This window comes from Diabrotica undecimpunctata, chromosome 9, assembly GCF_040954645.1.
Source record: "Diabrotica undecimpunctata isolate CICGRU chromosome 9, icDiaUnde3, whole genome shotgun sequence".
NCBI lineage: Eukaryota > Metazoa > Arthropoda > Insecta > Coleoptera > Chrysomelidae > Diabrotica > Diabrotica undecimpunctata.
In genome coordinates, this window is record NC_092811.1 from 89,972,543 (window position 1) to 90,085,370 (window position 112,828).

The following is a 112,828-nucleotide window of genomic DNA, read 5'->3' on the forward strand; positions in this document are numbered from 1 at the left end:
TTTATTCCATGGTTGAATCCTCACTGACAAATTTTTACGTGCGTATTGAACTAATGGATCGTCGACAGAATTTGCGTCGCAAATTTAACTGCTCGACCATCGAAAATTTGTTTATCGTTTGTTGTGCTCGTCTGCTCAGATTGTGTAGAGTAATAACGGAATTGTTTTGGGCATTTATAGTATCATGAATTTATCCAGGGTCAAATGTACATAAAATTTTTCTTTGTGCGCAAAATCTGCCAGGTAAAAATCTTGTATACCTACTTTACAACAATATTATTTAACGAAAGAAATAAATATTTTTTCGTTCTTGTTTTATATAAATTAAAAATTGCAGAAATCATAAAATAATATAGGTAATCAAAATGTACTTTTTAAAAGCTTTTTTTTCTTTATATTTGAAGCATACAACATATATATTTTAAAAACATGCCAACACTGACAAACCGTAATATTTTGTTCCATGATTGACATTTTGCGTCTATATTCAGCTAATCAGCTTGTACTTTCGGTAAATGTTATCAAATGTTATGTTAATTTATATTAACCATTATTTATTTATTATGTATTTTTACACAAGAAAAAATCAGTGATACTTATGTATTATTTTTAATTATGTTTGTTATGATTTAGATAATTACGTCGTCCTATTTTTGTTTGCTGTTCACGTAAATTTTTGTGGTATTTCTTGATTTTTGGACAGTTTTACTAGTTTACACCAAAGAAAACATTAACATTTGCCCTGCTTTCCTTTTTCGACACAGTTCACAAAAACATTGCAGTTTTGAGGCATACCCTCTTGGTAAATAATTACCCCTGTTAGCTATGGAAGTAAAAGCTGAAATTAAGAATGAGTTTGTTGAAGATGACTCAAGATATATAAAAAGTCAGCTCTCCACATCTCTTAATCTGGAAGACTTAAAAAATGAACCAGAAGGTAAGACAATAGAATCCTAATATACAATGTGATGTAATCCCTATTTGTTTATTAGTTATGGCAGTAAAAGCTGAAATTAAGGAAGAATTTGTTGAAGGTGATTTAAAATGTATAAAGAGTCAGTTTTCTACATCTCTTAATCTGGGAGACTTGAAGAATGAACCAGATGAGTATAATTCAGGTGAGATAAATAATAAAAGGGTGAACCTTTTATTCCTTATTATGGTTTTAAATACATTCAATAGATTCCGTCTTAGTACTTAAATTTAATTTTTTCTTTATTGTTTTTGTTATAAGTGTCACTACAGTTTTACATATTGGGGCATTTCTGTCTTAGGATAATAATGTTTTTAGTTTATGACAGGTTAGATTATTGAGTACTAGTATAGAGTATAGTATAAAGAATAAGGATAATATTCTCATATTATGAGCTTTATTAATCTGAAATATTGAAATTTGAAACAAATGTATTCTTCATAGACATATAATACAAGATAGACTAACTGCTGTAATTTAGTCACATTCCCCAGTGCAACAGAGAAAACTGACACGAAGCAGTCCCTGCATCTCTGTGTAATAGGCCAGAGTTATCAACCACGTGACCTTCTCATTTGTTATTTAGGTCCCATGGTCAATAAACTTGGCACATTAGAAAGAGATGCAGGGACTGCTTTGCATCAGTTTTCTCTGTCGCACTGGGGGAATGGTATTGCAACAATCAGTCTATCTTGTATTATATGTCTATGGTATTCTTAAAGAATATAGCTGCATATAGAAGGACATTTCAAATGGGGGAATTTGGCCATGGTTATTATACTTCAAAACACTCCTGAAGAGAGTGACTGCATAAATTCAAACTGTTTTCATTGGCTTAAAATCATATCATGAAAGATATAGTTAGGGGAATTGGGAAAGAAGTATGAACGAACTATTTAACTTATGCATCCACTAATCAAATTTCAATGCTATTGATTTACAAATTATGTTTTTTTCCTCAATAAAATCTGTATTTTTAATACAGTAGACTCCCTCTATAACGAGAACTGAAATGACAGACTAATTACCTCGTTATAAGACGATCTCATTATATCAGACAATAATAATACTGTGCATACATATGAATCTGTAGTTTTCTAAACTATTAACTTCCTATAGTGAAGCCATTCGGAGCAATATAAGATGCTAATAAATATTGTTTGAATGGCGTTTTTGAAAAAAAGTTATTTACTTTTATTGTCAATGAAATATATTAAAACATAAAAGAGTTGTTTACTTTTATTATCAATGATATACGTTAAAACAAAAAATCTACTTATATTTGTTTCCAACTACATAATGTATAAATCGTATTTTCAAGGATATCATAAACTATTGCTTCTGCAATTTTAAGAACTCTGTCATTTTTAACTGCTTTAAATGGTCCAGTATCATTCTATCATATTTTCTAAAGATGTGAAACAGTTGTATTTATTCATTGTAAAGAAGTTTATTGCGGGCTGCAGTTAAGTTTATTGAGGGGCTGTTTGAAAAGGTATTTATTTATAGCCACGACCCGACCAAAAACGTAAAAAACACGTTTTTGAATCTTATTGTCTCTCGTTATAACCAAATTTGCCTCGCTATAGACGGTTATAGTTCAATAGAAATTTCACGGGACATCTAATGTATCTCGTTATAAGCGAAACCTCGTAATAACCGTGTTCGTTATAGAGGGAGTATACTGTATATTAAATTGTTAAATTTTTAGTTTTCAAACTTACAAAGGTATGAAATTTTCAATATTAAAAGTACATATATATAATAATAATAGTCTCCCGTTTTTTACCGCTCGCGGCTTTGGGAGTATAGCAGGGTAGTCTGCTATATCTAGGGCCTACGGTATACAAGGAAGGTAACATGGCCAGTGCTATGCTTCAACCGCCTATTATTACCCCTGGTTTTACCCAAGGTACTCATTTTATTCAGGCTGAGTCGACCTGGGGCCTATAGACATTTTAAAAATGTCTAGTTGTTCTTGCCGGCGGTAGGATTCGAACTCCGGACCACCGGCATGCGAGGCAAGCATCCTACCGCTTGCGCTACGCAGGCCCACAAAAGTACATATATATTTTTCTTATTACGTATATATAAAATTTTATAACTTTGAATTAAATTTAGGTTTATTCCAACACAAGGAAAAACTGTCACGTAACTTTTTATTATACTGTTTTCCTGTCCAAAAATCTACGAAACTTTTTAAACAATTTTCAAAATATATTCAACCAAAAATTTCAATTTTCCCAAGAGTTTTGATTAACCTTTTTAGACTATTTTTTTTATTAAACAATTGTCCTGTTCAAAAAAGTATTCAATGAAACTTTTTTACCAAATTTTGAAATTTTCTATTTTGCCGAAACTTTTCATCCATCAACTTTTAATAAGAACTAAAAGCATTCCTGAATTCTTTTTGAAATATTTAACAGTAATTTTCATGAATACTCTGTGTGAAGTTGTCACACTGCATGGGTACTATTTAATTTTGGTTTAAAATAACAATTACTCGTACACCATGAATAAATATTGGGGAAATGATTGCAATATAGTGTTTAATTTATCTATACTTAATTAAACTTATGACATTAATTAAAATTAAAATAAATTTTATGTATAAATTAAACTCATATATGAATGAATCAATAAATGATTGATTTCAAGAATGAAGCCAAATGTTAACTTAGTGTTTAATTAATAAATAGTATATTCAACTAAATAATATTCTTCTCATTAAAATATATTGAACCTTGATATTACCTTCTTCTTCTTCTTAACATGCCATACACCAAAGTGCGTAGGCGACTATCTCATTACTAGAATTCTGTTCTTGGCGGCGTGACACAGCTCGCCTGTATTGTGAATTCCTGTCCATTCTTTAATATTCCTTAACCAGGATAATTGTTTGCGGCCGGCTCCTCTCCTACCTTCGATCTTCCCTTATAGGATTAACTGTGGTATTTCATATTTTGCTCCTCTCAATATGTGCCCAAGGTAACCAATCTTGCGTTTTTTAATTAATTTAAAGAGTTCTCTTTCCACGCCGGCTCTCTTAAGGACGTCATCGTTTCGAACTCTATCCACCCAAGGTATGCGCATCATTCTTCTTAATGACCACTAATTTGACTTGATACTACCGGCATTTGTTAAAATAAATGTTACAGATATATTGAACAACAAAAAAGTAAAATAAAAATATATGAGAAATTATAAACATTTTAAAGGTAAGAATAGTAGATAAACTCTGCCTGTATTGGTATGGGGTGAATTAAGTAGCTCTATAACTGATGCAGCTGCAAGCCCAGATAAAAGAGGAGGGATAGAGGAGTAACACCTCTAAGAAAAAGCAGGGTTCAGCTGATCCAGCTAATAGCACCCTGTGAGGGTCCCTGCCTGGGGTACAGGTGAAAACCGGTTAACAGTCTCAAGAGCAGAGCAGCTGGGTTAGGAATTAGCAACCTAACACACAGAAAAACGTAAAGGTAAGAAAAACAAAACTCGCAACATGAAAAATCCAAATACGGAAACACATCCCCGGGTGGAAATCCACAGAGGGAGCCATACTAATCAAAAATAAGTGGAAGAACAGGGTGACAACATGGGAACCAATCAACGAGAGGATAATTAAAATGCATATAGACATATACAGTAAAGAAACAGTGATACTCGGAGTACGAGTATCGATTCTTTCAGTTCAACAGACGATTCCCTGAGAGTAGAAAAAGAAAATTTCACGGAACAACTTAGAACAAAATAGAGCTAATCAAGAAGAACGTGGAGATAATTATAACAGGAGACCTTAACGGCAGAACCCGAAGGAAAGAAAACGATAAAGTAGTAGGGAAATTTGAAGAGGATGAACAAAACGATAACGGAGAACGTCTGATTGAATTATGCGAACTAACCAACCTAAAAATCACCAACGGATTCTTCAGACATTAAAATATTCATAAATATACATGGACGCAAGAAACACGAAAGCTGAAATCGATAATAGACTACATAATAGTCAAACAAGATACCACAATAAAGATAAAAGATGTGATAGTCAGAAGAGGAGCAGAATGTGGAACTGACCATAAACTACTGACAGCAAAAATGGGCATTAATTGGAAACATAACAAGACCCCCTCTACAGATGAACCGTTGAACACTATAAGAGAAAAACAATACAATATAGAACTACTCCAAGAACAATCATTAAGAGAACTACAAACAACGTCTAGACCAAAAAAGAATAGAATTCAGATACGGCAACACTGAAGAAATATACGAGAGAAATATTGGAGCGAAAGAACATATAACAAATAAACAGCACTTATGAAATAAATGAACCAACAAAAATAATAATTGAAGAAAAAAAGCAACTATACAGAAAATGGCTGACTACAAACAACGATGAAGTTTATAAAGAATATAGAGAAAAAGATAGAGAAGCGAAAAAACAAATAACACAACAAAAGAATGAAGAATGGGAAAAAACCTGCTTAAATATTGAGGTATGAGGCATACATATGAGGTACAAGAAATTCGGAGTCATGGAAAGTACTGAGAGGATTGAAACAAAACTCAAAAGAAAAAATTTAATTTGGGAAATATACAGGACAAAAAATGAAAGGACTATTACAAGGAACTGTTAACAGAACAAAGACCACAATTCATTGGAAGAGAAAACAGGCGAAGACGAAGCAGATGCCCACAACAAGAAATAGAAATAACAGATAGGGAAATGAGAACAGCCATAAAAGCAATCAAAAATAAGAAAGCACAGGAACCTGGAGGCATCTCACCTAGCTTATAAAGTATGGCTCAAAAAAATTATACCGGATGATAAAATGGATATTTCAGGAAGCCATAAATTGAGAACAGTTCCCAAAGGAATGGACGGAGGCATATATGATATCTATATTTAAGAAAGGAGATAGAAAACGATGCGAAAACTAGAGAGGAATAAGCGTAATATCATCAATAGTAACATTATATGGGGAGATACTGCGAGAAAAGATAAAGCAAGCGATAAAAGGCAAAATCGGGGACGATCAGGCAGGCTTCATGGCAGGAAGATCCTGCATAGACCACATATACACACTGGAGCAACTGTTGGAAAAGAAAAAAGCAAAAAATAGAGATATACATTTGGCAGTTGTGGACCTGAGAATGGCGTATGACTCTGTACCAAAGTCAGAACTATGGGAGGCAATGTACAAATTGAAATACAGACGGAATTCATAGAAGCTACAAAACGCTCTGTATAAAGAAAATAAAGTGTCCCTTAAAATGGGAACAAGAATTATAGGAGACTTCACCACAACAAAAGGGCTCCTGCAGGGTTGTTCCACATCTCCAACTCTATTCAAAATATACTTAGAGAAAACCTTAACTACATGGAAAAGAAAATGCGAAGGCATAGGAGTGCTGGTACGAAACGAATACCTATATACGCTAAGCTTCGCAGACGATCAAGTAGTGATTGCACAAGACCAAGAGGACCTCAGTTATATGATGAAGAAATTACGAGAAGAATATAACAAGGCTGGCCTAGATATTAGCCTCGTGAAAACAGAGTACCTATCTACAAGTGAAGAAGACATAGAAGATCTACAGATTGACGACAACGTAACAATCAAAGGAAAGGATAAATTCAAATACTTGGGTTTATAATCATGAAAAAGGCAACAACAGAGGAAGAAATTAAGCAAAGATTAGGCCAAACAAGAATAGCAATCCGACAACTTAACTCAGTATGGTGGGATAGACACTTAAATATGAAGACAAAAACACAGATTTATAAAACATTAGTGCGAAGTATTATGACATATGGGGATGAAAATTGGATTATAAACAAGAAAAACAGCAGTAAGATAGTAGCAACAGAGATGGAATGCCTGCGAAGATGCTGCTGAGTAACAAGAATGGATAGGAGAAGTAATGACGAATTAAACCAAAGAACATCAATAGAAGCAGACATACTAACATATATAGAACAAAAAAGACTAAAGTGGTATGGACATGTATGAAGAACTAGCGACAGCAGATGGATAAGGAGAATAACAGAATGGAGCTCTATAGGAAGGAGGAAAATAGGACGACCCCGAAGATCCTGGAGGAACGAAGTTGACGACGCCATAAGACTTAGGCCTAAACGATGGAGATTGGGACAACAGAGAGAGGGGGAAACGGTTGAGCGAGGGAAGGCAGTGAATACTGTAGAATCCCAAATATATATATATAAAGGAAAAGAAGTCTTTGCTGACAACGTTAGAAAACGTAGCTTTGAGGTTTATTGGGATTTGCAGCGGTGCAATAAGTGTACTCCTTTAACTAAGTTTCAAGCTTTCGAAAATGTTTATTTTCATCATCAGGAAAAACTGAAATTAGGTGCTACTGTTAGTAAAGCATCCTCGAAATCTATTAAGAGTGTAAAGGTTGTAAAAAGAAACTTACGTTATTGAGATTTGTCTTTCGTGGATGTTCTACTCATAGGTGACAAATTCACGCACCACTCATTGATTGAGTCAATTATTAAAATATATAAAAATTGCATGGTGTAAAAGACCAAACTTACTCTAACACATAAGAAAAAGACAATTACAACGATTTAAAAAGGCCACGTGTGCCGGCCAACAGTGGAGTGTTAGGTTAAGTGTAGTTGTCATTCCTGCACATGGCAAATGACAGTACTTCTTCTTATTTTCTTTGTCTTATGTAATGAAAATAAAAAGAAGTACTGTCATTTGCCATGTCCAGGAATGACAGCTACTCTTAACCTAACCATAGTATAAAAAGAATGTGGTTAAAAAGATTTGTGGTTAAACTGTGACCTAACACTCCACTGTTGGCCGGCACACGTGGCCTTTTTAAATCGTTGTAATTGTCTTTTTCTTATGTGTTAAAGTAAAATAATTTATCAATTTTGGTCTTTTACACCATGCAATTTTTATATATTTTAATAATTGACTCAATCAATGAGTGGTGCGTGAATTTGTCACCTGTGAGTAGAACATCCACGAAAGACAAATCTCAATAACGTCAGTTTCTTTTTACAATCTTTACACTCTTAATAGATTTCGAGGATGCTTTACTAACAGTAGCACTTAATTTCAGTTTTTCCTGATGATGAAAATAAACATTTTCGAAAGCTTGAAACTTAGTTAAAAGAGTACACTTATTTCACCGCTGCAAATCCCAATAACCCTCAATATATATATATATATATATATATATATATATATATATATATATATATATATATATATATATATATATATATATATATATATATATATATATATATATATATATATATATATATATATATATATAATATATATATATAATATATATATATATATATATTATATATATATATATATATATATATATGTATATATTATATATATATATATAATATATATATATATATGTATATATTATATATATATATATATATATATATATATATATAATAGTAGATAGTTTAGACACACAACTGTAGTGTTTTTACAACACCTATTATGTGTAAATATTGCTACCCTTAGCTATTATTAATTTGCTTATAACAATGGCCAGTTATATGCTACTACCTATTATGTACTAGTTGATATGTGAGCATAGTATATTAAATATATAGTGGGATTACAAAAATATTGCATTAAATCTTTCCTTAAAATTAAATCATTTTAATTTTTATTTTTATTTCAGGGTTTCTCGACGAAAAGCACACATCAGAAACTATGAAAACAATGTCAATACATTCATGTAATGAGGAACAACATATGAGTCGACTTGTTGAAGAAAAAACATTTAAATGTGAAATTTTTTTCAAGCAACTTTCTCAGAAAAATAGTTTGAAAAAACATTTTAGATTGCACACTGGAGAAACTCCTTACAAGTGTAGAATTTGTTCCAAGCAGTTTTCTCAGAAAAGTAGATTGAAAACACATTTGAGAGTGCACACTGGAGAAACTCCTTACAAGTGTGGAATTTGTTCCAAGCAGTTTTCTCAGAAAAGTAGTTTGAAAACACATTTGAGAGTGCACACTGGAGAAACTCCTTACAAGTGTGGAATTTGTTCCAAGCAGTTTTCTCAGAAAAGTAGTTTAAAAACACATTTGAGATTGCACACTGGAGAAACTCCTTACAAGTGTGGAATTTGTTCCAAGCAGTTTACTCAGAAAAGTAGTTTGGAAAAACATTTGAGATTGCACACAAGAGGAACTCCTTACAAGTGTGAAATTTGTTCCAAGTAGTTTTCTCAGAAAAGAGTAGTTTAAAAATACATATGAGATTGCACACTGGAGAAAAAACTTACAAGTGTGGAATTTGTTTCCAGCAGTTTTCTCAGAAAAGTGGTTTAAAAACACATTTGAGATTGCACACTGGAGAAACTCCTTACAAGTGTGTTCCAAGCAGTTTTCTCAGAAAAGTAGTTTAAAAACACATATGAGATTGCACACTGGAAAAAAAACTTACAAGTGTGAAATTTGTTTTAAGTAGTTTAGTGAAGCAGTTTATTTGAAAAGACATTTGAGTGTACACACTGCAGAAAATCCTTACAAGTGCGAAATTTGTTTTAAGCAGTTTTCTCAGAAAAGTAGTTTGAAAAAACATTTTAGATTGCACACTGGAGAAAAAACTTACAAATGCGAAATTTGTTTTAAGCGGTTTTCTCAGAAAGGTAGTTTAAAAACGCATTTCAGATCGCATACTGGAGAAAATCTTTACAAGTGCGAAATTTGTTTAAAGCAGTTTATTGTTGCTTGTAATTTAAAAACACATTTGAGATTGCACACTGGAGAAAAACCTTACAAGTGCAAATTTTGTTTTAAGCAGTTTTCTCGGACAAGCACTTTTAAAAAAGCATATGATATTGCACACTGTAGAAAATCCGTACAAGTATGGAATTTGCTTCAAGCAATTTTCTCAGAAAACTAATTTGAAACAGCATATGATATTGCACACTGGACAAAAACGTTACAAGTGCGAAATTTGTTTACAGTTGTTTACAACAAAACGTTATTTAAATACACATTCGAGATCGCACACTGGAGAAGAACCTTACAAGTGCGAAATTTGTTTTAAGCAATGTTCTAAGTTTTAGTTCTAAGTTCTAGGTTTAAGTGCTACCTTAAACCTTGCAATGCAATTTTTAGTGATAATACTACATATTAGTGGGTATAGTAATCAGTATTAAAAAATTTGGATATGTGGTATTATGAAGAAATTTCTTTAAGTTTTTCATAATCACATTCGTCGCTTATGTCCATGTCACTTTCATACGTGTCGCAATCGGATTGTGCATTTAAAGATGACTTAAAGACCAGAGCTTTCACCCCTGTTAGTACATCTTTTTGTACAGTTGTTTCCATGTGCTGGAAGCTAGATATCAGTGGATGTTGGAAAAAGCACCTAGCAGTATTACTGCCATTTGTAGAGACGATACCTGGTTACGCTAGTTTTTGAGCCTCTTTAAAAGCCCCTTAGCAATTAGCTGCTCGCTCTAGAGACTTTGCTGTGATCGCTTCAGATGGAACTGAAGGGCACACCATTCGCATGAAGCCTCATTTGTGTGGCACAAATTAACTCGGATGTTCTGTTAGTAACTTCGACAAATGAAGAGTGTTCTTGGATAGATTTCTGCTTTTCCGCCATCTGTCTATGTTGCTGAGGTATTTCGATGCCGTTCCATAACAAAAATAGTTAATAGCACAGATTGCAGTTTTCACTTCAACCGCTGCGTTTCCAGCGCGTTTCGATTTACTAGAGTGGGCATTTGATAGTACACATGATCAATCCAACGCGCGATTTTTCCCAGTTCTGACGTGAAACCATTAGTGTGTTTTTAAACATCGGTATATAATGGAAGTTGAATTTGTTGACACAGAATTGTTTATTAATGAAGTTGAAAAAAGACGATGCATCTGGGACATGAAGTGTCCAGATTACAAAAATAAAGTATTCAAAAAGTCTGCTTGGCAGAAGATTATGGATATTTTTGCAGGAACTGAAAACAGCTTTAGGTAAATAAACATAGTGTTAAAAATTTATTGAAATCACATTTAAAAATTAAATTAAGACAATGTATTCGTACTAGTATCACATATCTATATTAATAAAAATGAATCGCCGAAATGTTTGTACGGGTATCACTTCAGAACGACTGTACCAAATTAGATCATTCTTTTTTTTGTTGTGTTTGTTATTATCAGGAGAGGGTTTGTGTAAAAGATAATTTTTAAAAAATTGTACGGAAAGACCTTAAAAACAATGTTTGTCATTTTAAATCGCAATATAACTAATAGGTGGCGCCACACTATGACTAACAAAAGAAGCTGTGATTAACAAAATAATTGTCTTCTTCTTTTTATGTAGACATGGTTCTGTCTCTTTTTCAATGTGCCTCCAGTTACATAGTTGTCGTTCCATCGTTTTCGTGGTCTTCCTATTGGGGAACCGTCTCTTGCCGTCTTTACTACTCTATTTGTTGTCATTCGGCTTACATAATCGTTCTATTATACTCTTCTATTTCTTACCCAGTCCTTGATGTTCTCCACCTTGTTTTGCCATCAATTTTTCCAAGTGTTTTTATCTCTGCTGTTTCTAACATTCTTTTTGTCCTGTCTGTGTCAGGTCGTATTTCTGCCGCGTATGTCATTGTTGGTGTGATGACTGTTTTGTAAATTCTGCCTTTCATTTCTCTCCCGATATTTTTATTTCTCCATATTATTTCATTTAAACTACCTGCGGCTCTGTCTGCTCTATTTACTTGATCTTCCACTTCTGTTTCGAGCTTTCCATAGCTAGATAATGTAATGCCTAGATATTTAAACTCCATCACTTGTTCTATTATCTGACATTCCAGCTCCAATTTACATCTTAGTAAATTTGTTGTTATAACCATGCATTTTGTCTTTTTTGGGGAAATTAACATGTTATATTTTCTGGCGGTTATATTAAATTGGTGCAGCATATGTTGTAAATCATCTTCACTTTGAGAGAGTAGTATGCATGGCAGATTATTTTAAGTAGTTTTTCTCCCATTTATTATTTCATTCATAATCAGGTTGAACAATAGAAGACTCAGGAAATCTCCCTGTTTTATCCCATTGCCAGCTTGAATAGGGTCAGTTAGTTCATCTATTTTTATTTTTATTGTTTTGGTTTGGAAGATATTTTCGATCGTTTTAATTACTCCTAAAGGTATCTCTCTTACATATAATAAGTGCATAACGTTCTTTATTTGACCCGGTCAAATGCCTTATTAAGGTTTACAGAACGTAGATATGCCGGTTTGTTATATTTTAATGATTTCTCTTGCACTTGCCTCATTATTTCACTTTGTTGACATAACCTTAAAAGGTGGCAGGAACATGTGGCAAATGTTCCAAGATCCGTGTTTTTAAAGAACCTAATAAAGGTACAGGGGATGTTTTTGGTTACCTTTGTGACATTTGCAAAAATGTTTTATGCAAAAACTGCACTGGAATTAGCTCGACAGAGATAAGGTGTCTACTTCTGGCCACCCGAATTATGCCATATTTGTGTTGACGTTTTGTGACTGCGTGCCAGGAATCAAAAGGGCAGTTACACTAACCAACCGTGTAAAAGCAGTAGAAGATACACTAAGTGAAATCAAAAGTGCAAACTGTCAAAAAATGGAGGAGTTTGAAAACCAGATTCGTGAGGTAAACGATGAAGTCAAGAGTTTGAAAACCAGTTTTACTACCATCATTTGAAGACATTAAGAAGGATCTTACCTTTATAAAAAATACCACCTCTACATCAAATACAGAAAACGACAATAATTACAGTTCCACATTGGTGCACGGCAGTGTTTTGTATGAAGTGTCCGAGAGACAAAAGAGATCTTACAATCTTACGATCTTTAATATGCCTCAAGATGGTGAGGAAGATGACACCTCTAAAGCTAAGGAAATGCTGTCTGGCTTAGCTGGTTCTGATATAAAAATAGTCAGTACGACTAGAATTGGTAAACGAAATAAAAATGGGTATCAATCACTACGACTAACTCTAGAGTCACCTGAAACGGTTCGGTTGATATTGAGAAACAAGAGGGAGTTGGGTAGAGATTTAAAAGTATTCCTGGAAGTTGATTTAACTACTGAACAAGGTGAGGTCAATGCACTGAAAAATGAGTTAAAAGAAAGACAGTGAAAGGGTGAATTCGATCTCATTTTGAAATATGTTAATGGTGTGCCAAAGTTAATGCGAAAAAACTAAACATATCTACCAGGTTCAAAGCCCCAGTCGAGACTTCAAAAGCGCTGGTGTATTTTCAGAATGTCAGAGGATTACGTACAAAACTTCAGCTACTGTTTGAAAATACTTCTTACTCACAATATGATATTTTAGTTTTTAATGAAACATGATACAAAGGATACAACAATGATTAAAGGAATCTAAATTTTAAAGGTCCTTTTAAAGAAATCCTTTAAAAGGACCTGCAACGGATATTGCAAACTATAGGCTGATTTGTGTGTCAAGTCAGTTCTCTAAAATATTTGAAGCAGCCTATGCAAATAGATTAACAGATTATTTAGAATATTTTAAAATTCTTCCTGTTATTCAAAACGGGTTTAGAAAAAAGACATCTACAAATACTGCTATTTCTGACTGTCTTCAATTTATTTATAAAGCATTAAATGATAAATTAAATGTGTTGGGTCTTTTTTTATGACCTTAGTCGTGCATTTGATACGGTTGATCATAAACTCTTATTACAAAAATTTTTTTATGTCTATATTAAATTGAGTTTTAAAATTACGATTTATATATTTTAAAGTAGAAAATAGTCATACCCGAGTATACAACGATACAACTTTAATAAAAGTGGAAAATTTTTGACAAGGATGTATAAAAAAATGGACGGTTCTGTCGTAGCTTCTGACAAATTTCTCAGAGTCTGTGTTTTCCGTTTAAAATATGGTGATCGCGTGCTGACACACTTCAAAGGCGGCATCAGAGAGTGGGCATTCTAATAATTGTTATTTATTCCATGATACTATGACTAACTAACTCTTAATCATAATATCATGATTTATTCCGTGGTTGAATCCTCACTGACAAATTTTTACGTGCGTATTGAACTAATGGTCCGTCGAAAGAATTTGCGTCGCAAATTTAACTGCTCGACCATCGAAAATTTGTTTATCGTTTGTTGTGCTCGTCTGCTCAGATTGTGTAGAGTAATAACGGAATTGTTTTGGACATTTATAGTATCATGGATTTATCCAGGGTCAAATGTACATAAAATTTTTCTTTGTGCGCAAAGTCTGCCATATTGTTTTGAAAGTTAAAAATCTTGTATACTTTACAACAATATTATTATGGGCTAACATTAACGAAAGAAATAAATATTTTCTCGTTCTTGTTTTATATAAATTTAAAATTGCAGAAATCATAAAATAATATAATCAAAATGTACTATTTAAAAGCTCTTTTCTTTATATTTGAAACATGCCAATACCAACAAACCTTTTGTTCCATGGTTGACATTTGCGTCTATATTCAGCTTGTACTTTCGGTAATGTTATCAAATGTTATGCTAATTTATATTAACCATTATTTATTTATTGTGTATTTTTACACAAGTAAAAATCAGTGATACTTATGTATTATTTTGAATTATGTTTGTTATGATTTAGATCATTACGTCGTCCTATTTTTGTTTGCTGTTCACGTAAATTTGGCATTTCTTGATTTTTGGGCAGTTTTACTAGTTTACACCAAAGAAAACAATTGCGCTTCTTTCCTTTTTCGGTACAGTTCACAAAAACATTGCAATTTTGAGGCATACCCTCTTGGTAAATAATTACCTTTGTTAGCTATGGAAGTAAAAGCTGAAATTAAGAATGAGTTTGTTGAAGATGATTCAAGATATATAAAAAGTCAGCTCTCCACATCTCTTGATCTAGAAGACTTAAAAAATGAACCAGAAGGTAAGACAATAGAATCCTAATACACAATGTGATGTAATCCCTATTTGTTTATTAGTTATGGCAGTAAAAGCTGAAATTAAGGAAGAATTTGTTGAAGGTGATTTAAAATGTATAAAGAGTCAGTTTTCTACATCTCTTAATCTGGGAGACTTAAAGAATGAACCAGATGAGTATAATTCAGGTGAGATAAATAATAAAAGGGTGAACTTTTTATTCCTTATTATGGTTTTAAATACATTCAATAGATTTTGTATTTATACTTAAATTTAATTTTTTCTTTATTGTTTTTGTTATACATGTCACTACAGTTTTACATATTGGGGCATTTCTGTCTTAGGATAATAACGTTTTTATTTCATGACAGGTTAGATTATTGGGTACTAGTATAGAGTATAGTATAAAGAATAAGGATAATATCCTCATATTATGAGCTTTAGGAATCTGAAATATTGAAATTTGAAACAAATGTATTCTTCATAGACATATAATACAAGATAGACTAACTGCTGTAATTTAGTCATATTCCCCAGTGTAACAGAGAAAACTGAAGCGAAGCAGTCCCTGCATCTCTGTCTAATAGGTTATCAATCTATAGTTATAGGTCTATAGTTATCAACCACTTGACCTTCTCATTGGCCATTTAGGTCACATGGTCAATAAACCTGGCACATTAGAAAGAGATGCAGGGATTGCTTTGCATCAGTTTTCTCTATTGCACTGGGGGAATGTTATTGCAACGATCAGTCTATCTTGTGTTATATGTCTATGGTATTCTCAAAGAATATAGCTGCATATAGAAGGACATTTCAAATGGGGAAATTTGGTCATGGTTATTATACTTCAAAACACTCCTGAAGAGGGTGACTGCATATCATCGAGCAAAAAGACAAAAGAGGGAATGTAAAGGTAGTGGGGGCAAAAATATTATTAGACAGGAAGTGCCATCTTGAGAGGCCACATTAAACAAGGAAAGACAGACTCTTTCCTTGTTTAAGAAATCAAATTTAGTTAGGTTATGTCATTTCTGATGTTATTGTTTGTCCCAACTGTCACATGAAAGATTATTTGTATTTTCTATTGAAGTTTTTTAACAATTGCTTCACATTTTAGACTATTATTGTTATTATTTAATTAAAACTTTATTGTGTCCTAGTTTAAAAAAAAGTATTTTAAGTGTATTATGTATTAATATTATGTAATATTAATATTATCTAATATAACAAATAAATAGATAAATTAGAACCCCTACACCACTGTATGATTATTGTGAAGTGTCATGAAATTTAAATTTGGCGCATTCGCATTTCCGGATATGTCCGCCATCAGAGGCCACTTTTTTGGTCTCCTTTTCATAACGATTAGATTCCCTCGTTTGTCTTTTTGCTCGATACTGCATATACTCAAACCGTTGCCATTGGCTTAAAATCATATCATGAAAGATATAGTTGAGAAGTGGGAAAGAAGTATGAACGGAAGTATTTAACTTATGCATCCACTCTTAATCAAATTTCAATGCTATTGATTTACAAATTATGTTTTTCCTCAATAAAATCTGTAATTTTAATATATTAAATTGTTAAATTTTTAGTTTTAAAACTTAAGGTATGAATTTGTCAATATTAAATGTATATATTTTTCTTATTACGTGTATATAAAATTTTATAACTTTGAATTAAATTTAGGTTTATTCCAACACAACGAAAAACTGTCACATAACTTTTTATTATACTGCTTTTTTGTCCAAAAATCTATGAAACTTTTTAAAAATTTTTCAAAATATATTCAACCAAACTTTCAATTTTCCCAAGAGTTTTCATTAAACTTTTTAGACTATTTTCGAAATTATTTCATTAAACAATTGTCCTGTTCAAAAAAAGTATTCGATGAAACTTTTTACCAAATTTTGAAATTTTCTATTTTGCCGAAACTTTTCATCCATAAACTTTTAATAAGAACTTAAATCATTCCTGTGTGAAGTTGTCACGCTGCATTGGTACTATTTAATTTTGTTTTAAAATAACAATTACTCGTAAACCATAAATAAATATTGGGGAAATGATTACAATATAGTCTTTAATTTATCTATACTTAATTAAACATAAACTTATGACATTAATTAAAATTAAAATAAATTTTATGTATAAATTAAACTGATACATGAATGAATCAATAAATGATTGATTTCAAAAATGAAGCCAAATGTTAACTTAGTGTTTAATTAATACATAGTATATTTAACTAAATAATATTCTTCTCATTAAAATATATTGAACCTTGATACTATCACCATTTGTTAACCCTTTAGCGGCCACTGGTTGATTTTTTAACCACTTATTTTTCCTTCATGTAGGATTAGGTTTGTAGACTACAAATAAACCAGATATCGTCCAGGCGCTTGCCGGCAACGTGTTCAGGTAAAATATTAACCGGTGGTTAAGTCTGGCGCGCTTTATAGTGTATACTCCTACCTCACCTGCTTCCAGTAGTCGAAAATCTGCCTCTGAATGTCTGCAGTTATCTATTATTTGTTGTTTTGGTTGATCGAGATTATTGCTCCCAGTTATTATCAAAAAAAAAAAAAAAATTGTTTATAAGTGAAAAAAAGACAAGTATACCTAAATAAATATATAATTATAATGTTCCGAAAATTTTATTACTTTTTTTATACAATTTGTTTTAGAATTTGATGAAATAATAAAAATAACCTTACTTTATTTCATAACAGTGTCTTATACATTTGATTTTTTTTCTAAATTTCAAATGATTTTTGTATAAGTATTAATGCCACACAGTTCCTAAAGGTTATCTGACGTCATTTTCCTTTATGTAGTACTCTTGGCGCTGAGAAAATTTAGGTAAATTTGTTTAGATGAATTGATGAATTTTGATACCGTTTTGAAACATTGATGCAAATATATTTTTTTTTTTCTAATAATATAAAAATAAACAAAAGTTTTAAAAGGTTATTTATGCCTTACCACATATAGCTGTTGATGAAAGCATGGTTGTTTTCTAGGGCAGAACAAAACAAAAACAATATATGGCGAAAAAACCAATCAAACGGGGAATAAAAGTGTGCTTGCTTGTTCCAAGACTGGATATATGCTTTCATTTCAGATTTATCAAGTAAAACAAGATACAATGCCAGAGCCTCACTTGGGAGAGAAGGTTGTTTTACAACTAAGTGAGCCTTACTGGTATAAGGGATACTGTGTTTATTTTGACAACTATTTTTCCTTATTAGATTTATTGAAAGGTTTATTAGAGAGGAACACTTTTGGTTGCGGAACTTTCAGGGTTGATAGAAAATATTATCCAAAAACAATACTGAAAACAGACAAGATGATGAAGGTAGGGGATTTAGATTTTGCGCAATTAGGGGAACTATCGGTAGTAAAGTGGAGAGATGAAGGAAAAAAATCAGTAAATAATAATAAATTCTACTCATAATCCAGAAACCATAACAAAAGTGAAAGGAACAAACAATTTATATATGGGAGGAGTCAATAAATTTGACCAATATTACTCTACATATTCAATTTTTTGGAAATCACAAAAATGTGGGTAAGACTATTCTATTATTTAGTTGATTGTTTCATTGTGAATTCTTATATTTTATATAAAGGGTGAGTTCCTGCAAAAGAAAAACCTATCTCACACTAAAAATTTCGAACAATTTTCGCTGATGAGCTAATTGCAGACTAAACAGTCGGAAAAGAAGGAGCCCAGCTGAGACAGCAATTCAAAAAATTGGAGAAAGAGGTGTCTCCATAGAAACTAATATTAGAAAAACAAATTTGGGAGATTACTTGCCAGTAAAAGAACATGTCGACGTTGTGCATATTGTAACATCGCAAAGAAAGCGAAAAGAAGTCAAATTGTTTGCCGTAGATGTAAAGTGGTTCTCTGTTTAGAATGCTTTGCACCGTTTCATGAAACATAAGAAAATGTTTGATATACTGATTTTTAAAGAAATAAATACTTTTGTTTATTACTTTTTGTTCTTATTTTGAAAAACAGAAGTGGTCGATATTTGACTAGGATTCAAGCATAGAGTCCTTGACGTGCGCTGGTTGAAAAATCGACCACCCCCTCCATCTCAAAGTTCAAACTTAAAATTTTTTTTTAACATGGCAACATGCTAATTTTTGTATATATAACTCGTACATGCCGTTATTTTTTGAAAACACCGAAAAAAAAAAAGAGTTTTGCGCGCTAAAGGGTTAAAATAAATGTTCAGATATATTGAACAACAAAAAAGTAAAATAAAAATATATGAGAAATTATAAACATTTTAAAGGTAAGAATCCTCTGGGGTGAATTGAGTAGCTCTATAACCCATGCAGCCGCAAGCCCGCATAAAAGAGGAGGGATAGAGGAGTAACACCTCTAAAAAAAAACAGGGTTCAGCTGACCCGGCTGATAGCACCCTGTGAGGGTCCCTGTCTGAGGTACAGGTGAAAACCAGTCAATGGTCTTAAGAGCAGAGGATGGCTGGAAAAGTCACAATGGTCGAGAGGGCGGAAGAACCAAAAGCGTCTTATCCAGAATGGGCGGCTAAAGAAAAGGTGCTCCAAACGGGGGTCGTGGCGTTAGGAATTAGCAACCTAACACACAGAAAAACGTAAGGGTAAGAAGAACGAAAATCGCAACATAAAAAAGCCAAATACGGAAACACATTCCCAGGTGGAAATCCACAGATGGAGCCATACCGGATCCGGAGGGAGGGGGGGGGGGCAATGTTAATGTTGCGAAGTTTAGAGAAAGCAACATCGACATACTAGTAACAACAGAAACCAAAAAGAAAGGAAATGGAACGGAAACAATAGAAGACGGGCTGCTGGAGCGGAGTTAATAAGGAATGCAAAGGCAGGAGAGGGAATACTAATCAAAAATAAGTGTAAAAACAGGGTTACAACATGGGAACCAATCAACGAGAGGATAATTAAGATGCATATAGACATATACAGTAAAGAAACAGTGATACTCGGAGTATATGTACCAACAGACGATTCCTTGAGAGTAGAAAAAGAAAAATTCACGGAACAACTTAGAACAAAATAGAGAACGTGGAGATAATTATAAGAGGAGACCTTAACGACAGAACCGGAAGGAAAGAAAACGATAAAGTAGTAGGGAAATTTGAAGAGGATGAACAAAACGATAACGAAGAACGTCTGATTGAATTGTGCGAACTAAACAACCTAAAAATCACCAACGGATTCTTCAGACATTAAAATATTCATAAATATACATGGACGCAAGAAACACGAAAGTTGAAATCGATAATAGACTACATAATAGTCAAACAAGATACCACAATAAAGATAAAAGATGTGATAGTCAGAAGAGGAGCAGAATGTGGAACTGACCATAAACTACTGACAGCAAAAATGGGCATTAATTGGAAACATAACAAGACCCCCTCTACAGAAGAACCGTTGAACACTATAAGAGAAAAACAATACAATATAGAACTACTCCAAGAACAATCATTAAGAGAACTACAAACAACGTCTAGACCAAAAAAGAATAGAATTCAGATACGGTAACACTGAAGAAATATACGAGCATATAAAGGTGAGTATAAAACAAGCAGCATTCGAAGTCCTTGGAGAGAAAGAACATATAACAAATAAACAGCACTATTATGAAATAAATGAACCAACAAAAAGAATAATAGAAGAAAAAAAGCAACTATACAGAAAATGGCTGACTACAAACAACGATAAAGTTTATAAAGAATATCGAGAAAAAGATAGAGAAGCGAAAAAACAAATAACACAACAAAACTAAACGGGTGTGGCAGTCCAGTGGGACTGCCGGTAGAAGTTACACTTCTATACACCCATTCGCCGTTACAAATTTATTTGGGAGTCAATCTGCACAATCATTTCATATGTAATGCTATAGGTAAGACGTAGCAGAAAGAGAAACAGAATTAATAACAACTTACTAACAATTAATAAACAACATTTGACCTGTAATAGGAGTATAGTACCTAAATGAAGGATTGAATCAATATTTTGATGAAATGTATATTTTTATTTTCATATATGTATGAAAGGAGTTGAATGCAAAATTTTTTTTACACATACTCTGCACTAAAATTCATTGTTTATTTTGTTATTAATATAAAAATACAATACAATACACTGCAACATAATTCAATATAATAATACAATACAACTTAAAATGCAATATTCATAAGTATTTAAAAATGACAATAATATACATAAAAATACACTAGAATACAGTGCAACATAATTCAGTATAAGAATACAATACAAATTAAAATGCAATATTCATAAGTATTTAAAAATGACAATAATATACATAACTTTTCTACTTACGCATGTGTTTAATTTACCATGTAATAATATTAATAAAAAAGTCCTTCCGACTGGGAATCGAACCCCGATCTCCCGCGTGACAGGCTGGGATACTGACTACTATACTACCGAGGACATCACACAAACGTATTTCAAAATTGACAGTTCTTGGTCATACAACAGTAGTGTTTTCACAACACCTATTATGTGTAAATATTGCTACCCTTAGCTATTATTAATTTGCTTATAACAATGGCCAGTTACATGCTACTACCTATTATGTACTAGTTGATATGTGAGCATAGTATATTAAATATATAGTGGGATTACAAAAATATTGCATTAAATCTTTCCTTAAAATTAAATCATTTTAGTTTTTATTTTTATTTCAGGGTTTCTCGACGAAAAGCACACATCAGAAACTATGAAAACAATGTCAATACATTCATGTAATGAGGAACAACATATGAGTCGACTTGTTGAAGAAAAAACATTTAAATGTGAAATTTGTTTCAAGCAATTTTCTCAGAAAAATAGTTTGAAAAAACATTTTAGATTGCACACTGGAGAAGAAACTTACAAGTGTGAAATTTGTTTTAAGCTGTTTACTCATAAAAGTTATTTGGATGGACACAAAATAGTTCACACTGGAGAAAAACGTCACAAGTGCGAAATTTGTTTTAAGCAGTTTTCTCAGAAAAGTAGTTTGAAAACACATTTCAGATTACACTCTGGAGAAACTCATTACAAGTGTGGAATTTGTTTCCAGCAGTTTTCTCAGAAAAGTGGTTTAAAAACACATTTGAGATTGCACACTGGAGAAACTCCTTACAAGTGTAGAATTTGTTCCAAACAGTTTTCTCAGAAAAGTAGTTTGAAAACACATTTGAGAGTGCACACAGGAGAAACTCCTTACAAGTGTGGAATTTGTTCTAAGCAGTTTTCTCAGAAAAGTAGTTTAAAAACACATTTGAGATTGCACACTGGAGAAACTCCTTACAAGTGTGGAATTTGTTCCAAGCAGTTTTCTCAGAAAAGTAGTTTGGAAAAACATTTGAGATTGCACACTAGAGAAACTCCTTACAAGTGTGGAATTTGTTCCAAGCAGTTTTCGCAGAAAAGTATTTTGGAAAAACATTTGAGATTGCACACTGGAGAAACTCCTTACAAGTGTGAAATTTGTTCCAAGCAGTTTTCTCAGAAAAGTAGTTTAAAAATACATATGAGGTTGCACACTGGAGAAAAAACTTACAAGTGTGGAATTTGTTTCCAGCAGTTTTCTCAGAAAAGTGGTTTAAAAACACATTGGAGATTGCACACTGGAGAAACTCCTTACAAGTGTGGAATTTGTTCCAAGCAGTTTTCTCAGAAAAGTAGTTTGAAAAGACATTTGAGAGTGCACACTGGAGAAACTCCTTACAAGTGTGGAATTTGTTCCAAGCAGTTTTCTCACAAAAGTAGTTTAACAACACATTTGAGATTGCACACTGGAGAAACTCCTTACAAGTGTGGAATTTGTTCCAAGCAGTTTTCTCAAAAAAGTAGTTTGGAAAAACATTTGAGATTGCACACTGGCGAAACTCCTTACAAGTGTGTTCCAAGCAGTTTTCTCAGAAAAGTAGTTTAAAAACACATATGAGATTGCACACTGGAAAAAAAACTTAAGCTATTTACTAATAAAAGTTCTTTAGATTATCACAAAACAGTTTACACTGGAGAAAAATCTCACAAATGCGAAATTTGTTTTAAGCGGTTTTCTCAGAAAGGTAGTTTAAAAACGCATTTCAGATCGCATACTGGAGAAAATCTTTACAAGTGCGAAATTTGTTTAAAGCAGTTTATTGTTGCTTGTAATTTAAAAACACATTTGAGATTGCACACTGGAGAAAAACCTTACAAGTGCAAATTTTGTTTTAAGCCGTTTTCTCGGACAAGCACTTTAAAAAAGCATATGATATTGCACACTGTAGAAAATCCGTACAAGTATGGAATTTGTTTCAAGCAATTTTCTCAGAAAACTAATTTGAAACAGCATATGTTATTGCACACTGGAGAAAAACGTTACAAGTGCGAAATTTGTTTAAAGCTGTTTACAACAAAACGTTATTTAAATATACATTCGAGATCGCACACTGGAGAAGAACCTTACCAGTGCGAAATTTGTTTAAAGCAGTTTACTAGAAAAGATCATTTAAAAACACATTTGAGATTGCACACTGGAGAAAAACCTTACCAGTGCGAAATTTGTTTTAAGCAATGTTCTCAGAAAAGTAATTTAAAATCACATTTTAGATTGCACACTCGAGAAAAACCTCAAGTGCTACCTTAAACCTTGCAATGCAATTTTTAGTGATAATACTACATATTAGTGGGTATAGTAATCAGTATTAAAAAATTTGGATATGTGGTATTATGAAGAAACTTCTTTAAGTTTTTCATAATCACATTCGTCGCTTATGTCCATGTCACTTTCATACGTGTCGCAATCGGATTGTGCATTTAAAGATGACTTAAAGAGCAGAGCTTTCACCCCTGTTAGTACATCTTTTTCTACAGTTGTTTCCATGTGCTGGAAGCTAGATATCAGTGGATGTTGGAAAAAGCACCTAGCAGTATTACTGCCATTTGTAGAGACGATACCTGGTTGACGCTAGTTTCTGAGCCTCTTTAAAAGCCCCTTGGCAATTAGCTGCTCGCTCTAGAGACTTTGCTGTGATCGCTTCAGATGGAACTGAAGGGGCATACCATTCGCATGAAGCCTCATTTATGTGGCACAAATTAACTCGGATGTTCTGTTAGTAACTTCGACAAATGAAGAGTGTTCTTGGGTAGATTTCTGCTTTTCCGCCATCTGTCTATGTTGCTGAGGTATTTCGATGCCGTTCCATAACAAAAATAGTTAATAGCACAGATTGCAGTTTTCACTTCAACCGCTACGTTTCCAGCGCATTTCGATTTACTAGAGTGGGCATTTGATCGTACACATGATCAATCCAACGCGCGATTTTTCCCAGTTCTGACGTGAAACCATCAGTATGTTTTTAAACATCGGTATATAATGGAAGTTGAATTTGTTGACACAGAATTGTTTATTAATGAAGTTGAAAAAAGACGATGCATCTGGGACATGAAGTGTCCAGATTACAAAAATAAAGTATTCAAAAAGTCTGCTTGGCAGAAGATTATGGATATTTTTGCAGGAACTGAAAACAGCTTTAGGTAAATAAACATAGTGTTAAAAATTTATTGAAATCACATTTAAAAATTAAATTAAGACAATGTATTCGTACTAGTATCACATATCTATATTAATAAAAATGAATCGCCGAAATGTTTGTACGGGTATCACTTCAGAACGACTGTACCAAATTAGATCATTCTTTTTTTTGTTGTGTTTGTTATTATCAGGAGAGGGTTTGTGTAAAAGATAATTTTTAAAAAATTGTACGGAAAGACCTTAAAAACAATGTTTGTCATTTTAAATCGTAATATAACTAATAGGTGGCGCCACACTATGACTAACAAAAGAAGCTACGATTAACAAAATAAATGTCTTCTTCTTTTTATGTAGACATGGTTCTGTCTCTTTTTCAATGTGCCTCCAGTTACATAGTTGTCGTTCCATCGTTTTCGTGGTCTTCCTATTGGGGAACCGTCTCTTGCCGTCTTTACTACTCTATTTGTTGTCATTCGGCTTACATAATCGTTCTATTATACTCTTCTATTTCTTACCCAGTCCTTGATGTTCTCCACCTTGTTTTGCCATCAATTTTTCCAAGTGTTTTTATCTCTGCTGTTTCTAACATTCTTTTTGTTCTGTCTGTGTCAGGTCGTATTTCTGCCGCGTATGTCATTGTTGGTGTGATGACTGTTTTGTAAATTCTGCCTTTCATTTCTCTCCCGATATTTTTATTTCTCCATATTATTTCATTTAAACTACCTGCGGCTCTGTCTGCTCTATTTACTTGATCTTCCACTTCTGTTTCGAGCTTTCCATAGCTAGATAATGTAATGCCTAGATATTTAAACTCCATCACTTGTTCTATTATCTGACATTAGAGGTCCAATTTACATCTTAGTAAATTTGTTGTTATAACCATGCATTTTGTCTTTTTTGGGGAAATTAACATGTTATATTTTCTGGCGGTTATATTAAATTGGTGCAGCATATGTTGTAAATCATCTTCACTTTGAGAGAGTAGTATGCATGGCAGATTATTTTAAGTAGTTTTTCTCCCATTTATTATTTCATTCATAATCAGGTTGAACAATAGAAGACTCAGGAAATCTCCCTGTTTTATCCCATTGCCAGCTTGAATAGGGTCAGTTAGTTCATCTATTTTTATTTTTATTGTGTTGGTTTGGGAGATATTTTCGATCGTTTTAATTACTCCTAAAGGTATCTCTCTTACATATAATAAGTGGATAACGTTCTTTATTTGACCCGGTCAAATGCCTTCTTAAGGTTTACAGAACATAGATATGCCGGTTTGTTATATTTTAATGATTTCTCTTGCACTTGCCTCATTATTTCACTTTGTTGACATAACCTTAAAAGGTGGCAGGAACATGTGCCAAATGTTCCAAGAACCGTGTTTTTAAAGAACCTAATAAAGGTACAGGGGATGTTTTTGGTTACCCTTGTGACATTTGCAAAAATGTTTTATGCAAAAACTGCACTGGAATTAGCTCGACAGAGATAAGGTGTCTACTTCTGGCCACCCGAATTATGCCATATTTGTGTTGACGTTTTTTGACTGCGTGCCAGGAATCAAAAGGGCAGTTACACTAACCAACCGTGTAAAAGCAGTAGAAGATACACTAAGTGAAATCAAAATTGCAAACTGTCAAAGAATGGATGAGTTTGAAAACCAGATTCGTGAGGTAAACGATGAAGTCAAGAGTTTGAAAACCAGTTTTACTACCATCATTTGAAGACATTAAGAAGGATCTTACCTTTATAAAAAATACCACCTCTACATCAAATACAAAAAACGACAATAATTACAGTTCCACATTGGTGCACGGCAGTGTTTTGTATGAAGTGTCCGAGAGACAAAAGAGATCTTACAATCTTACGATCTTTAATATGCCTCAAGATGGTGAGGAAGATGACACCTCTAAAGCTAAGGAAATGCTGTCTGGCTTAGCTGGTTCTGATATAAAAATAGTCAGTACGACTAGAATTGGTAAACGAAATAAAAATGGGTATCAATCACTACCACTAACTCTAGACTCACCTGAAACGGTTCGGTTGATATTGAGAAACAAGAGGGAGTTGGGTAGAGGTTTAAAAGTATTCCTGGAAGTTGATTTAACTACTGAACAACGAGGTGAGGTCAATGCACTGAAAAATGAGTTAAAAGAAAGACAGTGAAAGGGTGAATTCGATCTCATTTTGAAATATGTAAATGGTGTGCCAAAGTTAATGCGAAAAAACTAAACATTATAGTCGGTTCGCTATTTCCAGTCCGAACTGTCTAGTGAATTTAGTAATTATTTTTTTGCGAAGTTAATTACTTTTTGACAGACTAGAAGTGGCTGGAAATTACTATACAAACAAGCACACGTGCTCTTGTCTAATATTAATGTAAACAAACGTAAATAAAATAGAACTTTACGAATTACCAGGAATAAATATTTATTTAGTTATATCATATAATGTATAATAACAAAATAATAAAATTATAAGCGTGGTTAATACAAATATTTACTGGAATGTGTTGAATTATAACAACTGAAATATGTTTTTTAAATATATACTACCCAAAATTTTATGGCTTTAGTATACACTTCCACTATTTAATATAATTCTTCTTTTTTCAATAAAAGAAATCTATAATAAAAGTTTATTTAAGCTGTTAATACTGTGAGATAGGAACTTTTGTATTGTAGGTTTCCAGCTATGAATCTGTCAAAATATGCCCGAGCTGAGCGAATGGACCTTGTCTACCAGGTTCAAAGCCCCCTCAGTCGAGACTTCAAAAGCGCTGGTGTATTTTCAGAATGTCAGAGGATTACGTACAAAACTTCAGCTACTGTTTGAAAATACTTCTTACTCACAATATGATATTTTAGTTTTTAATGAAACATGGTTAACAGATGACATAAAGAGCACTGAACTGCAAATGTTTGACTACATATATAGAAGAGAAGAGATAGATTCTCAGAAACAAGTACCTTCAAAAGAGGTGGAGGAGTGCTTATAGCCGTCCGGAAAACCATAACCAGTGTTCGTTTGTCAGCGGCTCAAAATATCGAACATCTGTTTGTCAAGATTGAGATTGGCCACATCGACAAGTTTATCTTTGCAACTGCCTACTTTCCACCACATTGTATAATCAAATTTGCAGAAAATATAGATTATCCTGCTGAAAAGTATCCAGAATATAAGTTATGTATCCTGGGAGATTTTAATCTTCCCAATTGTCAGTGGTAAATTGATGGATTGTCTTCTGTGGCTACTCCATTACCAGGAACCTCACCAAATCAAGTCGATTCCATTCAATTCCTATCATTTTTATGTTCCTTTCATAATCTGTATCAAGTAAACACTGTTAAAAATGAAAACAACTCATTAGATCTAGTCATGTTCCAAGATGAAGAGGTTGAGGTATCTAGAGCTGAGAGTGCCCTACACCCAGAGGATAGGCATCATCCTCCACTCTCATTTTGGGTTTAAATGTGAATCTCAATATTTCAATGAGCCAGGATTGATTGGAGGTGGCTTTTATAGAGACTTTCGCTCAATGAGTGTACGGGAAGTAACAAATTTCCTTTCCCAATTTAACTGGGATGATTTGTTTAAAGATAAAAGTCCTGATCATATGATCAACGTGTTTTATGATGTTATTTACCTTGCAATTGATATTTTTGTTCCCCTGAATAAGTATTCAGTAAAAAAGTTTCCTGTCTTGTTTTCTCTAGAGCTTAAAAAACAATAATCAAAAAAAAAAAGAAAATGCATAAAAAATATCTAAAATCTTAATTACTTGCTGACTACAATGAGTTTTCTTTATTATGAGCTAACTGAACAACTGAAAGAACAATGCTATCTTGATTATGTTCTTCTGGCATGGAGATTGTCAATTTATTTGCTGAATACTTTTCCAAAACTTATAGTACTAAAGATTTTGATTTGCAGGATGAAACCTTTTTAACAGGGGACATCAACCTATCACAATTTAGCATTTCTATTTCGTCTATATATGAAAAACTTTCCATTTTGGATAGCAACAAGGGGCCAGGTCCAGATGGTCTTCCACCTTCCTTTCTTAAACACTTTAGCTTTTTACTTTCTAGACCTCTTTTTCACATTTTTAACCTGCCATTAAAGACAGGGATGTTCCCGGTCTACTGGAAAACTAGCTTTATTACCTCAATACTAAAATCTTCAGATAATTATTAAGTGAACAATTATCGGCCTATTAGCATTCTAAGTTGTATTCCCAAAGTTTTTGAGATGCTGTGACTATTTGTCAGCAACTTTAAAAGGCTATTTTATCGATCAGCAATTTGGATTTCTCTCTAGTGGCTCCACTGAACTTAATTTATTGACTTTTACTGATTTCCTTATATGTAGAATCTCTTGAAGATGGCTTCCAGGTTCATGCTGTATACACAGACTTTACAAAGGATTTTGGCCGGGTAAATCACAAGATTTTAATCAATTAGGAGTCTGGGTATCCAGGGTGAACTTTTAGAATAGATGTTATCCTACCTAACTGAAAGAATACAAATAGTACATGTTCAGGGTTTTCAATCGTTTGAGATTAAGGTACTTTCAGGAGTACCACAAGGATCATACCTAGGACCTCTTCTATTCAATAACTATGTTAATAACATTGCCTCCTGTTTCCTCTTTGCTTCTTTCCTAATGTTTGCTGACGATTAAAAAATTATATTTGAAAATTAAGAATGATGGTAACTATCAAAAACTACAGTCTGATTTGGATCGGTTGAGCTATTGGTGTGATAGCAACGAAATGGAACTTAATGTTAAAAAGTGTCATTGAATGGTTTTTGGTAGGAATAAAACTCCTAAAAATCATATCTATACTATTAATGGTTACCATTTAGACTATGTATCTCAAATAAAAGACCTAGGTGTTGTGTTTGATTCCAGCTTATCCTACATCCCCCATATCTCATCTGTTGTCTCAAAATCACTTCAACTTTTAGGGTTTATCAAACGGTGTGCTAAAGACTTTCTAAATATCCCATCAATAAAATTTTTGTATTGTTCACTTGTGGGACCCCACCTAACGTATGGTCCTAAAGTTTTGGGAAAAATTTCACCTGGTCTGATTGAGAGGCAAAATGCATTTAACAAAGAAGGCCGTGGAATTGAAATGTCATCAATTATTGACATTTAATAAACAAAGCAGAATATTTTGGTTTGTGCTCTGCAAAATGTCTTATAAAATTGATATTCGTCGAGGTGTTTATAATATGGTTGGGCGAATGTCGAAACGAGATATTTTTAATATTTTTCGAGATCAAAAGCAAATCGACAATTTATCGCACAATCAGAGAATGTGAAGAAAGGATACCATGTGTTAACTTGCGTAAAAGTGGCAATTGAAGCAGCTAAGAACAAAATTGGGGTCTCACAGCGAAAACTGGCCAGAAGATTTCATGTTGGAAAGACTACAGTATACAGGACCCTATCGAGTAACAATATTATCTACCGGAAAAGAAGGAAAGCTCCAAAATACACAGAGGATCAATTAGAGAGAATTCCGAGATGTTGCCGATGAAAAATATTTTACTTTGTCCAACTCTGAGATGAAGGATAACGATGGGTTTTACACGAAAGATTACGGAAATGTACCTGATGAAATAAAATTCAAAAGTAAGAAAAAATTTGAGAACAAAATTTTGGTATGGTGTGCAATTTCTGAGGCTGGCTTTATCACACAGCCCTACATTGGTGTTGTTCGAGGCGAAGCCTTAAACGCAAATATTTATATTCAAAGATGTCTCTCTAAATTGCTTCAGTTTGTGAACACACATCATGCAAATGATCAAATAGTCTCTTGGCCAGATCTTGCTTCATGTCATTACCCGAGGATCACAAGGGACTGGTACGAAACTAACAACATTACCTTTGTACTGAAAGCAGACAATCCCCCCAACCTACCTCAGGCTTGCCCAATTGAAGAGTTCTGGGCAATATTAAGTCGGAAAGTCTATAATAACGGATGGGAAGTACAAAATCAGGAACAGTTAAGACGCCGCATATATACAAAAATTAGAGAAATTGACGCCGAGGTCGTCCAAAGGATGATGCTACGTGTCAGGGGAATTATTAGGCAAATCGAAAATAATGGTCCCTTGTCTGTCATTTGAATTTTGATTTATAATAAGGATAGTTAAGTTAGTTGAATAATTTAATAAAAATATAAGATTATTATGGTCAGAGTTATATGCTTTTAAAATTTTTCCCAAAACTTTAGGACCATACGTTAGATTATTGTTCATGTGTGTGGTCTCCTCAGTATAACACCCATATTCAAGCTATTGAGAGAGTTCAACACAAATTCTTAAGATTTGTTGCATTTAAACAAAACCAGAGGATTGAAGAAATTAACTATTCAAATATGGAAAGGTCCCTCAACATAACTTCTCCAAATCCGACGCATGCACAAAGATCTCACTTTGTTTTATAGTATACTTCACTCTATTATTTTTGGTCCTCAACTATTGGAAAAAATTAATCTCCATGTTCCCAGTAGACATACGGCTAAATCAACCCTTTTATGTTAGACCCCATCGCACAAACTACGGACTCAATTCCTTCACATCTAGAACACCAAGGTTTGCTAATCATTATTCCCAAAGGTTGGATTGTCATAGTATTCCAAAAGAAATTAAAGCTCGGCTTAATAACTGTGTGTGATAGCTTGATGTCCTCGTGTTTTGTACATTCTTTGTTAATGTTTGTTATTTACTCTCCCTACTTTTATTTTTTGTATGATTAAAATTTTTAAATTTAATTTAAGTAGGTTACGTTAATCTTCTGTAATTTATCGATAATGTTTACATTTTATTTTAATTGGGCGATTGCCCGTTGATAAATAAATAAATAAATTATAAATATAGCGTCGGTGCATGATCTTCCAGACCTAAAACCTTGTTGTTCTTCTGCTAGTGTTATAATTTCCTTCAGTCTATTTGTTATCACTTTGGTTGTTGATTTCAATGTTGTGTTTAATAAACTAATTCCTCTGTAGGTTTTTGGATCCGATTTGTCTTCCTTTTTGAAGAGAGGTATTAGGATGCTTCCTCCTCAATATTTATTTCTTCGTTTGCCGTCACCTCTGGTGTTTGTGGTTCATTATCGTCACCTTTAGCAAATAGGAATCGAAAGTAGTGTACCCAAGTTTCCTTCTGAATGTGTTTAGTTTTTATTAGTTCGTTCATCTCTTTTCTTTATCCTCTGATCATTCTCCATATTTCTTTCTGTGTTCCGTAGAAGTCGTGTTCCATCTTTTTTGAGAAGTTCTGCCACTGTTCCCTTTTTATTTGTCTAAAGTATTCGTTTCATTTCTGGTTCGTTTATAGTGGTTATATGCCTGTTGTGTTTGTTGTCTTCTGTATTGATTAAGGGTTTCTTTTTTTCTTCACATTTTGTCTTCACTTCCCCTCTAAACCAAGGGGTTTTCGTTTTTGATACGTTAGTGTTTGTTACTTTCCTTTCTCCAAGTGATTCGGTGGCTTCGTTAATTATGTTGTTTTAGAGTTTTTCCCAGCTTTCCTTGATGTTATCGTTTTCTAATATTTCATTTCCAGCGATCTTCCCTGATATTCTTTGTCTGTATAAGTATTCCGTGGATTCCGTATTTAGTCTATGGACTCTGATTTTTGTTTGTGTTGGCGCCGCTCTTTTAGGTGTGAAGTATTTCATATTTCATAAAATAAATGTCAGTATTGGTAAATTGGGCAACAGCCATACCATACTAAATATACCGGTTCTCATTAGACCACTGAAGCAGTGGCGGCTGGTGTGGTAAAATTTTGGGTAGGCCAAGCCAGCAAATTACATATAGCTATTTGTAATCAGTGACGGATCCAGAGAGAGGGGTCACGGGGTCATGACTCCCCCCCCTACGGCCAACAATATAGTCTGTTTTTCGTAATACTTCCAGACAACCATTTGTAGACATCATACCAAGGGCAATTAAAAGTACGCACGTTTTTCCCATTTTTTTGGTCAATACACAATGTTGGCCTTTCATTCATAATAATTTTTTTTCTATTACTTTCAGTTCTTCTAGATAATGGCGATTCCAATAGTGAAACAACAATGTCCAAACACTCACTATCAACATTACTATTACTGCAACCTGGTAAAGCGTCATAAAACTCATTTTTATGTATCAGTTATAAAACAATCTCACATATATAAGTTGCATACAATCAGGCGATATAGAAATCACGCAAATGTGATTTTTTTCTCTTCGAATTTTATGATTTTTTTTTTAATTTATTTGGGCAACCGTGCACTTGTTTGTAATTGTGTTGTTTGTTTAAAAATATGTTACAATTATAGATTATGTTACATATTTTTTATCATAATTCAAAAGAAAATTTATATTACAATTCGATAATTACGTTACAAGTGACAACGATGGTCGTCGTAGGCCCGATCGTCTGATTCCTAAACAGCAAGCATAAACACGACAATATAAATCGTTGTCCAGCAAGCTGCTTCAAACTTCAAACGCTTTTTGTACGGGGATCTTATGTGAGCTGGGTCGGCCAGTTCCGATCGGGCCTATTAATGATATTTAAAATGCCTGAATACGATTCGATGCTTTCTGTGGTAATATAATAACATGGTTCTTTTAACGGACGCTAATGTATTGAGTACATTTAAAAGTTATTTACATGCATTAACATAATTTTTGAATATGTTTTTCAATTTTAAAGCTCTTAAAATTATTGGGTAGGCCCGGCCTATCCTGCCTACCCCCAAAAGCCGCCACTGCACTGAAGTCAATGTCAATTAGTGTAGGTTTGCGGTTAAAACTTGGATGGGTGACCGCTTGGGAACACCGCATGTTGTTGCCATGTAAAACCTTTCTTCTCCAAAACGGATGGAGAGATTTTTATGAAATTTACATTTGTATTCTGTGGGTCTGAGAATAGATCGTTATCTATTTTTCATACCCCTAAGTGGTAAGGGTGGTTAACCCCAAATTTTTTTATTTTTTTAACAATTTTTTTTTTACTTTTATGTTTTTATGATGTGGCGTTAAAAATACATACAGCCCTTAATTTTCACCCCTCTAAAATAGCTATATAGTTTCACAGAGTTAGTTGCGATACTTCTCCGAAATGGCTAAAGCGATTTGTATAAAATTTCACATGTGTTATCTGTAGGTCTGAGAATAGATTGTTATCTATTTTGATACCTCTTAAGTGGTAAGGGTAGTTCACTCCAAACATTTTTTTTTATTTTTATATTTCTGTCATGTGTCATTAAAAAATACATTCAGCCCTTAATTTTCACGCCTTTATTACTAACCCCTATTTTTTAATAGCTATATTTGTGTCACAGAGTTAGTTGCCATACTCCTCCGAAATGGCTTGACCGATTTTTATGAAATTTTACATATATATTCTGTGGGTCTGAGAGTAGGTCGTAATATATTTTTCATTTCAAGGGGTAAGGGTGGTTCACCCTAAACATGTTTTTTTTTAACAAAATTGTTTACCATTATTTTTTTATGATGTGGCATCAAAAAATACATGCAAAACTTAATTTTCACCCCTCTATCACTAACCCCTATTTCTTAATAGCTATATCACTGTCACAGAGTTAGTTGCTATAATTCTTCGAAATGGCTGGAGCGATTTTTACGAAATTTTACGTATATATTCGGCGAGACTGAGAATAGGTCGTAATCTATTTTTCATAACCCCATCCATCATACACCTATCCAAAAAATTTTTTTTTTTTTTATTTTTTGGACAAAATTTTTTATTTTTATTTTTTATGAGGTAACATTAAACAATACATACAACCCCTGAATTTTCACCCTTCTATCACCAACCCCTATTGTTTAATAGCCAGTCAAAGAATTCGTTGCTATACTTCTTAGAAACGGCTTGACTGATTGTTATTAAATTTTCTATGTATATTCGGTAGGTCTGATAATCGGTCGTAATCTACTTTCCATACCTGTAATGGGTAAGAGTGGTTCACCCCTAACATTTTTTGATTTTGTTACAAATTTTTTATTTTTATTTTTTTATGATGGCTGGTCCATCTCAAACATCTCTTTTATTTTTTGGACAAAATTTTTTATTTTTATTTTTTTATGATGTGGCATTAAACAATACATGTGGCATATGACAGTACATGTCGGTCAGATAGCCAAGCGGGCTGGGCGGCCGGCTTCTCATTCGCTTCACTGCGAGTGGTTCAGTGGACGTGGGTTCGGTCCCCAGCTCGGTGTACAGAAAAACAAAAAGTCTAACGCAGCAGTTTAAAATTCTAGATGAATCTGCGGCTTAGACTGGAATATGCTTGTGTCTGATCGGCCTATGGTGGAGCAGTACGGCAAGAGATAAGGGCTTGCGGCTCGATGATACTCCTCCATAGATCCCTACCGGAAGGGCGTGACGTCTAAAAATACCGGGTATATATATATATATATATATATTAAACAATACATACAACCCATTATTTTCACCCTTCTATCACCAACCCCTATTTCTAGGGCTGCTGAGAACCATATGGTTCCAAGCGACATTTACAAAATTTTTCAGGAAACGAATTTTAAAGTTTGCTGTCAAATAAAACGGTTCTGACAAAATTATTTTTTGCCAGATATGTTATATATTATTGTTTAAGGATTTGGTAATACGGTAATTCATAAGACAATGCTGTCGTTATGGTCTAAAATGCAAATTTCATGGTTTTTTCAAAATGTTATACTTATACTTGGAACCTTATGGCACTGTAACCGCTGTACTTGGAACTTTGTGTCCCTAAAGAAATTTGATGTTTTAAAAATATGTCATCATTATAGACTTTATTGCCTTTGTAGCACTGATAACAATAATAGCCTATACAATGTTGTTGGAAGAATTTTTAAAAACATAGGAACAATAAAATTAACGAAGAGTAGAAAATTAACTTTTATTTATAAACTGTTTCGTTTCAGAAATCAAACATTTCGTGTAATTCTGGTTTTCCAGTGGCGTCTATTTATACGCAAACTCAATATGCTCAAGCTTTTTCTCAGTCAGAGATTTGGGTTTTGTGTTATCGACCGGAGCTACTACAAAGTCAGTAGTGGAATTATTTATGGAAACCACTCTTTGTTTCTTCCTAATGCTGCTGGTAACTTTACTAACATTGACTGCAGAACATTCGGCGCAGTGATTATTCAGCTTATACTGAACAGTAAACATGTCTTTTTGCACAAAACGTAGTTGACAAACTTTAGTATAAGGTATTTTATTATAGGGTTATAATGACGCTGTTTTTGTGAAGTTTTTAAAGTGTGTTGGTTTCATATTAATCACACAGAATGGCTTTCGTCTGTTAACTTTTAACAAAAGTCTAACAAGCGCTAGTGGAGACTAAATATCCGTAACCTTCATAGCTTTTTCTATGCGAGAATGGTTATTATCGACAACCTGTATGCACGAATGACCAGGTATGGAGTATTTCATAGTTACCATTTGGATATTAGGATGTTTGTTCAGGAAGTCAGTGATTGCTACTGAGATCAGGGAGTTCCTGTTCTGATGAACACAACTATCACTCCACGTGATTATCTCATTTATTTCCGAATGTTTTAAAACTACTTTCTCTAAAATTTGTATTGGGGCACTAGACAAATCATTGCCTGATCTCCCACATAATGTTTCTGGATATACTGTACAGTAAACTTCTGAATCAACAGAACTGTGAGCTGTCAGATTGTATACATTTAATTTCTGTTTGTAAAACAGCACAGAGACTTTAGATTTAGGTAGATTTATGACATTTTCCAGATCAAAACATATAATGGCACAGTTTGAGTTCTGTTTTTTTTTTGTCATTTTCGCGTTCTTGGCGTATTATCAATTTCTTTGCAATGTTCGAGTGATATATCTGTTCCTTTTATGCATGCACCCTGTTCTCTTTTTTGGCAAATCTATAGTCCTCGCAGACGTCACACCTATCCGTTTTCGATTGCAAGAACTCAAGATTATGCTCAAAATTAAAAATGTGCCTATTCAACGACAGCGTTTGTGGAAGTATATTATTTGCATTGCACATTTCAATGAACAAATCATACATGTTTTGAACGTTAAGTGTTGGGTCTAGATATCTTTTTTTAAATCTTTCCTACAATAATGTGCATCTACATATGAAAAATATTGCATGCGTTGTGTTATTACTTCATTTTCTTTGCTTGAAATGCGATCTTTGGTCCCTTTCTCTCTTTTATCAGTGTGTAGTGTGCCTGAATGTTGAACTGCAGAATATCTACAAGCATACGTTTGGTGGTAAAGATATTACCACTATAATTAAGCGAAACCGCCTGCAGTGGGCAGGACATGTAGCCCGGGCCCCTGAGTCAAACATGATAAAAAAGATTCTAACAGCGCAACCCGTGGGAATGAGAAGACGGGGTAGACCAAAGCTGAGGTGGATGGACGGGGTAACACAAGATGCCGAGAAGATCGGGGTCGGCAACTGGAAAATTCAAGCGAGGGACAGAATAGAATGGCGTAGAAAGCTTGAGAAGGCCGAGGCCCTCTAAGGGCTGTAGCACCATGATGATGATGATGAAGTGTGCCTGAATGACTTTTCTGTAAATGCACAGTATATTTGGCTTATGCAAAGCGTATTTAAGAAAAATGGCTTGCATACTTTCAATTTTTCATTTTGTTTCTCGAAGTAATACTCAAATGAAAATGATTTGTAGTTTGTTAAACTAACCCCTTTCTTCGGAGTTAAATTTTTTATTACATCGGAAACGACAACTTTGGTTGCAATCTGTCCGTGTATTAATTACTTTAGCGGACCTAGCTATACGTTTAGCACTGATGTAGCTTTTTCCTTGTTGATAATTATCTTCCCGTTGTGTTTTTTTCCACATCTGAGGACTCCGCTTTCGTTTTCGAGTCCTATTTACCTCCTTCATTGGGGTGTTTTCAGATTATAATTCGGAACTTGAGGTGGAACTGTAGTCTACTAAGCAACAACGCATTATTCCTACAAAATGTTTTTGTAAACGATAGTTATACATACTATTTAATTTGTCTTAAGTTCGTAAGGCAACCACTTGGTTATTTGGAAATTAGTGTGGCAGAGTTATTAGTGTCACAGAGTTAGTTGTCACATTCCTTCGAAACGGCTTGACCGATTTTTATGAAATTTTGTATGTATATTCGGTTGAATATACTTCCAGGCAAGTTGTTTTCATTCAAATCAGTTGGCACAGTTATAAATCAGAATGGCGTAGTCAACTATCCTATAGAGTTTTTTATTTCATTAGAATTGCCTGGACTCTCACCTAACAATTTTCAATTAAAAGTAGGATCTGTTGTCATTATGTTGTGTAACATTATTCAACCTTGACTGTGCAATGGAATGAGACTGACTGTGAAAAGGTTAATGAATAATATCATTGCGACAACGATCATCAAGGAAAAATACATAGAAGAGGATGTCTTTATCCCGCGTAAACCGATGAGTACAATTTCCCGTGTTTTTGGCTTTTGCAATGACAATTAACAAATCACAAACCCAACCGTTGAAAATTTGCGGAATTTACTTAGAGTTTCCATGTTTCGCGCATGGGCAATTATTCCCATGTCGGAAAATCGTCATCGTTGTATATTTATTTAACACAAAAAAAAAATTAAAATATTTTTATCAGAATCCAATAAATGAATTCAACTTTTTTCATGCATAATATATTTGAGTGTTTTTGTTTTGTTTTATTTTCTATTAATTTTTTACTCACATCATTTAATTCCGAGGCGGTACGATATTCGCTGGGCCAGCTAGTTTCTAATAAAAATGTTTGTTGTCACCTGAGCTAACCTAAAAGTTAGTACTAAAGTTAGTATACTTAGGAAATATGTGAGTGTTTTGTGTACACAACATATTAACACTTATAGTGTACATTTTAAAGACCCTTAAACCATACGGTCTTGCCATGGGAGTTTCCCGTCCTTAACGAAGTGCTGTGCAAACTTGTCCCTCATAATTCTTGCGTAGTTACTTGCCCGAGGTACTTGTCCTGTGCATAACACTTTCGAAGGGTGCTTGATAATAAGTCTCTTCTTCCCTGAAGCCATCTTGACGTCTGACGCAATTTTGTAGAACGCAGGCTGCCAAAATAATTGATTCGGCAAAATCTATGTTAACATTCAGGGGTCTATGAAATACTCACCACTTGTTTGTCATTATTCCAAACGTGCATTCTATGTAGCGGCGATCCCTTGAAAGCTAATAGTTGGCGATTTTTTTTACATGAGGAAGGTGCTTTCCTACGTAAGGACACATGATGTTTTGGACATGCCAAAAGCATTGTCACCAACAAATACGTAAGGTAAACTAGTGTTATCTAAGTCTGTTATTGGTTTGGGTGCTGGGATGTCAAATGTTTCTTCAGATATATGTTTGTAAAACAACGATTCTTTGAAAATTGTTGAGTCATTATTTTTGCCATAAGACCCTACGTTTGCATATAGAAAGCAATAGTTCGCATAACACACCGCTAATAGTTGAAAAGAAATGTTTGTATGTAGTTATGGTAAAGAAATCCAGTACCAGAAGGTTGCACAATTTTAATATGCTTCCCATCCATTGCTCCTAAGCAGTTGGGGAAATTTGTATGTTTAAGGAATTCATTGTTGATGTCTTTCCATCTTCTGAAATAGAAGGAATACAAATACTCGCCACTTGTTTGTCATTATATCAAATGTGCATTCTATGTAGCGGCGACGACTTGAAGGTCTATAGTTGGAGATTTTTTTACATGAGGAAGGTACTCTCCTACGTAAGGGCACGTGATGTTTTGGACAGGCCAAAAGCGTCGTCACCAACAAATAGGTACGTAAGGTAAACTAGTGTTATCTAAGTCTGCTATTGTTTTGGGTGCTGGGATGTCAAATGTTTCTTCAGATACATGTTTGTAAAACAACCATTCTTAGAAAATTGTTGAGTCATTACTGGCCATAAGACCCTACGTTTACATATAGAAAACAATATTTCGCATCACACACAGATATGCTTCTCTTCCATTGCTCCTAAGCAGTTAGAGAAATTTGTATATTTAAGGAATTCATTGTTGATTTCTTTACATCATTCTTCTGAGATAAGAGGCATACATATGGGTTTGGGAACTCTCCACAGAGCTGAGCATATTTGTCGCACTATATTTGAGATTGTGGATTTTCCAAACTTGTAGGTGTAAGGGAGGTCAGCAAAGGAGTGTTGCCAAATATCTAGAAAAGTACAAACTACCTGTATTTTTATGTTTTTGTAGTATGCGAAGTGCAGATGCCTATAATCAACTCTAAATAATAAAAACAACCGATAATTTGTGCGTTAACCCTTTTTTTGTTTTAGGAACTACCTTGCAGAAAAATGTTCGAGACTACTTTGGAAGGGCACTAAAGAAGATGATCACAATCTATTTTGTACATCTTTGTATACGGAGCTACAAAAAGTACCTGAACATGGACGGATCCATACCAAAGTACACCTTTTAGAAGTCATTCGGAGGGCTCAAGAATTCTACAACCCTTCACACATTCATCCAGCACCACAGAGTTATCAGTCGTATCCACCACCACAGACCTACAAATCAGCCAAGAAACAAACGTCCACCAATACAAGAAAGCTTCTACAGGCACATCGGTTACAGCAGCCACTCACCAGCAGTGAGTTTTAACAGACGACAAGTGCAAGTCAGAAGTCATTCGCTGACACGAGTAGTTGTCTGTAGTGTTGTCAAAGTTGTTTTGCTGTTTTTTATATGTTTTTTGCTAAAAAATGGAATGGACAAACGAAGTTATTTTTGATTTTTTAAATTTGTATCAAAATGAACCAAGTTTATGGAAGCCTACGGCGCCAGAGCTTAAGAACCGGAACGATATATACGATGTATGGAACCGAATAAAAAATCAATTGAAGAATAGTACTATTTCGATTAAAGACTTAAAAAAGAAGAAGCCTGAGTGGCTTTTTTATGATATAATGGCAGATTTTTTGGATGATGTCTATAAACCAAAAAAAACGAAGAGTTCTGAGGTAAATAAATATTTATTGTAATTAAACTTTATACCTATGTAACTACTAATATCAATCTTTTTCTTATTTGTCATCACTAAAGACTGAAAAATATGCAGTATAAAATGCATTTTAAAACGAATATGCGAAAATGCATTTCTACTTTAGAAATAGGTAAGGTAAACGTACCAGTAATTGACACAGTACCGGTAGTTGACACATATGACTTTACATCCTAAAAATAAGAAAATCCTTTTGTGCAAACCTGTTCAAAATAAATGACTGATATATTATGCCATCTATGATTCAGTGGCAAATTTATTAGTTTCAGGTTTTAATGGCAGCCATCGTTTTCAGAAGTGTACATGCTGATCTGTGTTTTTACTGAATTTCTTGTTAAAAGTGATAAGAAGGTAAGATTTAAAATTTTTTTTTTTTAATACGTAGTACTTTTTACTGAACTAATGGATCTGTGCAGGCTAAAAATATCTAAATCATAGCTCATTTAATACTGTAGCTTAATTACTGATGTGTACATAACTTTATTTTTTAGTGTCAATTACTGGTACAGCTATTTTGAAAATGTACCGGTATTTGACATTTGTGTCAACTACTAAGGGCGGTTTACTTCGTATCATGCATATTTTATATTACTTATATTCAATACATAATTCTGTTTATGGAAAAATACTTTTGAAATATTAAAATGAGACCCACTAGTAGTTGACACGTGTCAACTACTGCTTCAAATTAGTGTCAATTATTGGTTCCTTTCTCGGTTTCATCATGCCACCGATCAAGGGTCAGATGTTGTCTTACTCTGAAGAACAAATGGAGGCCGCTATAGCAGCTGTATTGGCCGGCGAGGTCGTTGCAAGGACAGCAAATAAGTTTAAAGTTCCTCGTGCCACTCTGACAGATAAGGTTAAAGGAATTACGCCACGATGTCGAAGAATGGGACCGGATCCAATTTTAACACATGATGAAGAAAAAATTGTAGTCCAATGGATGATATTTTCGATGGCTAAAGCCGGATTTCCTGTTGGCAAAGGTACTTTACTGGACAGTGCTTAACATCTAATCATACAGTTAAAACGTAAAAATCCATTCACAGACAATAGGCCCGGAAGGAGATGGTATAAAAGCTTTCTAAAACGACATAAAGAAGTAGTGAAGCGAACAGCTCAAAATCTTACTGTAAGCAGATCTTCAGTAACAAAAGAAAATATCCAAACATGGTTTAAAGAAGTACGCAAATACTTAGATAAAAATGAACATGGGTCCATTTTAGAGGATTCTTCAAGAAATTTTAATAGAGATGAATCTGCATTTTTCTTAAACCCGAAAGGAGGGAAAGTCCTAGCACGGAAAGGAGACAAAACTGTGTTCCAGCAAGTTAACAGTGACGAGAAGGAATGCCTGACCGTCTTGGTTACCGGTATCGTAGCTGGTCAGGTACCATCACCTATGGTAGTGTTTAGGTACGACAGGATTCCGAAGGAAATTGCTATGAGTATTCCTCCGAACTGGGGAATAGGAAAATCGGATTCTGGGTGGATGTCTGGTGAAACTTTTTTTGAGTTTATAGCGAATATTTTTCATCCTTGACAACATCAAGTTACCTGTTATACTTTTTATTAACGGACATGCTTCACATCTCACGTTGCATACTAGTAGGTTTTGTGCAGATAACGGCATTGTTACGGCCCTTTTTCCAAACGCAACCCATTTGATACAGCCCATTGATGTTGCCGTTTTTCGCACTCTTAAAGAGGGATGGAAAACTAAAGTACAGCAATGGCGAATTGACAACCACGAGTCTCCAATTTTAAAAATTGGAGACTCGTGGTCCATTTTTTTCCATTCTAAATACGTTGTTACAAGAGAGACTAACTCCTTCCATACTCCAAAACGGATTTAAAAAATGTGGGTTAGTGCCTTGAAATCCGCAGGAGATGACCATACCAGGTGAGATAAAATCAGAGAGTAAACTCTCTGATGACATTTCAAGTCGAGCTTCAAAAAATATTGAGCTGGGGTTGAAATGTTTGGAAAAATATATTCAACCTGAAAAACTTTTACAGTTTAGAAAGATTGAAGAATGGAATGGAGATAAAGAAGATGTGTCACTTTTTTGTCTTTATAAAACAATTGCCTATGATTATCAGGCAAAATGTGCTACATTACAAAACAAGAAAACGGAAGAGAGGAGAGAAGAAACTGAACAAGATAATGACTGTAAGAGTAAAGAAAATAATAAACAGAAAAAACAGCTAGAAGAAATCCCCAACAATTCTGCAGATGAAAAGATGACGTGACCACCACACCAGATGTACATATGACACCTGTCAAAAAATTACAGACACAAGCGCCGATCCCTTCAACTTCACATGATAGAATTCCTAATACTAATGTGATTCAGTCAACGCTTTACTTTCAAGGTCCCTCGAGTTCACGTGACATTGATCCACCTAGTACTTCAGAAATTGAGAACCCGTCAGTAACGATGCAAGCCCCTTCACCAAATGTCTCAAATGTTATAATACCTTCTCCTTTTAAAAGAGTTTTCTATTGGCCTGAGCCAAAACTACCAAAAGGAAAAAAACAGAAGAGGGAAAAAATACCATCAGTGGCCTCCTCCAGACAGTGGCAGGAGTATCACGAGAAAAAGGAAAAAGCTAAAGTAGAACATGAAGAGAACAAGCAAAAAAGAGCCAGAGAAAGGCTCGCTAAAAAAGAAGAACGTGAACTAATAAAAAGAAACAAAATAGAACAAAAGAAAAGCACTGAAAGAAAAACAAAAACAACTTACAATATTTCCTCTGATTCAGAGTCTGATGAGGAATGGGTTGAATCAGATGACAGCATAGACGATATTAGCGATATAAGTTTTAATTTGAGAAACGCAGTGGATAATTCTGAAAAAACCAAAGGTACTTCTAAAAAAGGCGACTATGTATTAGTTGAGTTTTCAGGAGAAAAAAGAGTTCATAATTCGTCTCTGTTATTCAGGAAGTTATTTTAAAAACTGAAGCTGAAGTAGTAGCGATGATTTGTTGTAATATGGAAAAAACTGGTTTCAAACTAAATTCAGATAATGTAAGTGTCATTGATTTTAAACAAATAAGAGAAAAGCTTGATTTCCCAAATATGACAGCAGCAGGTCATAGACTAAAATATGAATTTAGTAAGCCATTAGATGTTAGTGGATAAAAATGTTTCAGTGTCAACTACTAGATCATTATTGTGACAAGCACTGGTGACAACTTTTTTAGTGTCAACTACAGGGACATTTGCAGCCCCAAAATTTTGTTTATTTTTTGAATAATTGTGATGTTTTCATTAACCTAATTATAAACACATTATTTTAGAAGCATCATATTACCTAAGTTTTATTAAAGTTTTTGTTTTTTTAAATAAATGCGTCATTTATCTTGTAATTATCAAATGTTTATCAAATAAATCCAAAATTTGTATTTTTTATTCTTAAGGTGTCAAATACTGGTACATTTACCTTATATGTACTTATTTTAATAAACATTTTAAAGTATAGGTTGAATACAGTGCGGTTAGAATTTAAAACAAATTATTGATTGTTATACACTCGCGATCATAAAATCCGGGTCACCTTGAAAATTTCAAGTTTCTGGAATATTTTTGCTTCTGGTGCAGTAATAAACTTTTTTTTAGGCTAACGTATTTTTTATTTGTCATCAATGTTTGTGTTGAAAGAAAAAAAAACTGTTTTTTATTGTTTTTATTGAAAAAGCAGAAAACAAACCAAATTGTTGATAAAACAGGCATACGAAAAAAATGGAAAATACAGAACGTGGTAAAATGTCAGTGAAATTTCAATGACTAATATCGTGTATTGCCTCCACTTGCTCTAATGACCTCTTGCAGACGACGGGGCATACTCTCAATTTTTCTCCAGATCACATGTTGTGGTAGGTTATTCCACTCTCTCACTAAGAGATCCTTGAGATCCTGTCGGTTGTTAGGAGGAGATGTTAGGGGTTGAATACGTTTTTTCAAATCGTCCCAGATATGTTCGATGGGATTCAGGACCCGCGACCTAGCTGGCCAGGGTAACCTCGTAATTCCAACCTCGTCCAAGTATTGCATACTGATCGTGGCAACGTGCGTTCGCGCGTTGTTCTACATAAAAACGACGTTTTCTCCAATCCTTGCCATGGTATGCATAACATGTTCTTCCAGAATCTCCGTAATGTCCCTTCGTGCAGTTAAGGACCCATTTTCGATGAAGGGTAATTCTGTGCGGAAGTCGAAAGATACACCTCTCCATTCCATGACCGAGCTTCCACCAAATGGCATTCTTGGAGCAATGCAAGCTTGTGAAAATCATTCACCGGTTCTCCTCCAAACTCTTACACGTCCATCGGATCCAGTTAGGCAGAAACGGGATTCATCTGAGAATAACTCTTTGCTCCAATCGTTAATTCCCCAATGCGCGTATTGTCGAGCAAAAGCTAGTCGTGCAACTCGATGCGCCAGGCAAAGTGGCGGTCCTGTAGCCATTACCCGAGAAGATAGTCTAAAAGAACGAAATCTTTTCCTGACCGTTGCAACGCTAACATTGCGATTTCGTACTTCCTGTAGACGATTTCGATGCATAATCGCAGTTAAGGTCCGGTTTCGTAAAGCCTGAAACACAAGAAAACGGTCACCTCGTACCGTGGTCATTCTTCTTCGTCCAGAGTCAGGTCGTCTGGATAGTAAACCCTTCTCCTGAAAGTGTTGAAGCACTCGTTGAACCGTAGAAAGGCTTACGCCAACAGTTCTTGCAACTTGCCGTTGAGTGTGACCCTCTTTCACAAGCGCAACAATTTGTGCCGTTTTAGCAACAGTCAAGGGTATTTTTGGCAAAAAATAAACAATAATAAACACTAATAGTGGCACTAATAAACACTAATGGTGGCAATAATAAACGTTTGTTCGTTGCGTTTGAACAAAAAGTCGAAGCACAAATGAGACATTTAAAACAAGCGGCAGTTACAGGTACCGTTCATTTTAGGAAGTGTGCGCTTTCCCGCGAAATCGGCACTATTGAAATTATTTGTTGCAAAGACCGCTAAGCCGACAACAATTCCCAGAAACATGCATTAGTTTGTATTTGTGTTATTATTATTTACGATAAAGCTCGTTAAAAATGAAATATCGGTGATTTTCAAGGTGACCCGGATTTTATGATCGCGAGTGTATTTTCTAAACTTCAGGTTTTGTGACAAATAAAACGGTAAAATATACAATAGGTAAACTGCATTTACATATTTTTATTGTTTTTTGTAAATTATTATTATTGTACATTTTGCATATAATCCAGTCTCTACTCATGCAAATATCCTGCAAAGTTATTTCTTATTGTCTTAGCAGAAAGAGGTGCTCTTATTGGTATATTCCTCATTGATAACAGGGAAGTATTTCCTTCAGGATCATATTTCGCCAGGAGCCTGGACGCACTTTGCCTTCATTTTCAGTATCAAAAGTACCGGGTGGATGGTATATTGCTCGGAATTGTGCAGATCACCTTAAAAATTTGTGCAATAAACAACACGTCATTACAATATTGGTTAATTTTTTTGGTTCTAATATAAACGGTTTCTTTAGTACTCTAAAAATAGCAGACAAGATGTCGAAAACATTCTCTACCATTCTACGAGCACGCGACAAACGATAATTGAAAATTAGTTCTTTTGTTCCCTTAGCGCGGAGACCGGAATACGGCTTCAACATGTTTTCAGTGAGAGCAAATGCACTATCTGATAAAAAAACGTAAGGAAGTCGTTCCTCCCTGAAGGGCAAACTCATTGACGCCGGCAAATCCAGTTCACTTCTTGAAATTTTTTTATACAATTATGTGTTTTTGTACACACCGCCATCACTTATTCTACCTTGACATGCGCAATCCACAAATAAGAAATTATAGTCAGCATCAACCAAAGCTAACAGTACAATGCTAAAATTTCCGTGATAATTGATATATTCAGAACCGCTGTGAAACGGGCATTGTATTAGGACGTGTTTTCCATCAATTGCGCCAAGGCAATGAGGGAAATTCCATATGTTGTTGAAATCATCTTCAATTTTTAACCATTCTGCTGTCGTCCGAGGCAACTGAAATGAAAATAACAAAGTTTAATATTTTTTGCAGATTTCACTGGACACGAAGGAGGTCGAGGAGATGGAAGAAAAAGAAGATGATATTGATACACAGGCAACAATAGAACAAACATGTAAAACGCTTCAAAAGTTGGAAAAAAATAAAGCTAAAAGAAGTCGATCAAACGCGTGTGACGAAATAAAGAATCGCAGCGATTAAGCTTAAAATATTTTAAAAAATACGTCCAAGGCGGAGACTGACAGAGTTCCCTGTATTGCGTTTTTTTATGTAATAAATTAAGAGCTTAACAAGAAAGTACAAGAGATATCGCCATAATGGAAATAGATAAAATAATGTACACCCTTAAACAACAAGACAATGATACAAGGAATTTCCCAAACATAATTTTACCCATTAGCCAACGACTACACAATTCACAACCATCTCCACAATACCAATTCGCACTACCCCCAGCTTACTCTCACTTCTACCACTCACAACCATTCCCAGGTAACCTTCAGTCATCCAACTCACAGCAATCCCCACAATATCAAGTCTTACTGCCGTCCCCAGGTTACTCTCAATCATACACTTCACAACCATCGTCAGGTAACCCTCAATCATCCAACTCACAGCAATCCTCACAATATCAAGTCTCAGTGCTATCCCCAGGTTACTCTCAATCATCCAACTTACAACCATCGCCAGGTAACCCTCAGTCATCCAATCCACAGCAATCCTCACAATATCAAGTCTCAGTGCCATCCCCAGGTAACTTTCAATCATCATACTCACAACAATCCCCAGGTACCCCTCAATCGTCCAACCCACAGAAATCCTCAAAATATCAAGTCTCAGTGCCATCCCCAGTAACTTTCAATCATCATACTCACAACCATCCCCAGGTAACCCTCAATCATACAACTCTCAACCGCCTCCACAACATAAACACTTACTATCACAAGGTAAGCAAATGAAACAATATTTGAAAAATGTCATTTTTGATTAGATCTTTGCTACCAGTGGTATATTAAAAAATATTATCTAATAAATAATTGATTCTCACATTACTTACTTTTATTTCTTCCTTTAATTCTACCATCAACATTTCACAAACGTCATCGACACATCTTAAAATTGTTTGGTATGAAGACTTTAAAAAGATAACTCAAACTTGTGTAGATGCCCAAAAACCTAAGTGCAATTTCAAACCGTTCTTGGACAGGAACACATTTTCGCATGTTGGTATCATTCTTTGATATAACTGGGCCAATTTTATTCAGAAGGTATTCGAAAACACTTTTGAGTCATTGTACAAAAATTGAAGAATGTGTTGCTTGGCTTTTTTTGGAAATCAAGGAATATATCAGTTCCGGTATACCTGAAAAAACAGTTATTAAAATACATTATTCCACCGACGCCACAGCATGTTAATTTTCTTCCGTGATACCACTGCTACTTAGGGGTGTCAAAGCAGAAAATAAAATTATATATACACTTACTTTAAACGACTTTTGTTGTATTCTGATATTCCCCAGCGGCGTGGTTTATTTTTCCTGTTAGTAGGTAATAATAATGGTATAATATGGTAATTAATACCGCAGCTGCAGCAACGGAGCAACAGCTCTTTCACTTGGCATTTTGAAATAACGTTAAATCAAACACTACACGTTACTGTCACGGACCGTAGGAAGAGCTCTGTCTGCGATGCGTTGCCGTCCGTGCTCATCGGCTGTGCGTGATGATTGTAGAATCGTCGATCGTGGGAAGCCGCTTTTAGTGGGCGTAGCCCTCTTGCCATCGGACAACAGTGTTTCTCAAGATAACTCATGTTTTTCTATAATTTAACTAATTAAAATGAATAAATATCTAATGTTACGACGAGTTTTTCTTCTGGTGAAATCACATCCCTCACATATTTACAAGATAATAAGAAGTCATCTTTGACTAAAGATAACAATTCATCAAAAGAGGTTATACTCATACGACAGTAAGTTAAAAAACTTTGGAGGGTATTCCCTCAATTTTGGGTACACCGTTACAAATGAGTTTAGTTAATCTGTCATATATTACAAGATGCATCGATGGGATGCACCCACCATCTGCTTTGTCTTCTTCGCCTTGCCTTGCATCTACGGTATAACAACCAAAGAAAAGTTAACTCCATACCCGCACTGGCTACACTAGACTAGTTTTGACATCCTGGTGCAAGTGTTTGTCAAGTCGTGGACTAATACGCACTCTGATGCGCATCGCCTCGCCTTAAAACTGCTTTCAATTTTATCATTGGCCGAGAGATATGAAAATGCCATATAAATATAAATAAACATAAATATGCGACATTTTCTGGTCTCGGTTCCCAAATAGGGTCTCTGCACCCTGGCAGCCCGATGTCGGGGCTCTACTCATGTTTTACTACGTTAGAGTCTATGGTTGGACCTTGTCCACCTGCCACTCCTTTGTTTTTTATTTATTTCCTGTGTAAGAAATGTTACTTTACAACTAAAGATGGAAGGTACGCAGAGGGCTCTTCGAATAGACTGGTCGAAGACCCTCTGTAAGGTACCGTGGGATTGTATAAGTGGCCATACATTAACAAGCCCTTGCATCCCATATGGTGATGGTTTAACTTTTTTAATAATCTTAAAATGCATCGTCAAGTGCTGTCATGTGTACAGTAATCCATTTTGCTAACGCGCGTTAAACGCCTTTATATGTCAGGGTCTTAGTTCGAAATTAAAACTGTCTTTTGTAGATTTAGAACTTTTTAAATCTACAAAAATGTTTTGTGATAATGTAAAAAAGTTTATGGACTAACCTCATGTTGTAAGTTTTTATGCTTATACAATGTTCTTTCGTTTTTCATTGTATTACTGAAAAAATAATTTAAATTTATTTTAGCATATCCTGATCAAGCAAATAAATTTTACGAAAGCTCAATATTGGCCGAGAGTGTTACTTATCCTTCCCTTATAATTAATGACTGCAGCCTCAAAATAAAACATTTTACATACGTGTCAATCAATAATACCAAACTGCTTTATATATATATACAAGGTGTTTCTAGAAGGTATGTAGGCATGTCATAAATTAAATCTCGCATTCCGGGACAAAAATAAATTGATTAAATCCAATTTACCTTAGTACAAAAGTGTACGCAAAAAAGTTACAGCCCTTTGAAGTTACAAAATAAAAATTGTTTTTTTGCATTATCTCCTAAACTACCTGACATTTTGTAATAAAAATGGACACGTTACTTTCTTGTTCTGAAAGCATTTTTCATAAAAAGAAACAACAAAATCTAAGCGCACAGAAAAATTTTAAGGGGGTGTGCAGCTCTAAGTCCCACCAAACTTTTGAGTACGTTCAAATCAAATGAATTTTGTGGCATCATTAGTTTAACACATTATTTTTAAAAATTTTTGCCTCATCACTTTTTTCAAAAAACAGTTTGTATTGAGTTACGGCCCTTTTCAGTAACCTTTAAAAAATTACGTGCAACTAGATAAATGGCTTAAATGAATTAACAAGTACAAAAAATGTCTATAACCTCTATAAATATATTACATTAAATTTCAAAATGACCCCCATTTTCTTTAATACACATTCGGTATCGTTTTAATAAGGAAAAGCGAATGCGCTGAAAAATCATATTTTTCTGACGAAATTGATTTGCAACTTCAATTATTCTAACCCTCAATTGTTGGTCGTCCTCTATTGTTACAGAATACACTTTCTCTTTCATAAACTCCCAAAAGCAAAAGTCCATAGGGTTATCACCAGTTAAATTGTTGGGAAGAAATACTGGGCCTATTAGATTGTTATCCACAATTCCTGCCCAAACATTAACTTTTAAGTCTTTTGGTGACGAGTCGTTTTTTTTAGCATGAGGATTTTCGTCTGCCCAAATGTGCTCGTTATGATGGTTTGTTGTTCCATTTCTACTGAAGGTAGCCTCGTCGGTAAACAAAATATTTCTAATAAAATTAACATTTCGAGTGTTTTCCATTAACAACCAATCGCAAAATCCAATCCTTTTAGGATAATCTTCAACCAATAACTCTAGAACCGTTGTTAAGTGATAGGGTCCTATAGCAGCTGATCCTTCAAACGCCTCCAAACCCTTAGTTGTGCAGCTATTACCCTTGTACTTGTTCCAAGGACTTCTTTCAATGATTTCTAAAATGCCTTCATCAGTTGCATCCAATATTGGACGGCCACTATTCCCAGCAAGTTGTTTTTGGAATGTACCCGTTTCCCGTAAACGACGATCAATGGTCAGAAATAATCGTCTATCGGGTGTATTTCGATTGGGGTATTTTAGTGCATAACACCTTGCGGCTGCTGCACTATTTCCTTAACATTCACCTACGATATTCCCGATAGTTTATCGAAATCATAATTTAATCTGATCCAACTTACCCACAGTTAAATGCATATCTGCCATTTCCTGAAATGTGTAGGCCATTGTAATATCAAAATTTTTAATATTAATCTTATTCACACAATAAATGATAGCTTCAAATTATTGACTATTATTGATGGAACTGTTTGTAATTATTGTATCCGTAGGAACTAATTGTAATTTTATGGCCAACTAGGAAAAAACACGAAAAAGTGATGAGGCAAAAAAGTTTTAAAAATAATGTGCTAAACTAATGATGCCACAAAATTAATTTGATTTGAATGTACTCAAAAGTTTGGGGGATTAAGGGCTACACACCCCCTTAAAATTTTTCTGTGCGCTTAGATTTTGTTATTTCTTTTTATGAAAAATGCTTTCAGAACAAGAAAGTAAGGTGTCCATTTTTATTACAAAATGTCTAAGTTAATGTAAGTTTAGGAGATAATGCAAAAAAACAATTTTTATTTTGTAACTTCAAAGGGCTATAACTTTTTGTGTACACTTTTGTAAGTTTGATTCAATCAATTTATTTTTGTCCCCGGAATGCGTGATTTAATTAATGAAATACCTTTTTGAAACACCCTGTATACTCGCATTAGAATTTGAAATATTTTTACTTAAAATATAACTATAAAACTCACAATTAATAATAATCTATTTTTTCAAATAGTCCAACAACCTAGTTCTATTACACAAATATAATAAATTCATTTTAAACAAACACTACTTCACTATGAATCAACAATAACGAATTCCAATATCTTAGGTGGATGACACTGAATAAGAAAACTGTGAGGTGGGTGTTTTTGAATAAGAATATCAAGTAATGGCAAATATGCTTTAGACTCAACTCCATCGGGAATTTAATACTGGGATGTATTCCATTCAGGTGGGTGAGGAAGAGATCTAATGTGTCTTTACCATGGGGCCAATTGACAAAGGTATCATCAACGTACCGTAACCAGCAGGAGGTTTTGAGATTTGATGAGGACAGGACTGTTGTTTCGAAATGTTCCATGTAGATATAAGCAATTACGGTGGAGAAGGGCTCCCATTGGGGCACTTTTGATTTGACGATTGAAATGATTTTGGAATGAAAAGTATGTATTAGACATGCAGTGTCTTATAAGAGATAGTGCGTATTGGGGGATTTGATGTTTAGAGTCCAAGATGAAAATGGTTTCATCAATAGGAATGTTGACGAATAAAGAAACAATGTCAAGACTAACTAATATATCTGAGGGTGAAATAGAAATGTTTTTAAGAAGAACAATAAATGGAAATAATTTTTGACAAAGGACGAGGTAATGGTTGTAAGGATAAGGCGAGATGTTTGGCCAATTTCTGAGTCGGACAGTTGTATGCACTGACGATGGGTCTTAAAAGGACATTGGACTTATAAATTTTTGGAATTCGGGATGATTTTTCTTTGGGTATAAGAGATTTTTTGACGTCTGGAGGTAGAGTAGTCTTATGATGATAATTTGGTCGTTTTTTCTAGATAGGTAGTCGGATCGTTTGGGACGTGTTTGTATTCTGTGGAATTGAGAAGTTCGAACATTTTGTCGAAATAATTAGAAGAGCTGAGAATGTCGGCCGGAAGGATGACAATATCAGGGTTGTTATGAAATTCTTTGAGAGCACGTCTTTCTGAAAAACTGATATTTGACGGTGAAGGTTCGGAACTACGGAGAATTCTGGCCACATCTTGTCTGGCATCTTTGTCTGGTCGGGAAGGAAGATGAGCCAAAGATGCGGCCTGCCAAAAATCCATAAGCCCAATGTCTCCCTGCCTATTTGGCTTGTTATAGAAATTTTATCTTTCATGTTTTTTATAATTTGGTCAAACATATTAATCGATAATAATGAGCTCAGACAATCGCTTGTTCGACTGTTCTCTGAATCTTTTAAACTCTCCTAATATTTTATCCTTATTTTCTATATTTTTTGGGGAAGGAATAAAAAAAACAACTGTTTTCGAAATAATTTAAAATATTTTTATACAAATCAAAGAACAGAAAAAAATACACTAACATCATTTTCCTGCATCTTCTTTCAATCCTACTGTCTGGTTGAAGACAAGCTGAAAAAAATACATCCAATAAAACATAAATAACATAGAAGAATATTGCATGTACTCACGTTGTTTTTGGTAGAATCTGGATCTACCGAGAAGAACCCAATTCTCTCAAATTGGAATTTATCACTAACTTTGGCAGTTACAAGAGATTTATCTGCCAGGCTTTTTAAAACCTTCAATGAATCTGAATTACAGTCTGTTAAAAATCCTCCAGGGACTTCATTTGGATCTTCGGGGTTTTTATGTTTGAATCTAAAAACAAAAAAAAAATAAAAATGACACAAAATGGTAGTGGAAATAACATTATTAATTTATAAAAATAAACCAATAATCAATGCAGCAGACATAAACATTAGCAGGCGTAGGCCTCTAACAGGCCCGCATTTGGGAGTATCTTTTCGTTTGTCCAGAAGTATTATCTTGTAAAATACGAAATTTATATTTTAGTTTTGCAAAAATGCGAGATAAAGAAACTGCTTGTTTTTAGTTGATATCCGACAATAGGAACCATTTATAGAGAGCGAAAAAAACCAAAAAATTATGTTTTTATCTCAAAAACGGTCAACAAATTTTATATACAGGGTGTTTTAAATATAAGTTTTAATTATAATTTTTGTTATAGTTTTTTGTACGATTCCCAAAAGTTTAAATATTGCAAAACGGTTAGTTTTTTGGAATTAAAATACAAAGTGATTCATAATTCGGTGGAGTTCGGCTTAAATATATGGCAAAGATCGAGATCTCGGCTAATTTTAAACAATTTATAGTTTTATATATATGTTATATTAAGTGGTTCATCATGTGTTTCAATTATTATGTTCAGCCGTCGCATTTCCTTTTCTACTTTTTCTTGAATATATAAAATGCAGTTCTTCCATATTTCTGATGTAATTGATGAAATTGAATTATAAAATAGATTTATGGCATCTGAAAATCTGGCAGAGGAAGAACAAACGACGCTAGAACCGGAAACACTAGAAATTACCACAAATGAAGAACTTACTATAAATGTACAGGAAGTTCGGAAAATACTTGAAAACCTGAAGAACAGAAAAGCAGCAGGTAAAGACAGGATACCAAACGAGTTACTGAAATATTGTGAAGCAGCAATGACAGAACAATTAACAACATTAATTAATAAAATTATATAACACAATAAAATACCGGAAGAATGGAGAACGGGCGAACTAATTCTACTATTCAAAAAAGGAGATAAAAAACAGCCAGAAAACTTGTTAAATACTACGCTAAAACTTACAACTAAAGTTTTACAAGTGCTAATAAATCAGAGGATAAGTTTAGCAGATGAACAACAGGGTTTTCGTAGTGGAAGATCGTGTACAGATGCAATATTCGTTATAAAGCAAATTACTGCGAAATCACTAGAGTATAATAGACCAGCATTTCTGTGTCTGATTGATCTAAAGAAAGCGTTTGACAGAGTAAGACTCAAAGATGTAATCCATCTTCTGTATAAAGAAGTTCCCCTAAATATTATAAAAACTATCGAAAACATCTACCAAAACAACAAAATGGAAGTCAGAATAGATGGACAACTTACAGAACCTATAGAAATAAGCAGCGGAATAAGACAAGGGGATTCATTGAGCCCCATGTTCTTCAATTTGATCATGGATGAAATCATCAAAACCGTTAACAAAGGAAGAGGATAAAAATACTCTGTTACGCAGACGACGCAATATTGATAGACCAAGATGAAGATAGTCTGCAAAGACTGGTCCACAGATTTAACATAAGAACAGAAGAATTTAATATCACAATATCTCAGAAAACTAAAACAATAGTAGTCAGCAAAGAACCAACCAGATGTAAAATAGAAATTGATGGCATCAGTCTGAAAAAGTAATGGAAATAAAATACCTGGTTACACTGTCTATGGAGACCTGGACAAAGAAGTGAGAGATTAAGTACAAAAAGCAAATAGACTGGCCGGTGCCTTAATAACACTATATGGCGAAACAGATACATTAACACTGAGATGCAGTCAAGAATTTATAAAGCCAGTGTAAGACCAATAATGACATATGCTTCAGAAACAAGACCCTACACAGCCACATCGCAAAGGCTACTGGAAACGGCAGAGATGAGAGTACTGAGAAGAATTACAGGAAATACGCTGAGAAATCGAAAGAGAAGTGAAGACATTAGAAGAAAATGTAACGTACAGTGTATAAATGAATGGACACAAAATAGAAAAAAAGAATGGAATAACCACATAAGAAGAATGCAGGAGTCCCGTGTCGTCAAAATAGCAAGAGATAAGTCACCAATCGGCAGAAGAAGTATCGGATGACCGCGAAAAAGATGGAGTGACAACCTTCCATTAATTATTATTAATAGTATTAATCCGCCAATGAACAAGCAGAATTGTTTATAAAGAGGAAGAGGAAGAAAATTTGAAGGTGATGTTTTTTCCTGCACTATCATTTTTAATATTTGCCCAAATGAGGTTTAACTCACAGTGATAGGGAGGAAGTCTCAATACTAGTTTATTCTGGGTTTTTGCCATTTTATCAATTACGTATTTATCATAAAAATTTTTGTTTTTTTACTATTGAACGAAACTGTACTTTAAGCATATATTCATCAAATTTTATATTTGTGGAACGGAGCTAATTCTGGATATTGCTTTTTTTAGATACACTTGTTAGTATTTTCTCCATTTTACGAGAATGGTACGATGCGTTGTCAAGAACAATGTTAGATTTGTCTTCTAATATTGGTAACATATAGGAAATTTTCATTTATTTTACCCTATCTCTGGATCTGCCCATCTCTTCATGGTAATCACCAGACTTATTCGACGCAAATGCCCAGAAGGCATTTGGAATAAACCCATTCTCACTGCTAATGTGATAAATAGTAAGTCTTTTACCTTCTCCTAAAAATTTAAAGTATTTATAAGTTTTGAGATTTGAAATATGTAGAATGTAATTACTTGAAGAATTTTTTAATCCTGTCGTTAATCTATTCAAAAAAACTTGTTTAGATAATTTGAGTGTAGTTTCTGCCTATATTTTAGATTTTATATGCCCATTATATATTCTTCTAGGGTAGGATGGGGAGGGAAAGAAGGTGTAGATAGGAATTTTATGGGTCGGGATATGGTTCCCTGAGGAGAAAGGTATTTAGGGGCAAAATCATGAGCTCGCGAGGGCAGATTTGCTATTCCTGAAGCAGAGCTCTCTTTTGCCACGATCGAAAAGTAGTATTTACTCGCTTCCCTATGCGTAGCCTGCTCTATGTTCATTGTACCCTGTATAAATATGAGTGAAACTAAAAAATTATTTTAATGGACAATTATAACGAGTTTATTACAGCTGCCGCCGTTTCTCGCAACCTAGCTTCCAACGCTTGCGATCGTTCCAGTCATCTACTTGTAGACCCCTATCTTCCATTGCACCTTTTACTTCTTGTCTCCACGATCTTCTTGGTCTTCCTGCGGTTGGTGGGGATCCACTGTAACATTCTCTTTGGCCATCGTTGATCATTCATCCTTTCTACATGGCCATACCATTTCAGCCTTTTGCATTCTATAGTTTCCAGGACGTCAATGTCTATGCCCATACGCTCTCTGATTTCAGTATTCCTCACTCTATCCCTTCTAGTGAGTTGGCAACATCTTCTCCAATAATTCATTTCCATTGCTTTTATTTTGGATGCGTCATTTTTATTTATTACCCAAAGCTCTGAACCATATATAGCAATGCTTTCTATGATACTTTTGTATATCCTAATTTTTGTGTTTCGGGTGATGTGGTTATTCCAAAGTAATAGACAATTAAACAATCGAATTTAAAATTTTCTACGCCAAAAAAGCACACATATTATGTGAGATCTAGGCTATGATCGATCCAATACATGTACTTAATAGTGCGTAGTACAACACCTGGGACGGGGTGCAGGTTGTTAGCAAATAGGTATATTTAAAAAAATGTGCGATTTAAGGAAAGTGTTATGTTATAATTAACAAACCAGATGAAGAAAATAAAATACTATGCATATATAAAAGAATTTTAAGAAAAACGAAATTGGGAATGTGTGCAGATTCGCCAGGATTCACATTTTAGGGATTAATGTATAGTTTTAAGTTTGTGACAAGAATGGAACAGTGAAAGAGTATATAATATTCTATAACTACATAATAATAAATTTTACTTACAAGGGAGAATATAGACGTACTTCTATTTCTTGAGGATCACTGACCCAATGGATAAAAGCCTTCGGTTTCGTTTTAACTTTATCTACTTCCGTACACTTGCATATCACTTCCTTGATGTTATTGCCATCTTTTTTAACATCAGTTACTTCCAAAACTAAACCAGCATGTCGAATACCAACAGATTGCGTTTTTGTTAGTCGACGGTAACCTTTATCTCCGATCTGCAAATTTAAAATGCATCATTAATGTATGTTGCTTAATTTTAATTGGATACACTATTTAACCCCCTAGCGTTAATATAACCTTCAAAAAAATGGATTAAGTCCATAGTCAAAAGAAACCAACAGCACACACACAGCAACCTTAAAAAAAATTACACATTACTTTCTTGTTCTGAAAGCATTTTTCATAAAAAAGAAACAACATAATCTAAGCGCACAGAAAAATTTTAAGGGGACTCTAAATTGCCCCAAACTTTTGAGTACGTTCAAATCAAATGAATTTTGTGGCATCAATAGTTTAACACGTTATTTTAAAACAATTTTTGCCTCATCACTTGTTTCAAAAAACAGTTTTTATTGAGTTACGGCCCCTTTCATTAACCTTTAAAAAATTACGAGCAACTAAATAAATGGCTTAAATGAATTAACAAGTACAAAAAATGTCTGTAACCTCTATAAATATATTACAATAAATGTTCAAAATGACCCCCATTTTCTTCAATACACATTCGGTATCGTTTTAATAAGGAAAACCGAATGCGCTGAAAAATCATATTTTTCTAACGAAATTGATTTGCAGCTTCAATTATTCTAACCCTCAATTGTTGTTCGTCCTCTATTGTTACAAATACACTTTCTCTTTCATAAACCCTCAAAAGCAAAAGTCCATGGGGTTAAGACCTGGACTTCTAGGTGGCTAAGAAATAGGTGCGTCACGACCCCTTCCAATCCAACGACCATGATACTGCCTGCAAATGTATTCCTGGACTTCATTACTGTAATGCGGTGGAGCGCCATCTTGTGGGAACCACATATTTTGCCTTATTGCAATATTCACTTCTTCAAAATACTCTTGTAAATCTTTTGCCAAGAAGTGCAAATAATTATCACCATTTAAATTGTTGGGAAGAAATACTGGGCCTATTAGATTGTTATCCACAATTCCTGCCCAAACATTAACTTTTAAGTCTTTTGGTGATGAGTCGTTTTTTTAGCGTGAGGATTTTCGTCGGCCCAAATGTGCTCGTTATGATGGTTTGTTATTCCATTTCTACTGAAGGTAGCCTCGTCGGTAAACAAAATATTTCTAATAAAATTAACATTTCGAGTGTTTTCCATTAACAACCAATCGCAAAATCCAATCCTTTTAGGATAATCTTCAACCAATAACTCTTGAACCATTGTTAAGTGATAGGGTTTAAGCAGCTGATCCTTCAAATCCCTCCAAACCCTTACGTGAGGAACATTTAGTTGAGCAGATACTACCCTTGTCCCAGGGACTTCTTCAATGATTTCTAAAATGTCTTCATCAGTTGCATCCATTATTGGACGACCACTATTGCCAGCAACTTGCGGTTGGAATGTACCCGTTTCCCGTAAACGACGATCAATGGTCAGAAATAATCATCTATCGGGTGTATTTCGATTGGGGTATTTTACTGCATAATGCCTTGCGGCTGCTGCAGTATTTCCTCAACATTCACCTACGATATTCCCGATAGTTTATTGAAATCATAATTTAATCTGATCCAACTTATCCAAAGTTAAATGCATATCTGCCATTTCCTGAAATGTTTAGGCCATTGTAATATCAAAATTTTTAATATTAATCTTATTCACACAATAAATAATAGCTAGACTATTATTGATGAAACTGTTTGTAATTATTGTATCCGTAGAAACTAATTGTAATTTTATGGCCAACTAGGAAAAAACTAGTTTTTTGAAAAAGTGATAAGAGGCAAAAAGTTTTAAAAATAATGTGTTAAACTAATGATGCCGCAAAATTCATTTGATTTGAACGTACTCAAAAGTTTGGGGGGATTTAGGGCTGCACACCCCCTTAAAAATTTTCTGTGCGCTTAGATTTTGTTGTTTCTTTTGTATGAAAAATGCTTTCAGAACAAGAAAGTAACGGTTCCATTTTTATTACAAAATGTCAAGTAGTTTAGAAGATAATGCAAAAAAACAATTTTTATTTTGTAACTTCAAAGGGCTGTAACTTTTTTTGTGTACACTTTTGTACTAAGGTAAGTTGGATTCAATCAAATTATTTTTGTCCCCGGAATGCGTGATTTAATTTATGATATACCATTTTGAAACACCCTGTATTAAATTGGCTCAGCGTACGTTGTAAATCATCTTCACTTTGAAAGAGTAGTATTGCATAGCAGATTATTTTAAGTTGTTTTTCTCCCATTTGGTATCCTTTTTTAGTTCTTACTTTTTTTATTATTTCATACATAATCAGGTTGAACAATAGAGGACTCAGGGAATCTCCCTGTCTTATTCCATTGCCAGCTTCAATAGGGTCGGTTAGTTCTTCTTCTACTTTTACTTTTATTGTGTTGTTTTGGTAGATATTTTCGATCGTTTTGATTATTCCTAGAAGCATCTCTCTTGCGTACAGTAAGTGGATAACGTCGTTTAATTTGGCCCGGTCAAATGCCTTCTTAAGGTCCACGAAACATAGATATGCCGGTTTGTTTTATTCTAATGATTTCTCTTACACTTGCCTCTTATAAATATAGCGTCGGTGCATGATCTTCTCGACCTAAAACCTTGTTGTTCTTCTGCTAGTGTTATAATTTCATTCAGTTTATTTATCACTTTGATTGTTAATTTTAGTGTTGTGTTTAATAAATTAATTCCTCTGTAATTTTCCGGGTCAGATTTGTCTCCCTTTTTGAAGAGAGGTATTAAGATGCTTGATCTCCATTCTTGAGGAATTCAGTTTTGTTCTATTATTTTTTGGATGAGTTTTAATAGTTGTTTGGTCAGATCTGGTCCTCCGTAAGGAGTTCGTTCGATATTCTGTCATCTCCTGGTGATTTTCTATTTTTTAATTTCCTTAATGCTTCCTTTACCTCTTCCTCCTCAATATTTATTTCTTCGTTTGTCGTCACCTCTGGTGTAGGTGGTTCATTATCGTCACCTTTAGCAAATAGGGATCGAAAGTATTCTACTCATGTTTCCTTCTAAATGTGTTTTGTTTTTATTAATTCGTTCATCCCTTTTTTGTTTGTCCTCTGATCATTCTCCATATTTCTTTTTGTGTTCCGTAGAAGTCGTGTTCCATCTGTTTTGAGAAGCTCTGCCAGTGTTCCCTTTTTATTTGTCTAACTAAAGTATTCGTTTCATTTCTGATTAGTTTATAGTGGTTGTATGCCTGTTGTGTTCTGTATTGTTAAAATTCTTTTCTTCACTTCCTCTCTAAACCATGTTGTTTTCTTTTTTGATATAATAGTGTTCGTTACTTTCCTCTCTCCAAGTGATTTTGTTGCTGCGTTAATTATGTTATTTTTGAGTTTTTCCCAGCTTTCCTCGATGTTATCGTTTACTAATATTTCATTCCCAGCGATCTTTTCTGATATTCTTTTCCTGTATAAGTATTCCGTGGATTCTGTATTTAGTCCTTCGACTTTGACTTTTGTTTTTGTTGGCGCCGCTCTCTTGGGTTGGAAGTATTTCAGGATGATTCTTATTTCACATAATACTTGGCTATGGTCGCTACCTACATCTGCTGAGTTGAGGCATCTTACGTGGATTATTTTCGATGGATGTATATCTCTGTTGGTTATCGAGCAAAATCGTCTTGATAAAATACTTTCAAAAACCTGCCAAAGTAATGGGGATATAGGCTTTAAATCTAGCTCCTCAGATAAAACATACTCAGATTTAACAGATATTTAACAAGTGAAATTAGATGCCTTTCATTTTATACGATAACCAACATTGCATTGATTCAAACAGAATAAATAAACATATTTTTAGTACAACTTGATATTAGAATTAAAAATGGTGTGAAAAACATGACAATCCATTTGATCTTACCTCCATGAAGTCGCTTTTTTCAATGTATATAGTTCTATTCAGAATAACATCGTGACTACCCAGTTCTGGCTTGGATGGGAAGTTAGGAACTGACAAAGCTATAGGCTTACTATGCGGGAAGTTTTCTATGGTAATCTTCAATGGTTCTAAAACAACCATCCTCCTAAAAATGAAAAAAGAAAAATTTGTTTTCAATAATTCCACCACTTTGTAATATTTACCTTGGCGCTGTATTATTTAAGTAATCTCTAACGAAGGCCTCCAACATGGACGGATCTACAGTGCTTTGAGACCCTGTTACTCCCAATTGAGCACAGAAGTTGTTAATGGCTTCTGAAGGAAATCCGCGTCTTCTTAAGGCAGTGAGGGTGAACAGTCTTGGGTCGTCCCAATCTAAAAAAAACAAGATAAATATGGTTATATTTATAACACTAATGGAATATTTATTAAATCAATATTCATTGCCTTCTAAGCAGTACTATTTATAGAGTATGGTAACTACTTAAGAAATATTTTTTTTATTATTTTAGAAAAGTTAATATATCAGTATTGAAAATCATTATTTAAAAAAAATCGAATATTAGTTGTAACAGAAGTACAAAACAGTTCTCAAAAAATAGTTATTGTAACACTATACTAAGTAACACTATTCTAAATTATATTAAAATGTTAGAACCTTACTTTTAACTACTTGTTCATCAATAAGTTTGGCTATTTTTCTTTTTGATACGACTGTATAGTTAACATTGAGCCGTCCGTATTCCCACTGTACAGGACAATAGATATTTAAGGCATTGCATAACCAGTAGTAACTTGAACGCCTAAAAATAAATATATACATATATTTAATTCAGTTAACAGTAAAATATTAGAGAAATTGGAAAGTATAAAGCGAATTTGACTCGTACGAACAAGTATGGACAATTTCGACCTTTCAAATACTATGAGAGCGCGTAAACTGAGCCAGTCCTTTGTATATGTACGTGTAGTTATAGATACCGAAAATAATAATAATAAGATAATAATACAATTATTTGTTGGAATTTTTTAAACACTTTTGTGTATTGAACACAATTATGTTAATTTTTAGCAAAACTAAGGACAAAATTGGTGAACTAAACAAGAGTGGTATTTACAAATTGTTTTGTGGTGATTGTATAATATAACACACAGATAAATCAAACTTTGGACATCACATTAAATTTAATAATCATTCCTTTTCTCCTACCAAAAACAGTAAAATTTTACATAACATACTCAATAAAAATTTTAGACTTACGAACCTTTTAGAAGACCTTAAGATATCCAAGAAATCAAACTGGACCGTGATTGTTGCTTAAACACACAAATCAATCTCAACTGCAATTATAAACCTCTTTTTAAATTATTGTGGAAGACTTTAGAGGAAGAAGAATTCTTCTTCTTTAAGTGCCGTCTCCCGATCGGAGGTTGGATATCATCATCACTATCTTTACTCTATCTACTGCTGCTCTGAAGAGTTCTATAGAACTGCATTTAAACCAGTCCCTTAAATTCTTCAACTATGACACTCTCCTTCTTCCTATACTCCTTCCTCCTCTTATCGTTCCCTGTATTATCAGCCTTAGCAGTTCATATCGCTGTCCCCTCATTACGTGTCCCAGATATTGTAACTTTCTTATTTTTATTGTGTTTATTATTTCGCATTCTTTGCCCATTTCTCGCAATATTTCCGTGTTAGTTTTCTTCTGTGTCCATGCTATTCTAAGCATCCTCCTGTAACACCACATTTCAAAGGACTGTAACTTATTTATGTGTTCTTGCTTTAATGCCCAGCTTTCAAGCCCATATTGCAGTATCGAAAACACGTAGCATCTCAGTGCTGTTACTCTCAGTTCTAATCTAAGGTCTTTGTTGCAGAGAGTTGTTTTCATTTTTACAAATGCTTTTCTTGCTATTTCTATCCTTGCTCTTATTTCGTTTGTTTGATCATTATTGTCTGAAATCCAGGTTCCTAAGTATTTGTATTTATCAACCCTTTCTATCGGTACATTTCCCAAATGTATGTTTGTTGGTATATTTGTTTTCTTTGTTATTATCATGTATTTGGTCTTTTTTATATTCATTTTTAGTCCATATTTTTCACAGAAACTGTTTGTTTTATTTATCAGTAATTAGTTGTTCAGCAGAGCTTACCATAATTACGGTGTCATCTGCATATCTTATGTTGTTAATAGATCTTCCGTTAATTATTATTCCTTCACGTTGAGATAGTAATGCTTCTTCAAAAATGGCTTCACTATATACATTAAATAGTAATGGGGACATAATACATCCTTGCCTAACTCCTCTCCTGATTTCAATTTCTGGACTGGGTTCGTTATCTATTACGATTTGTGCTCTTTGATTCCAGTAGAGGTTTGTTATTATTCGTAAGTCCCTATAGTCTATGTTTTTTGTCTTTAGAATTTGGTCTTAGTCTCATGTCTTAGAAGAAGAAGGAAGGTCTAGGAAGAAGAGTGACCTCATGCAATCTTAAATAAAAATTTATTCTAATTTTTTAAATTCCATTACTAATTTAACAATTATTTGTAATCAATCATTTGACAAGTTATTCTTTCTTGAAACAAGAAAAATTTTCAAATTTTTATTTGAAATTATTACAAATCCAATCCAGAGATATAATTTTTAATAGACTTAAGTATCATACGTAGAAACATTACAATCTAGTTTCTTCTTTATATTTAAATTATTTGAGTTGTTGTTTTGGGTATAACTTGTCAACTGAACCTACTTTGTTTCCAATTTAATTATGAAATTTCCAATTTAATTATGAATTTCATTTCATCAATTTTTTAATAATTCCAATAATCTTAATTTTCTATGTATGACATATGTCAATTGTCACCTTCTTTGAGAAATCGTTTAAAAAGCTGGTAGTCGATTCCCGTCATTCTATCCACTGCTTTAACTCCAAGAAGTGGTCGGGTTCTGACATCCGTACCATTTTAAAGTTAGAAACCGCTGACAAGCCTTTATTGAAGCGATAACATCGGGTTTGAAAACCCGATGATAATGATATCGAACTTATATGGACTAGTAGCGAGGGAAAACTTATCTTTTAAAATGGATGATGTGAAACGTCTGTTAGCTACTGCTTTAAAAAACGTCACGCCAGACTTTTAGGAATCATTTAGAAGGCTGGCATTGGATTCCTCTCATTCTGTCTACTGCTTCAACTCCAACAAATGGTCGAGTTCTGAACCCGGACCATAACCAAATTTTTTAATCGTAAACGTAAACGATACGCTACTGAGTGTGAGGTAAGCACCAAAACTGAGTGATATATCTCTCTCTAACTTATGGCTTCGATTATCTACTGTTCTTTTCTACTGACCAGCGCCGTCATTAATTATTATATACTTTGACAAGTCCCTTATTCTATGACTATTTGACTGTATGTGAATTATCAATATAAAAGTTGATAAATTATCAATAATCACAACCTAGCAACAGTGTTGTCGTTAAAACTCAATTATCATTCCTCAGAATTTAGTGCCTATAATTTAGATACTCTACTATAACAAATATATTTTGACCTACACACATTTGAAATTTGAAATTACACAGTCATTAAGTAATGGATGGGCCACTCTAGTTTCTTATATATTCAGTAACTCTTGAGACATGGTTGAAATTAAGCGATTTTTGCTAACTCAATCTTGTTGAATTCGGTGACGGGACGGGACGTTACTTCTTCTTCTACCTCTTTATAAGCAATTCTGCTTGTTCATTAGCGGATTAATACCTCTATGGAAGGTTGTCACTCTTTTGGTGACAATTGGTGACTTATCTCTTGCTATTTTGACGACACGGTTCTCCTCTATTCTGCTTATGTGGTTATTCCATTCTTTTTTTCTATTTTGTGTCCATTCATTTATACACTGTACGTTACTTTTTCTTCTAATGGCTTCACTTCTCTTTCGATCTCTCAGTGTATTTCCTGCAATTCTTCTCAGTATTGCCGTTTCAGTATCTCTGTCGCTTCCAGCAGTATGTGCGTTGTGGCTGTGTCGGGTCTTGTTTCTGAGACATATGTCATTATTGGTCTTACACTGGCTTTATAAATTCTTGACTTCATCTCAGTGTTAATGTGTCTGTTTCGCCATATAGTGTTATTAAGACATCCTGTCAGTCTATTTGCTTTTTTGTATTTTATTTCCATTACTTGTTCAATACTGATGACATCAATTTCTATTTTACATCTGGTTGGTTCTTTGCTGACTACTATTGTTTTAGTTTTCTGAGATGAGATTGTCATATTAAATTCTTTTGCTCTTATGTTAAATCTGTGGACCAGTCTTTGCAGACTATCTTCATCTTGGGCTATCAATATTGCGTCGTCTGCCTAACAGAGTATTTTTATTTCTTTGCTTCCCATTCTGTATCCTCTTCCTTTGTTAACGCTTTTGATGATTTCACCATGATCAAATTGAGGAGCATTGGGCTCAATGAATCCTCTTGTCTTATTCTGCTGTCTATTTCTATAGGTCCTGTAAGTTGTCCATCTATTCTGACTTCCATTTTGTTGTTTTGGTAGATGTTTTCGATAGTTTTTATAATATTTACGGGAACTTCTCTATTACACAGAAGATATTACATCTTTGAGTCTTACTCTGTCAAACGCTTTCTTTAGGTCAGACACAGAAATGCTGGTCTATTATACTCTAGTGATTTCTCAGTAATTTGCTTTATAGCGAATATTGCATCTCTACACGATCTTCTACTACAAAAACCAGGTTGTTCATCTGCTAAACTTATCCTCTGATTTATTAGCACTTGTAAAATTTTAGTTGTAAGTTTTAGCGTAGTATTTAACAAGTTTTCTGGCTGTTTTTTATCTCCTTTTTTGAATAGTAGAATTAGTTCGCTTGTTCTTCATTCTTCCGGTCTTTTATTGCGTTTTATAATTTTATTAATTAATGTTGTTAATTTTTCTGTCATTGGTGCTCCACAATATTTCAGTAATTCGTTTGGTATCCCGTCTTTACCTGCTGCTTTTCTGTTCTTCAGGTTTTCAAATATTTTCCGAACTTCCTGTACATTTATATTAAGTTCTTCATTTGGGGTAATTTCTGGTGTTTCCGGTTTTAGCGTCGTTTGTTCTTTCTCTGCATAGAGCTTTTTTAGGTAGTCAATCCACGTATCCTTTTCTATGTTTTTTGGTTCTATTAGTTCCATTACCTCCGTTCTTTGACCGCTTATGAAGCGACATATTTCCTTTTGCAGACCGTAAAAATCATGTTCCATTTCTTTCGAAAAGCGTTCCCAGTGATCATTTTTCATACAAGTGCATGTGTTTCGTTTCTAATTGTCTTGTAATTATGGTATGCCTCTTGTGTTTTGGTTGACATGTATTTCAGGTAAGCTTTTCTCGTCTTTACATTTTTCTTCCACTTCTGTACAAAACCATGGAGTTCTTCGCTTGGGAACGATTTATTTTTATTTATATTTCTTTCATTAAGAACTTTCTTGACCGAGGCTAAGGTATTAGACTTCATTTTTGACCAGTTTTCTTCGATTCCATCACTTTTTGTGATATATGTTTCTGCTTTTTTCGATTATTCTTTTTTGGAATACGTATCTTGTGGAGTCATCCTGTAAGCTTTCGACTTTTATCTTTGTGGTGTATTCTGGTGTTTTGTTAGCACATATAATGTGTTTTCATTCGGATTTTGCACATTACCAATTTATGTTCGATTCCTATTTCTGCTGATGTTAGTGCTCTTACATCCAAGATTTGAGAGGGCTGTAACTCTCTATTCGACAGAATATAGTCTATCATAGATCTTTGTCCTCTACTGTTTTAAAAAGTGTATTAGTATTGTTTTTTGTGAGGGAAAAATGTATTATTAATACGTATTTCGTTTATGCTGCAGAGGTCCATCAGAAGGTCTCCGATTTCATTTCTGATATCTTCATTATATCGCTGTTTATTCCTGGAACTATATCATTGCCAACAAGGGCGTTAAAATTACCCATAATGATTATATATTCATCGGGACGTTACTTGATGGAACAAATTATTTAATCGGGTGCCGATCCTACAATCATATTCTGTTTTCCATATTTTTACTTCAATACCGACATTGCCATATATACACTAAACAACGAATTATAGAACTAAAGGGCCTTTATATGTATCTAAATGTGGGCAACAAGAGGTTTTCAATGGGGATAATAGAAAAGCTATTTCAATTACCTGGATTGGAACTCCTTGGTACAAAGTGAATGAGTGATATGTTCTATGCTATCACATAAACAATGGGTGTAATCGTAGGTTGGGTAGATACACCATTTATCTCCAGTTCTATGATGGGGAGTGAATCTTACCCTATAAGCCACTGGATCCAGTTTTCCCTCTTCCAAAGTAATCTTCATTCTCAATGTTGCTGCGCCTTCGTCGATTTTTCCGTTTTTCATATCCTAAAATAAAAAAATATATATATAACGGTACAAGTTGACAATTTTTTACAATTATATTGTAAAGTTCATAAAAAGGTCAACGATGAAATATATAATACCTTAGAGTAGTGAATTTTACTCGTCAAAGAAGTGGTAACGCGCCATCTAGCCTTCAAGCGAAAGTAAAGCCGATTTTAACCGGTCCGCAATTCGTTTGGTGCTCATTTTCGGATGGACACAACTCAGTTTTGTTAATTATTTTTGTGCGATTTCTGAGTGAAAAGTAGCAATTTTTTTAACTCTTTAAAATGGTGATGTGTTCGGCTTACGGTTGTAAAAGCAACAACAAAAAGAATGAAGTGGGAGTTAAATTTCGCAGGTAAAGAAATATTTTTGTTATGGGTGGGTAGATGAAAATACACTAAATACTCCTTTATTCTTACATATTGCCTTTTAAGCTGTTTTTTATTTAAACAACAACACTTTAATGTACCTAATTACATAACTAAAATTACATGTTTTAGTTATTTTAGTTAGAATAAACTAATTTATAATGGGATTTATAAAACATATTATAGCAACTACGAAAATGAAATTAATAACATTTACTTTTTATATAGGTTTCCAACAAACGAACCAAAAACAAGTCTTTGGATTGAAAATATGAAAATTAAAAACTTTATACCCACTAAAAACCACAGAATCTGCTCGAAGCATTTGAAAAATAATTTATTTTATGGAACTATGGCAGGAAAAGTGAAATTGTTATATCAAGCAGTACCAACTATATTTCTTGAGTTGCCAAAAAGTGTGCTGCCAAAAGGAGGACTTGGAAAGGTATTATTAGAAATCATTTTCATGTTGTATAAAAGATAATTTTACATTGAGTCTACAATAAAAATTATAGATTAAGGCTGTTTTAGCAGTTCAAGCCAACTGCGATTTGAAATGGGCGTATCACTTACTTTTCTACACTGCTTACGCGAGACCATCTTTACTCAGTGCCGCCGGCCGACGGGTAGTTTAATGACAACAAATACATTATTCTCCATTCAAATTAGTTTTAACACGAACTAACTGACCGTACGTTCATGAGATTTGACGTCACGAAGGCGATAACGATGAAACTAAGCCCAATGATGAGTAACACGTTTCACTATTAGATTTCAGTATTTTTTAGCAATTTTCTTTAAAGTTGGAACACGCTTTTCTCGATTATTACTGGACACAGAAAGGTGAAACAAAAATCAACGATTACAGAAAAAAAAACTCTTTCGAGTGATGGGCGTAAAAAGTTTGGTTATAATAGAACGTTAAACAGTATATTCCAATTTTTCAACAGAAGTTTCAAAAAAATAAAAAAAGTAAAACCATCAGTTTAAAGGCAACATAATTTAGAATAACGTGTCCAAATTTCAAGACATTTTGTCAGTAAATAACAGAGAAAACACTGTCCCTAGGTTTTGATGCACCGATAAAACAGCCTTAAGTACAACTAGTTTATCAACCTTTAAGTTGAAAATGGTTGTACAGTCCCATTTAAAAAAATTATGTGGCACTGTACAGTGCGGTATTATTAAAAAAATATTTATTTGTCTGGTTTTTCTTATTGTACACGACTTCATAATTATTTATTATCATGGTATAATAATACATAGTCATGTTATTGAGTAAATGAACTTAGATCACAGTGAGACTAAGCTCATTTAATCAATGTTTTTGTGTTATTTTACTAAAAGTTCCACAAAAAATTTACTCTTTATGTACTTTATTGTTACAGAGAAAGAGACATGCAGAGTCAATTGATGTGGGATCAACGAGTGGGATTGCTATCCCTAATGATGAACTCAGTGTTCAAGAGAAGATATTAAAACTTAGGTTAGAACTGGAAGAACATAAAAGTGCGGTTAAGTCCAAGAAAATCAGAATTTTGTCACAAAAATTAAGAAGAATGAAGAAAAAGGTATTGTTTATAAAACGTCTAATAAAAGATTTACAATTAAAAAATTTGTTTGTTAGAAAAACATTCAGTTTTATTTGAAAACATGCCACCTATATGTAAAGAACTGGCAAGACGGAAAATAAGCAAACAAATGAAATATTCTTCTACATTAAAACAATTTGCGATAACTTTAAATTTTTTTTTTCCAAAGGGGTATAATTACGTGAAGGAGAAATTTCAAACTTGTCTTCCACATCTTTAACAATATTAGGTTCAGAAATGTTAACGGAGAACTTGGGTTCACAAAAGAATCTCTTGGAATTTTAAAAAAATATAATGAGAAGTCACAAAGTCCTCTATTGCTATCTCTATAATGGATGAAATGTCAATATGTAAGAATGTAGAAGGGGACGGGACAAAATTTCAGGGGTATGTCGATTTTGGAAACGATTTGCAAAATGATAGCAATGACACAGTCAAAGATGCTTTTGTTTTTATGGCGAATTGTGTTAATGGAAGCTGGAAAATTCCAGTTGGGTATTTTTTTATAAACGAGTTAAATGGGACACAAAAAGCAAATCTTGTTAATCAATGTCTGCAGTTGATCGAAACAGAAACATCGGCTCACGTAACATCATTAACATTTGACGGGGCAACAGCAAATGTTGCAATGACGCATATTCTGGGATGCAGTAGGCATTTAGCAATATAAAACCCTTTTTTTTTTAATACAAGATAAAAAATATTTCATCTTTTACAACCCTTGTCATATGGTTAAATTAATTAGGAACATAATCCTAATAATGTAAAATCTGTCTTAAAAGACAGGTAAGATTATTTTTCACGTTGAGAACGTCTATGAATAACTGTTCTGATGAGACTTATTAAGTCGAAATACGTATCAACAGATACATAGACGCTTTGTACGTGAAATCAAATCTTTGCTGTCTTTTTCATTTTATTCGGATCTACTCTGTATGAGTACAAGAAACAAATTCGTTAAGGATTTCTGCTTAGTTGATAGACATGTCTTGGAATGCAAATTTTAGATTCCCCATGTCTCTATTAACATCTTTATCAACGTCTGTTATACCTTGCATTTTTAGAAGGTTCAGATTAAAGCAGAAATCTGAATTTGTTTCGAAACTATCTTACCGATTTTTCTATCAGATGTCGCTATTGCGTCCATAACGAAGCCATTTTATTGTTGCTTCTTAAAAGACAGAGAAGATTATTTTTCACGTTGAGAACGCCTATGAATAACTGTTCTAATGAGACTTATTAAGTCGAAATACGTATCAACAGATACATAGACGCTTTGTACGTGAAATCAAATCTTTGCTGTCTTTTTCATTTTATTCGGATCTACTCTGTATGAGTACAAGAAACAAATTCGTTAAGGATTTCTGCTTAGTTGATAGACATGTCTTGGAATGCAAATTTTAGATTCCCCATGTCTCTATTAACATCTTTATCAACGTCTGTTATACCTTGTATTTTTAGAAGGTTCAGATTAAAGCAGAAATCTGAATTTGTTTCGAAACTATCTTACCGATTTTTCTATCAGATGTCGCTATTGCGTCCATAACGAAGCCATTTTATTGTTGCTTCTTAAAAGACAGAGAAGATTATTTTTCACGTTGAGAACGCCTATGAATAACTGTTCTAATGAGACTTATTAAGTCGAAATACGTATCAACAGATACATAGACGCTTTGTACGTGAAATCAAATCTTTGCTGTCTTTTTCATTTTATTCGGATCTACTCTGTATGAGTACAAGAAACAAATTCGTTAAGGATTTCTGCTTAGTTGATAGACATGTCTTGGAATGCAAATTTTAGATTCATATGTCTCTATTAACATCTTTATCAACGTCTGTTATACCTTGCATTTTTAGAAGGTTCAGATTAAAGCAGAAATCTGAATTTGTTTCGAAACTATCTTACCGATTTTTCTATCAGATGTCGCTATTGCGTCCATAACGAAGCCATTTTATTGTTGCTTCTTAAAAGACAGAGAAGATTATTTTTCACGTTGAGAACGCCTATGAATAACTGTTCTAATGAGACTTATTAAGTCGAAATACGTATCAACAGATACATAGACGCTTTGTACGTGAAATCAAATCTTTGCTGTCTTTTTCATTTTATTCGGATCTACTCTGTATGAGTACAAGAAACAAATTCGTTAAGGATTTCTGCTTAGTTGATAGACATGTCGTGGAATGCAAATTTTAGATTCCCCATGTCTCTATTAACATCTTTATCAACGTCTGTTATACCTTGTATTTTTAGAAGGTTCAGATTAAAGCAGAAATCTGAATTTGTTTCGAAACTATCTTACCGATTTTTCTATCAGATGTCGCTATTGCGTCCATAACGAAGCCATTTTATTGTTGTTTCTTAAAAGACAGAGAAGATTATTTTTCACGTTGAGAACGCCTATGAATAACTGTTCTGATGAGACTTATTAAGTCGAAATACGTATCAACAGATACATAGACGCTTTGTACGTGAAATCAAATCTTTGCTGTCTTTTTCATTTTATTCGGATCTACTCTGTATGAGTACAAGAAACAAATTCGTTAAGGATTTCTGCTTAGTTGATAGACATGTCTTGGAATGCAAATTTTAGATTCCCCATGTCTCTATTAACATCTTTATCAACGTCTGTTATACCTTGCATTTTTAGAAGGTTCAGATTAAAGCAGAAATCTGAATTTGTTTCGAAACTATCTTACCGATTTTTCTATCAGATGTCGCTATTGCGTCCATAACGAAGCCATTTTATTGTTGCTTCTTAAAAGACAGAGAAGATTATTTTTCACGTTGAGAACGCCTATGAATAACTGCTCTAATGAGACTTATTAAGTCGAAATACGTATCAACAGATACATAGACGCTTTGTACGTGAAATCAAATCTTTGCTGTCTTTTTCATTTTATTCGGATCTACTCTGTATGAGTACAAGAAACAAATTCGTTAAGGATTTCTGCTTAGTTGATAGACATGTCGTGGAATGCAAATTTTAGATTCCCCATGTCTCTATTAACATCTTTATCAACGTCTGTTATACCTTGCATTTTTAGAAGGTTCAGATTAAAGCAGAAATCTGAATTTGTTTCGAAACTATCTTACCGATTTTTCTATCAGATGTCGCTATTGCGTCCATAACGAAGCCATTTTATTGTTGCTTCTTAAAAGACAGAGAAGATTATTTTTCACGTTGAGAACGCCTATGAATAACTGTTCTGGTGAGACTTATTAAGTCGAAATACGTATCAACAGATACATAGACGCTTTGTACGTGAAATCAAATCTTTGCTGTCTTTTTCATTTTAATTAGGAACACTTTTGGAAATAAACGTCATACAATAATCGATGGAGATGGAAATTCTATAAATTGGAACTATATAGAATATCTTCTAGAGTTACAAAAACACGAAGGTTTACATTTGACTAATAAACTTCGTAAAATCACGTCAAGTTTTGTAAGCAAAAAATGAAAGTGCGTCTAGCGGTTTAACTTTTATTTCGACTGTCGAAAATGTCTATCCTCCAGATAACTATCTAACAGATAGGACAATATTTATCTGAAGGTGAAAAGACCGGCCCTTTCATGCAAGAAGGTTATTATTTTAAAAATTTAATTTTAATTCTTTTTTTTATGTTTTTTTATCCTAAAATATTGGCTGCGAATTTAATGATCGGTAAAAAATATAATACAAAACTCCAGCTTTCCCAACAAATGAATTGCCAAACTATAGTCGGACAATTTTCAATTAAAGATGACTAATCTACAAACTGAAAAATTGAGAGGAGTGACCGTCACATGGTGATGGGCAAAATCACTAGTTTTGTATAAGCGTATAAAAAAAAAATAATGAAATATAAATAAATATCAATTGAGAGTTGACTAAATTATTATATAAACTAAATAAAATGTTTAAAAATAATAATTATATTTATATGAAATTATTTTAAAACGAGACGTATAATAAAAATTGAAACTGATAATTCAATATTGTTATTATGTAATTGGATGGCATTTATGACTTGAATTTTGACAATCGTTACGAATCGAATCTTTTAGTGACATATATTTTTTTAATTTTTTATTTCTCATTTAATGTTTGTATTTTGTTGGTTATTTTCATCCAGTTTTTAATTTAAACCTGCTTGGAATAAATATATGATGACTAGAAACGAATTGATCGAGAGTAGTTAATCGATGTGAAGACCGTTAATTCGTGACGCCTTCTCGTGGTGTTAGTTCCGTGGCCAGTCAAAAGTTGTGAGTTCTATAATGACGTCTATTTTTGTTTCATCGACTTTGAGAAGGCATTCCAAGGCTACTAAAATACTTATATTACAATCAAGTAGCCTCTACTCAAATTGGAGATAATCGCATTGAAAAACTACCCATCTGAATGTGGAGTAATGACAGGGTTGTTTTGCCACCCAGTCTTTTGAAGAAATCGTTACCGAGGCTTTGAATGAAAGACAAGAGTGAGTAGTAATCAATAATATCAAATATGCTGACGATACAGCCGTTCTTGCAGAAAATTTACAAGATCCATACATTAGTAAAGTGGATGGCAGTTAAAAAAAAGAAAAATTCGACGTTGGCCGTTTTTCTAACAAACTCCATAACAGCGTAAATAAACTCTAAAATATCTTTTGTAACTAACCTCCATTTCTAAACCCCCACTTCTACTACCGTTAAGTAGATATTTACATACCTCAAAGAGTTGTAAATTCTCTTCGACTGGCCTATCCCTCCATGGTGAAGGTTGAGGATTGAAACCTTTCATCTCATCAGCTGTTTGGTGACAAACGTATGCGAGTCCTTTCTTGATTAATTCAATCGCCCACGTATACAATTGGTCGAAATAGTCTGAGGAGTGTGTTATCTTATATGGGGTATATCCTAAAAGAATTATTTAAAAGTATAGTATCGGCAAGTGACACATAGTGTAGTCCACATCTTATTCTCTAATTTTTCTAGGTGAAAAATTAAAAATACGTTGAAGAATGCCATATGATGGATATGACCTGCTACAATTTAGTGATACTACAAAAACATCTAACATATACAGTGGGTGATCAAATTATTAGAGCCATCTAGTAAAATTCAATTTTTTTACAAAAAGGGTATATAATTGAGCTGTATAATATATTAATGCGTTTGTTTCCATTTGATTATCTTGTAAGACTTTATGAAAGTACAGTAAATATAGTCGGTTCGCTATATTTATGCGGGTTTCGGATTAAAAATTTTATTGTAAGTACCCAGTTTTAATTACCTGCTCTTTGGGGAAATATCAACTGGTCAAATGAAATGAAAAATAATCCATAACTTTTTTTAATTAAATAATAATGGAAAATCTTTTATATAATTGACAGTATAATAAGGAGAATTACTTCATTAATGGAGTCTAATGTGGCTAATATAAACCTAATAATACTTTTATATTACACTTCACACAGAAAATATGGTCTATGTATATTTGTTCCATGGAGAGAATTTCTAATGAAAAATAAAAAAATTTAACTTGCCAACAAAAATGAAAAATAGTCATTATCATCAAAAATATCATAATCGTCATCATCATCACTGTCATCACCATTAATTGTTATTATGATTGGACTTATTTCGTTTATTTTATTTTCACGAGCCCACCAATCTTCTATTAGTTTCTCGCAATTGAATATACAGTTGCACCACACTTCTGGAGTTACAATTGAAAGTGCCTTTCGCCAAGTTTCCCGAACTGCGTCGTCGCTATAACCGTTAGGCCCAATATGGTTGTCATAATATTGTTTTGCTATTCCCCATATATATTCGATGGGATTAAACTGGCAATGATACGGTGGCAGACGTAAAACTTGATGACCGTAACTTTCAATAATCTGATCCACAACAAAGGTTATTGGTTTTGCGTGGATATTTGCCAAGCGTAATAATTATTCTGATTTTAAAATATGTTGTAAATGTATATGTTCCTTTGTCAATCATTCTTTAATTTTATTAACAGTCCAAGAATTCGTTGGACTTTTGTTTAATACTTCAGAATGGTAAGGTGCATTGTCTAAAATAATTACGCTGGGCTCACTTATACCTGGGAGAAGTTTTTCATGTAACCATTTTACAAACATTTCTGTGTTCATATTATCGTGATAGTCACTTGATTTTGATTTAGATGAAAATATTAAATCAGCACCTTCTATAAAACCCGATTTCCCTCCTGCATGTAAAATTATGTGTCGCTTCCCTTCTCCATCAGTATGTTTGATAGACTTTACGTTATCATCTTGCCATATTCTCTTGGTTGCACCCCTAGAAAATATCCACGTTTCGTCTAAATATATAAAATGTGCCCTTTCTTCTTTTAATTTAGAATATTTTCTTAGAAAGTTAATTCTTTTATGCACAACAGAACTTCTTTCACAAACGGCTTTTCTGTTATCCTCCTTTTGAAATTTGAAACCCAAATTATGTATCACTTGCCATAGACTTGTTCTGCCAATTTCGTCAAATTTTCTATCTTTTAATTCCGAGAGAATTGTATTTAAGGTCACATGCTCCTTGTTGGCTCGCATTCGATAAATGGTATCACGAATTTCAAATTTTTTTCCATCTGGAATATCTTCCGTTTTCAATGATAGGCGAGTTTTTCGGTGATCTTCTTTCGGCCGTTCATTATTGCGATTTTGTAATACTCCTCTTAGTTTGGTTTCACTAATTCATAGAGCATCACATACGCGTTGTTGAACAGACATTACCGATTTGAAAGGACCGCCATTTTCTTTTTCATCCGTAAAATACTTATGTACACTACAAATTAGACTATCTACATCTAACACACGTCTAGGCATTTTTAAATATTTCCACCAAACATACAATGTCAACACTGGCAAAGAATCAATTCAACTGCAATATTGTAACAAATTTATACCTACCCTAATGTTATTTTAATGTGTTTTAAAATATGACCATTAATGCAGTTTTTACCTAATTTTCTGGGAAGTCGTTTACTGCAACTGGTCATCAATGAGTCATTAGCATAATTTTGTTAATCCGAAACCCGCGTAAATATAGCGAACCGACTATAGTCTCGCAATAGTGGCAACACAGGCGTGGTAATACGTGACTGATATGCCATTGTTTGTCAGTGCTGTCCAGCCTAGCTTGCAAGTCGTGTGCACATTATTTTGCATTCTTGGTATTTAGAGTTATAATATATAGTTTTCATTGCTATCTAGTAATATTCTGGCAGTCATATCCTATTTTTTTAAATTTAGCAAACATTGCATGTTCGTTACACCAGTGGTACCAGAACATCATGGGAAAAGCCAAAGATATCTGACCAAGAAAAATAGCGGAAATAAAAACTTTATTATTGAACACTAATCACTCCAACAAAAAAATGGCATCAACTTCTAAAGTTTCAAGTTCAACTGTGGACAGTACAAAGAAAAAACTTGACGAAAATTTGGATTTGACCACACGACGCAAACAAAAATGTGGTCGAAAAAAAAATTGCAACACTTACAACACCACGAGATGTAAGTAAAATTCGAGATATAATCTTGGCAAACCGAAAACAACCTCGAAGGAGTTTAACGAAAATGATGCAGGAGTCTGGCATCAATGTTTCACCAATTATAGCTCGTCGGCGAATATAGGATATAGGGTTTTCAACCGACCTCACACCAGCCATGAAGAAAAAAAGCTTTAATGGGCTATAGATCATAAAGATTGAACCATTGATGATTGGAATCAGATAAATAACATTACTTAACATTGTTTTTCTTTTATGTAGTTTACAGTTGATCAATTTATCCACGATTCTATAATAATAATAATATTACAGGTTTGCCTGTAATCTACTGTGCAGATCCTCATGGATGGAGCTGAATGTATGAGGAGAAGACCTGGGGAAAAATGTAAAGCGGATTATATTGTGAGGACAGTAAAGCACTACCCCAGAATTATGGTGTGGTCTATCATAAGCAGTCAAGGAACTGGTAGACTCTACATTGTCGAAAGACAATGCGGTAGGACCAGTACTTGAGAGTACTGCAAACAAAAATGCTTTCCCAGGTCCAGGAGTGGCTCCCGAATAAGAGTTTCACGTTTATGTATGACTCGGCGACTTGTCACAAGGCAAAAACTGTTACAAAATTCCTTGATGACAACCAGATAAAAGTGCTCGAATGGCATGACAATTCGCTAGATTTTAATCCAATAGAAAATCTTTAAAAGCTCATGAAGAAAGAAATTTCAAATGAAATTATAACCACAAAACGTCAATTGATCGAGCACTTAATACAGTATGGCACAGCAGTGGAACAATTCAACAAAATTGCCAGAAATGTATAGAAAGTATGTCAAGAAGGTGCCAGACAGTCATTGCTACAAAGGGTGACACTACCAAGTAAAGGGTGATTCATTTAGAGGTACTTTTTTCAACAAGAAAAAACAATGAAAAAAATAAATTTTATTTGAACATATTTATTATCATACAAAAGAACCATTCTTTACAATTACTTCTTAAAGATAATTTCTTTTAAATGTTTGCCATGAACTACGGTTAAGTTGGTTCATTCTGAAGTTCCAATTCTCGATGACTCGTTCCAGCATTTCGATTGGTATTTCACCAATCAATCGAGTAATATTGGCCTCCAATGCCTCAATCGCATCTGGTTTATTCATATAGACTTTGGACTTTAAGTAGCCCCAAAAGAAAGAGTCTAGAGGTGAGATGTCACAGGATCTAGGCGGCCAATTCACTGGTCCAAAGCGTGAAATAATTTGTTCACCGAATCGTTCTAGCAGTAAAGCCATGCTTTCACGAGCTGTATGGCAAGTGGCGCCATCTTGTTGGAACCAAATGTCGCCGAGACCAAGAGCTTCAATGTTAGGTACCAAATAGTCCGTTATCATGGCACGATAACGGTCTCCATTCACAGTAACATTCTGGTCGGCCTCTGTTTTAAAGAAATATGGACCAACGATTCCACCAGCCCATAAACCACACCAAACAGTTGTTTTTTCAGGGTGTAATGGCAACTTTTGAACCTCTTTGGGTTGTTCATCACCACAAATACGGGCATTTTGTTTATTAACGTACCCATTAAGCCAAAAATGGGCCTCATCTAAAAACAAAATTTTTCTCGAAAACAGTGGATCTTCTGAAAGCATATCAAGAGCCCATCGACTGAAACGGTGACGACTCGGAAGGTCGGTCGGCTTCAGCTCTTGCACTAATTAAATTTTGTATGCTTTTAAACCAAGATCCTTACGTAAAATACGCCAAGTTGTTGCATTAGACAAGCCAAGCTGTTGAGAACGGCGACGAATCGATTCTTCATTATTTTCGAGTACACTATCCGTTACCGCCGCTATATTTTCTTCAGTGCGTGCTGAATGTGTCTATTTGGTCGCGTGTTATCCAATAATGAAAACTGGGTTTCAAACTTACTAATCGTAAAGCGAATTGTACAGTTCCCGTCATATAAAACTGGTACACTTTTTTTTTCCCAATGTAAACCTGTGTTCAGACTCGGTTCGTGAATCAATTCGTTGTTGCCATCACAGATAACGGAATTGCACTAAATTTAAATAAAAAAGAACGTTAAAAAATGTTTAAAATTTTTATATAGGTATTATTATTATTATCATTAACAACAAAAAACCGTATCTAATAAATTTAATAACCAGAGAGAGGGTTGCGATAATGCCCAAAATGTTAAAAGGACCTTTAAACGTAGGGTATTGGCACAGGACACATTGGAATGCATCTACTGTAATTTTATAATGTGTCTGTCGCACAGCCCTCCGTTAAGCTAATTTGATAGAATATTTCGTTGAACTGACAACGTTGCCCTAGAAATTTGAATGACATATGTGACAAGATCAACTTACACAACTTGAAAAACACAATTTTCGGTTATAAGAGTTGTACCAGTTTTTTATGACGCGAACGGTACGTTCGGTAGGCCGATTATGTGGACCATAAATTGCTCTAAGCGCACGAAACACATTCCTCACAGAACTCCCATTTTCAAAATACAACTTAATAATTTCTAGACGCTGTGTCGGGCTAAGTCTTTCCATCATGAAATATCAAACAATACTGAACAAAAGCGAAATGTCAGTTTGACAGTATTCATGCACGATCTCCAATCAAATCCCCACCAAAAAAAGTACCTCTAAATGAATCACCCTTTATTAGGCTTAAGGCACAATTTTAACTGTTTTTGTGTAATTACTTGTTTCTTTTTTAATATCTGTAAACTTTGTAAGGTTCTAAATCACAGTAAAATAGAATTAAGCACAAAAATATGTTTTATAGCTCAATTACATACTATTATTAAACAAAAAGCAAAATTTTATGGAGTGGCTCTACTAATTTGATCATGTACTGCAGTGTGGTCCAACCTCAGGCACGCGGGCCGCAAGCGGCCCAAAGCTCGTTAAACTGCGGCCCCCGCAAACACATTTCAAAAATATTGCCATTGATAACTTTCACCTGTTCCAAGCCTAACTGTCCGTAATCTTAAGAAAGTAGTTAACCTTGAACACCCACTCCCGATGAGCGGGCAGTTAGCTTCAGTCAGCTGCACGTGTCGTGTTGACTTAACAGTGGCGAATAAATTGAATGTTAAATTCAGAATGAATAGTGCCAAAAAACGCAAAATTTTCGAAGAGAATCGTATGTTCCAAGGAAAATGGGAAAATCAATATTTCTTCATCGAATTAAAAAGCAAATCTCAGTGCATTATTTGTTGTCAAGTACTCGCGGTATTAAAAGAATACAATATTAGTAGGTATTATGAAACCCAGCACAAAACAAAATACGACAAATATCAAGGTGAAGGTTGCAATACTCTTGTAAAATAACTTAAAGCTAAATTGAATAAACAAAAATCTCTATTTACAAAACCGACAGCTGTTCAATCATCAAGCTTAGCAGCATCATATGAAGTATGTTTAGAGCTTGTCAAAAGTAAAAAAACATTTAGAGATGGAGAAATGATCAAGCGGTGTGCCGTTAAAATGGCGCGATCGTTTGGAGATGAAAAGATGGCCAAAAAATTTTTAATGTGTTTCAGTTTCCCATCAAACTGTATCTGTATCAAATAACCCTGGACGAATTTAATATAACTGACAAAAATCAGCTATTAATTTTTGTTAGATACATCAGTGAAGATTTTTGTGTAACTGAGGAACTTCTAAAACTGCACCACATGGAAGACGGGACCAAAGGTATAAATATATTTGAAGCAGTTAGTGACACTGTGAAAAATATAGGTGTCATATCAGTAGGTTATGATTACGGTCACGGGGCTCTAGGCACAATGTATGGAGACTCTTTGTCAGTTGTCACTACTTGTCAACGTTTGTTACATAGTAGAACATGGATTCTTGGAGACTTTGTTAAAAAGTATGTTTAAATAAATGTATTAAACTCAATGAAATATTATTACTATAGGTGGTCTTCAAAAGTGCTCTTGCGTTTGCACCGACGGAGCAAAAGCAATGACGGGACGCATAACGGGATTGGCTGGACTTTTGCGAGAAAATGGTGTTAACTGTGTTATGTTTCACTACATTATCCATCAAGAGGCTCTCTGCGGAAAGATAATTAAAATCAACGATACTATGAAAACTGTAGTGCAGATAGTAAACAGCTTAAGAGGAGGAAACAGAGCTCAGCAACACCGAAAATTCATCTCTTTCTTGGAGGAATTAAATACTGAATATAAGGACTTCCCCCTTCATTCAGAGATACGCTGAGATCTTACTGTTTTTTTGAAATGGAAATTGTTATTAACACGGACGTATTTATAACAAAGCTTAAGAACAAAACATTTCTTCATGAACTGGCATTTCTAACAGACATTACCTCTCACTTGAACACATTAAACCTACAACTCCAGGGGAAAAATAAGATAGTATCACAGTTGGTTGGTCAAATTGAGACATTTCGCAAAAAACTTGATCTGTTCGAGAACTGCATGAAAATAAACGACCTCACACATTTTCCTGCGTGTTTCGAAATAAATCAAGAAGAAACCATGGTCGATTTCTCGGGGATTTCAAAGGTTTTCGGAATTTGATGGAATTTTTAACAATCCAATGGGAGTCAACATCCAGAACCAATCAGCAGAATACCAATTAGAGCTGTGCGAACTACAGTCCGATTCGTTTTTTCAAGCAAATAAAAATGAAAACATTAGTACCTTTTGGAAGTTAGTCTCCAAGGATCGTTTTCCTAAACTTCGTAACTTTGCGTTGAAACTATATTCAATGTTTGGTAGTACGTATATATGTGAAAGTACATTTTCTGCTTTGAAGCATATTAAATCTAAAACACGTAATCGCATGGAAAACGATTCTCTGAAAGCGTGTATTAGACTCACTACGACTAAAGAGCGTTCCAAGTTAAGAAAATAACATTGCGGAGATAGCGCCATGTATTTCTTATGGACGATAGAAGCGCAGCGATGCCACGATGAACACAAGCACGATTCAGGGTTGTATAATTTGTATTTTCGTTTTCACAGACATGAATTAAATTAATGTTTTTTAACGTAATTGACCAAAAGTGCCCATTCGAAACAAGAGATGAAAAGTAGGGAAAATGATTTTAATTAAATAAATAGTATTTACAAAAGATAATTTTATTTTATCTTATTTTAATTATAGTAACGACAGTTTATTTGTTTTTCAGTAAGAATATCATATATCATGAATCATAGAACTCAGTAGAAAGTATTGCTTAGTTAAATCATACACTTTGCCGGCTATTAAAGATTTAAAAGCAAATAAACGGACCGCTTGGAATGCATATATCTAATTACTAATTGCAACTTAAAATAATACGGTGTACGTATGTCAGCGATTTTATGTCGTTCTACTACTACAGAGACTACATAATGATAATAAGGCTTTGTGGTTCTTCAGTTGTTATTCTGACTTTACAGTTAAATGTTAATTGAAAATGGAAATTCGAAAAATATATCGACAATCTAGTAAACCGCATGCCTGAGGGTTTTTTCAACACTGATCTCCATAAGCCTAATGTTATTTTCTTAACGTGGATTGCTGTATAGCATAGATATAGTTGTAAAAGTTAGTAGAGGATAAACCCTTGCCTCAAATATCCCATTGATTTTTTATTTTATGTTAAATATTAAACATAACATGTAAATTGTAAACCATATTAAAATACTTGTAAATAATATTTCGTTTGTATATTATTTTTTAAAATAAACTTTTTTTGGACTAGTCGAGTTCTCTGGCCCTTCATAATAATTTCAAATTTAATACGGCCCGCAACAACTAAAAGGTTGGACCACACTGATGTACTGTATATTCCTATATGCTTGTTGCATAGAAATTATGACAAATCATACTTTAAAAATATCATTATTGGAATATTCGGATGATATACACGACATGTCTTAAAGTGAGGAAAATACATGTTTTTAAAAAATTAATTCATTCATTTATAATGTAAAAATAATGAGTTTATGATAAACACCGTATTTCTAAATGCCCACATCAAATACACTCTGTATTTTGTTCTTGATGTTTTTCAATGAGCCTTAGTAGTTTTCCAGGATGTTGACAGTGGATCTAAGAAACTCAATACTCTAGATACGAGAAGTAGTTCTTATCAATAACTCTAGACTCTTAGAGACATTCGCATGCGTTACAAGACGATGTCCGATCAACACCCAACAATTGTGATATAATTATGACTGTTACATATCACTTACCCAACCAAGTAACCATATCTTTAATGCCCGTGAAAAATTTTTCTTCTTCTTTTTCTGGATTAGTGTCATCAAATCTGAGGAAACATATACCATTGTTGGCAGCAGCATATCCGAAATTTATGTTAATAGCTTTAGCATGACCAATGTGCAGGATACCATTGGGTTCTGGAGGGAATCTGGTTCTTACCTACAAATAGGAGTTTTAACAATATGTCATTATTTTTAGAAAACGTGAATTGTGATCCTTTTATTGCCACAAAATTTATAAAAATGCATATTTGCTATTTTATCCAATGCTTACCTGACCACCAGTAATTTTCAGATGTTCCTTTAGTAATCTTTCAGTATTTTCCGTAACAACGTATCCATCAGTTTTGTAGTTTTCTCCGGGTGCATGAAAGTTGACTTTTTTCATAACATCTAATATTGTTAAACCCTGATCTATAACAGTTAATATAAAACACTTTAATAAACATTTATCAGCGATAAGAAAAAAAAAGGGACAATTTGTTTAAAAAAATTCCAAAACATGTACTTTTTATATCTATACTATAATGCAAAAAAACCAGATTGTTAAAGCTATTGGAATTACTAAACAACAAGCATTGTGTTTTTTTATAATATTAATCTGAGGAAATTACTGAGATAACAAAAATAAAGGTGTAAATAACTGTTAGCATAGAGTATAGAACAGTAAAATGGAAGAGATTTGTTGTTAAACAAGTCCATTTTATAATTCAAAATTAAATGCTGCTGCGGAAGAATAACATTTCTAAATTTAAAATGCTTATTAGTCCAAGCGGTTGAGACAAAAATGAATGATTTTGAGCATTAATTAGTGAATTTTTGAAACCAGACAGCGTTATGAAGGGCACTGTCTGGAGTGTGTTTACAACTCCAAACTGTGGGCTATAATTTTTTTAGATTGTCACCATAGTGAAAAAAAGAGGGTCCTTCCGGCCGTAAATATTTTTCCCTCTATATACACACAGAATTAAAAACTAATCATATATGTACACGTCTCTTTAAAAAAAAAAACGGTAATTTTCGTTAGTTAGAGATAAGAATCACCATATGATTCACGCGGCCTTGTTGACTGATATCGTTTATTACAGTCGTGTGCATCATATGCCGATTTACACAAAATCACGCCAATTTTGATTGTTACAATTTGTCAAACATAGGAAGAAGTTTGAAAATCTTACAATCGCCACGCCCACCTGATGCGCACTAAATTTATCGGAAATATACTAGTCGAAGTCAACAATTCAGCGTGTAAAGTTCGGTCGGTACAGTCTGCGGCAGAGTTTTCTTAAAGAACAGTGAGTCCCAGTGACGTAAAATGGAATTTAAATCAAAATTAAATCGAAAAGCTTTGTCCGGTCAAAGCCGAGAAATTATAGCAAATGTTATGCATTTTATGCAACAAGAAGCAAGGGACAACATACCTCTAATTGACTTAAAACAAGTGCAAACACGTGTTCTAAGAGCAACAGGTGTAAGTTTATCCGCCATACAAGCCATTTCGAAGGAAATGAAGTGCATCGAAGATGGTACTGCATCAATATTTAGTACTCCAAATAAAAAAAGAAATAAGTCGGCTTTAAAATCTAAGTTGGATGAGTGCGACAAAGGGGTGCTTCGTCGATTTATTATTAATTTTTCAACTACCGAAAACGAAGTTCCAACTTTACGACGAGTACATAGAAAATTTGCCACTGAGTACAACTACAATAGTTCGCGTGAATCATTGAGAAAAGCAATGAGGGAGATAGGGTTTCGTTGGAGAAAAACAAAAACTAATAAAAAACTTTTAATGGAAAAACCGTAAATCAACAGTTGAGACGTAACTTTCTTCGAGATATTAAAAAATACCGGGAAGAGAAGCGTCCTATCATATACATGGACGAAACCTACATTCATTCTTCCCATACTCACTCGAAAAGTTGGAGCGACAATTCCAATGAGGGATTACGTGCTCCGATTTCAAAAGGTCAGAGACTGATAATAGTGCATGCAGGTGGTGAAAACGGTTTTGTGAAAAATGCTTATTTGAAATTTAAATCAAACACAAAAACAGATGACTACCACAGTGAAATGAATTACGAAAATTATAAAAAATGGCTTAAGGAAATGCTTATTCCCAATATTCCTCCACGTAGTGTACTGGTTGTTGACAATGCTTCTTATCATAACGTGTAAGTTGAAAGTGTCCTAATATGAGTTCAAGGAAAAATGTAATGAAAGAGTGGCTAAGACAAAGCAAACTGCCTTTTTCAGAACATATGTTAAAAGTAGATCTTTACAGTATTTTACAAATCCATAAACCTAGATTTAAGGTGTATGAAATTGACAGAATACTGGGTAATAGTGGTCATTCGGTGTTACGGCTGCCTCCGTATCATCCAGATCTTAACCCCATAGAATTAGTATGGGCAGCTGTTAAGAAATACGTGGCCGATAAAAACGTTGACTTTAAGTTTAGTTCTGTGGATCGTTTTTGCGATGAATTTTTTCAAACATTTTCAAATGAAAAGTGGAAAAAACGGTGTGAACACGCGAAAAGTTTCGAACAATTTTTTAGGGAAAAAGAACCTGTTTTAGATTTAGTTTTGATGAAATAATGATTATTCTTGACGAAGACAGTAGTAGTGATTTCAGTGATCATAATTCTGAGTCTCATAGTGATTTTTCAGGAGTTGAGCCTCTGTAAACATTTTACTTTTCTTAATTATTATTTCTTATTGCTCTATCTTCGCGAAATTTTAAAATTTTCTTTTCTGTCCATATTTTTTAGTCTCTCTACGACACTTTTGCAATCTGTAAATATAATCCATTGAATGCAATAAAACCGAACTTGACTTAAAATACTGCCTTGGGGGAATCCAAGGTTCGTAGTTCTAGGTGTAGTATCTACTTTATTTATAGTTTTATTTCATTATTGTTTACTTATTTAGTAAACATATGTAAAATGTAAACCATAAAGACAAAAAGCTAATGAATAAAAAATGAATGTTTGACGTATTTTTTAAATAAAACCTTCCGTCCTGTATAACTTGATTATGATTAAAAATACATTAATGGATTACGTCTAATTCAACAAAATATTTCTTGCTAATGACTCCATACTAGGTATTTGTATAATTTGTATTATATCCAAATGTTTCTTAGTATTTAAATTTTGGCATTGAAAAACCCATTAAATTCATTACCGTCCTAATGATACCTACCTACCGACTCGAGATGTTATAATAAATTAAAATAAAATAATTTTTGAGGAAGATTGTACCTCATCACCAAACCGAGCGTTTACATCTTCCCTCTTTTACTCTCCGAATTGCGCTCTCTCTGTTCTCTGCGCCGACGGCTAAGATTCTGAAACCTTTTCCTATATTTGCCAAATAATATCTGATATCGTTTACTACAATTATATGCCCATTCCCAGAAGATAATTCATTTTCTGTAAAAATGCAACTTCGCTATAAATGAAAAATGAGTCTTGTTCATTTCCAAGCTTTAGCCCGTAGTGTTAGTTGATTTCACTGAGTATTCTGTGTAAATCTTTATACTGTGAAAATAAGTTATGAAAAAGAACGAGAAAAACTAAATTGTCTGTGGCAGGAATATCTTTCAGATGAAGATAATAATCCATTTGAAGATTCCGATGATTTTCTCCTTAGTGATTCTGATAGTTCTTTTGACAATGAACCAATTAAAAAAAAAAGTAAAATTAATAAATCAACCGAGTACTTCTGTTACATCAAGAAATATATCCGATAGTGTCACGGAAACAATAATACTTTTATTGAAAAAAAATTAGAAGAAAGTAAAGATGATGATAAAGAAAGTGAACAAACACATTGATAATAGTGCGAATTTATCGTGGAAAAACGTGAGTGGACACTATATGAAATTATTTGATTTCACTGAATTAGATGTTGTAAAAAAAAGCAGAACTACATAATAAATATTTTGATAAAGGTCCTTTAAATTTTTATGAGTTATTTCTTACTGACGAGGTATTAGAATTAATGGTGACGGAAACAAACAGGTATGCAGATCAGCTAAAAAGTACTGTAAAATTACCCCATGCCAGATTTTCTGAATGGCATGCTATAAGTGTTGAGGAAGTAAAATGTTTTATTGGGTTCTGGATGGGCTTATGTCGTTTTACTACAATTGAAAGTTATTGGTGTAAAAGTAGTATGAACGATAATAAAATGAAAAATTTGATGGCTCGCAACTATTTCCAATTATTACTCAAGACATGGCATTTTCATAACAACGAAATAGTAACAGACGATAGATTACAAAAAATTTCTCCCTTGACGTTAATAAAGAATTTTCAAAAACGTGTTGTTCCAAAAGAGAATATATGTATAGGCGAATCATTAATACCATTTAGAGGACGGTTGAGTTTTCGACAATATATTAGTAATAAAAGACATAAATTTGGTATAAAACTATACAAATTATGCATTGACAAAGGATACACCTATAACTTTCAAATTTATTCTGACAAGGATAAACTACCAAATCAATCGTCCTCTGAAAATGTAGTATTGACTTTGTCTCTGATAACCTACTGGATAAGCGACATAGAATTTATACAGATAATTATTACACCAGTATTTCTCTAGCCCATAAATTACAAAACAGAAACACTCATTTAGTTGGAACTCTGAGAACCAACCGAAAATTATATCCCAAACATATAACTGATAGAAAATTGCAAAAAAGACAAACAGTTGCAGCTGAAAGTAATAGAGGAGTGGTGATTCAAAAATGGAAAGACAAACGCGATGTTTATACTCTAAGTACAAAACACACTGCCGAACTCACAGAGACAGCCAAAAACTAAAAGTTGTAACTGACTATAATAAACATAAAATATACATCGATCTGTCTGACCAAATGAAAACATACACAAACTCATCGAGAAATTGAGAAAGGGAGTAAAGTGGTATAGAAAGTTAGCAATTAAACTGCTTGTGGGTACTACATTAGTAAATTCCTATATTTTACACCAAGAAATGGCAAATGAGAAAATGACTATAACAAAATTCAAAGAGAACCTCGTAGTAAGACGTAGGTTTCAGTAATCGTCAAAGGTGTGTTGTTTGTTATGAAACTATTGCTAAAACTGGACGAAAAAACACTCAATTATCGCAGAATTATCGAAGAAACACGCAAATGTAGAAAATAAACGTAACTTTTAAAATTTTGCAATTTTTATTAATAAAGTTCTTGTTAATTTCTTATTAAACTCACAATGTATGGAAATTATAGTTTTCGTTAAAAAATAAATAAATAATAGTTGACTTGAGTATACAGTTTTTATCAATAAGCCACTTTTTAAGCTGTGAGAATAAAAAATTGGTTCACACTGAGAGGTCAAATATAGTTTCTGTTACTTACAGCCGTTTACTTTTAAACTGCATTAACGATACATTGATATGAGAGGTTACAACTGCTTCTCGCAGCTTTTATAATTTGTGATGCGTGAGAATCGTTGATTACGAGAAAGCGTTTGATCGAGTACAGCACGCCAAGATGATGCAAATACTAAAAAAACAGGAATTAACAACCAAGAACTGAAAATAATTCGAAATCTTTACTGGAATCAGACAGCAAATCTCAGAGTTGAAGGTGAACACACTGACTATGTGAAAATCATGCGTGGAGTGAGGCAAGGCTGTATTTTGTCTCCTCTAATCTTCAATCTGTACTCTGAAAGACTATTTATCGAAGCTTTGCACGAAACTGAAAAAAGTACTCTACTAAATGGTTACCAGATAAACAACATCAGATATGCAGATGACACCATAGTATTTGTGGACAACTTAGAAGACCTACAAGTTCTTATGAACAAAATCACGTATTACAGTCAACAATATGGACTTAATATAAACGTTAAGAAGACAAGGCTTATAATAATTAGCAAGAAAAGAATAACAGAAGGTCAACTCTACGTCAACCAATCCCCTGTAGAAAGAGTGACGCCCTACAACTACCTCGGCACCATAATAAATGAAGAATGGACCAACAACCAGGAGATTAGACCACACATCGGAAAAGCTAGATCCATCTTCAATCGGATAGGGGCCTTCTTCAAGAGTCACAACCTCTCTTTTGATACAAAACTAAGAATGCTGCGATGTTACGTATTCTCTGACCTTTTTTATGGTGTTGAATCGTGGACCTTGAACGAAGATATGTGCAGAAAACTGGAAGCATTTGAGATGTGGCTATATCAGAGAATGCTTAAGATCCCGTGGACTGACCGAGTCACAAGTGAGAAGGTCCTCAGACGAATGAATAAGAACCGATAGGTACTGACCACCATCAAATCTCTAAAGTTACAGTTCTTCGGACATATTATGTGAAATGAATCCAGATATGCTCTCCTTCAAGCCATCCTGCAAGGAAAAATATTTGGAAAACGAGGTCCAAGACGAAGAAGAACATCTTGGTTAAAGAATCACAGAATCTGGTTCAATACAACATCTGTGCAGCTTTTACGCGCTGCTGCAGATAAGATAAATATTGCCATGATGATCGACAACATTCGTAACGGATGGGCATATCAAAAAGAAGAGAATCGATATTTGATTCAACAGCAAAATTAACGATTGAAGGTCCAAAAATGACAATTTTTCTTCATTTTTAGTTTTTGAAATTTTTTGTAAAACTTTTGTAGAAATTTGTTTTATGCAAAAATCATTATATTTTAGCTCTTTTAATTTTGCACCGAATGAGACTTTGTAAAAACCGATTGGTCAATTTGTTTTCGAGATACATTTAACTATTTTTACCAATCAATACTTCCTTAACATTCTTTTTTTCTACATATATGTATCAAACCTATACATATATGTAAGAAAAATAAAAAAAAGATCACTGGGAACACTTTTCGGAAGAAATGGAACATGGATTAGGCAGCGGAATAAGACAATGGGACTCATTAAGCCCCATGCTCTTTAATTTAATCATGGATGAAATCATCAAAAGCGTTAATAAAGGAAGAGGATACAGAATGGGAAACAAAGAAATAAAAATACTCTGTTACACAGACGATGCAATATTGATAGTCCAAGATGATAGTATGTCTGCAAAGACTGGTCCACAGATTTAACATAAGAGCAAAAGAATTTAATATGACAATCTCATCTCAGAAAACTAAAACAATAGTAGTCAGCAAAGAACCAACCAGATGCACAATAGAAATTGATGGCATCAGTATTGAACAAGTAATGGAATAAAATACCTGGGAATTACACTGTCCAGCTATGGAGAACTGGACAAAGAAATGAGAGATCAAGTACAAAAAGCAAATAGACTGGTAAGTTACCTTAATAACACTATATGGCGAAACAGACACATCAACACTGAGATGAAGTCAAGAAGTTATAAAGCCAGTGTAAGACCAATAATGACACGCCTCAGAAACAAGACCCGACACAGCCATAACTGAAAACGGTAGAGATGAGAGTACTGAGAAGAATTACAGGAAATACGCTGAGAGATCGAAAGAGAAGTGAAGACATTAGAAGAAAATGTAACGTACAGTGTATAAATGAATGGACACAAAATAGAAAAAAAGAATGGAATAACCACATAAGCAGAATGGAGGAGACCCGTGTCGTCAAAATAGCAAGAGATAAGTCACCAATTGGCAAAAAAAGTATCGGCCGACCGCGCAAAAAGATGGAGTGACAACCTTCCATAGAGGTATTAATCCGCCAATAAACAAGCAGAATTGCTTATAAAGAGGAAGAAGAAGAAAAAGAAGAATGTATCAAACTTCTCAACAGCTTCAGAGTACAGACGTTAATCGAGGATCTTGATATGTTGAATCTATCAATAACACTCACAATGCAGATGTTGATTGAGGATATCGACTCAGATACATAAAATCTTATTTATTATGCTTCACATTTTGTTATCTTCTATATTACGTTATATCTTAAATTCAACACCATCATTTAGAGCTTTCCTTAATTCAACAATGATAGGGTGATCACTCCTATCATCCATATGGCTAAGAGATTTGCTAGATTTGTTCAAATTGTTACTTTGATTGATCATGGAACGAGTCAAAGAGAAGTGGCCAGACAGCACGGAGTCAGTCGCTGTGTGGTCCAAAAAGCATACCAACGATTCATAGAGACTGGATCTCACAAACGACGACTAGGATCAGGTGCAAGAAGAATCACGACGGTCAGAGAAGACTGTTCTTTACAACGCACTTCTTTGTAAAATCAGTTCTTCGCGGCTAGAGCAATCCAAAATTGTTTTCAAAACGCTCACTGGTGGACATTAAGCACTTCTACAGTGAGAAGAAGGTTAAGGAAACTTGGTTTAAGGGCTCGCTGCCCAGCAACAGGACCTTTGTTAACAGCAGCACATCGACAATGCAGACTTGAGTTTGTTCGAGCCCACAAGTATTGAACGATAGAAGATTGGAAAAATGTTTTGTTTAGTGATGAGTCCAGGATGGTTCTTTATGACTCAGACGGTCGCATCAAGACCTACAGAAGACGTGACGAACGATATGCTACTTGTGTTTGACGAGCATGGTTGCTTTTGAAGGAGGCTCAGTAATGTTTTGGGAAGACATTTCATTCGAAGGCCATACGGATCTCGTGTTTATTAATAGAGGAGTGTTGAATGCTCACTGATACTTTACCGAATTCTAGACGAGCATGTAATGCCTTTTGCTGGGTTTGTATGCGAAACCTTCATTTTCATGCAAGACAACACGCGGCGACACGCGACAACACACAGCCAGAATGGTAACGCCATCTGGAAACTGGAAACCGTTGGTGTGCCAAAAATGAATTAGCTGCCTCAAAGCTCAGGTTTGAACCCGATTGAGCATATTTGGATCAACTCAAACGAAGAGTAAGAAACAGAATACCTGCTCCACTAAATCGTGAACACCTTCAGTTGGCACTCATGGAAGAATAGGGAGACAACATCCATAATTTGATCAATTCAATGCCAAGTCGAATGAGGAGCGTAATTCAAAATAGAGGTGGTAATACAGAATATTAAAAACAATACGACTTTAATGTAATTTTTATAAAGAAAAAGGAAAAAAAATTTAATGTTAATTTTTTAAATTTTCCATTAAACATCATTTTGGAAGTTTTGTTTTGACATTTGTTCTTTAAGAAATGGTTGCATACTGCTCTATAACATATTCTTAAACATTACACAAACATCTAATGACAATTAATGTCTCATAGGGTTCGTAAAAATTAAAAAATGCTAAAAATTTTAGATGGCTTCTTTTTAATGACATGCAGTGTATATAAAATTTAGATATTAAATAATTTAAATCATATTCAAATGTAATAGGAAGTATGCAATTTATAATAACAATTAATTGCAAAAATTCATTTTAATTTAAAGTTTATCAACATATTTAATTTAACTAATGTTAAATTAATTTACAAAATTAATTGATCTCTAGAAATGGTGTCCACAACAGGGTTCTTTTTTTACTCATATTTCTGGAGTAACATGCCAATAAAATATAAATAAGAAAATAAGACCCCAACAGGCTACCATTATAGAAAGTATAAGCACAAATGGACGGAAGCGAAAGCTTTAAAAATAAGAATAAGGAGCTGAATTTGTATTAATAAAACACAGATTAACGTTAATATGATCACTGTATCAGTGGAGTAGGGATGCGCAATGTTCATGAATGATTGAAAAACATCGATGTTGAAAGCTCGATAAACACCATTTAAGTTAAGTATGGATTACTGCTTTCACCAGCTGGTAATAATTTATATAATGACATGCTGCACTGATTGAAAACAGCCCAGTACAAGTGGCTATTATTTAATTTATTTAATTAACGGATATACCATTTTTACAGAAATATGACGTCAACCTTTACAAAGCTTATATATAGGTTGCGTTAATAAAAAACAAACCAAAATTAAAATCAAACAAAATTCAATTAAAGTAGTAGCCTAAGTTATTAAATAATGCTCAAAATCTCTCAAACGATTTTTTAAATGTTGCTGTAGATATTCCAAATAACTCTAAACTATTGCTGTGCTCATTGGCAGTTTCTAAAATTCTTGTAATGGGTTCATTTTGGCCATAATTCGCAGTGTGGAATGGAATATTGAAAATCTGTGTTACGAGTTCTTCTAGTATTAACATTAAAATTTATTAAACTTAGTAACTCTGGATCTTGAACATATCCATTTATAATTTTAAAAAGGAAACATAAATCCGCTTGACATCTTCTATCATGTAGTGATGAGATATTTAGTATTGACAGTATATCATCATATGTGTATTGATGTCTAATAAAACCAATTTTGTAAGCACATACCCTCAAGAATTTATTTTGAACTCTCTCGATACTGTAGATGTCACTGTTATATGAAGGAGACCGAATGAGAGAACCATACTCCAAAACTGATCGAACTAAACTACAGTATAACATTTTTAAAGTTTGTACTGAAAACTGATTACAGTTTCTAAGAATAAATCCCAACATTTTCAAAGCTTTAGCTGAAGTTTCGTTAATGTGATATTTAAAAGTTAGTTTAGAATCAAAATTTATACCTAAATCTTTAATATTATGACGTGCCTCTAAAGGTACATTATTTATACAATAATCATAATTTACAAACTCTCTTGTTCTTCCAAAAGTAATTTTAAAACATTTTTGTATATTTAAGTATAGCATGTTTACCTCACACCAACTAGCTAAGCTTTTGATGTCATTCTGTAACAAAGAGGCATCAACTAGGTCATTAATTATTCTTCCCCTTCTTACAAAAGACAAAAAAACAATAGTAGAATCTGTTAAAAGATTAGAATCTTATAGTGAAAGTGGTACAAAATATTTAAAAATCACAAATTCTATTCTGTATATGATTTGTCAGGATTACCAGCTGATATCCATTGTTGATAATGAGTTTTTTCAAAACCTAATTAAGCAACTCTCTGGTGGCCTCTATAAAATACCTTCCAGGAAAACTATTAATGCTCTTTTAGATAAAAAATACATCGCTGTGACAAATTTGTTTTGGCAAAAAATACAATATTTAACATAGTGTACTACAGATATATGGACTGAAATGATGCAGTCTAAAAGTATTATTGGGCTAACACTACATTTTGTTGATGATCTTAAAATAGAGTCTGTGGCATTGGGAGTCTGTGGCATTGGGAGTCACTGAGTGTCAGTCACATAGGTACAGGAAAATATTTGCGGGAAGTATTGACTACCATTATGAAAGATTGCCATATTAAGACGAAACATGTTTCCGCCATAATGACTGATGGAGCCACATATATTAATAATTCAGTAGAGACAATGGTTGGGAAAGAAAAACATCTGCACTGTTTTGCACATCAAATTAATTTGCCTTTGGATCTTGTGAACCCTTGACAGAACTGTTAAAAAAAATGAAACAAATAATAACATGGTTTAAGAACAGTGTAAATGCTAGTGATGACCTAAGAAAAGCCCAAGAGCCAGATAATGTGAAAAAACTAATTCAAGAAGTTTCCACTAGATGGAATTCAAAGTACCATTACTAGATTTCTCGAATTAAAAGATATAATTAATCAAATTGTCAATCGACATTCATCAGCACCTGGAATGAATAATGCTCGAGAAGCAAAGAGTTAAAAGAGGTTCAAGATATATTGCTTCCCCTTAAAACCTCTACAAAACAACTGTCTGGTGAAAAATGCACAACTAGGAGCATTGTCATTCCAATGGTTTTTAATATAAAGAAGAAAATTGAAGGAAGTACATCTAAATACGAAATTGGAAAGAAATTAAAAGAATCTCTCTTAGTAAAATGTAACAAATGTTTTAAAATGGCAGAACAAGTTCACTTACTATCAGTTTCAGCGCTTCTTGATCCTCACTTTAAGAAGATGTATTTTACTTCTCCATTAGATTGTACAAAAGCAGTTCAAGGTCTACAGAAGGAAATGCAACGGAAGATGGACATCTCTTAACAAAGCTTTTCTATTAGGTAAACATTTTTTGTCTTAATTCGTTGCCTGATAATTAATTTCCGAACTATCAGTCTTATGAGTCATGCACTTAAAATTTTTCTTAAAATCATACATGCCAGAATTTACAAGAAATGCGAAGAAAATGTCGGTGAAATGCAATTCGGATTCCGCAATTCTATGGGTACACGTGAAGCACTTTTCACCTTACAAGTCCTACTTCAGAGATGCTGCGATGTCAGTTGTGATGTCTATATTTGTTTTATTGACTACGCCAAGGCATTTGACCGTTGCCAGCACCAGAAGATGATCACCGCACTACAAAGAGTAGGATTGGATGAGAAGGACATTCTGATCATCATGGATTTATACTGGAACCAGCGTGCTCAAGTCAAGGTCGAAGACCAACTGACCGACCAAGTGAAGATCATGCGAGGAGTAAGGCAAGGATGTGTGCTATCGCCGACTCTTTTCAATATATACTCTGAGGAGATTTTTAATGAAGCCCTCACAAACCTAGACATGGGAATCCGAGTGAACGGTGAATACATCAATAATATCCGCTACGCCGATGACACTGTGTTACTAGCAACCAGCCTAAACGATCTGCAGCCCTTACTAGATCGAGTGCGAACTGTGAGCGTATCATACGGACTGAACCTTAATATTAAGAAAACTAAATTCATGGTTGTCAGCCGTACAAATTTAGATCCCGGGCACTAATGGCAGGTAGCGAAGAGATCCAGAGAGTCGACAGATTCACTTACCTCGGAACTACCCTCAACGTACAATGGGACTACGCTCAAGAGATTAGATCCAGAATTGAAATGGCACGGTCTACATTTATTAAGTTGAGATCCTTGCTGTGCTGCAGTGATCTCAGTTTGGGAACCAAGATGCGGATAGTGAGGTGCTACGTTCTTCCAGTGTTACTATATGGAGTTGAAGCCTGGACACTGACGCAAGCCATTTAAAAAACGAATCGAAGCCTTCGAGATGTGGATATACAGAAAGATACTAAAAATATCTTATGTGGACCATGTCACCAACGTTGAGGTCCTACAGCGCATGACAAAAGAAAAAGAAGTGCTTAATTTAATTAAACAACGTAAGCTTGAGTACGTCGGCCATGTGATGCGGAACGAAGAAAAATATCGAATTCTTCAACTTGTTATGCAGGGTAAAGTATTTGGCAGAAGAGGACCGGGACGCCGTCGTATCTCGTGGTTGAAAAATCTCCGACAATGGTTTGGGATGACCTCAGCGGAGCTGTTTCGCAGAGCAGTCAACAAAACCATGATAGCCTTGATGATCGCCAACATCCGGACCAGATAAGGCACTGAAGAAGAAGATAATTAATCTAAGTTCTAATTGTTTTAGCTATACCCGAAGTATTTGATTTATGGGAAGATCACTTAAGATTAATCTCTAAAAATACAAAAGAAATATCAACACCTGCCTCTTCATCGGAGTTATCTATTTATTTAAAAAGCTCAGTTTTATCAATAAAAGTAGACCCTATTAAATGGTGGGAAGAAAATAAACTACATACCCGAATTTGGCAATTATAGCACATAAATATTGAGCAGTTGTAGACACATCGGTACCATCAGAATGACCCCTTGTTCTTTGCTGGCGAAACAGTAACTCAGCAACAAAACAGGATAAAAGGAAACCTGCTATCTAAACCATTATTTTTACATGATATTGATAAGCATTATTGGGACTTATAATTTAATATATTACTTATTTGTTTTTTTTTTCTAATAATTTGGTTGTGTTTCAGATATCTATCAAAAGATAATTTTTAATTGTTACACCACATTTTTCAGCAATTAAAACATGTTTATTTAATACTTATTTAATTCTTTTCACATTTCTCAACATTTGTAAGAACATCGATGTTTCTATAACATAGATGTTTTCTTTTCGGTATATCATTACTATCAATGTTCAGGTTTGATGTTACCATTGATGCTCAACATCGATGTTTTTTACCAATGTCACATCCCTATGACTAGAGTGAATTTTAATCAAACAATTTTCATTTGTGCTCATTGTAATGTTATCCTTAGAAGTAATTTTATCATACTCTAATAGATTCCATTATTGATCTTGAGTACAATTCAGTAAATACATTGAGGAAGATTACATAAGGCTACTTTCATCCCCAAAATTTTCAATACAATTATGTGTGGAAATGTTTTTAATTGTATACAAATTTCCCTCTGGTAAAGAATATTCCCAGATACAATTTTAATTTAATTATTGAATTTACAAAAAAAATCTAAAAAACAGCTAATATTTGTATGCTTACCAAGTTCTTCAGCTTTCTGCACATCTTTAGTTTGCTTGGCTTCATTTTTGGTAACTTTACTGGCCTTTTTATCAGGTTTGGGAGCAGGTGCTAAGTCTGCTTCAGTCTTGGATCCAAGCAGATCGAAAACCTTAAAAACAAAAATAAGCATTAATTAGACGAAATATTTGTATTGTAGAAACATTAGTGTGTGAAAGGTGTGTAATACTATTGGTATATCTGTCATTTTAAAATCCCCAAAATGAAGAATTAAACATTATAATGAGAGGCTGTAGCAGTATAGTATATAAATTATAAACCCATATCTTCTCCTAAGGTCAAAAAATGATATATATGGAATATAAAACGTATATTAGCTTTTTTATTGTAAACAAAGATTAATCATTAAACAATTACATACCTGAAGATCAACTTCACTTTTTACTGCCTTTCCATCTGCCCACAATAATTCAGCTCTTACTTTCTGCATGAGTGGCCCAGTATTGAATCTGTATCTCTTCTCCAGAAGATCATTTTTGTTGTCTTTTATGTACTTCTCAACAACTTTCTCAATTTGTTCTGGTGTTATTACAACTCCCACACCACAGTAGGTCTCTAACTCATTTGTATTTAATTCCTTTATATGAGAAAGAGCAAATTCTATAGCTTTGTCCACTCTCAAAGTAGTATCAAGTTTGTTGGAAGCAATATATTTAACAAGAAGAGGTAAATGATGGGAAATTTGCGGTTTAATTTTTGTACCCAACTGGTAAAGTAATGTCCCGGCACCATCGGATAAGTTTACTCCTCGTACCTAGTGAAAGATAATTGGTTTATTGTGCAATATTGAAGGGAAAGTACTTACTTCGTGAAGAATATTGAGTAGAGTTGAGGTAACTGTGGTATTTTTTAAAGTCTCCTTTGCCTTTTGTTCACTTAAGCCCAAGCTCATTAAAGCTTTTATTGTATCTTCATTATTTTCACTCATTTTTCAAAAATATAACCTATTCAAACAGATGCAATTCGTACCCCGATTGCCGATGACAACGAAATGACAGAAATGTTATTTTTGTACTTTTTTGCACACGTGTTGGTTGACAATCTCTGTGTCTATCATTAATTGTCGAGATTTCATAGGCGGAGATAATTACGAACATTATTAAAAAGTTGTTTAAAACTAATTTGCTGTTGATGAAGTGAGGATTGTAATATGATAATGATAATATATAAACGGTGGCGGTAAACGGTAAAACGGATAAACACTATGTGCTACAGAAACTAAAACTGGAAGTGTGAATTTTAAGTTTTAGTTTGTGCATGATACTATGAATAAGATATATTGGTATATTGCACATATTTAAAAATGTTTATTTTTATATGTATCAATAAATAATATTTAATAAATAGTCTGAAGATAATATGTGTACGATTATTGTAATTATTAAACCTCTTAAGTTATTTTCGTCTAGTTTCTTCTTATAGTTTTTTAAATATTACCTATATTATTGTTATCTTTTGTACACAAATAACACAAAAAAGTCATTTATTATTATTTTGCTAATTGAATAATTTCATCACAGAATGCAAATGTATAAAAATCCCATTTAACTTTAACAAGAATTCAAATTCTGGTCTCCAATGACGTCATGCGCGAACACGACCGATTTTGTGCTACGGGAAGATCCTATCTTGTTAGTCATAGTATCATGAGTTTGTGTAAAGTAAACTTTCTGAACAAACCTTAAGATGTCAATGGTCAAAAGTCAAAATTGTCATTTAATATGTCATATAAACGTCACTAGCGCTTTCAGAAAGGTGGTCTTGTTGCATAATAACTTTAAATCTTGAAGATCAAAATTTCAAGATGCTGAAGCCTGCTAACGTTCCTGGCTACTTTAGAGCAGTTAGCCAAGTAGTAAGTAACCAACTCAACACTAGTAAACAGGTTGCGATACTCCCACAAAAATCAGTGGTTCACATACCATGGTCAAGCAGTTCACCCTCTGCCCTTAGCAAAGCCCTACCATCAGGAAACATTGCAATTTCAGTCGGACCAGCAGTTAGCAGCCAAGTGAGGTTGGCACATACCGACATTACTGTACCAGACTTTACCCATTATCGTAGAGATGGTACTAAAGACCCTGCAAAAAAATCCCATGATGAAGATGCTAGAAAGAATTTTACCTATTTGATGGCTGGAGGACTTAGCGTTGGTGCAGCTTATGGTGCCAAATCAGTGGTTTCACAATTTATTAGTTCTATGAGTGCATCTGCTGATGTACTAGCTTTAGCTAAAATTGAAATTAAGCTTTCTGATATCCCTGAGGGCAAGTCTGTTACCTTTAAATGGAGAGGTAAGACATGATTTATCATCTAAATATATTCAATGTGAATGCACTATTATAAAATTGTTTTGTTCATTCATGCCATTGTAGTATTCTGTAGTTACTTGAAAGTTGTAATTTTATATTTTTTTAATTTCATAATTTAAAAATTAGTACTCACTACTAATAATGTTTTCAAACTGACTGCAAATGGGGCTAATATTGATTTATTCCAAATATAAAAAATACATTAGTATAAAGAGTAATAGACAATAAAATACATGGAGCACAAGCAAACACTAGATATAATTATGTGCTCTCCATTTAATATTATTTGTTATTTATTAATAGAATTGGACACACATTCAACAGTGTAAAACTAGTTCTTGTAACAGGTGCCATTTATATATTACTACTTATGGCTCTTAAAGAACCAAGAAAAGATGATATTTTAATTATTTTTGAAAGGCATTTATGTTCAAATTTCTAATTGCAGCAGGAATTTTATTATATAAATCAACCCCACTAAATTCTAAACTGCTACATCCCATTTCAACAGTTCTCATTCTCGTATGGACTAAAGATATATTTGAAATGATTTCAAACATACTTGATACACATGATTACACTATGTCCATTATTTTATTAATAGATATATATCAACAGACATAAAGCAACAGTTTTCTTAGTCTTATCAGTTTAACCATTCTTTTAATTGTCTTATTTTATAGTGATAGCAATTTCTGCAGTTTAAAGTGCTAAGTGCACAATCAAATGATTGTTAAATACATCAAGTGGTTCTGAATGTAAGAGTTATATATCATTTTCCTATAAATAGTTCAAAATTCTTCCCAGGGCTATTATAGCTGGAGCAATGGTTTTTTGCATATATATTTATATGATTTGTGTTGCAATTCGTTGCCAAGAGAAATAGCCAGGTATTTTATACATTTAACTTTCATATGTCTTTGTCCCTTTAAGGAGGAACTAACCTAGTCATCAGCAAAGCAATCAAATGCCTTTCCTCTTACCTCAAGTTCAAACTGTAAATTATTGGCTGTGTATATCCAATAAGGGACATATGCAAGTAGACAGCTGTTAGATGTGAATCTATATTTGCTGTTTTAAAGATTGTATGAGTTTGATTAGATTCAACTAATTTTCACTATACAATCTGTCTGGATTTTATCAATAAGTTAGCCTGATTCTTTGAAATTCCTTCTGAACTTCACTCTTATCTATATTAGATAACATAAAATGTGTGGGTATTATTGTTGTTTTAATTTAGAGGCCTGTAGAATCTGAATTTAAAATTTTTTAATTTGAATTGTTCAGTGCTTTTACCACTGACCAATATTGCTGTTTTTAAGACGATCATGAGTGTATTAGATTTGTTTTCATGGTGTATTTACAATATATAAATAGTTATACACTTGCTTCTTGTAAATTATAGATTAAGGGGGTATTGTAGTAAATTAAGATTGTTAATAACTAATATTGTATTATTATTACTAATATTAATTTTGTAAGTAAAAGCAGGCAGTAATTTTCTCTTTCTTGGCATCAGAAAGGTTTAGTACCACGAAAATATTAGAGTTCCACATAAATTTTCTCTATGAAAGAAATCTAAACTTCCTGTTATTAGCTCAAAATTCCTTTGTATGAAATTTATAAATATATATAAATAGATTTCAAGCATGCTTATGACAGAATAAAATAAGACAAATGTATAAAGCAAAGCATTGTTATTAGTTTGCATCTCAATATTTCCTCTTTCAAAAAAAAAACTCAAACACAATGACCACTACACTTCCTCTGGGGGTTCAGGATTAAAGAGAGAGAATTAGTTGTAGCAATTCTGTTCACTCGACATTGGTGCTGCCAGGATTATTTTAAGGGGGTAGGGCATTCGCTTTTCAGGGGGGTACATTTGCATCTACACATACTATTAACCAATATAAAATATAGAGCTATACATTCCCCAGTCCTCGAGTCCCCAGACAAGGAGGTGTAATTGCACCCCTTGCACCCTACTATTGGCACCCACATCACTTGATCTTTTTTTTTCACAGAAATAATACTCCTACCATTAAATAAGATCACATCTAAACAAAAATGGAACTCAAACTAATGATTCAATAAAAAAATAATAAATGAATTAAATATTATATTTGGACACTGGTTCCCACATAATAATAAACCATGCCCATTTTTAAATTTTGTTGGTTCAAAATTTTGTCATAAATACCACATATTGCACAACTTCTACAAAGCACTAGATAATCAGTAGTCATCACCCACTAACTTTACCCAATAAATTTCATTTTATATGAAACTTATTAGTAGTTTATCCTGAGGGTTTGACACAAGCTTAAACTCCATTCGCTTAGCTCAGACAAATTTTGACAGATTCATTGTCGGAAACCTACAACACAACAATTCCTACTTCTCAGTATTAATAGCTCAAGTATCCTGCTATTACAGACTTCTTTCTTTAAAAAAAGAAGAATTATTCTAAATAGTCGAAGTGTATACTAAACCCATCAAATTTTGGGTAGTATATATTTAAGAAATATATATTTAGTTGTTATAATTTAACATAACTATTTATTATATGGTGCAGATAAATAAATATTGATTGTCGGTAATTCGCAAAGTTCTATTTTATTTACTATTTAGTTTGTTTACTATTAATATTGGCTATGAGTACGGGTGCTTGGTTGTATAGTAATTTCCAGCCACTTTTAGTCTGTCAAAAAGTAACTAACTTCGCAAAAAAATAATTACTAAATTCACTAGACAGTTCGGACTGGGATTAGCGAACCGAGTTTACTTGTTAACAAGTGCTTCATGTTCATAGCACAGAAATACTTGAAAGAAGTACCAAAACAAGACGCCTTAATATTGAACTCCTCAAAAACCCGCAAACGGTAGAAAGGTTTCAAAACTATATCGAAACTAAATACATAACTAAAGAGAATCTAACAATTAGTGAACAATGGGAAATGTGTAAAAATTACATTAAAGATGCAGCAAATAACATTCTAGGGCCGCAAAGACCACCACCACGCAATGAGTGGTTCGATGCTGAGTGCGAGGACATTACAAGAAGAAAGAATAATGCATATAAACTGATGCAGCAAAGAAGAACCCGAGAAAAAGAACAAAAATATAAAGATCTCAGAAGAGAAGAGAAGTACATCCATCAGAGAAAAAAGCGAACTTATGAAAATAGAATATTGGAAGAACTTGAGACATTAAAAAAGGAAAATCAAACAAGAAAATTCTATAAAAATCTAAATAAAGCAAGAAAAGAATTTAAACCAAGAATCGGACTATGTAAGGATAAGGAGGGGCATATACTCAATACAAAAAAAGAAGTATTGAAAAGGTGGGTGGAACACTATAAAGAACTGCTTACTATCAAAGTAGAAGATCCAAATCAACCACCCCCAGGAGCAAACAACAATACACCATTGGAGCCTCCATCAATTCAGGAAGTACGGGATAACGGCAATAAAACACCTAAAAAATAATAAATCTCCTGGAAGTGATGGTATACCCGCGGAACTTATTAAATGTGGAGGTGCTACTCTGACTAATCATATATATAAAATCATACTGAGAGCCTGGAATGAGGAACAAATCCCAGAAGAGTGGTGTATTGGGATCGTTTGCCCGCTACACAAAAAGGGCGATGAATTAGAATGTAGAAACTATAGGGGAATAACCCTCCTTAATACAGCATACAAAATATTTTCGAGTATTTTATATGGTCGCCTGAGTGAATATTCAGAGGAGCTTCTTGGCGAATATCAAAGTGGTTTTAGGCCTGGTCGATCAACAAGAGACCAGATCTTTGTGCTAAGGCAAATACTGGAAAAAACCAATGAATTTAAGGCTACAATGCGTAAAGTTGTTTGCAAAGTCCAAATACAGGGCGAACAATCACAGGCATTTGAAACGCATGTTGGGCTGCGACAGGGAGATGCGCTGGCGTGTCTCCTTTTTAACATAGCTTTGGAAAAGGCGGTCAGGGATGCCCAAATAGACAGCAGAGGAAACATTTTTAATAAATCATCTCAAATTTTGGCATATGCAGATGATGTTGATCTAGTTGCCCGCACAACACGCAAGCTAGAAAAAAAGTATACCACCTTGTCACACGCCTCAAAAAATATGGGCCTGCAAGTAAATGAAAATAAAACTAAGATAATGGCAATCAACACCCAACAATAGAGCCAGAAACATCAGCCACCAATTCACGGTTGATAATTCTACCTTTGAAGTGGTGGACAAATTCACATACTTAGGCTCCCTGATCACCAAGGAGAACGTCATGACGGAAGAAATCAAGCGAAGAATAATCCTAGCAAACAAATGCTATTTTGGACTGAGTAGACATATGAGAAGCAGAAACTTAAGCCAAAAAACAACCCTTATACAACCAGTGTTGACATATGGGTCGGAGGCATGGACCATTTCCAAGGCAGATGAAAATCTCCAGCTTATATTTGAACGAAGGATCCTGAGAAGAATATTTGGTGGCATCTGTGAAAATGGTGTTTGGAGAAGGAGGTACAACTACGAGATATATCACAGATATAAACATATATTTGGTGGTAAAGACGTAGTATCCTTTATAAAAATAGGAAGACTAAGATGGGCAGGACATCTGGCAAGATCACAGCAGAACAACCCTGCTAGAAGAATCCTTATGTCACAACCTGTGGGAAGTAGAAAAAGGGGTAGACCAAAACTCAGATGGAGGGATGGTGTAGATGAGGATGGTAGACAAATAGGCGCAGCAAACTGGCAACAGTTGGCAATGGATAGAACTGACTGGCGTAATAGACTTGGGAAGGTTGAGGCTCTTTTATAGGGCTGGAGCACCAATGATGATGACACTTTACAATAATCATACAGTGGTGCAGGGGTTCTAATTTATCTATTTATTTGTTATATTACATAATATTAATATTACATAATAGTAATACATAATACACTTTTTTTAACACTAGAACATAATAAAGAAAATACAAATAATCTTTCATGTGACAGTTGAGACAAACAATAACATAACCCAACCAAATTTGATTTCTTAAACAAGGAAAGAGTCTCTCTTTCCTTGTTTAATGTGGCCTCTCAAGATGGCATTTCCTGTCTAACAATATTTTTGCTCCCACTACCTTTAAATTCCCTCTTTTGTCTTTTTGCTCGATGTCCTAAACACAGAACATCCAAATGTCAAAATTACTTCAGATATATGGGACTGACCTTATACAATCATTTGCCAAAAACTGTGAAAGAAATACCACTTTCCTCTAAATTTTAGATAAATTTTAGTAAATCCCAAGATTTACTCTTAAGAAAAGCATATTATTCTGTAAATGAATATCTTGAGGACAAACTGCAGTAGCTTCATATTTTATTTACTGGACATATAAATAATGAGATCACCGTTTTTCTTCTCGATGCATACTTTACCACTTCTCATCCAAACAAATTATGTTTTTTGTTTTTTAGTTTATAAGTCATATTAAATATATTATATGCAGTTAAATGTTCATTAATGTATATTTGAGAATCATGGGACCCAACATATATTGTAATATATGTTTTGGGTCCCATTCCAAACAAATACAGATACGAGGTCCTAACTTGATAACATAATCTTATTATCAAAATTGATATTTTTCTAGTCAGCTGATTTACGTCGATACAGGCCACCTAAGTATGTGGGATGAATGAAAAAAAAAATCCTGAATTTTGCACTCACGATGTACTGCTTTCGCAATGATATACTAGTCCAGTCGTCAGAGAGTTGGTCCCTAAAAATTATAAGAACAAGCTGAATTTTGCAGAGAATATTAATTTTGGGTCTCCAAAAAAGATGCAAAAAAGTTTACCACTTTTACCCCCGGGCTTCCCCTTAAAACTCCCCTCGCAAGGAGGTAAAAACACAAAAAAATCGATTTACCAAGAATCTGTACACCGTAGAAAAAATTGTTTCAAATAAAAAATGTAGCTGAGATAATTTTAAACAACAATGTTAAGAAGCATTTTTTGTGTAGAATGAACTGTTCCCTTAGAAACAATGCTTGAAGTGCCTGCGATTTTGCATTTCAGTTACGCGCGCGATATCAATATTGAATAAAATTTGTATCAGCTTGACGGTAAAAATTCATTATCTGTTGAACCAAATGTCGTATCGACAAAAATTAAGATGCGTTTTATAGACAAAGAGCGCAGCTTTAGTATGCAGTTTTTGTATTTTGCCGAGAATAAACTGAATTTTTATAAAGGTGTTAAATAAATTAATGTATCTTGATTTTTGCCATTTTTTACGATTCTCGTGAGATCAATAAAATTGATCACTTTCATTGACCAGTTGAGAAGGAGAAGGAGTTAAGAAGACGGTTTTTGGTATAGTTTATTGCAAAAGTTTTGTTCTTTTAAAAAGATACTAGTGTAATTGAAATAAAAGTTTTAAATGTTTAAAAAAAAAATTAAATCTTTGTAAATTGGTATATTTAAAAAAACCTTAAAAGGGCTACATCAAAAACACGAACGTTTTCGGAACAACAGTTCCATAATCAGGTTAAAAATACAGATTAACATGCCTTAGCCACCAAAATATTAGGGTAAAACCCTTTAAAATATATAAAGTTAACAAAGATTGTACATAATGTTATTATTATTTGATGTTTAATATTTTAATTAAATTTTACTTCAGGTAACATACACCCATGCTTTAAGTGAGTTCCAGCGTCCGGAGAGTAAACCTCTTCAAACGGACTTCAGCTGGTAACTGCTTCTGTAGTGCCTTATATTAAAGGTCTTTTCATGAACTTTAAAAAACTTTAATATCATTACACCCTAAAAATCAATCCCTTTCTTACAATTTAAAGTTGAATACATTGATCCACGATACACACACAACGGTATGCTAAATATAGAACCGTAATTTTACGTTACGTCACGTGCGAAAAACTCTGCGGGATTTGCCATTTAAATCCATTAGTAAATATATGTTGTTTAAATCTTTGTTTACGACTTTCTAGTATTATTGTAAAGAAAATATTACATTTTTAATATATTTAATTGTGTTATTGTGATCGTGTTGTGGTGGAAATATCATTGATAATAAAAAGATAAATATTGATTACTTGAAAACTCTTCTTAATATATTGATATCTGAGTTAACATATGACCATAAATTAACCCAGGAACATTTGAATATTAAAGATCCATGCGTCAACGTGTACGCCTAGCAGTGCAAGTTTTATCTAACTCCGTAGCAAAAGCCACGAAGCACTGTGGGGAGAAGGGTCGTACGCCGAAAGATAGCTTTTGGAAATAAGCCTCCAATATGGTCCAACTGGTCAACGATTGGTTTGATTTATTTAATTCGCGATCTAAATTTACCCACATTTGCACTGGAAGGAATGCTTTTTCTACAGGCAATCAAAGTAAAAAAAAAATCTACAGAATATTTACCTCGCACGTGACGTCACGTAAAGCGACAATATGTTGTCTATATGCGCATTGGCATACCGTGTGTAAGTGTATCGTGCATTGATCCAAACATTGGCAAAAAAAATGTCCCATTTACCGACTATATCTCACTTTGTATTGTATATAGAATAACTTGTGCAAAATGAATCTCATTCTTCTTTTATAATCTTCATTTTTGTTTTACACACTATTTCGAACAAACGCATATTTTTTGAGTAATGCATGAAAAACTGTTGAAAAACGTGAAAACAATTTTCATTTTTTCAATGAAAATGTGACGTGACTTTCTGAAAAAACTGTATAGAATAAAAGTTGCTTAGAATTGAATCCTCTTGAGATCCCTGTAATTATTTTGAGCAAAAAAATGTGGCAACTACCCCTGGGGCGGAAGCACACATCGGCGTTATAACTTTTCTTATTTGAGCATTTTCCCATCAATTCACCAAATTTCAAATGAATTGATTCAGTCAGACAAAATTGGAAGGTGAATAGGCCGAGTGACTAGAGTAATATTTAAGAATAGAAATTTAAGAAATACAATAAAACAATATAGTTGGGACAAAAGTCAAAAATATACAGAATTGAAAAAAAAATCGATTGTAAGTTTTTTTGGACCTGTTTGAAAAATGAACAATCGGGAACAAGTATATTTTCTAAGTAATGTGTAATAAATAAAATGAAATAATGTATAATAAATATTGTATGTATAATGATTATTTCCTGAACTGTTGTATCTAAACTAAACGTTTTAGATATTTACTCATTGTAAGCTAACATAATATTTTGTTTTCTTTATAGGTAAACCCCTATTCATCCGCCACAGATCCGCCTCCGAAATCCAAGCAGAACAATCAGTTCCAGTTAGTTCCCTTCGTGACCCCCAACATGATAACGACCGTGTCCAAAACCCATCTTTCTTGATTGTAATTGGTGTATGCACCCACTTAGGTTGTGTCCCAATTGCCAATGCAGGAGACTTTGGAGGTTACTATTGTCCATGCCACGGATCCCATTACGATGCTTCTGGTCGTATCCGTAAAGGACCAGCTCCTTTGAATTTGGAAGTACCACCCTATAGCTTCCCCAGCGAAGATTTATTAATTGTTGGTTAAATGATTTTTTAATTAATAGTTGAATTTTACTTGAGTGACGTATTATGAAACTGGAAGAAAAAGAATCGTTGGCAAATTTTTGTTAATTTCTGTTAATAACATTTGTCAAAATTTTGTGTGATAAAAGTGCAAACAGTTTTACAATACTCATTCATTGTTGCGTTCAGCTTAAGCCAATTTATTTATTTGTATGTCGATAAAAGATTCCACAATCTAATTTCAGGTATGTACATATATCTTTTAAATCAGAAATTTGGTTAATGTACCCTTACAGTGACATTAAATAATTTAGAAAGATCAGATTTTGTTTTATTCTTGTTTCTTTAGTACCTACCGTGTAGTTCCCGTATGTTGGGATCAACTGTTCATCTTCTTCATTGCTGAATTAATAGCTGGCTCATCCCTAGGTTATAGTTGTTCGTTCAGCCCAGCATTTTTAACTATTATGTATATAAGTCTATTATGGCCTTGGGTGACAATTCTATGAAGTGGTTAATGTTAAATGAAGTTCATAATACTGAAATGTATTAGCCAATTCAACCTTGGATAGTTGCACAGAACGTATTATGCCGTCTCATCAGCCTGAGAGAATCTGCAATTCGCACTTTCTGTCAGTTCGATTATTGTTCATGGGCCTCTATTATGTGCCCTCGCAAATTATTCCTCCCTGTAACAGTATACATTCTGCATACCGGTGCGATTCACGAGCGAATAGTTGAACAAATCCGTTGAATACTTTGAAACATCGGTCAACTTATCAACACTCCGCTGGTATATATATTTACGTGAGAATGGAAATTTGGTTAAGGCGGCATAATATTCTACCAGCAACACAATATGGATATAAACAAGGCTATGGAACCACGTCTGACTACAGATGTACAAATTGGTTTTTCTAATTCCATGACAACAGGTGCATTGTTTATTGACATAAAAAGTGCATATGACAATATTGATTTAAATATACTCTGTGATAAACTTGTGTTTCTTGGCATTCCAAAATCGATAGCACATTTACTATCAAATCTATACAAAGACAGAAGTGTATCGATAAGAGTAGGTCACAATATTATTGGACCCAAGATCACATCAAAAGGTATTGCACAGGGAGCTGTTTTAAGTCCACTTCTTTTTAATTTGTACACATACGATTTGCACAATTTATGGTCTCCCAATATTGTTTGCTTACAATATGCTGATGATATTGTCATCTACTCACATAAGAAAACGTACAGTGAAAGCACTACTGAACTCAAACATATTATATACAACTTGGATAATTGGATTTGGTTAAATGGATTCAATATTTCGTACCAAAAATGTGCCGTAGTATTTTTTTCAAGAAAACACCCTATTAAACATCACGCTGTAACCTTACATGGCAATGATATTCCAATTGTTTCGGAATTTAGATATCTTGGTGTCGTACTTGACAGAAAATTGCTTTGTAATCAACATATTAAGTATACAATTGGTCGCTGCGAAAAAGGTATTAATTTTCTTAAAATGGTGTGTAAGAGATCGTGGGGCGCAGATCAAAACATTGCATTGAATTTTTATCGAGCCTATATAAGATCTATAATAGATTACTGTTGTGTGGGATATGGGTCAGCTAGCATAACCAATTTACGTAAACTTGATAGAATCCAATTTAAAGCTCTAAGGATTGTGTTAGGATTGATGAAAAGCACCTCCAAATGAAGCCACCCTAACTCTAGCATCTGAAAACCCACTCTCATTGCGCAGAGAATATCTGACAAGCAAATATTTCCTAAACCAACATTATCGTGGCATTTATAATGCAAAAATAATTAATGAATTAAATACAGCTGATTTAACATCTACATACTTCATTAAAAAAAACTCTCCACCGCTTGCAAGAGCAATTATAACTTGCAACGAACTGAAGTTAATAAATTCCCCTTGTAATCTTATCTGGGAATCGTTGGATATACCACATCTAACAAGTGTTCTAGCTACAAATATTATTATCCCTAAATACCAAAACGAATTTTGCTACAATACTCTTAAAGAGATCTTAAGTGGCTATTCAGATCATATTGTGATCTATACAGACGGGTCAAAATCACCAACATGTATAACCAGTGCTTACTTTGTACCAAAAATCAAGATTAAAAAATCATTTATTTTAAATAATCATTCAAGCATTTTTTTCTGCTGAAGCATGTGCTATATACAAAGCCCTTGAATTGTGCTGTGAAAACCAATGGAACAAAATTGTCATATGCAGTGATTCACTGTCAGTATTACACTCCTTGCAAAACTTTAAATTCACAATAAATAGCAATATATTCATATTAGAAATTTTTCAACAGTTACTAAAACTATCAGATCCATATGGTACTAAATTTCTATGGGTTAAGGGACACTCAGATATTGTTGGCAATACTATTGCTGATTCTATAGCTAAAAATCCATTACAGCATCCACATATGGTGATAGAAGAATTTAACACATGTGACCTACTTGACTATATCAAACAACATATTAAATTTAAATGGGACAGACAATGGATTCAGTTTGGTGAAAGCAGGGGCACTAATTTATACAAATGACAACCAACAGTAGATGTAAAACAATTTTACAAAGATGTCACACTAAGCAGAAACACAGTGTCAACTGTTAAGATTAAAAGTAGATCATGCTCAAAAAAGCAAAATATGATAAACGTAAATTATCAGAGGCGAAGCTTTTGATTATTTCTATAGTAGATTTTTTGTAGGATTCAGGTGACGGCACTTTAGGTGCGTTATATGAACGTAAAAATGAATTAGAAAATTATGAATGCGGAGATAACCCAACAACTATCAAGAATACTGCCTTTACAAAAAATCAAGAGTTATTGGTGCCTTTGCTTGGTAATAACATAGAATAACCGAACACGCATGTGTTCGGTTGTTCTCTGGTAATAAACCCTTAGATTATTTTAGACTGTTACTGACTGATGAATTTTTACAACAAATTTGTAATCAATCCAACTAATATGTAATATCTATCTTTTGAGGAGTGATGACAAGAGGAATCTAAAATAAATAAATGGAAATAGATTTTGTGTATAGCAATATGTGCTGTTGACTCCTTTCGGCGACAGGTGGCATATAGGAATTATCACAGTAGTCGGGTGCCAGTGACACCTTTGGGTGTTCATTTTTCTCTCCTACCCCAAACCTTAATTTTATTTTTGAATTAACCTTGAAGATAATTTAGAGAAAAGTAATATACTGTCTTCAAATTTCGTATTGGCTCCCTACTAATGTTACTGAATATACATGTGGCACCAGTAGTGAGTAACTCATAAATAGATGGCAGCGAATGTGTTAAATAGACTTTATTATTAACTTTAAAATAGTTTTGAAGTAAGTAAACAACAGACAAATAGCAGAATAACATGCTTGATGTTTATTTTTGTTATATCATTAAGATATATGCCGTAGCAGGTCCAAGTAATATACAAAGAAAGCGGAAGTTTATGTCAGTAGAAGAACAACAGATTGTCTCTAGAGTTGATGAAAATTTAAAAAATACACTTCGTACAGTGGAAGATGTAGCTCAGTGTTCATTTTTAACGAGACCGTCAGTGTCGACAATTGAACGTGAAAAAAGGTGACTGGAATTGTGCAAGCTCCAAAAGTACATTGTCGTGGCAGAAAAAAAAATTGAATTGGACGAATGCCAGAAAAATTTTGTACGCACTACTATCCATTCTTTCTTTTTTTGACAATAAAGCGCCAACCCTCGAATCCATTAGGACAAAAGTAATAGAAAATTATCTCGTTCCAAAAAATGAGCAAAGGAACATTAAGGATAATAATAAAAGAAGATTGAACATTTATATATGCCAAACGATCCCGTAAATCTGTCTTAGTAGAACGGGAAGATTTAGTCTCATGACGACGAAGATATCTTCCCTCTATTAGAGAAGTTCGTTCTGCCCACAAAAATATTTATGATCTGGACGAAACGTGGGTGGGTGAATGCTGGTCGCACAGTATCTAAGATCTGGCAAGATATTAC

At 33.7% G+C, this 112,828-nt stretch overlaps 4 protein-coding genes across 7 annotated transcripts; 3 read left to right on the forward strand and 1 right to left on the reverse strand.

Moving 5' to 3' along the window:
- Window positions 1–489: 489 nt before the first annotated feature.
- On the forward strand, window positions 490–13,513 carry LOC140450267 (uncharacterized). The gene is made up of 3 exons (XM_072543791.1): window positions 490–937; window positions 993–1,118; window positions 8,669–13,513. Exons 1-3 carry the CDS (start codon window positions 826–828, stop codon window positions 9,214–9,216), a joined length of 786 nt encoding a protein of 261 aa, XP_072399892.1. The 5' UTR covers window positions 490–825; the 3' UTR covers window positions 9,217–13,513.
- On the forward strand, window positions 10,855–47,693 carry LOC140450266 (uncharacterized). 4 transcript variants are annotated; one of them, XR_011951998.1, is made up of 6 exons: window positions 14,506–14,925; window positions 14,981–15,106; window positions 21,650–24,476; window positions 39,850–40,533; window positions 40,838–40,925; window positions 46,685–47,693. XR_011951998.1 is itself a non-coding variant. In XM_072543790.1 (3 exons), exons 1-3 carry the CDS (start codon window positions 14,814–14,816, stop codon window positions 22,882–22,884), a joined length of 1,473 nt encoding a protein of 490 aa, XP_072399891.1. In that variant the 5' UTR covers window positions 14,506–14,813; the 3' UTR covers window positions 22,885–27,732. The 4 variants fall into 4 exon arrangements, 1 of the variants encoding a protein (XP_072399891.1); XR_011951997.1 differs by lacking the exon at window positions 40,838–40,925; XR_011951999.1 differs by lacking the exons at window positions 14,506–14,925; window positions 14,981–15,106; window positions 40,838–40,925 and adding an exon at window positions 10,855–10,986.
- Window positions 47,694–53,012: 5,319 nt separating this feature from the next.
- On the reverse strand, window positions 53,013–98,901 carry GlnRS (Glutaminyl-tRNA synthetase). The gene is made up of 13 exons (XM_072543792.1): window positions 98,705–98,901; window positions 98,261–98,653; window positions 97,861–97,990; window positions 83,839–83,978; window positions 83,538–83,724; window positions 74,486–74,673; window positions 67,598–67,821; window positions 62,038–62,177; window positions 61,578–61,749; window positions 61,357–61,519; window positions 57,302–57,522; window positions 53,181–53,370; window positions 53,013–53,121 (listed from the first exon to the last, which is right to left on the reverse strand). Exons 1-13 carry the CDS (start codon window positions 98,825–98,827, stop codon window positions 53,074–53,076), a joined length of 2,319 nt encoding a protein of 772 aa, XP_072399893.1. The 5' UTR covers window positions 98,828–98,901; the 3' UTR covers window positions 53,013–53,073.
- A 720-nt stretch (window positions 98,902–99,621) lies between these two features.
- On the forward strand, window positions 99,622–109,093 carry RFeSP (Rieske iron-sulfur protein). Its single transcript, XM_072543793.1, has 2 exons — window positions 99,622–100,193; window positions 108,480–109,093. The coding sequence occupies exons 1-2, from the start codon at window positions 99,704–99,706 to the stop codon at window positions 108,791–108,793; spliced, it is 804 nt and encodes a 267-aa protein (XP_072399894.1). The 5' UTR covers window positions 99,622–99,703; the 3' UTR covers window positions 108,794–109,093.
- The last annotated feature ends 3,735 nt before the right edge of the window (window positions 109,094–112,828 follow it).

Excerpts from the sequence above, each read along its gene's own strand:
- LOC140450267 (XM_072543791.1), top strand. The coding sequence starts at position 826 with ATGGAAGTAAAAGCTGAAATTAAGAATGAGTTTGTTGAAGATGACTCA. Across the intron at positions 938-992 it reads CTTAAAAAATGAACCAGAAG|TTATGGCAGTAAAAGCTGAA; the intron begins GTAAGACAATAG and ends TTTGTTTATTAG. Across the intron at positions 1,119-8,668 it reads ACCAGATGAGTATAATTCAG|GGTTTCTCGACGAAAAGCAC; the intron begins GTGAGATAAATA and ends TTTTTATTTCAG.
- LOC140450266 (XM_072543790.1), top strand. The coding sequence starts at position 14,814 with ATGGAAGTAAAAGCTGAAATTAAGAATGAGTTTGTTGAAGATGATTCA. Across the intron at positions 14,926-14,980 it reads CTTAAAAAATGAACCAGAAG|TTATGGCAGTAAAAGCTGAA; the intron begins GTAAGACAATAG and ends TTTGTTTATTAG. Across the intron at positions 15,107-21,649 it reads ACCAGATGAGTATAATTCAG|GGTTTCTCGACGAAAAGCAC; the intron begins GTGAGATAAATA and ends TTTTTATTTCAG.
- GlnRS (XM_072543792.1), bottom strand. The coding sequence starts at position 98,827 with ATGAGTGAAAATAATGAAGATACAATAAAAGCTTTAATGAGCTTGGGC. Across the intron at positions 83,979-97,860 it reads GCAGAAAGCTGAAGAACTTG|ATCAGGGTTTAACAATATTA; the intron begins GTAAGCATACAA and ends TAACTGTTATAG. Across the intron at positions 83,725-83,838 it reads TGAAAATTACTGGTGGTCAG|GTAAGAACCAGATTCCCTCC; the intron begins GTAAGCATTGGA and ends TCCTATTTGTAG.
- RFeSP (XM_072543793.1), top strand. The coding sequence starts at position 99,704 with ATGCTGAAGCCTGCTAACGTTCCTGGCTACTTTAGAGCAGTTAGCCAA. Across the intron at positions 100,194-108,479 it reads TGTTACCTTTAAATGGAGAG|GTAAACCCCTATTCATCCGC; the intron begins GTAAGACATGAT and ends TTTTCTTTATAG.